Here is a 141,756-nt window from a genome sequence, read left to right on the forward strand (position 1 = left end):
GCTTGGGCCACATAGATCTGGAAAGTATGCGCAGGCTGATAAAGGGAATTGGAAATCCCATCAAAAATATGAATCAGAATACTTTCTTTTCCCTTTCTCCTCCTCCTGTTTTTGTCTCTAGCAATCCTCCTCTTCCTACTCACCCGTTCCCGGAGGGTAATTTGTCTCTTCATGGCTTGTGGAAGCTACATGAAAAGCTTCAATTAGTGAAGAAAGGTTCTGGCCCTGTATTTGCAGCACTCCCATTTCCTGGTCTTGCTGAACCTCTGTCTTCATGGAGATTACACACTAATCTTAATTAGGAAGTGGAAGAGGAAAAGAGGGGCTTTTTAGCCTGCATTATTCAACTTTGATCTGACTCATTCCTTTTCATTCTGGAAGAAAAACATTTCAAAGACTTCCAGGAGCCTTAGCCTAATGGCATTGATCAGAGGCACTGTCAGTCTGGCTGGAGAAGAGAAAAATGCACCAATATTGGCAGTTCCTCAGAGTGTGATAATGCCCTTCTTAGCAGCTAGTACTGATTAGACATACTTTTAAATTTAAGGTCATATGCTTTTCCTCGGGTGGTTCTCATTTAAGAGTCTATAACGCATCTCATCTTACATTTTGGTTAGCTTTCTAGGCAGTGGAAGAGAAAGATTTGTGATCTCTTACTTTAGGTTTCACAGGCAAGTTGTTGAACACACTTAAATACACTGAATATTTTTAAGAAACATCAGGCACTTCATCCTCAAAAAGGAGCAGGGACACTACATCCAAACTTCCTTCTGGTGTCACATCAGCATGTTGAGTGGATTTATTTACAAGGTGGGCTGAGCTAGGTTGTCTCATCCTGCTCATTAATATTTGTTTAACAAGTATCACAAACACAACCAGCTTGTGAGGGTTTTTTTCGGAGAGTTTGTGGGGGTTTTTGCCATCTTCTCTGGCAGGTGATGTTTGCCTTAGACACATAAATGTAGTCATGGTGGATTGCAGTGCACTGCTTGATACCCCTGGAGATATCACCTTCCGTAAAGAAAATGCACATAACAGAAGTCATCACATCTACATTGAGTTAAGTTATACTACATATCCTCACAGTCTCTGTCATTGTTTTGGTTTTAAAAGTAAACAGTGGGATGGAAATGTACTGGCATATGTCTCTGGTTTCAGTGCTCACGCTTGTGCCTCACTGCTGTAGTTGTCATACTGATGTCCTCCTCTCCAGGCTGTGTAGAGCCTTCAGCAATAATACATTATTAACATTCCCCTTTCTGGGCACCAGAAATCAAACATTAATAGACTCATAAAAAGTGTTTCGGTTCAGGTTACTCCTTTCCTCCTCCTTTTTTTGCTAACGGGTATTGTAAATACCAAGCGCAGGCTGAGATGGGAATTGGCTCAGTGTGGGATTTCACCATGAAGTTACTGTCAGAGAAGGGGGAGGCTGGGTGAAGTTTTCATCCACTTAGTCAAAACTAGATACGCGTTTACTGCAAGATGGAAAATCCAGGTTTTGGTAACATGAAACATGGACCTTCCTCTGAGTTTTAATAATAAAAACAAATAAACAGCCACCCCATGTGCAGAACATGCTCTCCTTTGTCCTGTTCTTCTTGTTGAGCAGCCCAGATACTTCTCACTGGGATCTCTTACTACCTTTATTTAAAATAATAATTTTAAAAAAAAGAAAGTGCATGGGTTTTTTGAAGGCAGGCGATCCTCCCCAGCAAACGTTCCCATTCAGTGCTAACAATTCCTCTTGATTTCAACAGAGGAAGACCAGGGGTGACTCTAAGCATGTGTCAAAGTCTTAACACTGTCTCCAGGAAAGAAAAAAGTTTTTCAGTTGGCTAAACTTCCTCAGTCCCTCAGCTGACTCCCCCTTTTCACAGGACGTGAGCATCTCTTCCCTTCAAATGCCAAAGAGCTGGTTTTTGGTCCATAGCCTAGCCATAGAGGCAGCAAGCTCGGTCTGCAGCCTGGTCAGGTTGTCCCTTGGACAGGCCATGGAAAATGGGGCAGGGAAGCCACTTTGCCATCTCACTGCCCTTCTTAATTATAAGTAATTCAGCCTTATAAATATAATCACGTGTAATATGCAGATTAGAGTGAGGAAACTAGTTTCCCAGGCTGTCCAAAATGGGCAAGATCTCATAACTCCAACTTTAAGTTTTCCATCCTGGCAAAGACAGCCCAACCACATCCTCCGGGGCAGGCGAGTACCGATTCCTGATCTAGAGATGCTCAGGCTGTTACAGAGGCTGGAAAAGAGACCACCTGAAGGATTAGCCGATGGTACTATTCATAGGCCTTTTCTGGTAGCAAATAAAACGTGAACTCTGCCAAGTCAGGGCAGAGCCTGCCCCGAAGGGGCTGTGCAAACGTCTGAGCCCCCTTGGGATGTTGTCAGAGAGACCTAAACTGAGTGGTGTCATCTCCCACTCCTTCAGCGCCTGCTGAGCGATGCCATATTATCAGTGCTGCATCCATGCAGCCGTGTATGAATAAAATATCACATGAATACATTCATTCTACCTGTAGAGCTTGATCTGATTTGTCTGACATACCAAGAAACCAGTCAGCTCTGGATAATAAAGAGCTTCCACTGGTGCTTCAAAGGACCTAGGATACATGAATCAATCAGCTCTTTCAAAAGTAGCCTGCGATTTGACTGACTTTCTTCTTTTATTTTAACAAGACCCAACAAGAGGAGAGATAGGGAGAATCCTCAGATTGTACTGAATTTTAGATTACTTCCTGTAATACAGGAAAATTAAATATATTTCTGACTATAGCAGAAGTGATTTTATATTTAGAAAAGGGCAGCAATGAGTGATTCTAAATATAGCCTGGCTGAAGATGGACAATTTGGCAATAAATAGAATTCTAAACCATAATGAGGAGGAAATAATTGGCGAGGGGAAGTGTTTATCCTTGCAGAGTTGCCTCCAGAAAGGAGAGCCTTGTGTTCCCACACACAGCACTGCTGTGCTGGTGCACATCAGTGGAGCAGCAGTGCCTGGGAAAAGTCCACAGCACATCTGGGAAACGCAGACTGACCCAATTTTACAGTGGGGTTGAGGAGAAGATGCAAACCCATGATGAAAAAAAGAGGAATACTTTCTTCATTTCACTTCCCAACCTAAATATAGCTCAAGGCAGGTTGCTCCCATTTCTGGAAGGATTCTAGAGCTCACTCATTGTCATAGCACTCTCCAAACTATCAACTGCAACAAGGTCTTTCACCACCTCATACCCGTACACTCTTCATACCAGTCCCTCTGCTGCCTTCTCCTTGTCTCACCTCATCCAGGGCACGTGTTCTCTCTCCTCTTGCTTCTTCCTTGGCTGCTCTCTCTTCATTTGCTCTCAACCACTTAACAGAACAGCCACAGCTGCACCTTATCTACATCAGCCAACCCACCGCCCCTGAAGCCAGCCCACAGTTGTGTATTATCAATGCTAATTAACCCAGCTTCATTCCACTACAACTCCTGAATTTAACTTCAATGAAACATTTGGGGGAAAGAGCCCTGCTTATCCTAATGGCGACAGATGCTGTGCATCCAGCGGTTCTCCTTGCTCCAAACATTGAGCAAGTTTCTGTATTTTATTTTAATGGGATGATTTTTCCTCTTGCTGAATGAGGCACATCCAAACCAGGTTTATATCTGCCTGTGTCATTCAGGTCCTTCTGTCACACCCCTTCGGGATAGGATGCTCTCCCTCCTCTCCACATCCCTAAATGCCTCATGAGCTTCTCATTGTATTTTGCTGTCTTAACTGGCTTCTAATTGTTTTGAAGCACCATTTTGATCATCCCAACTGCTCCAGCCCCTCTCTGTGTCACACCTGGCCTAGGTAGGGCCAGATCATCCGAGGGATATAAGTCAGCATCGTTCCAGTGAAAACAATGAAATTTAGCTGCTTTTTGACAACCTGTGGATAGGACTGAAAGATCTTGCTGGAGCCAAATGAGGTTTTGATACACCTTAGATTGTGTGTGTCAGCGTGACTCAGAGCCTGTGGAGGTGGGAATAGTGGTTGGGCACCAATAAACGTTATTTTTTTTCTTTGTTTTCTTTGCTTAAGATGAAAGAATGAACCCAAATTCTTTTCAACATTTTTTCCCCTCACATTATAACTCTCCTTCCCATAATGATTTCTCCTCCAAGGTCTCAACAGGGGCATCCCTCACTACAAAATACCAGTTGAGAGGATCCCAGTTAATTGTTTCATGCAAACCTTTACAAGCCAAAGGAGCCGATCCACTGGCTGGTTTTGTCTTCCCTTCCGCTTTGCCTTATTATGGGTTGGTCAGCACTTAAGGGTGGTGTTGATAAGCTAACAGCTGATTAGGACTCTAATCACATGCCATCTGGAATGAAAAGAAAATGCTAGGGAGAAATGAAATGTGGATTTAGTATTTCTGAAGGAGAGAGCTGCTGCCGTGGTTGCAGTGTGCCTGGTGGAGGTGGCTAGGTGTGCGATGGCAGGGACGCCAGGCGGGCTGTCCCGGGGGGTAGGGATGGGGACAAGGACAGGGACAGTCCCTTGGCTGCTTTGGGGTGAGGCAGATCTCACTTCCTCTCCTGATGGGCTCCTGCTGCACACACAGGGAAGGCAGAGCTGGTTTTGCTGCATGAAACTGCTGCCACATCTCTTTGAAGTGTTCAGTGAACATAATCTTGTTTTTCCAGACTCTTAACTACCTCGTATAAACTAAGGATTGGCAAACATTTCAACTCTGCTTGGGAAGGTGTGAGAAGAAGATTAATACATCTGTCTTTCAGCTCTAAGATGGGTTTCCAAGACAGGGTTTGGGTCTTTGGGCTACAACACACTTCTTGACTCAGTGAGTGACTGTAACCTGTGAGCATCTGAAAGTCTGACCTCCACCATCTCATCACACGTTTCCTTAGGGCCAACAGGAATGGACAGGACCCAAGTGCCATGACTTGAATGCACTAAGCACAACTCATCCTCTTCCCTGTCACTTGCAGTGACTGTGGTGGAAGCAGGCATCTCAGATGTACAGCCCAAATCCACAAAGTAACCTCTCTTCAACAAGGCTCTGCTGGCTAGGACCTGGGATTCCACAGCAAACCTCTACATTGTCTGTACAAAGTCCTGTGATCTCCTCTCTCAGGGCACAGAGCAAACCACAGCTCTGTGATCTGGCCCTCTTGGGAGAAAAGCTGCAGCTTCCCCCTCTCCCAGAAGGATGTCCCCAGCTGAAACACTGGGACCAGGTGGTCCCTACCTCTAAGGGGAGAGAAAGCTGCTCTGGGTCAGGACAAGAGTGCAACAAGGCAGGTACACTTCCCTTGGACCTGTTTATGAGGTGGAGATGATCTTTACATTTTCATGGTCTATGACACTGTAAAAATGGCTGTTAACTAAAATCATCTGCCTTTGGGGGTTTTTTTCAGCATGTGGTTAAGGAAAGACACACAAGGTGGTGGCAGCAGCCAGGTGTCTGAGGTGAGGCACTGGGGGTGGGAGGGATGGAGAGGCACCAACTGCAGCTGGAGCTCAGTGACAGTGGAGCCCCGTTTGGGGGGCTGCTATTGACGGGAGCCTTCGGTGAGCACAGTCTTGATCAGGGAGATCAGTGTCGTTCCTCCATATCAAGGGAGGAACAGGCACAAAGACCTGGGAGCCGTTGTGAGCTGCCTGCCTGCAACAGATAACTGTTCTGCGAGATTGCTCTGTGTGACCAGACGAGGCTTAAAGGATAAGCATAGAGGCTTTGTATTCAGGTAACTTAATGCACATTCAGAAACAGAGAAAGCAGTAATCTCAGCTAGTGACTTTCTCCAAGCTCTTAATGCAGGCAGGTTTTCTCTTCCATAAACTTGCATTTTAATGGGTGAAGGACGGAATCGGTGCGCTTTTTTTCTTTACTTTCTTATTTTTTTCAATTTTTTTGGTGGCATTTTTGTATTTTCCACTCAAATAAGCATTTTGTATTTGGACAGCTTATCCAAGCAACTCTGCTGCCTATTTCCTCTGCCCTTTCCTACCCAGAAGATCTCAGCATCCCGCAGCCTGAAGGGTGGATGGAGAAAACCCGACGTTTTCATTTTACAGGGAACTCACGGACAAAGCAGCAAAGCAATAGATCAAGATTGATCTGTGGCAAAGCAGAGCCCCCAAACCCAAATCCTACCTTGTGGGATTATTCTTGCTCTGTATGCCTTTAATAAGAACAGATTTGGACCTAGAAATCAAGCTTCATTCATGCTCAATGCAGCATGAAATCCTCCAGTCTATACTACATCTCTGGAGATTTGGGTTGCTTGTATGCAAGATGTGGCTTTCAGTTCTGGCTCCTGATTTTAATTTCCTATCAAATACAGGTGCTTGGCTTGGGAGCCTGCATCGCTGCTGGTCCTGAATGCTAATTCCAACCAAGCAGTGTGAAAGAACTATTGTAAATGTGATAAGGAACCACTGGGAGCTTGTGTCGGAGTCTCAGCTGATTGTAAACTGATACTGCTCCCTTGTTTAAGTGGAAAATTAGCTGGAAAAAATCATTAAAATATGGTAGACATTTTCTTCAGGCTTTTCTGAGGGCTGCTGTTTCTTGATGCATTCAAATAAGGTCTGTATTCCCTATGCCCCTGTAATACAGAGCAACTGTCTGTCAAAGAGTACATAACTAACTGCTATCTACTCTCTGTTCTATAGTAATTAAGGCACCAGGAATATTTACAGATTTGGGCCCTTGCATTTAATGTGTGTTGGACTTGTGCCTCCATTTTAATCAAGTGTGGGACCGGTTATTATTAACATAGGACTTTGGATGCACATGGCTGCTTATAGAGTTAATGAAGATGGATTCCTTTCCCAGAATAGATTACAAGGCCAGGTCCTGCAACCACTGTCTCTGAGGTGTTCTTGGTGAGTAAATCATTACAGAAATTCATGAACCACTGCAGGACGACGGAAGTTTGAAGATGAGGAAGAACTGCCCCTGCTGAGGATGTTCTTCTGGTGGGAAATGGGTAGGAAACCAGGAGGATTTTCTTGCTTTGAATTAAAGTCGGAGTCTAGAAGACAAAAGATAGCAAGAGGTGAGTCTTGGGCAGCACCAATCATTCTAAACTCTGATGAGACAATTTGTTCCAGCCATCAGGATACCGAGGTCTTGACACTTTGCTGTGTGCACTCCCCATCCATCACACCCACCAGTGTGTCCGTGTCTGTATCCTGAGACGCAAGCTCAGTCCCTCATTTGGCACAGTCTTCCTTCTTGTGTCCCTTCTGCCCTTCATCTGCCCTAAGGCACATAATGTATGGATCTGTACCTCCATGTGTCTCCAACTGCAAAATAAAGATAGTGCTGCTTCGTGCCTACTTAGACAGTTTTCACACAAATCACATCTATTATGTATCTGTGCATCTTTTTGCACAGTGATGCATGATGTCAGTTAGGGGTTCTGGCATGTGGAATGGTACAAACACTGACCAAGTGAGAAAAATATGGGAAAACAGGACAATGTGAAGGGCAGGGATAAAATCCACAAGGGCAGGGATTTCAGGCCATGGCTGGCTTGATCAAGTGTTGGCCGTAGTCCTGCTTCAAGCTGGAGATTGGATTAGAGACTTCCAGAAGCCCTTTCTAGCCAATACTGCTGTAATTTGGTGATTACTAATGAAGTTAGCACACTCTAAATTTCCCTCGTTTTTAAACAGCATTTAGATGAATAAAGCCATGTTTCCTGAGATTCATGTCTGAATTGCATTAAAAGAAAAATCCTTGGTGTTTAATCTGTTGTAAGGCAACCCTGCAGCCTGCCACCTGTCTGAGAAGCCCAGAGGAAGGGATGCGTGCCCCAGAAAGCTCGCTGGGACACACTCACAGGTGGAGCCAGATGTGGCAGCCCCCTCTATAAATTTAAAAATTAAGTCTAGTATTCTGAGTTAACAGAAAAGGGCACAACATGGCACTTTAGGCTGAGAAACCAGGAATTAAGACACCGGAGACCTTTTCAGACTCTTGGTCGGCCTCGTCATGCTGTGTCAATCCTAGCAGCCAGTACACGCAGAACAGAAATTTCAGTGCGTTGATGACTTTGGCATATTTTAGGGCTAGATACTATCAAGGTAATTTTTTTTTTGTCTGTCAAAAGTTTTTCTCTTCTACCCACAGGGGATGAATTTTGGCTTTTGACGCAGTTCCTTGGGATTCCCACTGCGAGCTGATCTGTCAGTTGTGATGCTGCAAAAGGGCTTGAACACAATCGCTCTTGGTGTAACAAAATAGCTGTATGCTCATTATCATAGTCTGAAATCACACCATATTGTGGTTCTCAGGACAGTAAAGTATCTCCTTCTCTTGCTGTCTGGCTGAATTATTTGTGTCCAGATGCTATCATACTGGATCAGACCATGCTGCTGCAAAAAGCACCAATTTAAAGTTCCCAAACCACCACTTACTTCCCACAGCCAACCTCCTGCTGCCATACCCCGTGCTTATCACCCTGTCAAAGGGAATAGCACTGGCTTTTCCCATGACCTGACACCTGACAAAACTGCATTCATTTTTTGCATTATTTGCTTTATCCTACGTTGTGTAGGGAGGAAAAGCGATGGACCTCGGGAAAAGCCCTGATTTGTTTCCATAATCCAGCCTCCACATCAGCGTGGACTGGTCCAGGGTGATGGCTCATTTTATCATGTTATATTGACTTCATGGGATAAGCTTAAGCAAATACATTTCACCATCCAAAGGGATAAAAGCACGTGTAAGGTTTTCTACTCTGCTCATCTGGCAAGCTTAAACTTGTCAAGCCATAACTTGATTTCATTTGATGCTTAAGTGATTTGGCAGAAAAATGGAAAAGGAAGAGCATAGCACTTGCTATGGGTCTATGCAGTTTAGACAACCAAGTGCTGTCTCCATTTTGATAAGAACAGCCACCAATGGGTCATCAGCAGAGTCACCTTTGTGTTTGCTGTTCAGCTGCAGGGTTCCCCTGCAGAGCCCTCCAGCTGCCCAGGGAGGCTCTGAGGTCTCCACCCCTGGAGACATTCAAAAACTGATTGCAAAAGGGCCTGATCAACCTGGTCTGACTTCAAAGCTGGGTCTAACGTCCTAGTCCTCCCTGCTCGGGGAGGGACGTTGGAGCAGGAGGCACCCAGAGGTTTCCTGCAGCTTCAGCAACCCTCCGTGTTGTCACACGGGGAAAATGAGCGGCATTTTCCTCGGGAAAAACACTCATGTCAGCACTTCAGTGGTTACCCAGACAGGACCCATATAAATTACAATGCCAGGAAAAGTTAACAAAGCATGAAATTCCTTCCTCACCCTGAGTATATTGGAATTGATTCATTTTCACAAGAAATGTGCTCAGGCTTGGCACTAAACCCTCTCACTTCTCTTTCAATCCGCACTGAACACCCACATGCAAAAGTTGGGGCTTTTTCCAACTTTTTTTTTTTTTTTTTTGTCATGAGTTTGTGTGCAGGTTTGTAGTAACAGAGGGACCTGGTAGCTACAATGACTTACTGCAGTAAACACCCTTACAAACAAGTGTGACGAAATACCCTTTAACTTTGCATCTTGCAAATCTGTCATCATGGTATGAGTAAACATGGTAGGATAAGTGCGATCAAATCCTTATTTTCACATATAAACTGGGTTCTGCTTTAAGCTAATGCTGGTGTATATAAATCTGGAGATATGCTGTCCCTTTGAAAACTTCACACTCCAGGATACTCCCACACTGAACTATGTGTGACTCCCTATTTTTTTTTGCTAGATTTAACTTTACCTTCCAAAACTGATCGGAGTTGTTGGCATAAATACATTTATATTAGCCGGTAGTAGCACCCACCCTCCCTAACACATCATTAATTTGATTAGAATTCCAATTTTTTGGAAACTCTTGCAAGACCCTGGAATGAAGAAGACCCAGTGTATCATCTTTCATTTCTGCTTCACTCTCATGGTGTTCTGTTTTCAAGCAAAGGAGGCTGTGTCTTTTTGATCATCTGCACTATATCTTATTCTTACTGCAGGTTATAATGCTTGGTAGAAGCCAATTCATGCTGAATGACCAGTTATTTTCACAAACCTTTGAGAAAACACGATGTTTTGGTTACAGCTCTCAAGCCACAGAACCAGGAAGAAAAAAAAATATCGGAATACGGAGCGTGCCAGAAATGGTCCTTTTCCCCAGGCACTGGTTTATGAGGACTGGGCTTTTCTTGTTGGGATGAATCTTGGCAGCACCCAGGAGGGCAGCATCATCCTTTTACTGAGATTTTTCAAGAACTGCACATCTTGGGGACACGGGTAAAGCTCCCAGGGACAGCCTGGTGTCTGGAATGCTCCTGTAAAATTAGAGTCTATATAGCAGCAGAGGGGGTGGCAAGGGAGTTAAGGAAATGAAAACTCATTTCAAATGCAAATACCAAGGCAACAGTTTGCATTAAAAATTAGCAGCTCTGAATGTCAGGGAAAGAGTTTTACAGGCTACATCTGCCTCGTTCCAGGCAAGGTGTCCAAATGTGGGCAGGCTGCTATTTCCAGAAATCTGGGCTGGAAAGGGAAAAGTTGTCTGGGAAGGGTCTGTCATCATTTCCGTGGGAGCAGTGCCCTGGGGAGCGCTGGCCTCCCACGGGAGACTTCTGTGGGGATCCTGGGAGGACTGGGGGGACAGAGAAGGACTGCAACAGCAGAAGGGGACAGAAGATGGTCCAAGATTATGGAGACAGTAAGAGGATGATTTGAGAGCTGGCTACAGACTTGCTGAAAAGCTGCAGCAGAAGAGATGTCTGGCAATGTTGGAAGGCTGCAGTTTGAAAAACAGGACAAGCACCAGGGATGGGCCAGGATTCACCTTGCTTCAGAAGAGGAAGATTCAAGGATCTTGTCTCAGCTTGTGACCTGATACTTCTCCCTCATGTGCTGTCAAATCTTGTCTGCTCTCACATTTTTTTGCAGCAGGATTTCAGGTTAAAAAAAAAAAAAGTAAACACAGCTTTCAAATGAAACAGAAGTTGATGTTACCTCAGCAATTTCAGCCATCACTTGCCAAGTTCTGCTCTGGCACAAACAGGTCCCTTCCATCTGGTGTGTATTTCCAGCTCTCTAAATTGAAGTTCTGTCCATGTGATCCATTTTCTGTAACAGAAAACTTCACGGGCCATTTCTAGCAGCTTCCTCGATTGCTCTGTCCCTCCTTTTCCTGGCTGTGCCAGAGATAATCAGTTTTCTGCCAGCACAGGCCAGTGGCGTAGGCTGCTGCATAGCGGCTGCACTGAGCACGTGGGCTGGGACCCCGCAGGAGGTCCCTGGGTGCCCCTTTAGAAAACACAGCCCCAAGTGGAACAGCATCTCCAGCACACGAGGGAACTATGAGATGCAAGATGCTCAGTTCCTCCAAGGTACCGTGCTCAGATCTGGAGGATGGGATTTAAACCTTTGAAAAATGCTGCCTGACTTCTGTTTCTTTTAGTTTTGTACCTTGGCCACCGTCACAGTTAATAACAGCTCAAACTGTTGTTATTGCACACATTTTTACCCACACACATTTCTTTAGAGAAAGGCAAACTTTCACAGAACTCTCCTTTAAAAAGAAATTTTCTATTGAAGAAAGACCGGAGGCACTGGATTACATTTTCTTTAAATTGTCCAATTAAAAACAAAGTGTCCGAGAGCTAATAACCAAAGCAGATGTTAGCTCAAAATCTAAACCAATTATTTTAAAAATCTGCTCTTGATGGACTTATGCTAATGCACTATTTTATTATCATGAGGAATTGTAGCTTGTGCTGTGGTTTAACAGTCTAATTACAGAGATAACACTTGTTTTATGTGTCCATGATAAGCGCAGACTTCTAATTCAACTAGGAGCACGACAGAGATGGGCTAGGGCTCTGCATCTGCAGCTCTACAGAGGGCAAAAACCAGCAGCTCTCAACATCTGAAGCAGCACATTTTCAGAAACATCATGTCTGTATGTCTTGTCTACACGGGGAATTAATGAGAGCATCTCCAGCAAAGCATTTCTTTCAGCGGTCATCCCCGTGTAGACCCCAAGGAATGCCTGCTGCGCTGTGTGTGCAGCTGGGGCTGGGGGTACTGGGGCTAACAGATGTTTAGGATATTTATTTACTTTCTATGCCCACCTCTACTGCTCTAGACAGGGAGCTACACCGGAGATGGTATCCTTCAGAGGTGAAGATGAGGCTGTAATGCTGTTCTGTTGGCTTCTGATTTCTGAACAGGGAACTCATTATATGCTTTTAAACACCCTTACAAAGAAATCAGATTCTTGTAACGATCCCAGCCAAGGGGAAAATCTCTGTGCCTAGCAGGGAGAGGTCATGGGTCAGTTTGGCACTTTCTTCACAAACCCTCCGGCTGTCTGCCCACCTGTCCATGAAAAACAAAGCTTGGACTTTTTTCTTCTATTTTGCCAGCATCACTAAAGATACTTTAGCCAAAAACAAGAGAAAAGAACCTCTTTTTTTCCTTTGTAGAGACTGCACTTTTTTTTTTTCTTCTTTTTTTTCTTAGCACCAATAATGCCTTGCACAAACATGAAAACTAGAGTGCAAGGACTCACAGGAACAAGAATTTCCAGAAATCAGGGACCAATCTCATCAGCCACCACTTCTATGAGATGCCTGGAAATTTCTCTGACTACACGTTAATACTTCCATAACCAGAAAGTTGTCAAGACTTTTTCCAAAACCACTTGAGCAAAAGCCTGCATCGCCTTCAGTAGACTCTGGCTGTATCAGATGCCTTCACTGTAGGAACCCACAGTGGTGTCTGTGCTCAGTCATGTATGACAGCACTCCCCAAACTAGCCAGCTGCAACAAGGTCTTTTACCACCTCATACCAACATACTCTTCATGCCAGTCCCTCTGCTGCCTTCTCCTGGTCCCTCCTCATCCAGGGCATGTGTTCTCTCTCTGCTTCTTCCTCCTCTCTCTCCCCCTTGGCTGCCCAACCACTTAACAGAACAGCCACAGCTGCACCTTATCTACATCAGCCAACCCGCCACCCCTGAAGCCAGCCCACAGCTGTATATTACCAATGATAATTAACCCAGCTTCATTTCTCTACAGTCATGGCCCCTAGATCACCAGTCCATGCATGTGCTTTGTGGTGCCCTTCATGTACTGCTACCTACAAAGGATGTACCTGGTTTACTTAGTGGGATGTTGGGTGATGCTGGGGAGCATCTCTGTTGCTGTTCCACAAATGGCTCTGGAGACAGTGTCCCTGGGCAAAGCCCAGCTGTGTGTGTCTCCTGAGAAGGATGCTGGGCATCCCACGTCATGTGGATTAGAGGAATGCAGCTGGGCAAGGGTAATGGGGGACCTCATCCCTTCTTAAAAGTGTAAGCAGCTCCAACAGAGGTGCATCCATTGGCCAGCAGACAGCGGAGAACCACATGCAGACAAAATCAGTGATATGAACTCTTTGTCCAAAGTGCTGACTGGGACAAAGAGATCACTGCATGCCCTCTGGACTAAGTCTTTCTTCAGATTACAGAGGCAAGTTCTGCTGCTTGTGCTGCCCTCCTGCCTACGTCGGCTGTCCTGCCTTTCTGCTCTGGAGCAGCTGGAGAAAATTGCCAGGCTACAGTCAAGATATTTTGCAAGCTACTCTAACCATTAAATAAATGTGAAGGTCATGGGGCTGTTTTCTGCCCTCCTTTTTCTGAAATCCATTTTTATACAGATCAATATCTGTGAAGATAGAAGGAGCAAAGAGACTTTGGGAAGCAAACCTTATCTGCTTGGAAGCAGGGAAAGAACGTAATGCTCCCCAGCAGTGTTTTATTAAGGAGCAGGATTTATCATTGCAGACCAAGGCTGGCTTCTCTTTCATTCTTCAGCTGGCTCCTTCCTTTCAGTGTCTCTCATTTCTTCCCAGTACAGCAAGAGGGTGAGTGGTGAATAAAGCCTAGCATTCCTGGCACATCCATTCCCCTACATTTCAAAAGAATTTTCTGCTTCCACAGCACAAGACTGAGCTTTCATCCCATCAGATGGAACAGGCAGTTTTTGGCTACTGGAAATCTTGGAAATGAAAAGAATGAAGAAGGCTCTTGGGTTTTTTTTCCTCCTTGCCCTCCTCCACACCCACTACCTGGTATGATTAAGGTGCAGTTTTGAGATTCAGCCAAGTTTGATCAAAATTCCCAATGTGGTGAAGAACCTATTTAAGAAAAAACATAATGCAGCAGATAAAATTCCCAGTCGCTACTGAACTTTGTGTTAGCAATCCAGTGTTTGGGTTTTTTCCCTCCCTTCTCCAAGATAAGCCTCAGCTGCTGGGTAGCAGCAGGAGCCTTCCCCATGTCCCTGTGTGTCCCTGTGTCCCAGTGTGAGCACACAGGTTGCTCTGCCATTGGAGGAGGCAGTTTGAGATGCAGTGGGGAAATGGGATTGCTGAAGAGCACATAGTTCTGCAGAACCAGTGGTATTTACTCCCACCTTTGCAAATCTCCTCCCCATTAAAACAGCTTCTCTTGCATTTTGGATAAAACCACCTTGCCCACTTTGTACTCTAGAAACCTGCAGACATTGGATTTGCAAAAAAACTACCTTTATTCCTTTCCCAGCCACATCCCATTTCTATCTCAAACACCTTATTGATATCCATCACATAGCATCTCCTTCAAAGACCAGCTTCAGCCTCCCAGCCCTCTCTCCATTAGGGAGTGACCAAGTAAATCACCCCTCCACCCAAAGGCTTGCACGCAGTAGTGGAAGATGAATTGCACCATTGCTTTTTATGACTAATGCTGAGTAATCATACCAAGACTTAACAAAGTGCCATACATCTTCAAAGAGCTGTATGTCCATTAGCTAAATAGCACTGCTCAAAACAGGAAAGCAAGCCATAATGCAAGATGGGGAACAATAGCACACATTTTCCTCCATCTGAAATACGACTAAATCTATGTGGGAGCTTCATTTCTTTTTCACAGGACAGTGTCCCAAGTCTTTGGGTACAGATGAGACAAACATGACCTCTGTAATCTGGAAGACACAATGCAAGCGAGAGAAGGCAGGACCAGGCTACCGCCACTGCACTAATAAATATCCCAAATTAAGCAAGCGATGCACTGTTGACTCTGGAAATAAAACTCCTGCACCCTCTGCTGGGGAGAGGGTCACGGCTGCACGGCCCAGCACGCCCTTTTGTAGGAGATTAATCGAAAAGTGCTTGTTTTACCAGGGAAATACCCGCAGGGTTGTGGCTGAGCTGTCCTTGCAGGGTCGCACACCCCAGAGCTGAGTCCCTGCCCTGGTCCCCCTGCCTGGGGCTGGTGCACCCTCAGGTCACCATGGACCTGCAGGAATCGCAGCACAGCCAGGGGCATCAAGGCACCCACAGCAAAACCAGGTGTGGGACTCAGCTGGGGTGATGAGGCAGGATCTCCCACACTCCAGCCTTTCCTCCCACACCAAACTAGAAAGCCTGCAGACCCCAGATGAGAAGGAAGCTTTGAATAATATAGTCAATGCTATCAATAAATCATGGAATAAAATCAAAATGTTTTTCTTTTCCTACCACCCTCAGCTTGAAGGGCAAGAGGCCGGGGGACATTAATACTTGAGTCTGTGGTTGTTGCCCACCTGTCCCCTCTGCACACTTCACAGAATACCCCATTCCTTACCAGAACACGTGTTTTGCCCCATTTAGGAACCCTGTCTCCCCTTTGTTTTCACCAACAATGCTGTTTCCACTCTACAAACAGCAAGGATGAGACATCCTAAGGAAGACCTCCAAAAACTGGGGAAGACCCCCAATTTGCCTGTGCTCTTCCCTTTTTTAGGAGGAATGAAACCCAGATGCTTTACGCTGCTGGGGATGTGGGTACAGCCTGTACGTGTGCTCAGTTCTGGGAGCAATCTCCTGCTTCTCCCCAGAAAAACCAGCTGGTCATAGGGGGTGCTTCCCTGTGAGTCCCCAGAAACTCCACTGTGTTTGTCCTATTGGTGCTTAACTATAATTACCAAGCAGGTAGGTGGCTTTCTAGACTCAGAGGGATGCAGAAGTTTAGCTGGAAAAGGGAGCAAGTCAGTCTGCTCCCATTTAATTGATGCTCTGGTTTGCAGCGTGGTGCTGGGCAGCGTGTTCATTCTGCCATCTAGGGTCCAGGCTCCGCGGCAGGCTCTGGCTTTTCTGCAGGGTGGACTGGAGAGGCAATTTCAGCTTTGAGCCCCTCTGGAGGGAGTTCATGCAACGCATGCAATACAGATGTGCACCGACGTGCTGCTTGGGGATGAGTTAATGCAGGTGGTGTTGAAGCAGTGCCACTGCCTGGATTGCTGGGAAAGGGAGACCTGGAGGTATCACCACCTCCTTCAGTCATGTCACTACTGAGCAGGAGCTATTGTGTCTGTGATTAATTTTTTATTTACTTTTTCAAGTGTTTTCCACCATGCCTCTATGAGTTTTCTCCAGCGAATGTTTGCGCAGCTCTCCCAGTTGATCTGTCATGTCTCAGTGTGTTCTGCCATTCGGTTTAACCACTTAATTAAAACTGTCTTAATTGATTTATATTCACTGGCTCCCTCATGCTCTGATTTCAGCAAAAGCTTCAGCTGAGTCAGGGGAAAGCAAAGAAGAAAACTGCATTTTAGCATTTGCCTTCTAAAGAAGAGATCAGGACCTGAAAACACACCAAGTTCACACTTGTATCCTTGTGCAGAGAACCAGCCCCAAACCTGCGCACTGCCTGTGTGATTAAACACGAATTGAGCAGAAAGCTGCAAAAATTAAAGAAATGCCTGATCAACAAAACCCTCACATCAGCGCTGACCAGTGGCAGAGGGAGAAAAAGACACAGCAAGGATTTGACTCATTTTTGGTACTAGGAAGTCAGAGTGATAAACTGTGTCGGTGCATTTAAAACATCTGTTCAATGAATCCACAAGAAATGTGTAATTGATGGGTCCGGTTGTGGGGGAGCACCTGGAGCAACTGGAGCTGAGAAATCTCCAAAGGCCAAGGGGGAAAGAGGAGCTCGGGACATACGTCTGTTTTATTTAGCAACCAAGTTCAACGGTTTAAGGAGGCGTCTTGCTGGCTTTTCAGTTGTACACCAAAATCTCCTCTCTCCATCACTGATTTGCCTCCTGTTAATAGTCCTTCAAGGGCAAGGAGATAATAAATTTGCTCATGAATTTTGTGTGAAAAATCTCATGTTCCGTTACTCACCGATTTCCCTATCCATGCTAAATTACAGAATCTTTTCAAGTGTGTTCCATGGTCTTTTTCTCTTCCTTCCATTTCATTTCACATCTTTCTGTTTAGCTATGTATTATTAACTTCCTTACATAAAAAGAGAGTGACCACCTTGCTGAAAAAGGTTTCTCTTTCCAGAAAGATGCTTGATGTCCAAACCCACCATTAGATTACTACTGATGAAAACAGGAGAGACCTGCCAAGAATGTAATAAGGGTAAATTACACCCCAGAGCAGCGCTGGAGTAGCGTTAAACAGATCAGAGAGATTTAATTCACAGTCCTGCCACTGAGTTTTGGAAAGGAAAAAGGTTTCTGCCCACCCAGGGCTGGAAACCTAAATGCTGGAATCAGGTGTTATTGGGATCAAAAGCTGGAGGTGGCTTTTTTTCACCTTGGACTGAGAAGCTCTGGGTGTCTTAAAGAGTAGGTGTCCAAAAGCAGGACTGAGATTTTACAACCTGAGTCTTCCTCATGTAACAACTCCTGCTTACCCCTCCAGTGAATAAGGAAGAAATGTTTCTTTAATTTTCAAGGATAGTATATGGTTTAATTAGTTAGCGAAGAGAAATACCCAGACTGGGATGCTGCTTAGGAACAGAACTTGGCAGACTTTCTGGCAGTGAGTTCATCCTGCAGAAGTTCATAGCCTGTAACCGCACATATAATCCCAGATAACCGTGCTCGTTTGGGAAAACAACTTTTACTTAAATTCTTAAATCAGCTGCTTTTGTCTAGTCAGAGTCAGCGGGCGGCAGACTTGCACGGAAGCATCCCTGGGTTACCACAACGTGGTGTTACTGCACCGCCTCAGGACCCGGTGCTGGCATCCTGATACCCCGTGTGGTAAAAAGCACCGAGGGTAAAATATCCCTGCCCAAAGCACTTGAATAAAAATCCTTTTCCCTTGTGGAGCTTTAGCTGTGAGAAGACCTGGTAGCTATGTTCCTACGATAGCCAGGGCAATTGCAATCCTAAGGAATTTGGTTTATATTCATGTGAAATTCTTCTAAGGCTCCAGCATTTACTCCTGCTCCACAAAAAGGCACAATTACCGCTGCCGGGAAAAGGCACCTCCTGGTGAGTCCTCTGGGCCAGACCCTCAGGACACTGGGGGCCACCTGCCATGGCAAACGATGCCTCCTCCCGCCTGGTGTCCCCCCCGGGTTTGGTGAGGGTGGGAGCCAGGGCTGCAGGGCTGCTGGGCAGCTCGGCTCTGCCCTGGCCCGGCAGGTACCACGTCTGGCTCCACCAGCATCCCTGCCTGGGTGGTGGGGGCAGCTGCAGGGCAGCGTCTGGATGCAGCTCACGCCAGCGCACCAGCCTGTTCGGATGACAGTGGGATGTGATTTAGCAAGCGGAGAATTTTCCTGCTTATCTGCTTATCTCACTGGTGTGAAACATAATGAGATAAAATATAACGATGTTATTTAAGTACACTTTAATGTGCTGTATCCATTGGGAAATGCTCACACCTGGCTTTCTCTAACAGCTTTGGGGAGGGCAGGAGCTGCTGAAGGCTTCAAGCCAAGTCATCTGGTACAACCAGGGGGCTGGCTGCTGTGCCTGAAGCAAACTGTTTATTCTGCCAAGCCTCTTCCACTGCCTTGTCCAAATGACTGGCAGGCTTTTAAAAATCCAAGCACTGGTTCATCTAGATTCTTGTACTTCTTCTTTCTGGGAAAAAAATATCAGTGCGCAAGGAGGGATTTGATTTTTTCCTTTTCTCTTACAAAAAGGAACTGCTGTTTCATCAGCCAACCTTGTGATGTAAAATACCATCAGTCCATCCACTTCACTCCCAGAGAGCTCTCCAGAATCCAGCATGCGCTTTCTTAATTTAGGACTGATGCCTGGTAAGCAAGATAACTCGTGGGACCAATAAAGGTCCCTTTCCAGTGCCAGTCCTTGGCTCTGAGCCCACTTTGATGAACACCAGCCTCAATTTTTAGCATGGTGATAAGGAGCTGGCATGGGGGGTGAGGAGTTTCGGTAACCATCCTTAATCTGTCAGGATGCGGCTGCATGTCTAACCTTAAGAAAATCAATATTGTTCAAGGACCCTGAAGGGACAGTGTCCTTGTAACTGAGGGCACTTGAGAATTCTGAGCTTGATTTCATACATCAGAAAGAAAAATGTTGTCTAATCTTAGAAATAAGAAAAGGAGGTGTGAAGCTTTAATTCCAGGAAGGGTCAGGCCCTCAGTCACCATTTCGCTTCTCTCCATCAGCCATTAAATGACTCCCCAAAGCACCAAGAAATCACCAGAAATAAACAAACAAAGTGAACAGAAGTGCAAAGAAAAATAAATGTGTATTTCATCTCATGAAGGTTAAATCTCCGGTATTTTTACTGAATGCAAATTTTCCATTCTGATGCTTTGAGGCTTAAATTAATGATCGTGATTATTTAATTTTCCTCCATTTCCCTTCCGATTGCAACTGTCGCTGTTGTTTTTAATATCACACGTACACAGATCTGCAGCTGCCACAGTCATTCATGTGAAGGTACACGCTGGATCACGCTCAACGCTTCAGTGTAAAAGTCTGGGCTACGTTGCTCTTCTGCAGTGCTAACGTAAAACCATGTGTGACTGTGTCATTCGGCTTTTAGCTATTCCCTTCGAAAACTACAGGTCATTCCCTTGGCATCTGTCCCTATCAAATGTACATTGCACAAAGTCATGATTGAAATGTATAGAGGAAATTACACATTCACCAAAAAATAAAATCAAATAATAATAATAAAAAAAAAAATTCCAATTGCTATTTTACAAGAGAAAGTGTGTACCATTCAATACATACAAAATGTTTTAAAATTGTACATAAGTACCAAAGGCATTATGAGAGATTCTTTGGAGATGAAACGAAAGTGCAAAAAAGCCAAGGCAACAGAGCAAATGAAAGGAAGCAAAGCAGCAGCTGCCTTTGCTTTCTAGAGGACAACCAAACCCTCATGCTCACCTGAGCCCCACATTTTACGAGCGGGATGCCAGGGCGAGCAGCCCCTACACTCGCCCCAAGTGCCAACAGCCTGTCCCGGTGTGAGTGTCACCTCTCACTCACCGCCAGGACAAACGCATGACCCATTGGTAGCCTAGTCAAGGCCAAATGAGCCAGATGCTGTTATAAACCGCAATAGCTTCAAGGGATCTCAGGGGAACGGCAACATACTCCAGCAATGGATGTACCTTTTGCTTAGAAACATAGTTGGGACTGAAGTGGCTCTTACAGCTGATAACTTTGGACCTAGAGATGAATTTTGGGCCAATGCAAAAATCTGATTACTACTTTTTCAATGGCATCCAGCAGTATTTAGCTGGAAAAGTTCGTTCTTCATGCCTTTGTTTATTTAGATTAAACACTGAAGGATAAGTTCTATCCCATATACATCTTCTAGCTGTAAAAATATGGGCGAAATTAAATCCTAGAGGATGATTCATTTGATGACATTGGTGACATCTCTGTATAGGGGCAATTGGAGTCTACGGGCTGACCTGCTTGGATAAAATGAGGTTTATTGATTACAACTTTGTCCTTTCTTTCATAACTCTAAGATCAAAAATGGGCTTTTGATGACTCTTTTTACTAAATGTCTCTTAACTGGGGCTTTTTTAAATACGTAGGCAAAGGCAAGAGCAGGACCCGCAGGACAGCAGAAACCTCTGCCCGGGCAGTAGCCTATACTGGGGCGATGCCGGGTTTGGGGGAGCCCAGCGCCAGCGCCGCTGCCGTCGGAGTCCCCAAGCACAGCAGGCAAAGCCTTTGCCCTTGGCTCTCCGATGGTGGAGGACAACTCTGTGGCCACACAGCCTAGGAATGGGCTTTGTGGTTTGTACTTGGAATTGGCACTGGCTGCTATATTCTTTTGTTTGTTTCTTCAAAATTATCATTTAAAGCAACTGCATCACCCTGCTGCATGGGCTGTGCTGCCTTCAGAAGTGGGATTTCTCCTCGGGATGGCAGTTACACACCAGATCCCTCTGCAAATCTGCCTTTTGGATAGAAATAACACATTGTTGAAGTAGTCCTTTTTTGTTTGTTTTGACCACTCTCCCACCTCCAAAAAAAGGAACTTTTCCCTCCTGTGCATCTCAGATGCAGCTTTATCTGTTTTAAAGCATGTGTGTGCATGTGTTTGTATACCCCTGCACGTACAGCAATACGTATATGCATGTATGCAAACAACACGCACACACTTTTGCAGCCAAAGTTGTGTTGTCCTTTTATCTTGCAGGTTATGACAAAGATAAATGGTGAACTTCATTCAACCTGTACAGAATTTACAGTTCAGATGAATAGCAGTGAAGAATATATAGAAATACAGTAATTATTAAGTATTTTTGGGCTGAGTGTGATAGTTTTGTTCAGGTATTTTTAAAGTAACATCGCAGAGGCGATCTCACTTATTTTAGCTTCCTGATCAAATCTGTTGAAAGAAGCATTCGAATGCAGTATATTTCTTAACGAAGCAGGATCTTCATTTTTCCCTTTTCCCAGTTATGTTGAGTCACATCACAAACTAGGCAGGTAACGCTTTGTTTGGTATCTGTTCAACACACATACGCTTATTACATGGAGTGATACCTATCAGCATTTGGCATGTAATGTGCAATCTGTGTGCAGAATACGTGGATAGTGTGCCAAAGTGGCACTAAGCAAGATAAATTTCATAAATACAATGTCTATACTGGAGAAACAGGAATATAGTTTAGTGTGTGGAGCATTGCTGTAGAAGAACAGTGGCACCCACCTATACGAATTACTGATAAAAGAATAAACCATTTATAAGAATAATTTATTGAATCTCCTAAAGCATTTGATATACCACGCAGGAACTGCAACTATGTTTAAAATCGGCTTGATTTAAAATAACAAAATCTGTGTTGTTTATCAGCTATATTTTGTTCTGCCTCAGTGTTCCTGAAAGTCTCAGGTTCTCTACCCTGTGTGTGAATTTTTTGAGATTAAGTGAAGAAACTTTAAATTTCAGTGTTTGGGTTTGGGTGGTGGGGAATAGTAGCCAACACAGAAGGGCCCTTATTCTGCCTGCTGGCAGGAGCATGGGATATCTTCAGCTCCAGGGAAGATGGTGGACCAGTGTGAATAACCAGGCAGGGCAGAAAATACCTGGCACCAGCTTTGATGACTTCCCCTCTGGTCATCAGCAAGGCTGAACATGGTATCTACAGAGATGCTCAAGGACTGAGCCCTCTATATCCAAAGCTGCAATAAATCCCTTTCATGAGCATCACTGCATACATGAAACACTGGGTCATGGCCACTGTGTTGGTCAGGTTTTAGTGATTACTGTGAAATGCTGCTTCTACTTTTAATGGGAGGTGCCCATGGCATGCTAAAATAAGGAGGCATTTTCTTGTCTTGGCTTGGAAGGCTTGTGCTGACCTTCTCTTGTGTGGAGTGGGAAGGAGAGAGCATCTCCCCAGGTCCACAGTCATCAGTATCAAATGGAGCTGAAATTCCAGGGGAGGCTTCACTTGCAGCAGGACATTCAGCCTTGGGTTCGGGCCAGAACCATCCAAACTGGAGATTTTGGGATGGCTTCTACCTGAAACCATTAATCCTGCCCTAAAATTATAGGCGTAGCTGCAGGTGAAATCTAGCCTGAGCTTGGCACTGAGTTTTGGAAAGCTCTGCCGTTAGCTCGAGTTTCTCAGAACTAGGCAAACAGATGCTGCTTGAACAATTCATCTGCAGCAATATTTACAGGAATTAGGAAAGGGCAAGATGCTTCCAGGTTCAGTGCCAGCTTTGGGAATAGCACAGCTTGGACCCGCTGCTTTCTGCTTCTCCCCATGATGGAGCCTGGCATGCAAAGCCACATGCGTGGACTGCTGAAGAGGACTGGGGTCTTGAAAGCAGCTCTTGCTTCAGGGAGAAAAAGCATCAACATTGTTAGTCTGTAAGTTCTTCTCCAAGTTGTTCAGCTTGACAAGAAAACTTGAACCGAGCCCTCAAGGCATTGATTTCACCACGATCAGCTAAAGCCAAGGGGACAAACCCTTACAGGGTGCTGTACAGAGGGGCAAAGAGACGCCATCCCTGCGCTGAAAGGCTCCAGCAGAACAAACCAGGGATGTGTTGAGGCCACGGCGGCTCAATGAGGAAGCAAATAAATTGCCAAGAAAAAGCAAAACTGTCATGCTAACAAAACACGAAGGCTCTCTGGTGCTAGTGATGCCAGGCCAAAAGCAAGTCTCAGAGCAGAGTTCTGGCATTACATCTTCACTTGCATATAGTCTGGATGAGGAAGGTGAGGGTACGGGACCAGTGTCAAACCAGATTATGGCAGCAGTGCGAGGAGATACAAAAGACTGCAAACACCAGCAAGATGGGCAAACCCTGAAGGCCTCGTGACAGTCTGGTGTTACAGTGGGGAGAATGGTGGCAAATCATTTGTGGAGATATGAAGGTCGCTCAGTGCCTCTCTGTAAGGAGAGCAAGAGATGCTTCCACAAGGAATGGATACGGCATAGCTGCAGGGTCCCCAAGACTCCCAAGGGCTGTAGACAAGGGTGGATGAAGTTTCCAAAGAAGGATTTCCAAAGTTTGTGAGTCACATTCTCCCCTGCCCCTCGAGCTGGGCTGCAGGCACAAAGGCACATGCACACCAGAACTGGATGCAGGCGAGAGAACCCAACAGGAATTAAAACAGACATATGGCAAGTCTGGGTTCCAATGGCATCTCCTAACTGAAGACCAGGCCTCCATCCTTGGTACTGCCTGCCTTGCTCTGCCTGCTCCTCCAAACCCTCCAAAAGGGGTACCTGGGATGCTCTTCTTCAGAGGCATCTCGAAGGAAAGGAGGTTGTCACACACAGCCAACACAATTCGTATTTTTTTCCTCCCCATGTACATGTTTCAAGAAACCACAGGTACAAATGTGGTTTTTTCACCCCTTAGTTACAAGCAGTAGAAGTGGAGTTTGTGCATGCTGTATCCGAGGGATGGGCAACGATCAGTCACAGCATGAAAGACACTTGGTATATCAGTGTTACCTACAGAAGCACCGCAGCACCCTATGTGATGGGTCACTGGGAGGGCAGCCTCTCCCCAGAATGATGCTTTTGGCAATGTTAAATCGTCAGGTACTACAGCAATCTGGGAGTGCAGATACAGCTGGAGCATAATGCTGTCTACTCATCTCAGGCTGCATGCAGTAGCAGGCAAAATTGAGAGTACAGTCAGTGAGATAGTCTGGAAAGCACATTCATAAGTTAAAAAGGACCCGGCTGCTCCTCCTGCAGCAGCCGCTCCTTGCTGCTACCTTAATTATAAGCGTGATTAATACTGTATCAAAACATGTGTAATCCCTCTCCCTCTAGACACTAATATAAGGCAAGCAGTACTGTGTCACTGGGGCATCAAACACTAAGATATACTAAAGAAGATTCCTATGCATTATTATTATCCTTATTATTAGAAAAAAAAACCCACCCTATTGTTATTGTTAAAAAAACAACGAACCCACACCCATGCTCTAAGCAGATTTTGCTCTGTGATGCAGAAAAAGTTGGGGTGTTTGTGTGCTGAGAGCAAGAGTTTGCTTTTACACCGCTGAACAGCAGTGACCCAGGCGGGGCTCGGAGGGGGCTGCTGACCCCTGTGCCACAGCCCTCCGCACCACAGTCTCAATGTTACTTGCAGGTGAAGGAGCTTTTGTATCTGATTTCCTTGTTTCTGGTTTACAAAAAGGAAGCTGATGAAAACAAAAGATGCTGACCCATGATGGAGAGCGGGTGAGAGAGGATGCGGGCATGTGGGCATGGGTCAGAGGACCACAGGCATGCGGAGATGAAAGGGATGGAGGCTCAGGGCTTGCTCAGCCAGAGGTGGATGGAGATGCTCACATGAGCGTGGATGGAGAAACAGAAATCCTTAGCCTGCTCCTGGGCTTTTAAACATTCCTGATAAATTACTCACTGCAAAGGGTCTTTATATGGGACAACTCCTGGACAAATTCCTTACGAATTTCAGTTTCTCTTTTAATACTTACATTTTGGGTTTAGCAATAATGTTGCTGTGACCACGGTGGTCTGAGGATAGAAGGGAAATGAGGTTTGCAGTAGCTCCCTCTTGAGAAAAATATGAGTGAATGTATTTTTCTTTTCTTTTAGGAATGGGGAACATTTGTATCTGAGGTGATGCTCTGGCTTCCCAGGTAGATTATACAAACTTGTTCTAAAAATCCACATAATTTAAAATCTTAAAAATCAATTAAAAATGTAAAAAATATACCTATTTATCTCTAAATAGCAATGACCCTGCAGACTTCATTTGGATCTATTAAGCAGCATTTGAAACAAAATAAATTTTTAGAAAATCTGGTCTATCACAGTCTGTCTAAAGAAATATAATGGCTTTCTGAGCTGGACAACAGGTTTGTTTTCAGCGAGTTTCTTAACATTTTTGTTTTAAAAATTATTACTAAGAAAATGAGTCAACAAGGAAATTCACATACAAAATCTGCACTTGAGTAACATTAAAGTCCCTTCCCAAATATTGGGAAATTCGACTCATGGCTAGTGCTCTGTTCCTGTGTCTTGGGGTCACATTATGAAAGGCCACCTGCACAGAGGTTGCAACACCTCCTCCAGCCATGTCTCCTGCTCCGAGACATGAACCTCTCAGGCAATTGCACAGGCAATTGGCATGCTTGAACATGAAGCACCCAAAAACTGACTGTGGCTTCAGGTCCCAGCCTCAGGGACTGCTCTGTCCTGCAGGTAGGGCCTTTTGCAGTATTTCTCTCCTGATCTAGACCCAGATTCTTGGGGGGGAGGGGAAAGGTAAATTCCTAAAGTTTCTTGGAGACCAGATCCCAGGCTCTGGGTCAAGGCCACGGCTTCACATCCAGCACAGATGTGCCTCGAAACCAGGCTCTGTGCACACAACCACGCGTGGGCACGGGCATCTCCAGAGCGGTTTGGGATGGCCTGCTGGAAATTTGGCTTTCACCTCTTCTTCAGCTCTTCTTGGTCTCATCTGTCCACACTTGGCATTTTCTAAAACTTGTTTCTGTCCTCCAAAAAACATAGGACCAGACTTGGGAGGAACAGGGGAGGAAGGACCAGCCCAAGAGAGGCTCAGCAGAGGGACAAAGTTTGCCTGTTCCCCCTTCTAAAGGTCTTTATCGTTGGGACTGCCTTATCAGCAAATCAAACTCAATTTATTTTCTTTTAATCTAGTGGTTTAGATGTCTTGTGGGAGATTACCACCAGGAGTGTGTGATAAAATCATGGGGGAACTGTGTGTTTGAAAGTGAAGACCTTGCAGGGAGTATCGGACTATGATTTAGGACAGGAATGAAATTATTTATGTCAACAAGCAACAAGAAGGCTCTGTTATCATTTACACAGGCATAAATCATTTTTATGGAAATAAGAAGCATTACTCCGAGTTAATTCTGGTGCAAGTTACCGACAAAATCCAGGTTTTCTTGAATAGATGAATGAGACGTGATGATTTATAGCATGGTTGTGGATGGAGGCATGTGTCAGAATTTCTTTCAAATGATGCCACAGATAAAGGCGGAATATTTCTTACACCTTCCCAAGAAAATTCTATGAGAAATTTGCAGCAGCAAGACACAATCTGTGCTGGATGTACATAAACCCAGTTTTCTGTAATCAATGACTGTGGGACAAGCCCAAAACCTTTTAAAGCTACCAGTCAGCTTTACAAGCTGATACAGTAACTTGAAGAGGGAAACCACAATCCTTCTCGTGTAGGCCCTAAAGGAGGTGGAAGACCACTAGCTTTCCCCTGCAGACATCCCAGTGGACACAGTGGAGCTGCACCACCTCGGGACACACTGGCACCATCTCCTTTCAAGGGTGTAACATCAGCTGGGCAGGAGAAAGGGATTTTGCATGAAGAACTAGGAAATGGATGTTCAAAATAGAGCCAATAGGGTTTCAAAATTAGGAAATTATGGAAATTACATGCTGCAAAAATTGTGCCATGAAGTTCTGTTGACTTTGCCTACTGTCTTAAAGATGAGTCATGCACCTGTGCTGCAATAGGACCACATGACATCATCCTCATCCTCATCTGGATTTCCTGACTTTATTTCTGTGCCAAATTTCCAGCAGGCCTCGAAAAATAATTGCAAACAAATAGGGTAATAAATCTTTGTTATCTCTGACTTGGACAAAACTTGCAATGAGCAGCTGTCTGGAACAATGTTGACTTTTGCCTCACCCAATGTAATTTCCATTCCTGCGGTCACGAGAAAACACTTGCCACCAAGCCTGAGCTGGGAGCTGCTGACATTTCTTAACCTACCAGAAAACTTCTCATTCTGCAGCACGCCTGGGCAAAATTGCACAATCTGCAGCCATTTTGCATTCAAGGTGTAAGGGCATCGCTAGGTTCACTTTGCACGAAGAAATGTGGAGCCAAAAGGCATTCGTTTGTGAGCACAAACAGAGAGGGAAACATTGCAGGAGGTAACAAAAAAATGGATCAAATGGGAAAGAAAGGAACTAGCACGGCTGGAAGCCTAAGTTCCCTGTAAGAAAAATGTTTTCTCTTCCTGAATGGTGAAAAATGGCAGGAAAAAATTTGCAGAGCCTTTCTCCACTCCCAATCCCATGAGAAGATGAGCGTGTTGGTCCTGAGCACTAGCAAAAGGATGGTTTTATTGCCTGTCTGCAAGCTGTCAGACTGCACCCACATCTTCCCCAAGGCCAACATAGTCCTGGGCCTCCACTGCTTGCTGCCTCTGGTCAGGCAAACAGGAGGAGAGAAAAAGGCTGTGATTCTCCCTTCACCCCAAGCAAGCCAATGTCCAGCCTCTCAAAGGCCACACAGAAATGAAGTTGTCACCTAAATATCCTTAGCAGGCTCTTGATATGACACAGGGAAAATGTGGAGAGATGGGGTTTACAATCACAGGCACAGCCCCAGCAGAAAACACACACGGGATTTGGGCTGTAGATGGGTGGGAGGGTTCAGAGGCACAATGCCGGCCATGGTGTCCCAGCCCGGGAGATGGATCCCAAACACAACCTTTCCTGGTCCACCCCCTTGCAAAAAAAATCCACCAACCTATCCAAGGATCACTTTGTGACTTTGTTTTGGTCCCAAAAGAAACTTTGAGCATGTCTTTTCCCCTTGCCTTCCCCCCACTGAATGCACTGTGCGGTTCCCAGTAATGACACAATGATCTTTCCAAGAGAAAGTACTTTAACAACAACAAAATGGGGCAGACTGGGATTGGCACAACTTGCGGGCAAGCACAGCTAAGAGGCGTCTGAAAGACCATGAAGAAATGAAGAAGCACCTCTTAACTCAGCTTGAGGGATCCAAACAAAACCACAGGACGTCCCGAGAACATGGGTGTGAGATTCTTGGCAGGGCAGAAGAAGAAAAGGAAGATTTTTCACGGGGCATGGTGTGTGCGAAAGTGTTCAGGCACAATGCAAACTGTAAGAAAATTGCCCACTCTGACCAACAGAGCTTGAAAAGGATGGAGCTCAGCACTTAACTCACAGCTGCACAGGGACCACAGCATCTTGCATATCCACCCTCTCCCTTTGCCTGGTGGCTGTGCCTCCACAACAGCACTGCTGGCCACAAGAACGGCTTCACACCATGGCAGCCCTCCAGAGGGGTTGCCTTTGGTTTGCCTTTGCTTCCAAAGCACCTCCAGGTCCATCGTCAATGGGAGGAGAGATACTTAAATATAATACATGGTTTAAAAAATAAAATTCCAGCCCCATAGCCTCTTGTCCTCCTTCTCTGTCTCATTTATGTGCCCTCTGGGTTGTCTATCTTCTTGCACTCAAGCTCCTGTTTCTGAGTTTCCCAGTTTCCCAAGATGGGCTGATTTCCAAACCATTCTGGTTCAAAGCAGTATCCTAACCTGTCCCACACTGAGGCCATGCCTTCTTTTCATGCAAATATTCCAACCACCATCCCTTCCCTCCAGGGGCCTAGGCAATGTTTCTATGTATTATATTGGAATTATGCCACCTTCCTGACAGTTAATGAGGAACAGCCTCCCTCCCATAATTACACGTGACCTGAAATCTAAGCCAGAGACAGACACGTGTTCATTCTGCAACTCCAAAATACCTAAAGGTGTAATCACCAGTGCCAGGACGTGGCGAATCCTGCTTAACACTTGTCAGCCACCAGTTACTGTGATCTCCAAGAGCCCTGGCTGGGTGATTTACTCCTACCTTGCACTTCTGAAGATTCCCAAGAAATGCAAATTGCCTACCCTGCACCACGAAATAATTTCACCTAATGATCTTAGAAAGAGAGTATGAAAGAAACCTGGACTTCATGGCTCCAGTTCGCTCAGCACTGTGACCTCTTCCACAAATGCAGGTTTGGACCTGCTTGTTCCCCACCCCCCAGAGTAAGCGGCAAGAAAGTATCTGCCAGCTAAGGATGTCCCAGAAGGAGGAAAACCTTAGCTGTCAATCTCCGTGAGAAGTTCGATGCATGGACAGCTGGAGCAGGCAGCTGCCAGCGCTCGGACGTGGCTTGGTGGCTGCAAGAAGGCATCACTGCCTGGGGGCTGACCAGCCCATGTCACTGAAGGGTCCCTCGCCCGTGGCCGACCTGGGAGGAGGACCGCAGGGCGTGCAGAGGTCAGAATCGGTGTCTGATTCCCCTTCTGCAATGTAGGGTCTGATTTTGGCCACGGCTGCATAGCAACCGTTGTTAAGGATGTCCAAATTCTCTTTGGACTGGGAGATGCTAAAGCCACTGAAAGAGCGCTCCAGTTCCTCATGGTCTACCGAGGGGATGGAGATGGACGTGTCGCTGTCTCTCATGGCACTCTCGTGGTGTTTGGTTGTAATGTCTTCGTTCCTCAGGTACTCTGCGCTCGCCCTGTGCCCGCTGCTGTACGCTGACAAGGAGCGCTCGTGGGAGGGCGGAGGTGGGATGCGGACCAGCGAGCCAGGGTCTCCAACGGGCGAGGAGCCATGGCTTTGCCGCTGGTAGACCTGCTGCTGGCACGACGTCGAGGGCGGGCATGTGTTGGTTGGGGCTGGCGGAGCAGAGAAGTTCTTCTGACCCATGGAGCTGGTGGACCTGATGATCTTGATGATGCAGCCGTTCTTGTCAATGTGCTCCCTGCTGTCTTCAGGACTGTGGTAGGGAGGTGCTGGGTCTGGTTCTTTGGACCCAAAATAAGCCTCTGTCTCTGTCGGTGGGATGCCCATCCGCTGCATGTAAATGTTCACCAGGAAGTCCAGCTTCTTCTCCATCGACTGAACCTGCAAAACACCACAGTTCCAGTGCTACATGTGGGTTGATGCACATTAACATCCCGAGTACAAGCAACTTCCAACCCATCTAGGCACGCGTGTGGGGCTGGGCACCATAGATGACCTCTGCCTACACTGACCTACACCAAACTGAAACTTCTAGTAAATATCTAATTGTCCTGTTCTGAAGCATTTAATTCTCCACCTTGTTACAGGGTTTTCCTTAAGCTCCTATAATCTTTTCAACAGGCAACAAATTCCAGGAACGCCCGAGCACGCTCGCATCCTTTCAGCTCCTTACTGCATCTGGCACTTGCCTGGGCTCAGATGGCCATGGGGATTTCTGAGCCTTATCCTCTAGGAACATTTTCATCTTCAGCAAGGCCAGCAGCTATAGCAGACAGGCTCATGGACTCGTTTGAAACATGCCTAGTGTGGTGGCAAAGAAACCAATGTGCCATTTTCAAAAATAACATCGACTTTTGGTCAGCTCACTAAAATTGAAAGACTACATGTCACAGGCTCCTAAGTGCCTGTTTTGAAAGTAGTACTTAGGTTTCTAAGACATTTAGCACCCTTTTATAACATCCACCTTGTTTATTTTTCAAAATATTCTTAGCTTTTACTTTTTTTTCTAAATGGTAATGTCCCACTGGGGAAAAATAAGGCAAGAAAAAACCAACACAACTCATGCAACACCCTCTGCTAAGAACCCCCGTCCTGACCCAACATACCTGCTTTTCAACTTTCCCAAGCCTGCCCATCATGCTGGGGTCTTCAGGCAGCTCTCCCTCTGCTGGCCCTTTGGTCCGATCCTTGTCGGTCATAGAGGATCCTCTCCCAACGATCTGGTCAACTCTACCGGGATCAGAAAATCCCCCCGCCCCAGGAAAAGGACCTGGAGTCAGTTGGAGGCAGCAGGCAAGGAGGGCTCCACTTGTCGCGCCTCCGTGGGACAAAGCAACAGCCTCTTTCCCAACTAACACTCCAAATTACTCACAGACACGCAGTGGCACTGAAGTGTTAATTCAGATGCAAAATTCAGAGCAGTATTAGCAGAGTTTGAAATCATCCGTTTCTGTTTATACAGATAAAACCTGGCACATTATGCACAGTAAATTTACCCACTGCAAAGAATTTCATTAACTGGCTTTCTTCCAAATCAATTAGCTTCTTATTTGTACTGAGAAATTATTATTTTGCAGGAAGATCAAGTTTTCTGTCTAGCATATGTCAATGGGATTTTTTTCAGTCTTTGCAGCAGTTTCCTCTCCTCAATGCAAATGTAAGTGTGTAATTCTCCGGTCCATGAAAATGAGCCACTTGTCCTAAGATCCAGACAAGCAGGTGTACATATATAAACTAACTGTTTTAGTGGAATTACATCAAGGCTGAATTTGGTCATAACTCACCAAACATTACTAAATTGTCTTTATTAAAATGCTAATGCGATTCACACCTGTGTCATTAGATGTTTTCTCTTAGCAGGGCCCCAAGCGCATAATAGCAGAGGACACTCCTGCCAAATCAGCAGCTAAAGCTACTGGGCATGTTGTTTGCTACTAACTTCTTTACACACGTTACATTTGCAACTCCTCGTTCCCAGTATAGAAATACCTGGGTTGATGTATAGCTCTGTATGCCTAGGAAGGAGGGCAGAGCCAGTCTGGAAGCTGGAAGTCAATTTTATTTGAGGCATCAAATATAAATTTGCTAGAGAGTAAACACCAGAACTTCTTGACCCCTCAAACATCAGGGGAGCAACTCAGTTTTGGAACAGTTTCTTAATGGCAGCCCCGTTTATAACCTCATTCTACATCAGGCAAACTTTACTCTTGCATAATGCACCAAACATCAGGGTGGCGGGGGAAAAGAAGGGTTAATTAATCTGACTGAAACCAAGTTGAGGTATCTTGAGCGGAAAACTCAAAATGCTTCTTACGCAGTTCTGCTGTGTGGGTCATGGGTCCATGCACCAGGAGGAAGAAATGGAAGGAGCTGAACACAGACAGACAGGGGAAAATGAACAAACAAAAACCAAGGAAAGGAATGAGACGGAAGGCTATTTCCAACACAAGAGCTATCTGTTCTCTTTACGTTTGACAGGGACTTAGTACATATGTTGGCTGTTGACATTAAGGGACAGGTATCAGTGGCTCCCTTAGCTTATATTAGAGCAACAGCAGTTTACAGCACCACAAGATCTGGCTCAAAGAGATGAAGTGGATGAGCACATCACACCAAAGACACAAAATATAAGCCAGCAATTATTTTAGAGTTTATCTTTGATCCCAGAAGATACTTCATTTGGGCAGGGATGTGGCAGAATACCGTTCTGTTTAAAAAGTCACGTTTGATCCTTTGCTTAGCAATATAAGCGCAGGAGTACAAGGAGCACCAAGTGCTGCAATTACAAGTGTGAGGAATACGCATGCCTTATTTCTCTCTTGTAATGGGAGAAGGAAAGTACTGACACGTACAGGAACTCCCCACAAGGGATGTAATTACTGACAGGACATACAGCACAAGAAATCCTATGACAACGTTGTTATTACCATGTAAGCAAAGAGGTATTAAATTGGATACCTCGGGCTACCTTGGTTTGGAATCACAAGTCAAGGCGTAGTACAGCCACTGTACGAACTCCTCTCCTGTATGCACAAGCAAGTAGACTAGTAAAACAATGAACATGCGTTTAAAGAGGCCCGAAGTCTAAACGCTGCTGAATACTGTGGAAGGCCAAGAACAACCCGGGTGCTCTGTCCTCAGGTCCCAGCTAGCACAGCACTAACACTGAGATGTGCCCACTAACAGAAATGAGATGTCCTTCAACAGCTGCTGAGTAGAGCAGGGAGGCAGGACAGACTGTAACACAGAGGGGGAAATTGAATGTTGCCATGCTATGGTGTATTGTGATAGCAGAGAGAGTCTGGTGCAACCCTATTTCTAATCTTGCAGGAGTTGAGGGAGGACTTCTGCTGTCTTCCTTGTCCTTAAGAGAAGAGCCATCCAGTAAGTGAACCTCACATAACCCATGTGAAGCACAGAAGGCCAGCTGGCACTTCACAGATGGAGTGATGACTAGCATCACATAGAAGAGAAATGACTTCTTCCATCATCTTCAGGCTGGAAACAACTTGCCTGTAGACCTGCTGTGATTTAAAAGCAGGACTGAGGCCCTCCACAGAGCTCACCCATAAAGCATTGAGAAGCCTGTGCCCACATACCATTGATACCAGAGCCCAGGAGAATTCCTGCTTGATCCACTCCCTTCATGTCCATAACATAGTCCTGACTCCTGAGGTGGTAATCTTCCACAGCTCTGAGAAGCCAGGGAGGCAGATCTCGCCATGCAGGCAGGGTCTGCACGGAGGACAGTGTGGTGGGCAGCTGTGGGCCACCGACTTCAGTGCACAGAGGGGAGAAGGTGGTGAACCAAGTCCTTCTCTCTTGATGAGAGAAACCAGGCTCAAGATCTCTCACCCCTTTTCTTCCCTTGGGAGAAGCATGCTCCTACCCTCAGCAAAGATTTCATTTGTGCCTTATCTGATAGAAGAGGAATTCCCTCACGAGCTCCCAACCCACCTGTGCCTGGCTGAGCACTGCAAAGCCGTTATAAAAGAGTTTGAGGGTTTGTTCCGATTGGGCAACAAAGCTCAAGAGATGAAGAAGACAGAACAGAGAACATGTTCCACTTCTGCAAGCAGAAGGGGACAGCCTATGTTCCTAATGCGTGACAAAGGACCATGAATCTTCTGAGATGCCAAACCCCACTTCTGCACTACACCCCGTGGGAGCCTTATGTATTCCTGACACTTACTTTGGCTGTGTCAAATACACATGTGCAGAGGGAAAAATTCAGCTGAGGCTTTGGAAGAGTCAGCCCTGTGTTTTCCCCTGTGTGGCAGAAGAGGATTCAGAGATTTCTAAGGATGCGTGACAAACTGTGCCATCTGCTGTCCTTGATAGGCTCTGCTGGGTCTTAGTTTGAGAGGGAGAGAGAAAGGGGGTTGCTCTTTAAAGTGAACTTTGATATCTTTCCTTCTTTCTAATGATACAAAAAAAATGTAGTCTTGCATCAGCCACAGTGCAGGTTTTCTCATGCTTCATTATGCTTCATGCTAACAGTGCATGCAAAGAGGTGTAATATGTCACCCTCGGGCCAGAAGCAGACATCAAAAGGTCAAACGGCTCAAATGAAGATAAAAATGAAGTGTTTGGGAATATATATTTGATTCTTTTCTTTTTTTTTTTTTCTTTATCTCTTATAATTTTGTGTACACAATCCAGGCATTGAAGCCAAACCCCCTTCATCCATGTCACAGGACTGGCTACTTACCTCCTCATTTGGCAACAAAGTTTGCTCTAGACATATTTTGACCAGTATCTGTTGTCTAAAAATTACAGCTGAGGTCGCACCTGGTTTTATGTTAAATCAGCTGATCAAGAGAATTTAATCCAAATTGTCTGTGTATACAGCGTGGAGCAAACACCTTCAGCCAAACCACAGCCGTGGACATCCAGTGGTAACCAGCTGTCTTTGCTGGGAGCTACTTGCAGAAACCTTTTGGCTGAACTGACCCTTGTCACTAGCGTACCACAAGGCAACCCACGGGGTCGAGAAAGCTCATGGGACATCACTTGGTGTGGTTTCTCTGGCTAAAACAGGGGCGTGCAGGCTGAAAAGGAGAGGCTGGTGCAGCCCACGGGGACCCCACAGCACGTGTCCCCATGGCATGGACACACGTGGCGCTGAGATGATGGAACCCGTGGCAGCAGCACAGCCTGACCTGGAGTTTCTGGATTTGGGCTTGGGGCTGCTCAGAGCTCTGGTCCCCATCCATCGGGCACCTCCAAAGTCCCACCGGTGTCTGTGGGAGGATGCAACTGCCAAAAATTCAGCACACCATAAGCCTGCCCATGGGTGGGAGCAGAGATTTCAGCAGCCTTCTGTACTCTGCTGCTTTCTGCAGCCTCTCAGTCACAGCTTGATAAAGAAGAAATGAGAAAATTCATTTTAAAAGGGAGCAATTATTTTTAAAAGTCTTAATGTCCCAGGAGTCTAGTGGGCATGTGCGAACAGATTTTTAATCTGGCCATCAGTATTAGAAACTGCAAAAACAGGGGAGAGAGAAGTCATTAACATTAAGCTGATATAGCAATAGACTCGGATGGAATACAATGTCTGTCCTAATTTGAGGCTTCCTCCCCCAGAATTACATTAAATCCTTGCCTCCAGTGAAGGCTTCTTGCACATAGGTTAAATGCAATAAAAACCACTTGAATATGTATTTTTATTTTAAAATCAAAATGTTTCTGCAGATAAGAAAGTTATTTCATGTTTAAAGACTAGATTTGGGCCTCATCATTTGGCCGGGAGGAGAAATGAGAGAAATGCTTTTCTGAGAGCAACTTTTTTTCCAAGCACAAAGCTTGAGGCTTCTGGAAAATTCTTTAATTTTTTTTTTAATCTATGAGCTAGCTGAGTGGGAAAAGGTAAGCTTTCAATATTCCTTTTACTCACATTCCTCTAGCGAAGATTACTCAGAGCAGCTTAAATAAAAATCAAGAGATTTGTTATGTATTAGCTCTTAGGGAGGGCAAGTATATTTAGAAAAAAAGATATTTGAGGCTAAGCTTGCTGCATTTAAAAATCACCTACTATTTGTGCACAGAAAATGACGTTCTGGCAAATATTTGTACCTGCCTCAGGCTCCAGTGGTCTCAATACAAGGTGAAAATACAGCTCAGCTCATGGCCCTGCTGCCCAGACCTCAGAATGCTCTAAAATTCTGAATATATCTCTCATGGCATCAGCTTCAGGAACAGTTTTACCTAAGGCAAGAACTTAGTAAGGGCAATCAGAAAAATCTTGCTGCACGCCTGAGGGCTGGTTTGACGCCTGCTCTTCTTTTCGCTTGCAAAATCAGGATTTTATTTTTTTTTAATATGAGTCCCGTGGGTGTAACATTTTAGCACAGGTTTTTTCCTCCCTGGTCAGTACAGTTGCATCAGCCAGACAAAGAGATCACTGTGTTCATCGGATGTGAAACACTTCATTCTTACTTTGCCCACTGAAGTAAACTCCTTTCAAAGAGCTGCAGAGGCTCCTTTGCTTCTGTGTGGAGTGTTTAACCTTTCAGAAAGCAGGTTGTTCAGTTTCTATTGGCTTTGTGGGTAAATATTTCACCTTTTACATAGATACAATTAGATAGATAGAGTCAAAAAGATACAGTTTTGCTTTCTAACACCTAGAAGAAGATTGAAAATAGAAAATACACTAGTTGAAGAGACTGATGGTTACTGATGACTGTATGAATGTCCTTTTTTTTTTTTTCCTTTGGCTTGCCTAGTGTGAAAGCTCATTACTGAAAGTAAATCAGAGCATATCCAGAGTAGCAAGCCCTTCTGAGTCATGATTTAGCAAGCTGCACTGCTAGGTGATAAATGCCGTCATATAACTGGAATGAAAGGGGTTTGACATTAAGCAAATGAAAAATCCAGAGAAAGCGGCATTTTGGTGAATCCTAACCTAGGCGAGTATTGGGGAGATTCTTTGGAAGAATACATGGGTCCTTTGGTTGGATACTTCTTATGCCGGGGAGTTGAAGGGGGTGGGGGACCCACAATCATATCTATCCTGGCAAAGTAAATAAGAAAAAAGACACCAGCAAAATGCATAATGAAGCAACACATAGAGAAAAGTTGGTCAGAAAAGTTGCAGAAAGAAACAACTGAAAAACAGAACGACAGAGAAAGAAAGAGAGAGAGAATTTGAAAATATATTCTGCTGGAAACAGAAAGCTCTCTCCTACCACCTGGTTGTCGGTGAAAGCCAGAGCCTTACCCACCTCGGAGTAAGATTTGGAGACTTCGGCACCACTGAAACATCATTAGGAGGCCCCCCCCACCCCAGATATAATAGGCAACATGCTTTACCCTCTGGAATATATTTGCATATGTGTAGCAATATCCCATTGAGGCAGTTAGATACGAAACAACATAGATTCATTCTCCTTCCAGTTCCAGTGCTAGATAATACATCCTCTGCTAGTTCAGAAAAACATGAGCCATTGGGAGTCGGCGAGATACGCTGCAGGACTGTATAGCTCAATGAATGGGAGACATCCATGGTTGGCAAGGTGTCAGGATGAGACACGAGACAGTGTGAACACAACACTGAAAAGAGCACATTACAGACACAGTGACAGAGGCATTAATGATTAAAGACGAAAGTGCATGTAAACACTCCAGAAATTTGCTTCAATGCAGCTTTAATCCACCAAAGCCCTGGCTACGGGAGGTCACAGCCAGCCCTGCCGAGCTGAGCTGGCAGGGAGAACACAGTGCTTTGATTGCTGAAGGAAAGGGAAATAAAAATATCTGCTCCCCAACACGCCCCGTGACAACCTCCCTGGGCTCCACCGTATGGGTGCACTGTGCGTCTAGCATCAGTTGGTCATGCCCAGCATTGGCCACGGCCACCCCAGGCACACACCTCATCTACAGGGTGCCCCTTCCAGTTGTACTGGGCAGGTGATCAGCCATGGGACCTCCTGGTGCCCATCTGGCTATGATGAGGAGTGCTTCAAAGGATGGCCCCGCAGGGCTCTGCTCCATCGCTGATCTCCTGCTAGGTGGGGACAGTGAAACCAGTGAAGCTGCCTGGTAGCCCAAGATACCAAATCCAGGTACTTCACACTTTTGAAACAGCTCCTGGTCCTCCTGGCCTCCCTACAATGGGGTAGATGGCAGCCCTAGCCTATCCAGCCTCAGCAGCCTCAGCCTTGCAGTCCCACAGGTACAACTAAGAGGAGAATTCAGTTTGGTCTTTGAAAACTGTAACTCCGTACCTCCCCCCCGGCAAAAAAAAAACAACCCAAAACATCCAACCAAACTACTCTGTCACTGCAGCACATCACCTTGAAGGACTGGCAATGGGAAACTTGGGTGGATGGTGAGGCAATCTGCTACACCAGCTTGGGGTGCTGGAAACTTGGGTGTCCCACCTGGAGCCAGTGGTGATGCCAACCCCAATGGCTCACCACCCACTGCGGAGGCAGCCTGGAGCTCATTTCAGGTTATTAAAATTAGGAAATATCAATCCCCTCCTCCTCCTCCTCTCCCCCCTCCAGATTCAGCTACGTGTCTTGGATCTATAATCACTGCATTCATACTGAACAGGGGTGAGAGGCTCAAAGAGAGGAAATTCTCCGCGATATTTTCGTCTCCATCACAAGGGAGAATTTACCTTCTGGGAAACACACTGCGTGCAGCAACACTGAGAGCGTTACCTCTGCTGCTGGAACATCAAAAATAGCAGACTTAAAACGGTCTCTGAGAGATTAATGGCAGAAAAGCGATTCCTCTTTTTCCTAAGACAATGCTCCTATTTCATTCCTGGGATTCATATTAGCTGTTTGCATACCCAAACACTTTTTTTTTTGCACATTTGCTGCCTCTGCCAGGGACCTAGATAAGTTTGAAATGAAAGGAAAACTTCCCCAGTGGATTCCAGAGGAAGCTGGGCTGCCACAGCCATCAAGGGCAATAATTTTGTTCTCCCAGTGTAAAATAAAATAATGTATTATTTTGACTGGAGGTAGCCTACGGCCAAGCCCCGCCTCCATTCTGGGTGTCCTTCAAGCTCAGCAGAACTGGGGCTACTTGTGCTGAGCCGACACAGCCGGGGGGTGTTGGGGGTCTGGGGTCTCCTTTTCATCGTGGGACATCAGGGCTGAGGGAAGAGTGGTCAAATAAAAAAGTTTAGCTCAGATCCTCTCTTCAGGGGACAAAATCTGGTTTTGGTTGTTTGGTTTTTTTTTTCAGGAGAAAATTAAATTTTAAATGCTTTTCTCGGTTCCATTTGTCCCTTTTCCACATTTCTTCCCCTATGGAAACTAACTGCTCCTAAAGTTTGAGCACAGAAGCTGAAACGCAGCTCAGCTCAACCATGCCTGTGGTGGTGGGCTTGGAAGAGAAATCCCCATCTGCACACATTTTCAGCAGGCTGTGCCATCCGAGGAAGGATCCCACCCAAAGCAGCTGAGCATCCCAGCAGCAGGAGGAAGCTGCTGCCTCCTCTCTGCTCCCTCTACCCACAGCAGCAGGGTCACAACCAGCACACCACATTTTAATTTGTGTCACTCCCAAATTAGCCACATCAGCGTTAAAACTGGGGCACCAGACCTTTGTCATCCCACCAGAATGACCACAGAGGTCCACACCTGCCTTTCCCATGGGATATTCTATAATGATGGGAACTCCCCAAGTAAAGTAGGAGGATGAGCCGTGATTTTTGTGTGTATGTCCTGGGGTGGGCACTGAGGCAATTTTAGTGGCATAACCACCATTTTCAGTCCCTGTCCTGCTCATCCCTGTGGGTTCCAGCCACAAGCATTGATGTTTTCCTTGAGGCTTTTCTCTTAGGAAGAAAAAGAATAAGTTGTAGCTGCAAAGGAAAGTGTCTCCTGGCAACACCTCCACAATGAACAAAAAGCAGTGAAAAAATGAAGCAAAGAGAGGGGTTTCTTGCCTGGCCTGAAGGTTTTTAATCCGGGAGAGCATGTCCAGGTGGCCGGCTGAATACTGCTCGATGACATCCATCACATCATAGGGCCGAAGGCTCTCCTTAAACTTGCGCTTGGAGACGAGAAACCTCATAATGCTGCAGGAGACGGAGAGGAAAGGCAACATATAGTCCCTGGACTGCAGCCTGACCTGCTTAGTGGTGGATAAAAAACACCACGGGGAGCTGCTTTGGAAGGAAAATGGAATAAATCCCAGCGCTGTGGGTCTGGGAGAGGATGCGGCACTAGGAGAGGGGAAGGGGCTTATGGGGGCTCAGGGCTGAAGCCCTGTCTGAGATGGGGGGGTCCTCGGTGCCCCCTGGACTGTCAGCTGTGTGAGTGTCCTCTCTACACCACTTTTATAGATGTCAGCATTAATTCTCAAAGCTGGCGAGAACGATCATTTGGATGCATCCCTGCAGGGATTTTCCTGTTTCTCCACTTATTCCTTCCCTCAGCAAAAATTCTGGCAGAATTTTCTGTAAAGGAGGGCAGGCCACCCAGGGGAAAAACAGCCTGCAGCACAGACATTTCAGCATTTGCCACCTCTGCTTGGACTTTACATTTATTTTTCCCCCCCGTTAGTTATTTTTCTGGCCCGCTTTCCCCCCGTCCCCTCTCTTACCACACTGCCCTGATGCTGACTTTCAATCCTGGCGTCAAATCTTCTGTGACAAACTCGCAGTTGCAGCTTTTGTTCTCATCGGGAATGTCTTCTCCGGGGAGGCTTGCTTCTGAGTTTGGGAGGGGGAGGAATAAAGACGACACGTTACTATTCCCCGTGCTGGTGCCGCACAAGGAAAGACAAGTCAGATTGCAAACAGCAACCCCGGGGGAAACACCAGAGAGAATCTGCTGAGCATCCACATGACAGCATTTCCCAAGACGTGTTAAGGTGACATCCAGCAATGCCAACTGCAGCTCTCATCCATCTCTAGCTGCCTGACTCTTCCTCCTTTCCCCATCCCTATACATATATAAATATATGCATGACCATGACTGTCAGTAGGGGGGTTTCTTATTTCTTACTATACTCCAAGCTAAAGGACTAGAAGGGGAAGGAGACCTATGTACGCACCCCAGCTGGCAGCTATGCCCTTCCTAGGTGGAGAGGGAGAGGATGTGGGGGCCAGCCGAGGATCTGGGGTCCGGCATGGCATCCCAAGCCCTCACCTTCTGAGTTTTGCCGTGATGCCGCTCCCTTGATGCGGAAAGCTTGCCGGGCTCGGCTGCGGTCTCCAAAACTCCAGCTCTTGGGCACTTTGCTTGGGCTGTCCTCGATGCTTTGGTCAGCACTGGGGGACCTCCTGATGCCCTGAGCCTGTGGAGAGCCTTTCCCTTTGGTGCCAGCACCGCGGGGACTGGAGAAGACACGATCTTTCAAACTGACCTTCTGACTGTTCAGAGAAACACGTTGAAACAAAGACAAAAAGGAGACAGCAGGAGGAGTCATTCTGGAAACCACGCAGTCCTTCCCCACCAGCCATTAGAAACCAAGAGCACTTCCAAGCAGCAGTGAGATGTAGTTTTGCTGTTGGCTTTTTTGTTTGTTTGTTTGTTTTACTATTTATTAAATTTTTAATTTTATTTTTTTTAAAGAAAGCATTGTAGAAAAGTTTCCGCCATAATGAGTGAAATGGGAATGATTATTAAGAAAGAGAAAATAATGAGGACTTAAACAGAAGCCCCTTGTGGGATGCCAGGGCTGGCGGGACAGAATGACGTTAAACGATGAGGTTATGACTCCTTAAATCACTGATCAGCTCCGACCACAAGCGAGGAAGCTTATCTTTCACAGCTGCCTTCCAAAACCCTACAGCTAGTAAGAAAATACCAGTTTAAAAAAGCGCCTTTATCTTAGATTTTTAACTTTCTTTGAAACACTTCACTTCTGGTGCTCAGACCTGCCCTTTCCCTTTCTTCAGCTCCTGTATTTCCTCCCTCTTCAAACACGATCTGCCCCTTTTATATATTCCAAAGAGTTCCACTTTTTCCTGTCTGATGTTTAAATACTTAAATACGAACACTTCAATGTGCAACTCCTTTGTATCCTATAAAGATTCAACCTAAAAGCCAGCTAACATCTACCTGTAGGTCTGCTACGGGTGTCATAAACATGCAAAGAAAAAATTTACAGCTTCCAAATATGGCATTTTATTGCTCTTTTTCTATTAGAATCCAACTTCTTTAAAACCTTGTAATTATGGTTTGAAAAGAAGATCCCTCCAGAAGCAGAGATCATCTCACCGAGAAATGGTCCGCTGACCACCCAGCTCTAATTATTTTCCAAATTCTGAAATTGGTGATTAAAAACTTTCACCTAAATGAAGATGATGAATTTTCACATGAAAATCGCAAAGCAGAAAGAATTTGTGAATCTTTATGAACAGGCAAACTTCATAGAGACAGCACTGGGGAAATCAAACTGCAAATAGTTTTGGATAATTTGATATTTTCTGAATAGCAGTTGATTATGAAAATACACTAATAGAGGTTAGACAACCAGTGCAAGGCACTTGCACATATAGCCAATATTTTATATGTAGGTAAACCAAAACTGAGTAAAAACACAGATTGAATTCCCAATACTCTGTACCGCTGCAGTAGCCACTTGTCGTTTTGCTGCCAATGCTCTGGCTCAGTTTGCAGGAATTTTGATTTCCACATCAGATTTCCAGGTCACCAACCACAGACCTGGGTTTTGCTGTCTCTCAGCAACGCCACCTTAAAACTCAGAGCCAAACAGTTCTCCTTTGCCTTCAAAACTGGCACGGCGTCCTTCAGTCAGAACTTTGCTGCCAATACGTGAAGCAAAGCAAAATGCAGCTCACTTTTCCCCAGCCATATCAGCTGTGCTGTGCTGATGGGAACAGACATGCGGTTTTGTCAGTAAAGGAAGAAGACGTGACTCAGAAGACACAGAGGAAGCAGATTTGTCGAGTAAGAAGGTGCTATTTTTACAAAGTCACTTTACATTGCAAGACATTGAACATTTACAGGGAGGGAAAGGTGCTTAGGCAGCATTTTCCAGAGTGGCAGGGTGTGATCCCAGGAAGGCACCGCTGCCCTGATGCAGCGCCCAGGGAATGGGGAGAGTAGCTCCTGGGCTGTAGGGCAGAGTTATCTGGCCACTGGCTGGGCCACAGTTTCACATTGAAAGATACATTTGAGGAAGAATAAAATCTGTTCACAACCAAGTTAGAAAATCAGAATTATTTGAATTAATGGTGCATTTTCAATTCAGATAAGTACTGGAGATTTCATCTCCAGAGTGCTGCCTACCTGCAGGGTCTGTCTGCAAGCCATGGCACCAACAGACGTTTGTTCAGCAGAGCTACAAATCCACACAGGAATCTAGAACGAGCATGTGCCTAAATACCTTTCTGGATGTAAGCCTTAGTCACTAATGCTACCAAAATCATTGTACGTGATGAGCCAAAGGTTTAAAAGAATTTCTCATTCTGTTTCTTGGACTAGAAACCAGATTGGAATTTTATTTGTTATTTGATCCTAAATAGCCCAATTGGAATTTTTTTTTTCTTTATTTTAGTTAATGTTGCAGAAGAATATTCCTGGAATCTACCGCATTTCAGTAGTACTAATACTTTGAACTACCTGCCGTTTTTAAAAACAAGTTTTATAAAAATGAATCAGCAACACACCACCATCCAGAATTCACAGCAATCTCTTTGTGCCTCATCCTCTGCTGACTTGCTCCCATCACCTACCTCAGCATAAAAGCCATTGTCTATCCCTGAGGACCCTTTTCTTTGGGGCCCTTTTCCATTCCCACAACAAATGCCCTGCAAATGCTTGCAAGAATCACAAAAGGCAAAAAAAGAAAGCGTTAAATTCAGTGAGGAATACAAGCAAAGAGTTTCAAGCCTGATAGCATAAGCTGCAACACCTACACATGAAAAAATCTCATAGAAATTTGATAAACAATTAAGATCTGGGTGGGTTCTGTTCCTGAGTACTCACTACTCAGAAAAAAACCTAACACCTGATGCGGCTTCTTTGTTTTAACATAGACAACATGAGACAACATGAACAATTAATTGAATTTTTCCTTCTGCCATGCAACTCTCTCATTGGAAACAACACCTGGAATCACATGCAAGTACAATCCCTGCAGAGGAGAATGCTGTTGGGGTCTGCAGGAGCTGGTAGGAAAGAGTCCAAAAGAAATACAGACATAGAGAGAGAGATATATGTTGTCAGCTAATCCAAGATCATGTTCTCGTTCAACTAGAACATTGTGCAGAGTGACGCAGTGTCTCGGAGAAGCGGTATTTAGATGTCACTCAAGTAGATGGTACATGAGCCTCGGTTGGGTGAGAAGTGTGAGTGTTGGTGACATGAGCATGAGGGAAGCAGTAACCCAGCCACACACGACAGCATGAACTGAAGCTTGCAGTTGTGACAGCTACGAGCGGCGCGAGCATGGGGCAGGCACCCTGCTCATGCCAGGGGCAAGAGAAGGGAAACCGTGGCTTTGTAACCAGAGACAAAGATTATGGGAGGCTGTAACATTATAGAGTGTGCTTTAGCCCCTAGGTCTTTATAACTGCTTTCAGTTGGCACCTATTAACAACATATTCGATACCAAAAAAATTATGTTCCCAGGCTGACTTTGGGGAAGATTTACAAAACTTTCAGCTTTTGACTTGAATTTTACAAAGGACAGAAACTGGTTTTTTTTTCTCTGCTGCCAGTCAAAAAATGAGAGCCTGGGCTGGATGAGCACGTAAGGACCGATGCATGGTCCCACAGCTGATAGAAAGATGCTCACTGCTTTAGTGGGCTGTGCATTTAGGTTCATTTAGGCCCAACATGCCAGCACTCAGCAGCAAAATGCTAACCTTCAGATGAGACTTAACCTTCAATTGAGCTGCCATCAGCATTTTTAGAATGCTGGGGGTTTGAGCTCCTGTTTGAAACTCTCTGGTTTGGGGCTCATGCCACTGTCCTCTATAGTATTAAATCAGCACTTTTAAAAATTATGGATTCATTACATTAGCAGTAATTTTGGATCAATAAAAAGTATCACTTGTATTGTCTTGTCATTAATTTTAAACCAGGCTTCAGCAACTGTTTCATTTTCTCCTTTCATTTTGTAGGCAGCAAACATTAGCCAAACTGAGTTGGGCTAGCGTGGACTCAGACCCACCTCTGCACACCAGTTCAACCAGTAACAGTGTCCCATTCTTCTGAGAACCTATGGCCAGGAGACAGAGGTTATCTGCCGTTGGGAAATGAGGCTGTTTTTTAACCCAGAGTTTGTGCTGAGCTCATGGCAGATGAGAACAGCTTGTTAAACCCAGGCAGAAGTGCCAGGAGTGAATGACAGCCTTTGCAACTATTGCTGGGCTCCAGTCTATTTGCAGGTGTGATTAAGAGGCAGAAATCAGTTACTGGAGAGATGAAGGAAAGGAAAATACATCTCTGTGTGGAAAACTTGCCATGACCAGAGCAGAAATCAAGAGAGGACCAGGCTCAAGCCTGGTCTGCCTCCAGTGATTTCAGAAAAGCCATTGTAAGGGTGAATCCAGCCCACAGAATGGAGTTTCTAGAAGTAGAGCAATGCGGGCATAAGGAAAACAAAAGGTCAGCTGATCAATGTCATGGTGAGTAATCCTCCTGCTCTTCCTCATCCACAACCACGGTGTTAGGCTTGGGATGAAGGCAGTCACTGAAATCCTAACGGGAAAGACCAGAGCTGCACCATCCCCACAGCCACCACGTAAACCTGGCTGAGCGTGGGGCCTCGGGTGGCTGAAGGGACACTGGAGCCTGACACACATCTTTAACCTTGGCCTTTGGTATTTTGCAGCATTCTGTTGCAATCGCCCCTCTCCTCCTAGCACACAGATGTTTTTTCCCCAAATTGATGTTGAGCGTTGTCAAACACCACATCAGACATGTCCTGCATCACCCCGCAAGCTTCTGCTCTTTGCCAGCTCAGCTGTTTTGCATTTCAGGACAAAAGGAAAACAGCTAGATTGCATCCTCAAGCTGACTGATTATTCCGAAACTTCAGCAGCACACTACAGCCAGACCCACAGGCCAGGCAAGGGCTCTGCAAACACCTTTCCTTCCCTGCTCTGTGTGCCGTTCCCTCCCACGGCCAGCTCTCTGTGATGCCTTCATCGCTCTGAGTAGACGCCAGGCAAGTCTCTTATAAAGCAGAACATGATACACCTGATAATCTGGCTTGGAATAGTTACATTCCTGTCTAAATATGCATGCATTATTGCATTTACTGACTAGAGAGTATTGGTTTAGTACATTAAGAAACCACGGCTTCTAAGGAGTTTTCTATTAATTTACCTACATTGAGTTTTCCATGATTGCCGCATCATTTAGTGTTATTTCGTTATATGCATCCTAGATGAAGGCGTTTAGCACTCAGCCTCAGATGCATCAAAGTGCTGGCATCTTCCCCTAGGAGTTCGTACAGTGGGGGATTGTAAGCAGGCAGCCCAAGGTTCCAGGGAAACAAGACATTTGGATTATTTTTATGTCCCTTCATAGTTAACCTATTGTTTTACTAAAGCACAGTATGTATAACGCTACATTGAGGATGGATGCGGGTAACAAAGATGCCCTTGTAGCTGCTCCAAAGTTCAAGACTCCTTTTTGACTGGAAGAACCACAGTCTGTAATCCTTCTTCTCAGGGTTTCCAATGGATTAAGAAGATCTTGAGATAATAATTTGTTTCATCCTCCCTTTCCCTTGCAGAACTCAAGATGGGAAAGATGAAATGCGGAGCACAGTGGGAAGGAATTCAGTAGAAAATAGAAAAATTTATACTGGCTTTACCAATTAAAAATCCATGCCTAGGAAGACATGCAAGGAAGACATTAAGATCAGAGTGGCTGATTTTCCAGAAAACAGAACTGGACATGGACAGGTGAGAGGACAGCGTTACAAACATCACTGCTTGTTTTAATCTCTGCCAAAATCAACCTCAATGTGAAGCAACTGAAAGGAGCCCTTCTCTGGCGAGGAGTCCCTGCTTGTGCTACGCCTCCACCTCCACAGGTAAAACTACTCACCTGGCAAATGGAAACACTAGGGATGTCAACTACTACAGCAGACACACTACAGGATGATTTTTTCAGCTAAGCTATTGACCAAATCTTTGTCATTTGGAAACATACTGCAATGCTGTCTATGCAACTGATCATCAGCCAATATTTAAACAGACCTTTCAAGGATAAACTTCAAGGAAGGCCACAGCACCCTCAAAACATAGCAGGAGGCTAAACTCAAAGATTCAGGCTATTTATCCAGGTACAAGGGAATTTCCTACCGTGGAGAACTGCTTATTACAAAACCTAGATGATGCCCCCTGTCTCTGTGTTACCCATTCAGAGATGGGATTTACCGCACTGCTGCCGAGCTTCTGGTACATGCAAGTCTCAGGCACGAGCCCTAGCCTCTAGACTGACAGGTAATAAAAATAGCCAGCAGGGAAAAAAATAGCAAGAAAAGAAAAGATACAAGTTGGAACAATTAATGGAGAAAATCAGAGATACATATACTTTGAAAACTGTAGTTTTATACTGTTAAAACTGTAGTTTGTTGGCTTTCTGAGGGAGACAGAGACTGGTGATTTTAAGAATTAAAACGGACTCCAAAAAAGAGCATGCAAAAATCCAATTTCACAAACATGCGGCATCACTCAGTGCCCTGCCACTACTGGGCTTTCCAGCTGCCTGGCTGCGGGGGGGTTCACCTGCCAGCATTCACAGCATGCAAACTCCGGGCATTGCTAATTCAAGAAGGTGCATGTTTGCTGCTGAGAAGCAGTGTCTGGGGCAGGGGAAGAGACTCCTCCAGTGCAGGTGCTGGAAGTAGACGTACTTACACATAAGTAAAATACAACGTATGTATCGGTGTACCCTTATGGCCGTTAGATGGGTGTACTAAGGGATGCTCACTGGGAATTCTCTGAAGCTGCCTAACAACTGTCAACTTGATGAAAAAGAGGAAAACACTGCTCGTACGAAACCCTCAGCTCTAGCTATCTGTTCCCCATGGGATCTAGAAACAGAACCATTCACAATGCCAATGTCAACGCTGAGGGGAACCCGTATCCCCTACGTCTGGTGGGACAGGCTGAGATTAGTCCTTCTCTAGCTGCGTAGTAGAGGTGCTAGATAGGCAAGCCGTGGCTTCCAAAGGCCACAAGACTAGGAAAGGTCAATTTGTAGTGTCCAGAGAGCCAAAGGAACGGTGACTGAACAGAGGCAGGAAGCTGGAATTTCTCATGCTACTAACTTGACAGTGCTGAACAGTGCAACTCAGTTTGTGAGGATTCCCCGGACCCTGAGGAAGGATGGAGCAACAGGCAGGAAGGGGTCATCTTTAACATTTTTTTTTTTAAATTATAATTTACTTATTTTTTCCCCCATCATTTGTTAAACTTCAGTTCCTGCCCTCCTTCCTTGCTGAGCAGACACTGGTTTGCTAGCCCAGACCAAATTCCCCATCCTCGTCTCTTTGATTCACATGTTCTCCATCATTAGCAGACAAGGAAGCCTCTAATTTCTGTGCAGGCAATGGGGAGGCTCTTTCACCTTTTTTCACTCATCTAGTACCTCTATTAAGCAGAGAAGTGATCAGAACGGGTGGTAGCAGGGTAGAGGGAGAATGAGCCGTGCAGCTTTTGATTAGTTTCGTGCGACGCATTTCCCGTGGTACCTAGAGTTTCCTGAGCAGCATCCACATAGTGACTCTCTGCACGGTTTGCTTTTACTGGAAATGAGGGGAGAGTAAAAATTAGACCTGGAAGCAAATGCCAGACAGGAAACTTTTGATTACTGACTCTAGGTTTAAAAGACAGGTGTTTTGAGGGCCGGGTTCATGACAGGATTTTTCTGTTTGAGCGTTAAGTGAAAAAAAAATAAAAAATCAAGAGGGTTTCTGAAATAATCTCACTGTGGTCAATAAATGTCATTATTAGAAATGACACATTCAGCATTGAATTGGTGGCATCAGTTCATCTGCAATTGATTGCAGGAAGATTTTTTTTCATTTGCATTGGAAACAAAAAGTACTCTCTTCTTCCTCTAAACAGATAAAAAAGAAAATTTTTTAAATTGTCTAAGCCATGGAGAGCCAAAACTTTAACTTCTTTTGTCCAACACCATCAAAAGGTTCAAATTTCTTCTTTAAAAAAAACCAAATAACCAAAAACTCACAAAGAGAGCTAGTTTATCTGTGAATTGTTTGCACTTCTCATACAGGAAATATTAAGCCTGGCATTCAAAAAAAATTAAAATAGATAAAACCGGGGTGTGGTGCAGTCCCATATGGGAAGGGATTTGAACATCTGTGTTCACGCATCTGTTTTTCGTAACGCTTTTGAGAAAGGCCCTACTATTTCTGGGGAGTGACTGGCTTCGCTGAGGCACCACCACAGCTCCCATGAGCCCACTCCAAATCGCCGCTCAGGCACTGCCCTGCCAGGAGATCGCCACCACCACCAGGGTCCTCCACGCCATGGAGCAGCCCTCGACCTGCGGAAGGGTAAGGACGTGGCCCCCATCACCCCACCTAGCCACCAGCGGGCACCGCTTGCTGAGTTTATGGCCAGACTGAAAGGGCTGAAGGGCGTAAAATCCCAATCGTGTTTTACACTTGAACTCGGCGACCGGAGGAGCTCGCGGGCACACACAGAAGGAATTTGCAGGAATTCCTTTTGCTTCGTGGCATCCCATGCAAGCTCAGCCGACACCACTCCCTGCAGCTTGGGGACTCCTCAGGTGCCCGCAATAGGACCCCGCATCCCCAGGTAGCCCTGGGGACCGGTGGTGCTAGCGGGGCTGCTCTGGAGCTGGGGTCTGAGCGTCGCGGCGTGGGAGTGCGACATTCAGCATGCAGAGCCTCAGGGAGACACGTGGGTTACTCTCCTCTTAGTCTCCTCTGCAGTCCCTACAGAAAGATGCAGTCCCTTCTGTGCAAATAATCCGCTCCCCTAAAGGCAACTGATTATTTCCAGATTACTGTCAGTCCCAGCATGAGTCTCTGACATCGGTTTAATTGGTTAGAAGGTCAAAGGCCAACCCAGGCTAACATGGCCCATCATGCTCCTGTGATTGACACCAGTTTCCACGGGCAGTAGTGGTTATTGATGCCTCGGACACTCTAGGTTGGATGAGCAGGGGCCCACAGAGTCAACCAAAGGCATCCTCCAGTGCATACAAAAGCCTTAATCACACCCTGAACAGAGATATTAATGTTGTGTGGATCTCAGACAGACATATACATACACTGAGAGATAGATAGATATACGCACAGATATACATACACATTACGAGGTGGCCCAGTCCAGCATTCACTCAATAGAATGGCCAAGGTCTTGCTGAGTTCACTAGGGTCAAGGGCAACCACAGCTGAGGACAACCTTCCAAAGAGGTTCCTCTCATCACCTACAGGACTGAACTCATGCTGGACAAAGTAATCTGAGTTTCAGCTTCCCAGTCCCCTGGAATCCTTCTGTTTCTTTTTCTCTGATCATAATATAGTATTAAAATCATATGGTTCATGAAGTTTTAGCTTTTCACCCAATCATATTTCGGAAAGTACAAGAGGAAGAAATGTGGTCATGGATGCCTTCAGATGTTTATCAAACCATCTGTTAAAGAGCATCTGAAGCGCACATTTCACGTAGGAGCCTCCGTAGCCCTGGCTAACCATATGTTTGTCTTTTTGACATTACAATCAGAAGACAAAATAAACAGAGACGAGGTGCCACAGCGAATTTCCAGCCTGCTTAACATCGGAGTAATCAAACCCCGTTACCACTCTGATCTGCTGGCTTTCTGCAGCAGGGTGAGAAGAGCCCCACCACAGAGCAGCCCTCCTTCCCTGGGGCTACAAGGCAGAGAGGACACGTATTTTATCCCTGCTTGAGGGCAGCGTGGTCTCAGAGGCGTGAAGGGGGCAGCTAGCCTGGGGGAGGGCAGCAGGGACTTCTCCCGGCCGAGGCAGATGGTGGGGTGGACACAGCACCCAAAGCAACAGGCAACAGAAGAGGCTCTGGAAGCAGTTTTTTAAAAAGGGAGGAAAATAAAAAGGGGGAAGAGGAATGTAGCATGTAGAAAAAGGCCAGAGTCTTTTCTGCTCAACACAGCCTGAGCTCCATGTCACGGGGAGGCAAGCTCCTCTCCCCCCGAGCAGGTCAGCACACAGCTTTCCCGGCACTCGGTCATAGGTGGATGCAGACAAGCTCACGGTGGAAAACAAAACAGAAATTGTAAGAGAAAGGATGTAACCTGTCTCTCAGATCGGCTGTCCCACTTTACTCCAAGACCAAATTAAAAGCCACCCAGGTAATTCCAGGTGACCCCAAGCCTCTGCCACACTAACCTGTTGCCTCCCCATGCCCTCCCAGCCCAGGCAGGGGCTCTCCGTGTGCTGCCTGGGCAGAAATCATCACGGCCACAGCAGCACCAGAGTCAGAGGGCAGCATCACTGCTGGTGCACGAGCAAGACCTTGGCAGCTGCCCCATGCACTGGCGAGATGCTTGGGATGCTCCCTGACCTTGCAAGGCAACACATGCCTTGCGCAGCACGCTCCCACGAGCCGTACCAGCATCCTTTCTCTAACTTAAAATATATTAAAAGGCAAAACAGTGACAAAGCTGTTTCTGTTCTGTTTGCTGTAAGGACTTCGTAGTGCATCAGTTATGGAAAGAGGGATATAGGAAATCAGCCACGTCCTGCACGTAACTACACCGGGAGGAAGATCCATCTCTCTCTGGAAGAGAGACTATATGTTTCCTTACATCGATGGAAATGGAATGCGGCAAATCCTTTACCAGCTGAAGCCGCAGAAGTGTGGTGCTGGGTGGGCTATGAGAGACGATTCATCCCAAGGTGTCTCCTAAGCAAGACAGTCGTCAGCAACAGACCACGGCTGGATGATTAACTGTCAGGTGGGCCAGGAAACAGGGTGAGTTTTCTTTTCTGAGAGCAGGATGACACACTGAGCATCACTGGGAGGCTGGTGGAAATTGAAGTGGGTGGGAGATTTGGGATAGGAATGTAAAAGATCCAGAAACTTTTTTTGGGAAAACAGGTGATATAGGGACTACTGTGCAAAATCCCTTCCTGAGGTCTGAGACCTTATCAGACAGAAAAGAGCAGCAGGAGCAAGTAGAACTGATACCGCCCTAACAAAAAACAGAAGGGAAGAGCTTTGGTTCTGCTGTGGCCGCTGAACCGAACAATATGGAAAGAACTGTAATGTCAGATACACGCAGCTGCAGACCCTCAGCTTAAGCACTCCTGGGTTCAGGGATGGCATCTTACAGCAGAGGAGAACAAAACACATCAGTGTCACAAGAGACAGATACACTACAGGAGCAGGAAAGCAGCACTTGGAAATGACCCTGACAAAGGAGCTATATAGAGTAAAAAATACTCTGAAAAAGGACAGTGAAGGTCTGTTTTTACTTCTTTCTGTGACATAAGATCAAGGAAACAATGTAGAAAATGAAAAGGGAAAAACCTGCAACCTCTACAAAGAAGTATTGAATCCAACCTAGTGTTTTAACTGGTGAAAATGAACCCTGTAAGGCAGGACTAAGATTTAAAAATAAGAAATAAGACTAGTGCCTCATCAATAAGACCAGTGCCTGTGATTGCAGGGATGCCAGCTGGTGTGACCCTACAAGGGACTGTTGGTTCTTAGATTTTCTGGAGCTGACCAGGTCGAATAGAGATTTTGTCTCACTGCACAGTTATATGCCTGTGAGAAATGTGGATTTACCCTTCAATGCATCCAAAGTATGTCACTGGCTGAGACAGGGCAGTGGAGCAGCCAGGCCCCTGGGGTGAAAATGCTTACCCTCCTGATGCCACAGGCGGGTGGCCAAGGTCTCAGCCCTGGTGTGCTACCAGAGAGCATCTTCCACGTAACGCTCCCTGCTTTAATAGATCTGGATGGAGGATGCCTTCGCTCTAGCTACACAGGCTGAGACCCAAGGAGGAAAAAAATAAAAAAAATCTGGATAGTTGAAACATGATCTTGGAGATTTGGTTAATTTGACAGGAAAGTGGACGGAATGCTACAGAGGTTCTGCTTGCAAAGCAAAATTTAAATTAAGGACAGAAAAAAGAGGTGGGGGAGGGAAGGAAAGAAGGAAAGAAGGAATGAAGGAAGGAAGGAAGGAGGGAGGGAGGGAGGGAGGGAGGGAGGGATGGAGGATGAAATTTTCCTCCCTTTAGTCAGCACCTTTATCTACCCAGACCTCTTTGGTTGGATTTTATGCCAGGGAAAATTTAGTTTCTGGTCTCTTCTAAGCTAAAAGGCACAGCAGAAAGTTAAATCTGCAAAATGTCAGGCTCTAACTATACTTCTGAAAAACGTATTCAGTGTTTACAATATTTAGCCTGTAAGCTGTGTTTTGATATATGAGATGGAATATCTGAAAGCCAAGCAGATGATCTCCACAGATCATCAGTTCCGCGTCTCGCCTCCCAAGGAAAAGAGATTCAGTCCCAGAATTACTCTTGAAAGAACTGGGAAAATAGAGGACAAAAAAATCCCAGAATTAAATGCTTCTAAGGGGATGAAAAGTATCTTAAAAGCATCCCAAATACCAGCCCTGTTGCTTTCCCTGGGACATGTAAATAGAGAAAAGCTCTCCCGTAGGTGAGGTTTACAGCTGGCCTTGGAAGGTGCTCGCCACGTCTCAGAGGCGCCCGGCTGAGCACGCTCTGCACGGTGGGCTCGAGGCGTGGAGGGAAGACGGAGCAGGGACTGTGCTTCATCCAGAGGTGGTGAGGCCAAAGGGAATGGGGTGGAGAGAAGGTGTCTCTGCCATGCAACATCGTGCTGTGTCAGAGAGCCCTCCTGTGTCCCACGGAGCAGCAGGTCCACGCAGCCCTGCGCAGTGCCCTGCAGCGAGAGGAGCTCAGGAGAAGTTGCTAACTCAGTGACATGGTGATGGCTTTGTGTTCCCATGTCACCTCCGCCTGGCATGGCGTTGAGTGATGGAGACGCAGGCAAAGCATCACCTACCCACCAGCATTCATTGAGCCTGCGGTATACTGGTTTCAGCTACAACTGAAGCAACAAAAATTAAAAAAAAAAAAGCAGCATAAACCAAAGCCCTGCCGTCACCCCAGATAAGTGTCTGCCAGCTCTACCCGTGCTGCCCACCACTCTCTCTAGCCCCCACAGCCTCGCTATCCTCGCAGCTACAGCCGGAGGCAGACTGGAAGGAAGATATGATTTAAGGTCCAGCATACACGTAGATACATTGGACTGCCACAGCACAGAAAAAGCACGGTAATACCTAGAATGCTTCCCTCAATGGTGCCACGACATGGTACACACACGCACACACGTACATAGAAATCTACGGGTAATGCATGGGAATGGCGTGTTGGCAGTGATACAGACCTTGGCGATGGTTCGGGCTGCTGCTCTTTCCTTTAAACAGAAGCAATAGTACATTAGCATGGTATCAGGTGGCAAAAGATGTTGCTGCTTCACTGTTAAAACATAACGAAAGGACAATACCAAACAGTACAACTAAGTGGAAGTTGTGGACAGAAGAAAGGGAAAGGAGCACTTAATTCCTGGAGTTTCTGGCCTGGACAGAAGATCACTGGAGACTCACACAACCTCAGAGAAGACACATACAACGCACAGGGTCGAAGAGTTTATCCCAACCCATCCTTGCACCTACGCATGACTGAGACACCTGACGGTCGTGTGATTTGTGTGAGCACAGGAGGACTTCTGTGGGCTCAGAGAGCAGCCCCCTTCATTTGCAAACGTACCGCCCTGCGTTGTTTCGGCACACAGGGAAGGATCTGAATGGCTCCTGTGACCCTGGGGCATTTGCTTTTCCTTCCTGGCCACTGGGGCAGAGCTAAAGTCAATCTCTTGATGCACAGCTTCATGCTGCAGTGCTAACACGTGGTGCTGGTAGGGGGACACTGGTGGGAAGGAGGATGGACCCCTGCCCTGACATCCTGACACCCCACGTGGGGTTTCTGCCTCCAAAACCTTTGGCAGGTACTTTTCATAAGTAGTTGGCAAAGGCTACATGGAGGGAGTGGGACATCACAACTTTTGTATGCCATTTGCTACTGAGATCCCAAACCACTCGATTGGCCTGAAAAATCACTGACATTGAGGACGAAGAGAGCTGACCACCTGCAGAAGGGGAGGCATGACACTGCAAGCCAGGCTAAGGCCACACTGAAAAAACCATCTCACCTTCACTGACCAGGCATCTTGGTGGTGTGTCCCTCCAGCAACAAGAAAAAACTGCTCTGCCTTCAACTACTCTGATTCACAGCTTCTTCACAGTGGGGAATTGCATTTAATCTGGGGCCTCGAAGCAGCCTTGCCCCTGCAGCCCCGTAAGAGAGGGAGCAGACTCTGTTTCTCAGAAGATAAGGGTCTGCCCCCCCTAACACCAGACAGTCTAAGGGACCAAGCGGACTGCGAGAACACCTGGGCAGGAGGACCTCAGTTCCCTCTGAGCGTGGTGCTGTACCAGCCCTGGTCCTGCTTCCACCCAGCAGTGACCACTGAGATGCTGAGATCTGCACAGACCCTGACCCCTCTCCCTTAGGCTGATTGCAGCCGCCTGGAGAGACTAAAAAACCACCCCTCTACCCTCCATCCTTGCTCAGACAAGCTCGGAATCCCAGCCTCAGTCACTAGCTCAAATACATTTCAAAGTCTGAGGTCTGACCCATGGGTCTACAGATCTCTGCTCTCTGCAGAGACCCACAGCCCAGGGCAGTCCCATCCCACGCCTCCCCACCTGGCCCCAATGCCCACCGGCGTGGCCAGCATCTCTCCCTCCCTCCCAGGGTCTGCACACTCCCCACTCACCAAATGGTGCAGCCTCACCTGCTTAAAAAACCCAAGGATTACCCCTCCCGAGCACAGGCTGAAGGTGCAGGACTCCTGGCCCTCTGGGGCAATGATGTACACATTGCCACAGCAAAATCAGCAAAAAAATTTCACCACTACAAACTTGCTTGCTCTGGGAGGAGGCGAGAGAAGGTTGAGGGAATAGAGAAGGAATTAACACATCATGGACCTGAGTCTCCTCTGAGGGTGGTGAAGTGCAGAAAGGTCAGAGGAAAACTGGGAACACTACCTCAATCAGACCCTTTGAAAATACAACTTTGCATTTTCAGCCAAGCACTGTAGCATCACTCTAGAGCCAAGTCAGGCTGAAGAAATTCATGTACAGCATGGGAGAGGGATGGGGAGGAGGTTGCTGAGTGACCCATGGGGGACCAGCTGCCAAAACCATTCACATCTTCAAGGCTGTCCATATGCAAAAGGCAGGAAGGAAAAAAAAACAAAAGAAAAAACCCAAAAGTAAAAAAAAAAAAAAAAAAAAAAAAAGAAAAGAAAAGAAAAGGAAAAGGTTGCCAAGTGTGTGTTTCCAAGCTCTCTTAACTCTGCTGCTAACCTGAATGTCAGTCCCGATTTGCTCTTCAGGTTCCTCAGGAGCTCCAGCTGGTTCAGCGGAGGGATTAGTCTAAAGGGAGAAAATAAAGACCATTAATATTCAGGCAGAGCTGATTTCAGAGCCTCCTGTCTCAGGACCTTCCCCCGCTGCCCCATTCTTTCAACCAGAACCAGCTTCGTGCCACCAACTGCATCTGGGGGACAGCTCAGGAAGGATGGAGAGGGGTTTGGCTGCTACTTCCAACAGCATCCTAAGGCAGAGCGGGGGGGGGGGGGGGGGGGGGGGGGGGGGGGGGGCGGGAAAGACAGAGGGTGACAGCAAGAGAGAGAGAGAAACTCATCTGCACCGCCGGGTTTTGAATCTCCCAAGACACAAGCCGCTGCCAGGGTTTCTGAGCAGGATGGCGGTGGCTCGGCCGGAGGCTGCTTCACCCGCAGCCCCACGGCTGCATTGCTCTCTGTGGGGCTCCACGCTTCGGCCGCCTGTGAAGCGGAGGGAAGCTCTGGTTTTGGAGGCAACTGCGAAAACTCAACCCTGCTGCTCTTGGGAGTGTGGGGAGGCATGGGAAAGGGTGGCTTATAGGGCAGAGAAAACAGAGACCTGAGGTTGGGAGCACCCCAGGAGAAACAGCAGTGCGCTCCAGGGTCAAGTTTAACCAGCTCCCTACCTTCATGTCAGGTTTTGCCCCAAAACGAGGCAAACCCATGTAACATTGCCTTCAGTAAACAATGAGTTTCCTTCCTTTCTCAGGATGAAACAGAACCTGACAATGGGAATCCTCGTTAATGATTAAAAAAAAAAAGCCAACGAACAAACACCCTGTTGCCTGTCCTGCTTTTGTACTAAAAGCCATTGAATCAGCTCCCGCATCCACTTTTGTTTTCTTCCGTCAGACCCTGGGGGACTGGGGCTTGCTCCATCAATATTTAACATTTCACAGTCAGGTTTTTAACCAAGAGAGATGCGAGCTGGAGGTGTTGGGGGCAGGACGGAGAACGCTGCACACGGTTGGGAAGAGCAGCATCTAATTCAGAGCACCCATGGGGACTCTGCATTCAGGGCCAAGGCTAACAGGGCTTATCCCATGGCTTGCTGCAAAATCCTTGCTGGGCCACCAGCGTGCCCTTGTCAAACTGTTGAAGTGCCACATGCCATCGCTGTGCCCAGAGGGTGCAAAGTCAGCGCCACAGCCGTCTCCGGTCGCACTTGTGACAAGCAAGCGGGAAGATGCATCCTTGCAGGGATGGAGGGGAGGACAAGGGGCTGCTGGCAGGCTGGGGACAGGCTGCCTGCAGCTGCCCACATCTGTGTGGCTGGGGCCACAGCCCAAAGAGCCATAACCCCAAGGCATTGTTTATTTCTGCCTTTGCTGGAAAATGAACCATGTAGGATGAGCCGTGTAGGTTTTAATGAAAGCAAGAAGGACGTATTCAAACTGTCCCAAAACTGCAACTTAGGACTGGAAGGAAAGGTGTGCAAGTGCTTGCAAATGACCAGACCGGTCTCGAACTGGTCTCAGCTGAGGTACTGTAAGAAATGGGGCTGTTGCTTACTGTAAAATAAAGGCAGAGGTATTCACGCCCACATTTTTTCAGCCATTATGAGACCAATAGTTTCAGGTTTCCTCTGACTGGAAAAAAACCAACTGGAAAAGCCTCTCCTCTGCATGCACAGAACTCATCCTCAAAAACACAGTTGATCAGCAGAGCAGATTTGGTGTTCGCAAGATTAAGGCAATCAGAAATTTTTCGAATCCTAAGTATGGAGAAAAGTATAAAAATAGGCCAGAAAATTTTGGCTCAGCTCCCCAGTCCAGCTCTGTTCACTTCCATCCAGAGAAGAGCACATCCTGATCTGATGAATTAATGATCCTCTTCACTCAAGACATCAGGAAGAAGTTGACCTTGGTGCAGCAGAGCAGTGCATGAGTGCTGGGCTGTCGCCTCCCTTCAACCCACGCAGGGTTTGCAGATGTGTTCCAAGACAGGAGAAGGAGGTCCATCAAATCAAGCACAAAGTGTACTCGGCAGTTAACGAAGGGTGCACAACTGGTGAGTTAGTTTCCCAGGGAGGTCCATACCCATCAGAACATGGGACAACAGCCCTCCATTCTCCAGCTGGGATCACAAATCCAGGGCTCCCAACAATGCAAGCCTCAGAGCTGAAGAGCTCACTAGATTGAAGGATTCGGGATCCCCAAAGGAGCTCCTTCCTTTGCATTATTAGCCCGTAACACAAGGTCTACACTGTGCTGAAGGTGGCAACCTCTCGGGCCACCACAGATGCTTCTATGCAAAGGCAAAGATACACAAGCAAACACAGAATTTCACCATTTCTGTGGTAGGGTGACAGTCCTGGTACACGTTGTGGAAAAAAGCAATGTTTTACTGAAACAATAATTATTACAAATGGGTGTAAGCTCATCCATGTACTTGACCTGAAATTTAATCTGAATTGAACGCTCAGCCTAAGCTGTCATTACGAGAGCCGCTTGGGGAAGAGCTGCTGCATCGCACTATTTCACCACAACCTCAAAGAAAAGGCAGGGCTCTGCACAGTGCGTTAAACGAGCTTTGCTACAAAATGCTGGATGGAGGGCACCCTGCCCTGGGGTGCGTGCCCAGCGAACAGGTGATGCAGGTGCCACTGTGTCCTCCAGAGACGTGAAGGAAGGACCTCCGGCTGGGGCATCTCACGTTTTCTCTCTCTCCTCCTGGTCTGTGTGTCACTTGTTAGCAAGGGAAGCACGTTTCAGTTAAAGGGGAGCTGGGTGAGAAGATCTGCACACCACAGGAACACACACAGCTCATGCCACCCACCACAGCAACACTTCTGAGTCGCCAGCTCCGCAGGGGACCCAGTGGTACCTACAGCTGCTTCCCATCACCCCTCCCCGTACAGCACAGAGAAATGCCACACTAACTCAAGGTGCCGGCTCCCCCATCCAAAGGGAAGGCACATTTGCTATTCCTGGTAGCACAGATAATGCTCAAGCATTTGGGGACAGTAGGGATATCATGCCTCCGGCCAGGACATCATCATAACCCCACAACACGAGGAGAGCAGCAGCACACAACAAGGTGGGAGCATACACAAACACGAGCGCACACCACAACACGCACACACACATAGAAACGATGATGATTTTTTTTGAACAGCCCCAGTATGAACAATTAGGAAGAGGGTGACCAGGAGATGGATGCCGGAATGGGATGGGGACTTAAATGAGTCTCCATGCTGTGTTGGAGTTCCTATGAGGAACCAATTTTTACCCCAACCCTGACTTTATGCCTCTCCAGCCTAAGCTATATTTCATAATTGGGAACATTTATGAAACTTATAAAGTATTTTATTATAAGAAGTGGAAGTGGCATGCTCTTATTTCACTCTCAGCATAGAAAAATGTCTGATTCTCATGAGACTCTCAGAGAAAAATGCACTTATAATATTATACTTGCAACTCACCAATGCAATTTGCTGTAAATTAAGCACACAAAGTAGTAAGGGTGATTTACTAAGGCTGTAAAACTTGCATCTGTGAAAACTGGAACCGGGTTTGGAGATCAAGCACTAAATCACATCAGCATTAATGCATCTAGTGAGGATTTAAACTGCTCTAAGAACAGAGCTTGGCCCCTAGTCTTGAAATGCAAGTAATTTATTCCCCATCTTAAAATATTGACCTGACTACACCTTCAGATACCCACCTCATATAAAATATGCTTGAGATTTGAAAATCCACTCTTTTTTGAAGAACCTGAGACAATATTATTTACCATAAATCTTATACCGCCATATACAGGTCTTTGCATTTGCATTGATCCCAGAAGATTAAGTCCCAGACTGAATAACTGGAGCTTGGCTCCAGGTCAGTCTTGGAAGAAAAAACTGAAATGGAAAAGTCCTGCTGAGATGAGATGTCCTTTTCCCAAAAATCAGACTGGATTACTAGAACTGAATGATCATTTCAGTTTAGCATTCCAGATCTCCCCCTCCTCCAGATGCCGTCCTCAAAAGCAGGCACGGCCGCTGCTGTGGTTTTACTCCGTGCTACCACTGATGCGTCCCATGGTGCCACCACACCAGCAAATTCAGCAGATTTCAGCAAATTCAGTGTTACCTGGTGGGCACAGCTCCTACAGCATGAAGTGAGGCAAATGATACAAGGAAGGATGGGAACAGAGGGCTAGAGAAAGGGGAACACGCAGCAGTGACGGCAGAGGGAAAATGGAAGTATGAACAGGGAAGTTTTCTTGTTAAGCATTGTATGAATTGGAGGAGGTTGGTAAGACCATCAAGAAATCATCCTTAAGAAAGCAAGCTTATCAAGCTCTCTCCCACTCTCCTTCCTCAAATTGTCATTTTTGGCAGACAGTTCCCCAACACTTGTGTGTACCAATAGCTAAGATGTACATGGAGGTGCATGGAGTTAGTCTGTAGGCAGCAGGATGGGGAGTCTGGTTTGGGCTTTCACTCATTCCTTTGAAAAAAATGATCTTCAGAGGTTTCTGGTTTTTTCTCTTTTTTTTTTTCTTTCTTTTTTTTTTTTTTAATTAAAGCCTTTGCACGTTACAGTCCCAAACGAAGAACAAGGAGTGACATGACACACAGTTTCAGAGTCACATGCACTTCATACCTGGAGGCACCATACGTTTGTGTTTGCGTGCTTTTCAAGTATTTTCACCAAAGAAAACCAAAGGGATAAGAGAAAGAAAAACAGGGGGGAAAGGTGGGGGTGGAGGAAAGGGGAAAAGAAACAGAATAAAGAAAATTAGCATATGAACAAAGTATACCCAGGAGCAGATGCGCTGTGACCAGGCGTACAGGTGAGCACAGGAGCGTGGGCTGAGCTCGCTCCCACTGCAGCCAGCTCAGAAACCACTGCATGCCCATGTCACCCTTGGGGACAGGCAGCTGGCACCTTGCTCCGAAAGCAAATGGGCACCACAGGCAGGGAGAATGTGGAGGCCTCCAAGACACCTTTCATGAGACATCCACAGCCCCTGGTCCCATCAGCCAAGGTCTCCTTGGGCTGGGCTGAATGTTGTGCCGGTGGGTTTTTCTTAGTGAAGACCAATATATGAATGTAGTTGAGATCAAGGCCCTGTTCCCATGAGTGATAATAAAGAGATTTTTTTTTCAGCAAATCCAGTGGCTGATGCGTAACAGGTTACGATGTCTGGGCGCACCCCGCTACACGTGCATCACAAGCCCAACCCGTACCTGCATGTACAGGAGCCTCGTGCATGTTTCAGATTTGGTTCTACCACATTTTTAATTCAAAGATGAAATCTGAGATCTCTCAGAGGCCACCACATTTTCCCCAAATGAGTGAGACTCGTGCTACTGCAGTGATCTGAGTGATGTTCTGGAGAGACGTGAGCTCCTCCAAGGCATGTGCAACAATTTTCTCCTGTCAAGCAGCCAGTCTTTCGGGGATGCCTTGAGAAGACAGGTACGCCCAAGTCACAGGGCTCCTGCTATGAGGAATAAGCAGCCCGATGTTGAGCAGAAAGGGTGCCAGGCACCCGGCGGGGAGATGGGGGTACTGTGCTCCTCCAACCCACTTCCTAACCACGTGTGCATTAGCAGCCGTCGCCTTAAAGCAGCGCGGGGCTCCACGTGCTGCTGAGGCTGCACCGGCGCAGAGCGGCCAGCGCCTGCCAGCTGGCTTAGTGAAGTGGGTAGACAAGGATAGATGGACAGTGTGAGTGATGGAAGCTGCAGCCAGAACATACAGTAACTCCCCTTCCACCACCACCACCACCCCACCCCCCAATTAAATTATCTGACTGCATCCAAAATACATTCAAAAGAGGTTTGCTGCTTTCTTGGTCAAAAATGCAATTTGACTAACAGCTGACTCCATCGGTGCACAAATGGCTTACTCTCCCAGGTGATGTTCACTTTGTGCACAGACAGGTTGGGATTTAAGGGTGAAGCTGGGAGAGAAAAGAAACCTGTGCTCAGGGAAGGCCAGGGTGACACTGCTGCTTGGGGCCCATGTTGGGAGCAGCACCCATGGCATCAGCCAGCAAACGACCCTGCTACAACCTTGTCCTGGTTTTTTTTGTTCAAGATAGCAGCTGGGCTCTTCACCAAACTATATTTTTTGCTTCTTCTCCTCCCCAAAGTTTTTATTTAGCCTCTTCTGGAGCTCTTTAGCTTAGTTTTCTTCCTGCATACTAAATCCACAGGAAATACAGGCTTTAACAAGTGGATTAAGCAGCAGGTAATGACCCCAGCGCACCCTCATGCGAAAGGGTGTCACTGCATGCCTGGCTGCATGGCAAGTTCAGTCTTTTAAAGAGCAGCAAAACCTGGCAAAGCCCACCGAAATCAGCCCCTGGCTTTCTGTGATTTGCAGTGGACTTTGGACCAGGTTCTGGTCCTCATCCTCCCCAGCAGCTGATCTCAGCAGGGCTGCAAATGTACAGCAAGAAGGTCAGATCCTGGGAGGGAGAGTTTCGATGGGTGGGTGTAATGCTATTGGAAAACAGTTTTGTTCTGTTTTGTTGGGTTGTTGCTTTTGAGGGTTTTTTAAGAAAAGTCTTGAAGCTGATTCATAAATCTCTAGAGAAAAAGCAACCGATCAGACACACACTGGGAAAAAATCCAATGAAAACTTACTGACCAGGACAACGTGATTTCCAACAGGTTTTTAAGATGGATTAACAGGCTGGCTGCTGTGTTTCAAATACAGGCTAATGCTTACCCTAGGAAATATATCCAGACTGTCTGCCTGAGGGCTAGAAGGCACCAGTAACATGGGAAAACAGAAAGGGATTCACACCTGCAGTGGCACAACCCAGCATCGGACCACAGTCCTGTTTGGGAGCAGGGAAACTGGACACAGGGAAAGCATCACGCCCAACAAAACCCTGTGAAGCTATGGGAATATCTAAGGAACATGTCTGACTCTTCTACAGACCCAGAAAGATCTGGGTAGCCCCTAAAAACTTGCCATAAAGGGATGCACAGCCCTGCCTGGGATGCAGTGCAGTGTGGAGTGGAAAATGAACAGCAATGTTTTGCATTTCAGCTTCGGGGGAATTCTCTCCTTGATGCCACCAACTCCGAGAGTGACACAGGGGACGCGGCGCTTCCCCACGTCCCGGAGGGCAGCAAGGCATGGCAGGGGACTCTGTTCTCATCTCCATGAAGCTCCAAATCCCAAGAGGCTGTGAAGTCCCACAGCAGTGCTCTAACCCGTGTCGTTTCAACTGAAAAAAGCTGCCTGGGTGTGATGACGAGTTACCTCTCCTTAAAGCAAGCCAGACGGATGCTGCTAAAACACAACGGTGCTTTATCAGCATCATCTGCCAGGCTCCGCTGCCCTTCCCTACTCACGTCAACAAATCATGATGGATAAATGAAATGCAAGAAATGGGAAAATGTTCACTGGATCCTGATTTGGTTTTCCCCCTCTTAAGAGAAAAAAAAAGGAAAGGGGGACCCAGGGCAAATGCACCTAGGGGGAGTGCTGGGCCAGTCAAGGGAGGGACAGAAGTTTGCTGAAAGGCAGAAGGACCATTAGACACCAGCTGGAACGGCAGGGAGAGCTCAAGTGGGTGCGAGGAGCTGCACACAGGGTGAGGGCAGCATTTACCTACGATCCAGGGCAGCTCGGGAGGGAGGTCTTCACACCTGGGCGCGGCAACTGTCACAACACAACGCAACTACCAGTGGACTCGGAGAAATAAAGGTGAAAAGAAGAGCATGTACACACACAGACACAAAAAGAAAAAAAAAAAAACACAAAACAACAGGGAAATTAAAATCAAGTCAAAAAGAAGTACACAAAAAATCCAAAGCAAAAAAAAAAAACAACTCCAAAAGAAAAAGCATATACCAGCCCTTAAGAGCTCTTGAAATCCACTTTTGTAACATAAAAAAGTAAATAAATAAACAAAACTATACATCCAGATAACAAAAATAAATATGGAGACAGTGGCATCACGAGGAAGGCAGTGGAAGAGGCAGTTAGAGGATGAGGTACCTGTACATGGGGACGGTGACAGTGCGTTCGTAGTACTGCCAGGTGGAGTGCAGGTCTGTCCGGGACAGGTTGGTGGCATAGAATCTCCAAGCCGCCTGCGGAGAAGACACAGCGGGATTGTGGACCCTGGCATGGCCAGCACTACCCTCAGTTTTATAAACCTCAGCCAACACCGACTCCTCCCTCTGTTTTCTGTGGGAAGGGTCCAGCATTTCGGCTCTTCCTTGACTGGATATGTGACGAATCTGGGGTGGTACCATGACAGTCCTATGTGAGCCCAGCTAAGAACACTGTGAGTACCCAGCACTCACTGTCAGGCTGAGGTCAGGTATCAAATGGGTGTTGTTGCCCATTAGGGAGTTTAAAAACTTGGAGAGAGAGGAGCAGGGGAACGTAAAATTACTCTAATTTCAAATCTCCAAGATACACACCAAGGCCAACCTTCTGCGCAGACATCTGTTACCGTGAAAAAAATGCTCCCAATTGTAACTTTATATCAGTATAAATATTCTCTTTGGGGGAAAAAAAAATTGGGTGAAAACAGACTGTCCTAATGCATTTGTCTTGCTGCACTGGGCTGGATTCCGTTCCTTTTCTCCCCTAGATTGCCTACCACACGCTATTTTCCCAAGGCTGATTTCCTGGCATTTATTCCCAGACAAGACCAGTCACCAGCTGCTGTCTCACACCTTACACACACGGCCCCAGTTTTCACCTGCCCATCTCCTCCCCAACTTCTAGAAGTCTATTAAGCCCCCTAAAATCAGGACGACGTGAGCCCAAGGCTCCTTGGACATGATCCTCACCTGAATCAGGCCCGCTGCTGGGTTTCGTCTCTTCTCAAAGTGTTTTTGTCGATGCTGCTCTTGGACCTTCAGAGCAAACCCTGAACCCAAGATGCCCTGGGGAAGAGGACAAAAATCTGCAGTTAGCGGGGCTTTAGCTAAGCTTCCACTTAAAAATTGCAGCCAGCTTTCTCTCCAAAGGTTTGTTCTGGGTGGTTTTTTGCTTCAAACACACAGGGGAAGGAAGGAGCAGCCTCCAGCCGAGGCAGCCCTGGCAGAAACACTCCCTTCCCTGTGAAGGGGCAGCAGACTTTACTGGCGCTCACTGGAGTTGCTGCTTTTCCCAAAATAACCTCCAGCCAGCTGATAAAATACAAAACAACCACACTGCGCTGGCATTCAGCAAATTATCCCCGTAGGGGCAAATCAGCTCCATGCACCACACTGAAACGCACTCTGAAAGAGATGGGGGCAACTGGCTGAAAAGGCACAATCCCGCCTAGGAACAGCCCTTTGCAAGAGAAAAACGGCTTCGTTTCAACAAATGTTTGTGCAGAGCCGCATCTAGAGTTTCCATGCCATTTGCTCATCTACATAGCGCCCGAGCTGTGGACATTCGGAGAGGGTTTCCCCTCTGCTCTCTTTTACTTTGACTCAAAAGCCAGGGAGCAGTTGCAGTCGGGAGCTCTCTGGGTGCATCACTCCACTGGACGTAGCTGTGGCATTGCCCCAGCGCCGGGGGCCGGGGACAAAGCGCAGCCGAGATCAGCCCCCCCAGCGAGACGCGGCCGCCTCCGCTTACGGCAGGAAGGGCGAAGAAGGAGACGCCGATGAGCGTGAACGTCGCCGCCAGCAGCCGCCCATTCCAGGTCTGCGGGTACTTGTCCCCGTAGCCGATGGTGGTGAGGGTGATCTGCGGGGACATCACCGCACAGCCCTCGGTCAGACAGCCTTAGAACCGAACCAAAACCAAACCAGACAGCCCAAACCCTCGCAGCACCGCAGCGGGACCGGGGGAGCAGGGTCCCACGTGCCCCCAGCCAACCGAGTCGAGGGGCAGCTGGGGTGCCCAGGAGGACCCCAGCTGCTTCAGGTCTCCATGGGAAGCCGGGATGCCCCGATGCCCAGGACTGTGCTGCCACCCTCCCTGCTCGACAGGCTGGGTTTTCACACCAGTTGGGAGCATTCTCTTGCCTTCAGCTGACACACAGAGCTGCCATCTGGTGCAGAGGCTGGCGGCAGCTCTGAGCCTCCCCCGGGAGATGAGGTTGTGCCTTCGGCAGGGAAGCGAACCGGCACCATTCCCCCGGACTCCCTCTGGCATCTCACAAGAGCAGGCAGGGCTATTTGCACACATAAAGGTCTGATGCTGTTTATTCCCAATCTTGCCAGCAGTGCCTATTAGCTGGTCTCCCTTCCCATTTCAAACCAACATATTAGGCCAACAGGATTAATTCTGGCTGCTTCCTGCAACATCATTTAGGGACATTTTCTCCCGTCCCCAACATTATTGCAGTGCACCAGGGAAGTGCTGGCAAGCTGCTGTGTGTGTTTTGAGGATGGAGCTGAGAGATTTGTTGGAGACAAAGAACACCCTGAATTTCAAACTGCAGGGAAAGATGCATTTTCCCCCTTCAGTCCACAGACATCACTATAGTGGGAAACGTTGGGTATCCCCCAAGGCTTCTGACAGGATTTAGAGAATCTGGGACTGGCAGCACAAGGCAGGGAGAGATGGTCTGCTTAGGAACACCTTTGAGACTTCTCCCCAGTGGACCTCAAAGGTCCCTATGCCAAGTGGAAAGCCGTCCCTGTCCCATAGCCTCCACGGACAGAGGTGGCCCCAGGGATGGGAGCTGACACCATGCTGCTGTGGCTTTGGAAACCTCATGCATTCAACTTAGAATAAAATCACTTTTACACAAATGGAAGTACAATCCCAAAGCACTGTTTAATTGGACCCACTAAAAGCCCTATCAATTAGATGCCATTTTGACAAAGTGGTTAGAAAATGCATCTACGTGGCTATTCCTTACTGAAACACAAAGTCTAAGCAATGCTTTCTCCATAATCACTGCAAAGTTTGTTTACAATTTTTTTGTAATTTCTATAGACCACTACCAGGATTGGATTCACTAAGATCACACCAAAGGACAAGTTTCTGAACCTGAAACTTGATTTCTCTTGCTCATCTCTTAACATGTCTGTACTGGACCCGTGAGTTGGACAATGACAAAACCTATTTATTTTAATGAAGCTCAGATTTTACTTTGAGCTTCTCAGGGGCAAAACAGACCAGTGCAGCTCCATGTCCTGAAACAGGGAGCGGTGATCTGCTGCCAAAGGCTCACACAGCTTGGGAAGCAAGAGGGATAAATCTGCACATGGTTCTCCCAAGACTGAGCTCTAATCTGGGCTGTCACTTCTTCCTCATTGTTTATTTTCTAGTTCTGTCAAATTCAGCTTTGTTTTTATTTTTCTGTCATAACCAAGGGACTTGAAAAGCAATTTACTGCTGCCTTCCCTCTGTCGGAACACAGGAGCTGCTTGATCAGCCGATTCCTCCCCAAGCCTGTTACTGGGATTTGATCAGATCTGGGATTTTCATTACATGCTTTGTAATCAAGGCCAAACTAGCGCCACAGTGTCGGAGCAGGAGAATAATAATGCAAGAAGATTAGAACGTCATTAATTCTTTCTTTGTTAATCGGGTAATCCAATAATTCACATGCACGCGCACACACAGAGCAAACTAAAAGTATTGCCCTTTCCTCCTTTGTCAGCAAAGATGTGAAAGGGGAGTGCTTTCAGAGCCGGAGTCTTTCTGGTACTTAGACCTTATTAATTTTATAAAATGTATTCCAGTGTGTTCAACAGAGCATTGCCCAAGTATGATTTTAAATAATTAAAGGGCGGCAATACTTGTCAAAATGATGATCAAAGCACCCCGTAGAGCATGGAGTCTTTATCTGACCTGCCTCTGCTGAGCTAAATCCCACGACTAAGAGCAACATGAGTTCCCAGTTTCCTTGCAGCTCCAGCTAATTCAAGAAATGGGATTCCCTAACATGTTCTCCAAGGTTTATTTAAGAAGACAACCTAAACGGAGCAGCCTGAAGCCATTTAATAAAAATGTTAACTAAGCACGCTGTAAGTCAATTCCTCACATAAGTGATACAAGATGGCGGGTTAATGGACATTTTATTTTAATAACCAGCAGCTGTTCTATAAAAAAATACTTACCAGACCCCACCAGAGTGCATCTGCATATGTATCAAAGTGCTCATTTTCTCCTTTCTCGGCCAAGTATACCAGGAAAGAGGCCAGGATGAGGCACAGGAAGCCAATATACCAGGCAGTAATCAGCTCCTGCAAGATCATTAAGGGACAGAAGAGAATATTGCAATCCTGATGCGCATCTCCAAAAGCCGAGTTGCTTGCTTGTGGTCGGATCTGAATTCTTTTAGGCTTTGGGGCTTTGGTTCAAGACCAGTAGTGCCCCTTGTTGAGATGGGACCAAGGTAGTGGTGGTGGCCCTGCCACGCACATGGGGCAGCCCCCGTCCCGAAGACCCCGCCATCTAAACACATACAGCAAATGGAGAAGGAAAAGGACTGCTAAGAGCTCCATTATTTCAAGATGTAGAACTAAGACTAAAAAAAAAATAATTCTATTTCCTCAGTTCACACAGGGATGTAGGGTTAAAACTGGAATGGGAATCTCCAGACCCCTGGGGATTCTGCTTAGTGCAGGTCCCTTCCACTAACAGGGGAGGAGCTACAAGGCTGGGGTCTGGATACCATATCTCCCAGTTTCAGGGAAGTTTTAATTCAGAATTCAAAGGAATGATTGTTTTTGGATGAAGTTAATGCAAGAGTGGTTAAAAGAGACCCACAAATTCCCAATGATTTTTACATGGTTCTGGATAAGCTGGTGAAGCTTTTCAGGGGAAAAAGTGCAGGAAACGTTACATTTCTAAATTTGGCAGCAGGAAACAAAAAAATTGTCAACAATCTCTTCCCAAACCGAAGAAAGGCCAAGGTGCCTTACACCAGGGATCAGGTCTGTGACTGGTCTGTGATCTCATGGTGGGAAGAGGAATGGCACAAGCATCGTGTCTGTGGGAAGCTGCTGCTCGCACGGTGCGCTTCCAGAAACGCATCAGCTCTGCAGTGTGCAGCCTAGACAAAGGGCTCACAGCAACACCTGTGCTTAATGAGGCTGCTGGCTAATTGCTAGCTCTTTGAAATGAGCCGTGTCGGTGTGCAGGTAGTCGCTATGTTCAAGACATCCCCTGCAAACATCTAAACATCTCTCCCTTCTCTACTGGTCGGAGAGCTCATCGGACCTTGTGTCTCTGACTTTGCATTGCTCTCCGTGTTACCTGCCAATCCCCCCAGGCCTGGGAGGTGTTTGGGTTGGAGAACTGAACCAAAGCAGTGTCTCTGGTGGGAGAACATGCAGAGTGACTCAGTGTCCTTGCTTGGGACTTGCTCACCTTACTGTGTGCGTAGACCACAGAGCCCAGGAGCTTCCAGGTGCCGCCCCGCCGGTCCATGCGGATCATGCGCAGGATCTGCAGGAACCTCAAGCTCCTGAGTGCCGAGGTGGCAAAGACATTCCCTTGAGACCCTGCTGCCAGCACGGCAATGGACGCAATCAGCACCATGATGTCTGCACGAAGAGAGGGCATGGAAAGCTGAAGAAACATCCCTGAACCGCTTCCGAACGGAAGGCACACCGACTGCCATGGCAGCGGACGGCTGTGCATGGAAGTGATCTCCTATTAGTTGTAGCTCATGCTGGAAGGACACAGCATACATCTTAAGGATGAATGGAGCCACTACACACCTTAGGAAAACATCCTGGTTTCCTTCTCCACGCTCATCATTCCCATAGAAAATGTGTCAAATATTGCAAAGCCTGAATTCCGATACGATCCAGTGCTAACCCCGCTAAACTGGATCAAAGCCCTGCAGAATGCCTGCCCTTTTTAACCAGCTGCAGCTGCCCGCTACGCACAGCTGTCTAGGGGTTTGAATTCCACCATCTCAGCTGGGAGTGAAAACACCTAGAGGCCCACCATAATGATCCTGGGGTGCTCACAGCCAAAGGCCTCCAAGAAAAAGTCCAAGAAAAAAAGCCTGGCTCTATATATCTCAAATTCAAAGATCCTGTAAACCTCCCTCTTCCCAGTTTTCTATGCAAATTTTGAAGGAGTGCTTTTCTGTGGAATAAGCTAAGGTCCTGCACATGACCACCGCCAGCTCCCGGACATTTGAAAGCAGGCTCCACAGCGAATGGCACAGCCTCTCTGCTCGCTCCTTACCCCGTTAAAAATAACCGCTGCGCACAGATGGCCCCTTTCACAAGAGGATCGCCAAATACATTACAAACAAGAATTAATTAAGTCTCATAACTCCCTTGTGAGGCAGCTCATCAGCATCAGGGAAGGCAAAGCGAGACACAGAGAGTTTCAATGACTTGTGAGTGAGTCGGTGTCAAGGTTGGACACAGCACCGCGGGGTCCCAGCCTCTGCTGGCCAAACTCCCTTTCTGCGGCTGCGGGCAGCTGTCAGTGATGCCTGGGTACAACGGGAGCACTCCCAGGCCTGCGGGAAACAGCGGGGGGGCTCCCGCAGAATAACAAAAAACATGTCTGTGGGTTAGGCCTTGTGCCTTTGTGCTCTTTCCCTTCTCAAGATGACCACGAAGCAACTGAGGATCAACCCCCAAACTGCATGCAAGGAACAGGAGCACCGCGCAAGCAATAGCCCTTTTGGTTTGGGAAATCCCGTGCAGAGAGGCAGCTCTTACCGATAACACAGAAAGGTTTCCGGGCGAATTTTAACCTTCCCCTCCAGCCCCGGTATCGGCAGCAGCAGCCAGCCGCCCAGATCCTCACAAAGTATTCCACCCCAAACACCACGATGGTGACAATTTCCTGCGAGGGAGACAACGCTATTAGTTGAGATAGAAGTGTGATGGCAAGCATGCTCCAGAATCACGTACAAACCCCCAAACTAAACTCTGCGCACCTCAGAAAATATATCACAGAGCTGTCCGCACCATTAAACTGGGAGCCCAGGCTTGACAGACTGTCAGCTCTGTGCTGTCGCACCTTCCTCCCCTGGGGTGGCAAGAGGTACTGCACATTGTAGTGATGAACTAGAGGTTTGCACCTCCTATCATGTCTGCATGCCCCATCAGAGGATTGATGAGTACCCGCTCCTCTCCCTGCCATTCGTCTCCAGGACTTGACGAGGTTAAAGCTGAGCAGCTCAGGGAAGACCAGAGACAGGAATCACTGGCTACTCCTCCCTAAGACTCTTCACAGGGAATTTGAGCTTTTTTCCCTAGAAAACTGGACCGGTTGTCGCTGTGACTGTGCTGCCCGGTGCAGGGGCGGTGTAGATCTCCATCCCCTGTGCCAAGCCAGCACACCGACGCAGGGCACCACAGCTTTTTGCACTGCCACCCGAACACCCTGCGCACGCTCCCTTCCCGCTGATTTCTTTACTAGCAGCGCTTGCCTCAGCTTTATCATGTCCCAAACCTGACGAATCCCTAATTAGTCTGCAGTACCTTTTGATGTCAATGTAGGGCAGCGACTGGGGAAGAGGAAGAAAGGCAAAAAGAAAGGAGAGGGGTGAACCCGGCAGCCCTGCGATGTGGCAGTGCAGGCAGGATCTCTGCTGGCTCTTGATGGCAGAAGCCACGTTGTCGTTGTGAGGGACACCTGGCTACTTAAGGAACAAAACTCTGCAGCTCAGGGATGGATCAAATAGTTGCAGGGATGTTATAGCGTGGGAGAGGAGGCAGCTACACAGGATGGCCCCTACTCAGAGCATCCATGGCTTTAGATATTGGGAGCTGTTGGACATCAAAGCGCCTTTCAGTTGGGATCAGTCTTGCCACTGTGTTTTGTAATTGAAGATAAATGCAGAACAAAGGAAGAGTTTAGGAAGAAGGGTTTTAAAGGATCCTTAAGAATATTTTTAGTTTATTTCTGATACAGATTTTCCTATTTCTTACCTGCAGGTTCCAGCAGTCCCCTTCTCACAAGCAACAGCTTAAATTCTTGCCTCTGTTAAACACCTGCAACCTCAGGTTTTTGTGCGTTTTTTTACTTTGTTTTAATGCCTTACTGATGGCTTCATTTGCAACCCCCCCACTTACCAGGATGTAAAGGGCCCCTTCCGAGCTGTTCTGGTACTCATCAATGGTCGAAAAGACAGACAGCACCAGACAGGAGAAAACTAGTAGAAAACTACGTAGCACAAAACCAAACCAAAACAAACAAAAAAAACCCAAACAAAAACAAAAAAAAAAAAGAGAGAGAGAGAGAGAATGTTAATTTTCAGAGCAGGAATTTCTCACACTTCATCAAACTAGTCCAGAGAGCATTTTTGGACATATTTGTCTATGAGTATTTACTGTGCTGCTGCTGTTACACCACGAGGTAAAAAGGGGAAATCCCCGGTTTTACCAACTGGAAGGGTCACATGTTGATGGACCCACTAGACTGTTTCCAGTTTGGCCGATGCCAATCCAACTCCCCTGATCCCCTCTGACATTATTTCCCCAAGGAACTGTCAGCCCCGACTGCCACATGCTTTCAACAAGCATGCAGACCAGCAGGGAAATGTATTACTGCAGGGACAGGGGACCCAGCGGGCTGACGAGCAGGAGCACAGGCTGGGCACAAGCCCAGGGAAAGCTCCACTGATGCTCTGCTGATGCATTCGCATCCACAAAAAAAGCTACACAAGAAGCGGGACTGCACTTCCTATCCTTGCAAGGTAGGACATTTTGGGGTGGATGTAATGTTTCTTTTCTAGGCAGGAACTCCAGATTAATTCCTGAGCGCCTGCAAAGGCTGGCGACTTTTTAAGTTTGTTGTAGTATCACTGGGAGGTGGAAGGTTGTTACTCTGCTTGTCTGTGGCCAGACACAGGACACAGTAGGGGTTTGATCCAGTCCAGGGGATGTGACCTTGGTGCTGACAGTACCTTAGTATGGATCCAGAGGCACTCTGCCACCGGGCAGGGCGCTGGGCTGGCCTCTCTGTCGCAGCCTGGCAGAGACGCAAAGGAGCCCCATCCTGCCAGGAGCTGGGAGGGACCCAGCTTTGATATCAGCTCTCTCAGCCTCTTTCATTTGCCATGAAATACGGGAGATTCTCCAAACCCTTACAGTATCCATCCAGGTCTCATTGATGTCTAAACCCATGGGCTGTCCCAAAAGCAACTTCAGAAGTGCCACACCACCCTGTCATTCACAGGCTGTCCCCATCAAAACTGCCTGCTCCATGCTTTTTGTGAACGCTGGAGGTACTAACACAAATCAAAAGGCACCGAATGAATGACAGGAGCTTGACTCTCCTCTGACACTTGATGCCCCGAGTTCTCAGCTATGAAGGTGTCCTGGCAGCTACTCACGAATGGAGATGATTTCCACCAGCCCGCGATGCCCACTGCTTGCTCAAACAAAAGGAGGGAAATTAATTTACTAAAGATCCATTTACCGATACAATAAAGTAGGCCAGCGCAAGGAGAAACTAAAAGCTGCATTCTTTAAAAGCATTAAATAATTCATTTGTCTGGCTTTGTCTCACATTCCTACAAACTGCATGTTGAATATTTATAAGGTACGGTTCCGGTGGTGCGTGCTGTTCCTTTTTGTTGTATAAAGAAAAGGAGCTTCACACCACCGGGTCGTGCTTGTGGCTTTGCAATGACCATTAATGTCACAGTAACAAGTAAAAACTGGGGGATCTGTAGTATTTAGTTGAACCACAGGCTGAAACATCCCTGCCTGCCAGAGGGAAGGGACCTTCTGAGCCATCTCAGCAAAGGCTGAGCTTTGTCCGCAACAAGATGAATTCAAGCGTAGACCAGTTGAGGAAAATTGCCTGATTTCTCACTGCAAATTTACTTTTCTCATATCAGGTCTGGTACCTGGAGACTTGTCGCAACCTCAAGAAAGTAAGAAAACATCCCCTGCAATCCCACTTATGGTGTCCCTCCGTGTCTCACTTAAAATGTTTTTTCTCCCCAAGTTGGTCTTTTAAACCCCTCGCCATAAACAAGCCGACCGCATCCTGCCCTGCAGCCCCACGGATTCCGTGCAGCCCCACATGCCCCAGGCTGCCTGGGCTGCCCTGCGAGCTGGAGTGGGACCCCGCTGTGCCCACCCCAAGGGGGGGAGCAGAGCCCTGCACCGCTGGAGCAAAGGAGCTGCAACTGGGTCAGGCAGCCCTGCTCCCACGGCGGCCCAGATTTTGCTGCAAACTTCTGTGTTGGAGTGAGAAGCAAATGAATAATCAATGAAAGGAAAAATAGAAGAGGAAAACTAAAAAAAAAATGATCACAGAAAGGGATCAGGGGGAAAAGAAAATCCTGCATTTTCGGATTAAAGAAGTAAAACGTGGGTTGTACTCTTGTGACCAAAAATCACAGTAAAATGCCTGAGGAGGGGCTGAAAGCAAAGCGCCAATGCCAACACAGGCATGCACGAGGTGTCTGCTAAGGTGACCACCTCGGACAGATGCAGAACAAAGCTGTGCTCAGACAGTGAGTCCTGGCAGCAACAAATGCCACAAGAAAGAGGATTCCTGTGCGTTAAGTTTTTTGCTAGGCATATATCAAGGGGGCAGAAAAAAGAAAAGAAATCACTTTATCACTTCACATCCCAAGGGCGGATTGTGCAAGCAGTGGTTATGTGAGGAGAGCCAGCCAGCTCCGGGTGCTGCTGGGGCAGTGGGACATGTGGGTGCTGCTCATTTCCTTCCCCAGCACTTGCTACAGCCTCATCCCCCTCCTCTCCCCAGGGCCGGCTCGGTGCTGCTGTAATTTTGGCTCTGCACTCCCCAGGGCTCTCAGTGCTGGGGAGACCTGATGCACATCACACTTGCAGGGCCAGCATTAATTACAGTACTGCTGAGCATGGGAGGCAACAGGGAAGGCACTGTCTTCTTCAATGAAGCGCAGGAGTTCCATGGCCAAATCCCATGTGGACCAAAATCTCCCTATCTCAGTCCTGACAGGGACATTCAGCCACCCGGTAAGGAACAGTTCTGCCAGCAAGGGATGGAGGCACTGGCTCATCATGGGATGAGCTGCACAAGCATCCCAAAATACCTCCACAGTGATGTACCACTGCTCTGCTTGACCCTGTGGTCCACAAACCTCTGGGAGGCTGTAAAAGGAGACTAAGGGACAAAACCTTTCTGCAAGGAAAATTAATTTGGGGGTTGGGGTCTGTATGGATCTTGGGAAGCTTTGAAGGATCTGCAGACCCCCCTTGGACAGGGGGCTGGAAGAAGAAAGCTAAGCGGTATGTCCCCACCAGAGATGGTGTGTATCCCCTGAGCTCCCACCGAGGGAGGGCAGTGGGGGACAGGAAGGCTGACTCTGCTTTAATTTCACCTAATCCACCCAGACAGCACAGGAAAGGGCTCCAGATAATAATGGATAGCTAGAGAAAGGGAAACAGGCCAACAAATAGTGTAGGGGTTGGGATGAATCTAATTTTTAAAGCTACATATCTAATCAAAGCAAATTATGTCTGCTGGCTGACTCTGGGTAATGTTAATGTGCAATAAGAAACGTTAATTATGTCCCATCTAATGACTTTTACATTAAAGATGCCAATTCTGCTTAGCGCTTTGGAGAAGACAATATCCTCCTCCAGAGCAGACTGGAACTGGGTCCTGCACGATGCACGGCTGCAGCTACCACCAGCTTCTCCCAAAGCCAAGCCAGGATGCGAAGGGCAGCGCGTGACTTCGGACCACCGTCTCCTCTGTACTGAGGGCATGGAGAAAGCTGGCTCCAGCCTCCTGGACCCACTGGAGAAGGGCACCTCATGTCACTGCAGCTTCTCACCCACCACCCATTCCTGCAGGCATCCAGCACCTTCTGCTGCCCCGTGCCTGTTACTCAGACCTATAAGCTCAGGCAAGACCCAGCTGTGCAAATCTTGACTGCTGCTAATGCTAATAAATCCAAAGTCAGGCTTTACATCCAAAGGTTATGTTGACTTAAAACATTCCTGGCAAGCTTCTTATTACAATTTATAAATCCCGGCACAAAACCTGCATATCCAGATTTCATATCCACTGTGCTTCAGGTTAGCAATAGAAAAGACTGAACTCCCCCTCACAAAAAAAAAAAAACTTAAAATTACTTGAAACAGGAAAGATTGTCCTTTTTTTCCCCACAGTAAAAGCACAAGACAGAATCATCACAAAGCTTTTCAGGTTAATCATCTAATTTGCCTTCCAAAAGAAAACCCCTAGGAATCTACACAGCCATTTACATAAGAATTTAAAAAGACCTTTAAATTTGTTCCTGAAATACTTGTATTCAAATAACATTCACTGAAGTGCAAAAACATTGGTCTTCCTCTGATGAAGCATCAATAATTAGCAACTGCATTCCTGGATGCAGTGGAGATGGATGTAAAACAGGGAAATGACACAAGCTCATAACAAGCCACTCTGCTTGTTACACGCTTTGTCGGCTTTCCCTGGAATTGGGAAAGGGAATTAATGATTTGTTTAATTAGGAAGAGCAAAGCTGGAAAAGGAGTCTTTTACTACAGGCATTTGAGAGCTGTACAATGCCAAGCAACTTAAAACATTTAAAACACTTAAAAATTACTTTGGGGATGTAAACAAGGCGTTGATAACTGTGCTAAAATAAAAACCAAAACGCTTATGGCAATCCATCTGTAATCCCAGCGATCCATTTGCTGTGGTCTCCGTGAAATCCTGGCATTCAAGTACCTAAAACTTCAATGTAAATCAAAGGTCATGAAAACGCAGCAGCGATAATAAACCAAGGTGAAAGAACATCCACACTGAGGAACACCTGAGATTGTCAAATGCCTTTTAACACTCAGAGAGCCTCGTAATCAGAATGGGAATATTTACACTCCATTTAAATCTCCAGTGAATCAAGAGGCAAAACTCTGATAAGGCCATGGTTTTTCCAGGGGTAAAGACATGGTTGCATTGTACCTGCCCTCAGCCAGGAGCATCCGTCATCTTTATTCATGCAAGCAATCCTGCTGCGATTTGCAACCTGGCTATTCATTTACAAGGCTAAATATGAGCCTAAATGCTTCACTCTGGGTTTCCACATCCCTCCGTCTCAGCCAAGATCATCTCCCAAGGAGAATTCAGTCACTAGCAGAGCTGAAAATAGAAGTGGGGAGTACTGCCTTTCAGCCCTGTGCCGTAATAAATGCTCTCCTTTCCGAAATCAGGTCCTGAACCTGCAGGTTTGGCCATGCCCAGCCCCATCCTCTCATCCAAGATCTGGCTCCACAGAGGAGCCCGGAGGCTCCTGGGCACCCACATGGGTAGAAAACATCGTTTATGGGCAACACACAGGCTGGCTCCAAGGCAGGGATTCTCATTGTTTATAAACTTTTTAATAAATCTGTAGCAAAGGCCTCTCTAGGACAACATTAATAGCTCCTGTGCCTTCGCAGTGCCCTGAGATGATGGCTGAACAGCTCTGAAAAGCAGCACCCAGGTTGTACGAAGCAACAATGTGTGCTAAGGACAATGCTGTAAATGGAGCGGTGCCGCATCCCCAGAGGACCAGCACAGTGTCCCAGAGGACCAGCGCAGTGTCCCAGAGGTGCTGTGGTGCGGACAGCAAGGCTGCTCCGGGAGATGGGAGTTAATCAGGCTACAGAGAAGCACGTCTCAGAGATCCCAAACCACGTTATAGAGGCAGCAGTGGGATGGGAAGGAAAATGAGAGGGTTTGCTTTCCTCATGAGCCCTATCACCTCACCACCCGCAAGCCCCCAAGTCATACCCCTGGCCCCTGTGCAAATCTGCTCTCCTGGGGTGACAGCAAGGCAGCAAAAAACGGGAGGTGGTGTCCCAGCAGATGGGGTGTTCTGGGGTCTTCCCCAGGCAGGTGGCCAGGGTGGGAGCCCGAGAGCACCGTGTCCTGCTGCTGTGCTTGCGCTGCCCTTGCAGCTTGTGACACACACCTGCACGGTTACAGCCCAGGGAAGCAGCAGGGGGGGAGGTCTCCTTCGCATCAGGTGATGGGAGGAAGGTCTTTCCTGCTTCATGGGCAGATAAGGGGCATTCACAAATTCCAGAACAGCAAACTAAGGAAAAAGGAATAGCTGGTCATGGCTTCACTGTATGAGCGTGGTAAAGTGGCACAACTAAGTCACAAAAAAACCTCTTTCCCCACCTTCTTTCTATGTAGGCAGCACGTTCCTCAGGAAAAAAAAAAAAAAAAACAAAACCCCAAAAAACCCCACCAAAGAGCAGGATATGGGTTCACGTATATTTTCTCCTTAACAGCCACCACTTTTGAAATCAGTTCCCACTCCAAGAGCTCCTCCAGCCTTTCCCTCTTGCTTCTAACAGAGTCAGGGAGCAGAAATGGCATCATCTGCCCCAAGTGCCCAGAGCCACAGTCCTGACCTGAACCCACAAACTGCAGGAATTTGAGCAGAAATGGTATTTGCATGACATAGCTTGTCCCTCATCCAGCAAAGGATTGTATCCACACTTGCAAGCAAGAGTGAGCTTAAGAGCTTTTCTGGATTGAAGCCTCAAAGAGCAAAAGTCGCCTGAAAATGACAGGGAATAGAGATCAAGACCTGAAAAATGAAATTTCAGTAATCAGATGTTTGGGGGGTTGCTTTTTTTTTTCTTTTTTTTTTTTTTTACAGACTGGCTCTAACAATGTAACTTAACTCAGAAAAAAAGCCTGATTAATAATAATCACTGCATACAAAGTTCTAGCTCAAATGTTCCTCTTTGTCCTCATCTAACATGAATCACTGGGAAATGCTTGTCTGAGTATTCTCCTCACCCTGCACACGCAGCCTCGGAGGAGCCAGATGTCTGGAGGAAAACCCAGAGTATTCATCAAGCCCATGCACCTGCCAGAGGAGCCCGTCTCTGCTGCGACTCAGCGCTGCTGGGCTGAGGTTTTCTTTTAAAAACTTGGTGGGGAGAAATATATTCACACAGCTGCAGGAACGGTTCACGCGTGAGAACCCTGAAGACCACGGTGCAATTACGGTGCATTGGGAGGTAAATTAAGAGTAGAAAAATATTGGACATTTACGTAATTCTTAAAATGCCTGCACAGGCATTTACTCAGAGCATGTTCATTGATTTTAATGTGAGGGAAAGTTGCTGTCTCATGCAATACCCATATTATTCAGATTGAAATCTGAGTGCTGCCTCTGTTTCATCCCACAGGGTATTCCCAAAAAAAAGCCTCTGCTTCCTCCCTACCTCTGACAAACCAATACTAGTCAGTACAGGAATATGAGCCTTCCTAATCTGACTTTTATCTGTATATGAAGACCAAGTTTTTTCTCTTTAAGGGCAAAGCCCTGCTTTTCTGCAACACCTCAGGAAAAATAAATTAAATAAATTTAAGAAGCCAAGGTCTATGCTGCACCATTGGAGGATGCAGGAATAAAAAAAAATCCTCTTGCTGAGGTCAAGCTCCTTTCACTGGTCTGGACAAGTCACTTGACCTGACTTAAGTGAGCTCTAAAACTGGGTTAAAAGCAAGATGTCCCTGTAAAATGTAATGCTGCATCTCATCTAAACATTCCTCGAGGGAATGGGATATACAAAAATAGGCTCTGGTCTAATTGCAGATAGGAAGATTGTCTCAAAATGTGCAGGGCTAGTTCCCGCTGCAGACAGGAATAGTAGCTGGTTTTTCAAAGGTCTGTCCCAGAAGCAGCGATTCAGCTGGAGCCCGAGGTTTCCTGCCCACGAAGGACAAGCTCTGTCTCTCCGAGCTCCTTCAGCTTTGCTCCCCTCTCTCCAACTCTGCATTAGTTTTACAGCACCCAGAATTACAGCACCCCAAAAACGAGCATCCTCGCTGAGAGCATCTGCAGGGAGCTGCAGACACAGAGGCTCGGCAGCTCTCAGCAGCTGCATGAGCCACCTCAGACCCATGGCAGGCAACTCTATGGCTCAAAATCCTTGTGTCGACTTTAAAAACCACACTTTCCCCACGCTTCAGCCCACGGTTTATGTTTCTGTACAGGGAGGTCCCCAGAGCTGTTCTCTGGGGCTCCCTCCGACGCGAAGGCACACAGATGCCCCAGCCCCTTCCTGGGGTCCACCCAGAGCGTCACCCCTCGATAACTAGAAAACAAGAATATGTTTTTTTGAAGCCACAGGCTAATGACAACACCAAAGCATAAAACACAAGCATTACCAAAGCATGGTTAATTTCATTTGCTCATCAGTTTAATTAACTGAGTCTTGGGGAAAAGAAAGAAGTATTTGCAAACTGCCCATATAATATTTCTTAAGAGTTGGTAATTTCACCATCTGTTTAATTTTGCTTCTCTTGTCCTAGTTAGAGATTAGGAAGAAGCTCAGAGCTAAGCAGCAAGAGAGCTGGTTCACAGCCCTTTGATTTTAGTCCCCAGATGATGACAACCCCCAAGCTGGGTAAAAAAATGTACCCAGAGGAATAACGGGAGTGCTGCAATCTGCAGGACCATGTTCCCTCTCTGCGCCCCTCCCCTACTCACACCGGTGCAAATCAGGAATAACCCCTCAAAAGCCAAACGGGCTGCACTGCCACAGGGCAAGGTCCGGCTCAGCTGGGTCTGAGCCCTGCAAGAGCAGAGGGACAACCAAGCCTGGCATGCAGGAAAACACACGACTAGGTCCAACAACAAGAACTAAAAGACAGTGATGAATTTTGGAGCTCTGCATCCCTTCCCCACATCAGCAGGACCGCACGTTCCTCCATGGCAAAGGTGGCAGAACACAGCCCTGACGCTTTCCATGTCCATGAAGCTGCTCCTGCTGGGATGGGAACGTTTGTGCTGGGAGCAGCGCCCTGGCCATGCATAGGCAGGCCCCGAGGAGCTGCTCAGGGTGAAGGGATGCAAAACAAACCCAGATCTCCAGAGAGCTCAGGCTGGAAAAGGCAGTGCTCTTTAGCCCTAAAATTTGCTGAGACAGCCAGTCATGCCACAGGGACCGGAGAGCATCACAACAGCTGCCAGTCAAGCTCCATTTACCCTCACCACTAATATAACTATTCTGGGTCCTCCAGGAGCTGCAACTCTGAATTCAAAGTCCTTTTCCACCAAGCTCCCCTCTATGGCAGTAAAGCCTCCCTGAGCTGTTGTAGCCAGATTTGCCCCAGCCACGCCACTCCCCAGGAGCAATGGGGAGACCCCCCTGCCACCACCCACGGCGGTGTCTCACCTGCTGGCGGCAGAGAACGGCCACCTTGTGACACCGACCCCAATGGGAGCGGGACAGGTCTGCCAGGGCACAGCCTCTCCTTGTACCTGGTAAATTAATTCCCAGCGCTAATGGGCAATTAATCACTTCTATTATCCTTTGCTGCTTCTCTGGCATAACTCGAATGCAAGCGGGTGGCCAGGGGAGCAGGTGAGCACAGCTCAGCCCTGAATACTGGGGGTACGGGGGGCAGCCCCCCATCATCAAGAGCCCTTTGCAGAGGGAAAGGCTGCCTGGGAAGCTGAACCCAGAGAGAATGGAAAAGCCATGATCCTGCCAGAAGAAATAAAGGCAAAACTCAATTACAAGGGAGATGCGTTTTAAGCCCTTCAGCCTGGGTAGCTTTGGAGGGCTTTGCGGCAGTCAGGGTTGCGGGGCGAGAGCCAGCACGTGCACGTGAGGGCTTCTTGGCTCACCTAAATACCTGCAAAGAAGGTGGCATTGCCTCACCCACAGCTCCCCAAAAACCTCCATCAGTGGAAGAGGGGAGCAACAACACATGTACCTCCCAGCCCCTGCAGTGCAGCCCTTTAATTTCACTTAAGGCCACCCTACCCAGCTGGTTCCCCAGCCCTGTGCCTGGCTCTGACTGCTGCTCACAGCTACGAACCAGCCAGACATGGGCAGCCAGGAACCAGGGCTGGCCCCAGCACCACTTGGGTGCAGGAACGAACCCCTCCAGCCAACCTGGTCCCTAAGGCAACGAGGCTCATGCAATCACCCTGTCTGGTTGCCTCAGTGTCTCTACCTAATATTTGAACCTCTTGGCCAATTTTCATCAAATTTGGCAAAGAACAGCAAGCCAGTGATGGGCAACTATGAGAAGGGCACCCCGGTTTTGCCCCTCGGAGGAGGCAGCTGTGTGGGCTCGGGGGGTTGGCACACGCCAGCGACCCTGGGAGAGCCACAGGCTCACAGCAACCAGCTCCCCCAAGTTCCCCCGCTCAGCAAATGCCAGGTTTGTTCCCTGTGCCAGTAAACACAACAATAAATAGCAAGCTGCAGGAGGCAGATGATTGTGTGGTGAAAGGTGGAAAATATCTAAAAAGGATTTAAAGCAGGGAGGAAAAACAGGAAAAGAGGGCTGTGGATTATGTTCTCTGAGGAGGAGGAGGAGCTGCTCGGCTGGTGAAAGGCAGCAGAGGCAAGGAAGGTTTTCCTGCCCATCCTGCAGCTCCTTGCTTCGGGTGATGCTCAGGTCCTCTGTGTGGGTCCCTCTTTGCAAAGGTCCCCAGACCCAGCCCCGATGTGGGACGCCACCAGCTCCAGCCCAGGGACAGGAGCAAGTCTAGCACCACAGGGGTCGGACCCACGGTCTTCTAAAGCTCATAAGTAACAGGGACACAGGGCATAGACACATTAAAGCTGAAGAGAGATTATCTAGCTGCCATTTCAACACGCTGGTAAATCAAAGTCGATGGAAGCCATATGCTCTGCTGGGAAGCATCCATCTCGTTGCCAAGGAAACATCCTTCCCATTTAAAATGGCAGGCAAAGGCTTGCAAAAACCTGATTTTAACCCCTTTTTCTCAGGCATGATCCAAGTCCCCAGCAGCCACCCCAGCCCCGTGGCATCGTGCTGCATGCTGCTGCATGTGGGAGAGCTGTCACAGCTTAACTCAGGAGCAGGAGAAGGGGACGGTGCCTCTCCCATGGGGTCCAGAGGAAATCAGACCTAGCCTGACAGCAGTGAGACCTTGCTTCCAGCTCATTCTCAAACCAGTTTCCGTGGTTTATTCCCTGGGAAGAATAGGGGATCGATCTGCCTGGGTCACATCAAGCAGCTCCGCTCAGGGATGCTGTAGGTGCATGGTACAGACAGTGGCTGGCCAGGCACAGATGTGCTCAGCTGTGGGGTAAGACACTTCTGCAGCAAAGGAATAACCAACAGCAGGACCACGGCCTGGGTTACTGCTGCGCAAATCCTGCCTCTTGACAAGCAGCAGGTACCACTCGATTTCATACAAGTAGCAGGAAAAATCTGACTTTGGAAGTTATGGCAACCTACAGCCAGGGCTTCAGGCTTGCCAAAATAATGATAAACCCACCACTGAGCTCAACAGCTGGCTGGAGTCTGCAGCTGGCCCCAGGTCTCCTCTGCATCTGCACCTTCTTGTTGCTCCCTCCAAGCCAAGTGTAGGGTCACTGCTCAGAAACACGGCCAGGCTGGTTGGCCAGGGTCTCTGCCAGCTGATGGAGAAGGTGATGGGGTGGTGGGACAGGGCACCCCCAGAGCACAACCTGCAATCTGGCATTGTGGAAGTCACAGCACCAAATGCTCTCCAGCCTGTTAATGCTAATGAATGTGCATGTGAGTTTAGTTTAGCCAGAATATACACACCAGCAGCCATGTGGGTGCTGGGACAGAAATCTGAACATCCCCTTGCAAAGATGTTGCTTCTCTGTGTTTACTTCCAACCTAAGCCTCTCATGATTCCCCCCCACACTTTTTTTAAACTCTTCTCATTTATTGTAAATCCCACAAGCAGATGAAACCAATTGTTAAAGTATGGAAACAGAGTATTTTCTATTCTGATAAGTAGCTGTGCTCTAACAACCTCTATAATGGAGAACAGAGACAATATTTAATAATTCAAAGCCTAGGGAGGCCTGATGGGACAAGGATACATGCTGAAGTCTCCCTGTCTGTATGGGAAATGGTTATTACTGCTGGAGGAGGGAGAGGCTAGGGTTACAGCATGGGGAGCAGCGATGCTGGATTATGCTACAGGCATCCCATGTCACGGAATTCCTCCGTACCTCAGCTCCCAAATTGGAATACAGGGTAATAATTCCCCCTAGCATACGAGGCACAGCTGAGGTTAAGCCCACACACAGCTCAGGATATGCCCATGGCCTTCAGCAACCAATAAATCCTTCTAGAGTAGAATAAAGCCTGGCACAAAGGCTGCAAAGCACACCAGTAACCAAGGCTTGCATGGACCACAGCCAACAACAGCATCTTAGATGACAGCCCAGAGCCACGCGGGAGCATGCAGAAGCAACGTCCTCCAGCACATGAGGGCATGCCCAACACCGCAGCCAAGGCGTTAAACCTCCCCTATATGACATCTCCAGGCAGTTGCAACAGTCCTAAATCCCTTTCCCAGCCGCTAACTTGGCTCTTAACCCAGGTGGCAGCAGCCGGTGCAGAGCCTGCGAGCAGACGTTGCAGCATGAATTCTCCATCAGGGCATCCTGCTCCTGCCAGAGCTGGGAAGGAGTCACCTTCACTTGGTGGCATTGTAGCAAGCTCTCCCTCGCAACTCGTCAGCCAGCTCCGAGATCTGCTCGGGCTGTCTGGGAATTATGTCACCAGGCACAGTAAATATCAAACGGCCCTTTTATGATCCTGCCCGCTCCTTCCTACCTCCTTGGCTCAGAGCCTCGCGAGTGGTCTGTGCTGTGCGTCGAGGACACCGACAGTGATAAATAGTAATGAATGGATAATAGCCAGGTAGTATTTTGAGTTACAACGTCATCAGCCTGCTGCTAAGCCAAAGCAGGAGCAGCTCTCCATCCCAGCCATGTAACCCAGCCTCGCAGGACATTCCCCGTAATTACAGGGCCTTTTCCTGCAGTCCCATGGGGGCCATATTCTGCATTCATGAGAGGATGCTCAGTTCATCTTCCTCCCTAGCACATCGTTTCAGTCTTCCCTACAAACAGCAAAGAGCAAGAGGAAGCAGGAGGGAGGGGAAACAAAAAAAAAAAAAAAAAAGGTTTAATTAATCTTCATTTAATTTCTGCTGCGCTTGTAGCAAATGAGAAATAGGTAAATCATGCCGTCAGGTCTACGCTGCCTCACGGGGCTGCTCTGCCAGCCCCTGTGTTTCATACACGGGGTGCATACCCCACCAGCCTGCTGCAGCTGGCAGGGAATGCCGTCGCAGGGTTGAGCTTGGCTCCAGCCACTCTTCCCAGCTCACATCCCACAGGGATGTGGCTGCAGGGTAGATGGGCATCCCCAGCCACAGATGGGAGCTGGCAATCCATTAGCTTAATGAATTTCCCTGGGGTTTTTTAATAGTCATATGCTCCCATGTGGAGAAGGACCAAAAGAGCAAGGCTAGGTAGGACTGGAACTGGCTTTGGAGGTTCAGCCCATTTCTCTGCAGGGAGCTGGGGCTGGTGCCCTGTGCCAAGCACACACCCACGGCAGGCTTATTTGCTCTGCAGAGCACTTGCAAAGAGGGGTGGCAAAAATGGCAAATTTGATGGAGGTGCTCCCCAGGTGCCCAAGTTCTTGCGTATGGATGGGTCAAACCCAGACGATGTCAAGCCCTGTCCTACTAACAGGTCCCTCACACCTGGCATTCCAAGCACAGGGTGGAGACCTGGGGGTGGGATACATCTCGCCTACCTGTATATGTCTACATTCCCATCTCCCAGTAGAAACAGTGGCATGGACACACCTCCAGAGTCCCATCCACTCTCCTTATTCAGTCTCTTTCTTTACCTTCCCCTATACTTACAACCTCAAATCATTCCCCCCATACTAAGGTAGGTTAATCCGTTGCCAACTTAAACCCAAATTTCAGACCTACATGGTGTTATTTATCCCAGGTTTAGATGGGAGATGTACTGATTCACAGACCAAGCCTCAGCAGCTCGCTCTGTGCTGTTTAGCACGACTGGAGACACTCCCACCTCCCACAAACATGCAGCAGGGGGGTGCAGCTCAGGGCCTGGAGGGGCAGCTCTGAGAAGGCTTCAAATTTTATCTGATTTCTGTTGTGGAAGAGAAACAGCAGCAGCAACAAAAGGTCAGTGCAGAAATTCTTCTTACCCCTCATTAGCTGGTATGGTAAGAGAGAAGCTGCTGATTAAGAATAACATTAAAAACATCTAGGTATAAAAGGGAAAAACATGGAAAAGAAGAAAAATTCAGTGCAAAATTCTGTGACTGCATGTCATGCCTGACAAACGACAAAGAGCTTGGGAAAAAATCTCATTTTCTCTAGGTCTTTTTTGTTCCTTACAGGAATAAGCCATAACTAAGAAAAAGACAACCACAGTGATGTGCATCCAATCGCCACAAGGACCAAACCACGAGGTCACATTAACCAAGTTTCTTTAGTGCTGATACAGATTAAATGCATCAGTCCCCCAGGCTATGGAGACAGAGCCCTCATGAAGTGCCAGCAATTTAGTTCAAGACATAATGACATGAGGACTTGTCTCTCTGGCTCAGGGTGATGCTTTACTGGGTGTGAAGTCAGCTTTCAGACAAACATTGCCATTAGCAGGCTGGCTTCTTTGCAGTTCCCTGGAGAGCTGTTAGGTGGGGAGCTGTCCTTGCACCCCCAAACTCCCAAATTCATAACCAGCGAGGCAGCTTTCTGCAAGGCCACTGACCAAGCGTGGGATGTGTCTGAAAAGGGACTTCTCAGGAGGAATGACGCAGTGAAATTCCTCCAAACCTGGCAGGTCCTGCACTGGTAACACTTCAGAGGAGCCCGTCTGCATTTGCCCATGGCACGTCCAGTCCCCGCTCTGATACCAACAGAAAATTACAGCCACTCAGAAATACCTTATCTCTCCTAAATAAGAAAAGTCCCACCGCCTGGAAACCCAACAGCATCAGCAAACCAACCTCAGGGGAGAAAAGGAGGTACAAATCACACTTCCCCCTTGGTCAGGAGCCACCATAGAGTAAGAACTGCTGCTGGACACGGACACGCAGCACGCTGTGTCCCTACAAGCTGTCCTGGCAGCTCTGCCACCCCAAGATGGAGAAACAGCCCATGCAAACTCCTACCCATGCTCCAAACGGCCATGCTCCTTCAGCCAGGAGAGATGGGATCAGCAGCACGAATCTTCCAAATGATGGAGCCAGTTTGAGGGCTGGTTTTGCTGCTCATTCAAGCCTGGAGTCTTTATATAGAGTCAGGGCAGGATCCAAAAGCGGAAGAGAGACACCCACTCCCAGGGAGTGTAACTCACACACTGAAATAAATAGCTCCCTGCCTAAGGAGATGACTCAGGAATCTCAGTAGTCTTTAAAGCACGAATCATCGCTAATAAATCCCAGGAAACTTGGAGGAAGGCCCAGGGAGAGGTTAACTGGACAAGACGTGGCATTTCCAGTCTTGCGAGACACAGAGGAAGGATGAATAACCACAGAATTCAACCAGTGTCCAACACTGAAGCAATGGCCCCACCAGCCTGAGACCTCCATGCAGTTTTACCTGCTTCAAGAGCAACTGCCCATCCTGGAAGCACTCAAGCTCAACCACCATATGGCTTGAAGTGGCAGGAGACAACACAGCCTCACTCCCTGTTTGTTCAGCTATAATACACAGATATTTATATTTAACTCCTTTGCTCTCCTCTTGAGTGAAAGATGGAGTGCTCTTACATCCCTTACCACATCCTTCAGATCAGGTAACGAACCTCTGAGCAAGCTTAAACTCAATCCATGGCCACTTTGAGACTCCGAGTTGTGCAAAAGCCCCTAAACATGCAGGAAAAAAAGTCTCCTGCTGCTGTCATTTCGCTGCCACACATCACACTAAACAGCGAGAAAGCCGGTAAGACCAATTCCCAGCCCTCTACACGCTGCGTTTGTAACGAGCAGCCAGATCACAGCAAACTGCCCCAGTACAGGCGATCCCTGTCCCGGGGAAGATATGCCTTCGTACTCCCAGCCCAACGCTAACGCTGCTGAGCTTCTCAGACCATGGGATTTTCCACTCAGGCCGGTCCACCTCCGGCAGTCGGCCCCAGCCAAAGCCAACCCCGCTTTCTTTTCCAAACCCACGGAGCACGAAGAGAAACCAACCCAAACTTCAAAAGCAAGTACGGCGGCAGGCAAATGCTGTTAAAGAGAAAAGTGTAGCAAAGATAACGTTAACCAGCAGTTTCCCAACAACCACTTCATGCCTTTCATCTGTCTCATCTCTTCAATACAATACGTCCTTCCAGCAGGGACTGGCTCTTTTTGGCTTGATGTACAGAATAGAAGCTTGTAGACTTCTACTCCCATTAGGGGTGCTTGCACACCGCTGTAATATTCATAGAATATTGTTTTCTCCTCAGTATTCATTTTAACTACTATTTGGTTGAAGTTTTTCCTTTTCTTTTGTACCCCGTATTAGTTTTTCCCACCACATCAAACCAAAGTCGCAAAACCCACACACAGCAGGTACCCAGATGCAACCTGCAGCATTCACACGAGAGATGGAGAAGAGGTGTATGTGAGTCACCTTTGAGTCAGGATTTCTCCTAGCTTTTTTTTTTTTTCCTGGGCATCATAATAATTTTATAGAGAGTGACAGTGTATCTGTGGAAGGGGCATCAGGGTTGCCCACCCTGCTGCACTCATCCATCGCAGTGCGCAACAGCAGCTCACCTATCACCCCAGCTGTATTTTGCTTCGACGCTGTCACCTCCCTGGGCTGGCAGAGCTCAAAATGAGAAAGCAGGACTTCAAGGCAGATCAGGGTTTGTTTACAAATGAGGAATTTATGAATCCCTGGGAAAGCCCCTCCGGAAGGCAAAATCTTCTGCCTCTTTCAATCTTGTCCTGAAGAGACCAAAAGCCAGCCGCAGCAGACTGCCAGGATGCTCAGAAGGAGACCAGTTGCCTCCTGAGCCAGGCAGGAGCAGCTGTTCCCTCTGCCCTTGCCTGTCCTCTTATTTCTTTGCCCCATCCCACCCTCTGGGGGAAAGCGTTAAAAAAGGAGGATCTCTGAATTAAGACTGACCACTGGGTACTTCCCTCCAAGAGCCTAAACACAACTGTAGCTGCTTAGGAACTATAATTAGCATTAATAAGGCTTGATTACCTTCTGATTTCCCCTGGGTCTTGGGTTGCAGGTCCACAAGAGTTGATCAGGGTTTGCTATAAAGGTTCCTTTCCCAAAACCACTTCTCAGACATGGTGAGTAAATGTGGATCTCAGACCCTGCTCAGCCCATTTCAGTGTGGGTCAGCCCCAACTCTCACCTTGCCCTTACCTGGTGGGGTGTCCACAGTATGGTTATGGCTCCAAACATCCCAGTTCCTACCGGCTGTGGCAGGAGGGGGGAGACACCTCAGCTCACTTCAGTTTTCAGTCTGAAATTGTGCCAGGCTCTGTTTTCTCTCCTCGTTGTCTGGACTCATCTCATCCCGCTTTCACCTAAGGTGTGCAGGGGAATTCAGGCTGCCTCTGTCATCAACAGAGAAATGGGCATCTCCAGAAGACAGACCTGCCCACCTAAGCCTTCACTGACGCTCCCATGGGATTTCGGCGAGGAACCCCACAGGTATCTGAGCATCACCAAATTTGAGCTGAAAGCCCACGCCACCTGCAATGTCTGGGTGTTGCACATCCTGAAACAAATCAAGTGACTGCTCAAGTTGCAGGGCTTGCAAAGCCAAGGCAATCAGGAGTCCCAGTGACCCTGATGAAGCTCCCCACAGCACCGAGAGTAAGAGGCGAGAAGATCTCACAGGTCTTCTGCTCCCCATGCCTTGGAAAAGGCTGCCCTTTGACATCCAATCCACTCCAAAAAAGTCACTGGATGGATGCTTACCGACACTAAAGCTTTCCGCACATCTAAAAAGCATGTTAAGAGGCTGGAGTGATGCTGAAGAGAGACCAGGGAGCATTCTGGAGGAACGCTCCAATTTCCCTCATTTATTGGCAGTTAACAGTCAAGAAGCCCTGAGGCTGCTCTCACAGCTCTCACCATCCCAGCCAGTACCTTGTGTGAGATATTCCCCATCAAACACCACCACCTGTAATTAATTCAGTGCTTTAGAATAAATGCACAACACCCCCAAAACACCTTCAATGTAATGTCATAGGAGGCTGCATTTGCAGTTTACCCAGGACAAGACCAGAAGAACCATGTGGGAGCTGAGGTCACCCGCAGCTTCAGTGAGACCATGATCAAGTATCACACAACTTGTTCTCACCGGAGAAAAATGACATTTTTCTTTTCATCTGGGTGGATGGACACATCCCCCCAAGAGACCACATTTAAATACCTACTCCTGCAGCCCTGGTAGGGCCACTTTTTGCCAGAGGTAAGTCTTCGGGTAGCCCAGGTGTTTTTGGCTTGCAACCTGATTAGGAGCCATTTAAACATACGGTGGTGAAGCTGCAGCAGCCAAACCACTGTGCCCAGCATCCTTCTGCACTACCTGGGTTTGCTGTCATGTGCTCACCAGTCAAATCACTTTGCATCACAGCTCCCATCTAAATACATTCATGAAACTCAGTTTAGACCACCACAATAATCTGGTTTTGCAGTGTGGTTCCCTTCTGACTGTTGGGAGCTAAAAATCATTGCATTACTCTGCAGCAATGTGCATCTCAGTGCTGGAGATCCCCTCTTTCTTTGATGCATTGGGCATCAGGGACATCACACCAACGGGGACAGGCTCATGTTTGCCTGAGAAGCACACCTTAGACAAGTTTAATCCTTTGTAGCAACCACTCTCCATCTTTCTCAGCTCTCCTACATCTACACTACAGGAGATTACACAGCAGAAAAAGGGACTGACACATCTCCCTGCCACCACAATTTAAAGAGGAATCTATCCCTCAAGAACAAAGAAACCAACTAAGCATTTGGGCTACCTTAAAAGGGATTATGCAAGGCCAAGTGTTTGCTGCTTGTTGTAAAATTGCTTGGAGGGGGGAATTACAGATCGAATTTTATAACCTTTAACGCAACACTGCTTAAATCCCAGGAGCCAAATACCAAACTTACATGCTTTTTATCCTGGTAACCCCACTGATGCCTAACTGGCAGGCAAACCCTCTGCCCTGCCAAAGAAATCAGTGTCTCACCCTGCTATCATCCCCTCCCTCTACTGCAACTTAAAAAAAAAATAATCAAGAAATCTGATTTTTGCTAACTACATCCTAAATAATGCCCATCTTCCCTTCAGTATAGGGCTTGCTTTTTGCATTATTCCCTCTTATAATAAATTAAGCCATAGCAAGACTCATCTGGTTAAGGTATGTTGCAGCACAAAAAGGAGGTCAGCCGGAGAATGAGCTTGTTTTTCATTTCCTTAATGTCAGTGTGGGGTGAATGTGATGACTGGAACGTGACATATCAAAGCGACTGAAATCAGGTTGTTCCCACCAAGCTCTGACTAAGCAGCTGGAGAGGAGCTCGTGAAGCATCACACCACGAAGGTCTCCCTGGTCCCCAGGGCAGGCACTACCGTGCGGCTGAGAGCATTAGCGTCAGAGGTCAAAGCCCAGCAGGTCCATTAAACTCAGCAGACTTGGGAGACCTGTATTGACCTCTTCATCCCACACACTCAGCTAGGAGGTGGGCAGGAGAACCCAGGAGGTCCCTGCACATCACTGGTGGATGGGCTGAGTTTGTTGGCATTGCACCAGCCAGCAATATCCCTGTCCATGGACAAGGGCTTACCATGAACCACCACCCCTCAGTGCTTGGGGCTGGATAAATGAGACTTTCAAACTAAATTTACCCCTAACTAGGAAATGCCATAAAACAAATATATATTAAAAAAAAAAAAAAGGTAAGTGGAAAACAAAACAAAGAGCTACGTAAAAACCCAACCCAGGCAACATAAAAATGGCTGGGGCTTCCCAGGGTCATTCATTCTGATGCAAAAGGGAACGGACCTGTATGAAATAACCATTTTCATCAGTCCCTGAGGAGCGGAGGGAGTCACAAAGGTGGCCACCTCTGCACTGAGGAACCCTGGGCATTCCGGGAAGCAACGGCATCAACTCTCCATCCTCCCACCGCACCAGCCGCGGCCATGCCAAGATGCGGGCAGTGCGGAGAGGAGACTTTCTGGAGAGAGAAGTGGTTTCTGGCTGGATTAAAAGGGAAGAACAAATGGGGTAGGGATGGCACAAGGAAATTTTAATAGAATTAGGCAGAGAGGAAATGTTCTTCCTTATTATAACTTGAGTCCATGCACTTGCTTAATTAAGTGAATGTATGGTGCACAGTATGCAGATAAAAAATGCACCCAAACTATTTTTAACGCAGTTGAAAAGACATATTAAGGTTGTAAATTCAAAGTAGGAAACACAGGAATTATGTTGGCCCTGACCACACAGCTTTAAAAGTGCCTGAAGACAGGCTGTTTTCTTGCTACTGCCCCAAATCCAGCCCCTGCACACACCCCCACCCCCCTTTCTTCAGCTCAGGGACCAAACAGCAGCTCACCCAGGGGATCAGCAAAAGTGTCTCCAGAGACAAGGGGCTACAGGGGTGCCCAGCGCAAGTACCTTGCTTAGGCTGTCACAGAACACAGAGATCCCTCCTGAAATAAGATGGCAGGTACGGACAAAAATGACTTTCAAGAAATCACAGCCCTTTAAACTCAGCACCACTGAGGACAAGTTACACTAACCCTGGTAAAAGGACTAGAAAAAAAATATTAAATCATTTAAAGAAATAAAATGAAGAATTTTGGAAGTGAAATGCCTCCCTGTACAGAGAACTACTCAAGATCTAAGTGCTGATCAAGAACCCTGGCCTGTTATTTAGACATGGCTCAACTTTTAAAGTTTCAGCTCAGACTTGAACAGAATGAGTACACATGCTGCATTGCTATGGCTCTGTCAAAAAAAAATAAGGGGAGGGGAGAGAATAACAGAGGAGAAAGAAGCTGAAATACTGGGAGAAAATGAGAGACAGGGGAGGCTCAGACCTCCGGGAGCCAGAGTCCATCTCCAGCCACGCTCAAAAACAGGACCCACTAGGCAGTGCTGCCGATGGGGCTCTACAAAATGTATACAATTTATAGAAACACAGCTCCCATGAACAGGGCACCCAGCTGTGTCAATGTAGAAAGAGTTATTAAGCATAAAACCAAATCACAACACATGAATATGAAAGAGTGCTTTTCCTCGCAGAGGTAACAGTGCTTTTGCAAAGGCAACATCTGAGATGAGACCACGTTAAAGAGTTTGGGGCTGGGGGGGGTGGGAGTTGCTCTGAATTTCCCTGGTTTCTTATGCACGAAATGGTGCAAAGAGGAATGAGCGACAACAGGAAGAGGTGGGGAAAGGAATGAGATGGATTGGATCTAGGATGCAGCACTGGAAATAAATGCAACTTGCACAGGCATCACAAGGCAGTGCCTCAACCGCCCGGTGCAATACCAGCCTGGGAGGTGGGCCTCTGCAGACAGGCATTTACCAGAGGTACTTACACAGAAGCACCTCTCATTTATTAAAACATCTCCATGCTGCAAGAGTCTCTGTAGTTTGTGTCTTGGCATTTGGGTGCAGGGATTTTACCTGCGCAGCACAGCAGCCCCAGAGCAGCCCCACACCTAGAAATGCAGCTGGTCTACAAGCATCTCTACAAGCTAAACCCCAACACTGCAGGGTCACAAACTCATTCGCACTGGGAATGGGTCCTAAATCGTCATGCAAGGATGTCCCTGTGAGCAGCGGGAGCAGAGAGAGAGGGGTACCGGCAGATGGGATTGGGGTGGAGGGGCTGAGCGGTGCACAGCCCCGGACAGCAGCAGGACAGGGCTCCCCCATCCACAGTCTTCTTCAGGACTCCCACTGCTGCAATATGAAGGCTAAAGGTGCTTTTGTGCTTAAGGCTTTGGCATAAAATGGGGTTTGGGGCAGGAGGAGACAGCGTGACCACAATAGCATGGGTAGGGCGCTGCACCAGCCATCCGGCTCTCCCCTGCAAACTTTATGACCTTGAGCCAGTCTCTTACTCTTCCCACATCTTTGAATAAGCAGCTACTGAGACTTTTATCTGTCCTGTCTGTCTGGATTACAGATTTCTAGTTACAGAAAAACCCGGGAAAGCCCTTCCCTGCCCCATTCAAACACATACAGATCTGGCACAGGCCATGCCAGGCTCACCCAGCCAGCAAAGGATGGTAACTGGTGCATGGGCTCATCCTGGTGACTTTGTATATCTTTACCATATCTTTCCGCTCTTTAAATAATATATTAGCAAACTGCCAAGGCTAAACCTATTATATGTATAGTTCAGAAGACTGGAGCCCATATAACTTCTCGACACACTGTAAAAAATTAATTCTATCACTGATGCTTCACAGACATTGGTGCAATTACCACCTCAGCCCTGAATTCAGCCTCCATTTCCCGACAAGTGCAAGGGTGCAGGTCAGAGGATGGTTTTGCAGTGGTTATGTCTCCCGGCCACTGGGGCATCGGCCCCAAGGTGACCTGGGGAGGCCGCCCAGCTCCCAGCACACCCCTGGCCAGTGGCTTCTCATCAGAGGGTACGGCTCCACATGGTGTCACAGCAGGTACAAGTGGAGTCACGAGCCCGGGAGAAATGCAGATGCTTGGGCTTGGAGGGATGCAGCTACACGGTGAGAGCCAAAGAGCACTCCAGCCTGGCACCGGGGACAGGGTGTTCCTGGGAAAGTGAGCCCTGCCAGGGGGTTGGTTTGGGATGCCTCTGCTCCTGCCCCATGAGCATCACTAGCTGCCCAAGCAAATGCCACTGCAAAGAGCCAAACGTGTCAGAAGTTAAGACAGAGTAGCTGAAGAAGTCAAAGATGCTTATGAAGCCCCCAGAGTCAGGGCTACCCCTGCCGCTTGCCATTTGGCTTTCAGCCCCTTCCATCTCTGTCATTGCCACCCCCGTGTCCGCAGGCTGGGGTGTCCCCTGTATTTAACAGCACACAGTGCATATTGCACACAACATCCCCCTGCCCTCGGCACGCACACAGGCAAGCACCCAGCCCATAAGGTGAACGCTAAGCCCCTCCACACGATTCTGGAGGATTTTGCGACACAAACCACCTCCAGTTCCAGAGGATGGTCCTGAGCATGGAGGATGCTCAGGACTCTCAGCACTGGACTTCACACCCTTCATCGCACCCCTTGGCGAGCTCCCTCTTCTCCTCTCCCATTTCCCTGGGGGGATGAGCTCCCTGCAAGGACCCCAACTCGCTGCAGTGCACAGCGAAGCTCCCCTGCCACCCAGCCAGCATCTCCCCTCTCCGCCTGGGCTCGCCAACACCTCCCTGGAAGGCCTCAATGTACAAAATGGCTGAGGACCACAAAGCATATCCCAACACCTTATCTGAGAATAGCGTAACAGCAAAAAGATGGGGGGTGGGCACACGGAACAACAGAAAAGGTCCCCCCAGAAAAAACACAAAAGGCCCCAAAGATGATAGAAGCCTTAGCCACGATGAAAAACACACAAACAAAAACTGCCAGCACCAAGGGAACGAGCACCCCAGCCTGAGCCCAGGGCTGCAGAAGAGCCTGGTGGGACTGTGGGAAGTCCCAGAGGGAAGGGAGTTGCAGTAACACAGCAGTTTATCCTGACCCTCCCTTTGCAACCCTGGGAATAACGGGAAGTCATCTGCTCTCCCTGTGCAATGATGCCTTCGGCTGTGAGCATCCTTCTGCCAAACGGAGGGTCAGAGGTGCCCATTTCTGGCTAAAAAAAGGGGGGAGCAGAGGGGCAACGTGCACCCCGGGACTGCTCCTTTGTTTACCGCTCCAGCTTCATCGCTGTGCGGTCAGGAAGCCCCAGACACTGATTAGCATTTCTTTCTAGACACATCTCCAAGCCAGCAGCTTCCCACAGGGGGACAAGAAATAAACCCTCCAGAACCCAGGGCAGAGCCACAAAGCCACCCTCAAACCCTCCGCAGCCACACGACAGCTAAAGATGGGGCTGGGGGAGAAGCAGCACGGGGGGGGGGGGAGGGGGGGGGAAGGAGACACAGTGCCTGAGCAGGGCTTTTTGTTCCGCTGCTCGCAGCATTGCTATGGTGATTTCAAGCAAGACGGAGGAACAGTCCCTACCCACCACTCCTGCTGCTCAGCCCCCTGCACCGACCGCATGAGCAGCCCCTTCCCCCGCAAGCAGGAGCGGGCAGGGGGGGCCGGTGCATTGCACCTCTCCGGGGGGGCCACCTGCCAGCTCTGCAGGGGCAGCCGCTCCCCCCCACCCCCACCCCCCTCGGATTGCCTTCCCCACCGCCTGGCATCGCCCTCCGCCCCGTCCCCAGGCATCGTGCCCCGCCTGGGCCAGGGCGAGAGATGCCGCGGTGGCCTGGCCCGCCTGCTCCCGGCGGGGGGGGAGGGACCACGGCTCAGCCTCCGGCACCCGGCACCATCCCCCCGGGGCCCACCAGCCAGCCGGCATCCCCCCACCCCCCGCACCCGCTCTGCAGCTGGAGCGTCCCTCCTCTTCGGCGTGCATTTTGGGGGCTGGGGGGGGTGGGGGGTGGAGGAGGGTGAGGGGTCTCTCCCGTCAGGCTCGCCCCCCACCCTTTTACTCACACGTATGCGTGGTAAATGAAAGCCCAGCCCCTCGGTCTCTCCAGCACATTGTAGAGGAAATTCTGCAGCTTGCGGTAAAAAGCATTCCTTTTGGGGGGCTTGCCGCTGCCCGAGACCCCGGAGCGGGGCTTGCTGAGGATGCTGCCCCGCTTGGTGCTCTCGGAGCCGGCGATGAGCAGCGCTCCGTCCCGGCTGGAGTCCGGGGCGCCGGGGTCCAGCCCCACGAAGCCCACCTTGAGCTTCTTCTCAGCGGCGGGGCCCGGGTAGACGCCTCCGTTGCGGGATTTCTGCACCATGGTGGCGGTCGGGGCTGGGGAGGGGGGGGAGGGGGGGAAGGGGCCGGGGGCGGCGGGGGGCTCCGCCCGCGCTCCCCGCCGCTGCTCCGCGCCCGGCGCAGCCGAAGCCGCAGCAGCCGCCGCAGCCGCTCGGCAGCGCCGCCCCGCGCCGCCCCCTTAACCCTTGGCGCGCCCCGCCGGCCCGCACCCTCCCTCCGCCAAACCTGGGGGTGCCACGCACACCCCCCCCCAAAGGGAAACACACACCAGTCCCTTCCCCTCAGAAATCCAGGATCCATCCTCCCCCCCGTGCGGCCTCCGGCATCCCCCTCTAAAACCAACGGCTGGCATCTTCCCCGGGGTCCAGCGTCCCCTCCCAGAACAGGGCTCCCGCCTCCCCCGCAAAACCAACAGCCACTGGGCTCCTGCAAAGGCCCCTGCGAAGGGCTGGGTGACAGCCCGCCATGGGCTGCCACCCCCGCGGCTTCCACAGGTCCCACTGGCAGCGGGCGCAGGTTGCCCACGGGAAGGACCCGAGCCCGTGCCCCACGTCCACATGCCTGCTCGGCCACCAGCCCTGCTTAACCTCACCGCAAACCCCCTCTTGCAAAGCCATCCCCTTTGTCCACACTTCCAAGGTCCAACCTGCCCTTCCTAAGACTCGGAAGCCCAAACTCAGCTCACTTCACACACCAAAAATCCACCGTCATGTGGTCACCAAGCTGCAGAGTGACTGAGCTCTCAGCACATGTGCTGACCTACATCAGCTCTTCAACAAACCTGGCTGGTTGTGGTCCAGCACTACCATTTTCCCCCCATACACCGCGGCTGGCTTCTGCCCCAAAGAATGTTTCCTTCTGACACCTCCACAAGACTCAGGAGAAGACCCATATACCCTGCAGAAGCCTGAGATAGTGCAAGACGACGACCTGCAACCACAGAAAAATCAAGCCCAGGACCACCAACCCCTACTGCACCAAACTGTCTATCCCATGCAACCCAACAAGTCATGGACGATCAGTGAAGTGCCCGCTTCTGTATGTCCTTTGAAAGTGAACAAGGCTTTAGGACAAGGCTTTGTGCATGTAAATAAAACTGCAAGCTCAGATGAGCAGGTGCTTTCAAGGCAAAGTACCTTGCCGCAGTGTTCTTTGTAGGGAAGCAGCCAAAATGGTTGCCCAAAGTTTCATGGCTGCAGGAACCACCCAGGGCTGGGTTCCAGTTCCCTCTCTAGCAAGGGGCAGCAGTTGTAAAACCAATCCTGCCACTCTGTAGCGTTGACACGCTTCTCTCAAAATTCATATTTAAATGATAAACTCAACATAACCTTCCAGAGTGCATTTGCCAGCTCCTGGCTTTTTGGTCCTCTCCTGCCTCAGGAGAATCACAACAACTAATGGACAAGAGGAGCCTTTGAGACTAAACACTTACTCCCCAGATCCTACCATGTACGTTAACAGAAGCGCCAACATGGACCAGCCCTACATTTTTATGAACAGCACATTTCCCGTGACCCATATTCTCTCCAACACATGGCTAAAAGAGAAATCATCACTGCAAGGCAGGCAGAAGACTAAAGCTGGGTTAAATACTGGAAAAACAGATCTGCAAGTATGTCAGTGAATAAACTACTCAATTCAATGAGGGGCCATTCTATTCATTATTTGTGAACACTTGTAAGATCATTAGTGTTCTTTAATAGGGTAGCCAATTACAAATGTGCCTGGCACTAATGTACAAAGTGCATTATTATAGATCCAGTTACGCAGTCCAAAAGCAGGAAATATCCCCCTCCACAAAAAGGCCAACAACAAACAGAGGAAGCAATTTTCAATTAACAAATTCAAGATTACTAATAGTCTGTGAGCCCTAAAGAAGAATCTAAATTCATCGCACTCCTCTTTGCCTAATTAGTTGGTCTTCTGCGGTGTCACACTGCAGCAGCACAGCTTTGGGTATTGCGTATCTTTGAGACCATCAAAAAACAGGAGCAGCCAAGAGAGGGGATGGGATTTGGTCCTTCCACCCTTAGCTGTGGGTGGCCTGAGGAAAGACAGGGCATGGATGCAGCAGCTGTTGCTTCATTTGGAAGTAAAACCTCAAAGACAAGCAAGGCCTTGTGAGCAAGTGGCACGAAGGATGGGCTCCTTCCATGAACAGAGCAGCCCTTGGGAGGCAGAAAAGGCCTGAAATTGGGGATGAAGACCCAGTCTTCATTCTCTTCACCTTGGCTTTTTAGGGCATCTCTAATTCCCTCTTTACAGATGATATTTCACGGGTTGGCACTGCAAGCTGCAGTTGAGTGTTCAGCAGCAGCATGGCTGCTTGGAGAGGGCTTTGTCTTGGGTGGCAGAAGAGTGGGGCTGGGGTCCCTGTACCAAATCATGCTAAGACCTTGAGCACATCTTCCCACTGCCCCCCCCCCCCCCCGCGCCCGCATGCCAGCCCCCTAGGGGCTCTCCCTCAGCCCCCTTCTCACAGTGCCGGGCAAGCTGCAACCCTGCGAGGAGGAGCTGGCTCCTGGGAACAACTGGGCTATAAACACTGACCAAGCTGCCATGTCCTGCCACGGAGCCTGCAGCGGGGAATTTCAAAGGTGAAGTTGCTTGTGTTGCTACTTCTGCTGGGGCGGGAGGCGCGGGGGGAGAAAAGGCGCAGCCACTAACACTGTGCAAATTAATGAGGTATATAAAAGCAGTACTGGGAAGGTGCTTTTATCTGCTCCAAGGACATTATGTCTCCACAAACAAACAGAATTACTGAGTCAGTCTTTGCTTTCAACACTACTGATGGCTTTAAAACACAAATACCGTGGCAGATAGATTTCATCTTACCTTCAGGGTCTAAGCTATCAAGCTAAGTTAAGATACAGAAAGTCCATGCTCTGTCCCTTGGAAATTTTTGAAACGTAGTAAGAAATGACTGGTGTGAAATATGTAGAATGACTCCAGGGATATGTTTCTGTTCGAAACACTGAACCTGAGCCCTTTCTCCATGCCCATCCAGCTGGTGGTTTACATGAACTGTGCCACCCGTAGCCTGGGCTTTGTCATAGCTTTCTTCCAGAGCTATTTTCAAAACCTAAAGCAGATGGATTTATCTCCCCTTGTACAGGAGGCTACCCCATCCCAGCAAAGCTAACCTGCCAGAGAAAAGGCGTCAACAGCTTGGGCTTTCTACACCCAGTGTCCACCCATCTCCCTCCTCTGCTTCACCTGCCCCTCACCACTCCATCTTCTTCTCCGAGCAGCAAAGGGTCCCCAGGAACCCATGTTTATTGATCAGACACCTGTCTGCTGGATTAACAGGCACTCTTTCCAACCCACACCAAACCATTTTTAATTTTGAAACCAGAAGCCGTGAGCCAGTAGACGTTGGTTCATACCAGGAACTCCACCTGGAAGGTGGTGCTTTGCCAGCACTAGGGTTTGAGCCTGCAGAGGAAAATTCTGTAAGAAAGATTCTTGTGCATAAATGGAGAAACCTGCAGATTTCCAAAGGAGAAAGATGAGCGTAACAAGGGGATATGTAAGAACAACTGGCTACAACATAAAGCAATGCTCAGCAAAGGCTTCATCTTTTGGGATTGGGGAGGTTTGGGCACAGCTGCAGAGAACTTGCTTGTAGGGTGGTGAAGAAGGAACTGTTTAGATGAGTGCATGGTAAACTGAAAGGAGCCTGCTGTCGTTTGAGTTGCAAGAAAATGAGGCTTTGGCAAGAGACAAATTCGCTGAATAAGCTCAGTTTAGGTTGAAGAACCATGCCCCGTTTACAGGATCAAGGAACAAACTAAACTCACATTATAGATCAGGAGCTGCTAAGGACATGGGGTTAACAGCAGGTGCTGCAGCGTTACCTCACCAGTCTGAAAATCTCCCTCCTGGAGCTCTCTATGACTTGGTGGGCACTCATCAACCAAGACCAGAGACAAAGACACCGGAGCAGAAGGACTAAGGACCACCTCAAGAGCCAGAGGGCTCCAAACTGGGCAAAGAGCAAAGGCCTTTCTTGGCACTCAGTTTCAACCACAGTATCACCGCTGATGTTTTTTAACTTTTTTTTTTACCAGCCTAATATGAAGATGCACCAGATGATTGTCCAGTTTCAATCAAATCTGATAGTCATCAGCCTCAAAACTAATTAAGTTTGTGTCATTTTTCATGAAAACTAGAAGCCTAGAGAGACACAGAGGATCCCTAATGATGACTCCTTCCCCCTCCCAAAAGGAATCCTGAAGTGTAATCTCATCTTTATTAGACGGCAGAGAAGGTGCCCAGGAGAGGACCAGCCTTCCTTTCATAGAACTTGCAAAACAACGTACTGATGAGAAGCCATGCCTCCTTCATCCTGGTGCTAACAGAGCTACTTATTTTGTGTTACATATTTATTGGATGCAAAATTTCTGTGCCACCATCCTCCTTTCTCTCCTGTTCTTAGACAGCACCTACCTCTTTGAAGGCTGCTCCAGCAAAATCCAGGACAAACCATGCTGTATGAGATCAGCTTGAGCTGCAGCTGGAAGCATCTGACTGCATGAACAGAAATCTCCCCAAGCAACACTGAATTAAACTGGAAGGTAGACACACTCACTCCCTTCTCCACTAAAAGTTTATGTTTCCCCTTTCTAAGAATGACTAAAATTGCTGAGGTCTAAATATTTGTGTGCACTGTGGCGGTCTGACTGAGAAAACCTGTTAGGAAGGAACAGCTACATGACTGGACATGTGGAAGGAGAGCCAAGGAGAAAGAACCAAAGTCAGGGCAAATTCTGTCAAGTTAAACTGGGTTACACTCAAGGCACCCATAAAGCTGAAAATAAGCCCCTCAGTCACATAGGGACCAGCACCTACCCAATTTTCCTGGCACCTTGCAGCCACCCTGCTTCTTCCCACCACAGCCCCCCACAGATCCTTCCCTTAGCAATTCCCCCACCAGCCAGGTCCCCTTCCCCATCTCTACACGCTTCCTTCATCAACCTCCAGCTCTGGTTCTTGCCCTAGCCTCCTTTGAGACCACGTGCAATTCCCTTTCTTCATTTACATTGTTACCTTGAAGGTATTTTTAGCCTGTGACCATGCTGCCCCTGAGCCTTCCTTTCCCCAGACTCTGTAAATTTAGCTTTCTTAGTCATCCCTCGTGTCTCCCAGCACTTGTGTTCCTCCTCCTAACCTCCTTGGTTTTCTGCCTTCTCCCTGTACCCCCAAGGACCAAAGCCACCTGACTTAAGCTACTGTCACCTCTGTGCTCCTAGACCTCCTTCCCCAAGACAAGGATGCTCCAGGACATCCCCCCCCCCCCCCCCCCCGCCCCCGCACCCCTAGGGCCACCACAAGCTCCTTTCAGAGGTATGAGTTGACTTAGAAGACTTCCCATCAGCAGCCCCTTTCCAGTTCCTCCAAACCAGTGCTTTGCCCTTTACGACATAACAGCTTTGTAGCAATAAAACTAACCTGGTTTCACACAGGAGCTCTTCCAGCCTGGTCAGGTCTCAGGAGCTTTAGGTCTCAGAGCAGAGGACTGACTCTGCTCCCAGTAAAGAACCTCCTAGAAGCTTAACTGGATCCTGGCTGGGACCCAGTCCCACAAAGCCCATTATATGCTTTGTTCCCATTCAAGCACCTGCCTCCCACCAACTTCAAAGCTGAATTGAAACCTGCAGGAATATTTAGGGACTGGAGGTTGTCATCAAAAAGAAAAAGCCCATACCAAAATAGCTAATAATTCTGACACATCTTATCTGAGAGATTTTATCTGAGAGATGAGCAGTGCAGGAGCACACTGGACTACTCTGTGCCTTATTCTGGGGAGGGGGGGGGGAACCAGCTGAAATAAATAGGCTCCAAATGGTCCTAGGTGTCCTGGGTTAGGAGGAAGAGACCTCCCAGAGCTGGGTGCTGCTTCGGTAGGCTGCTGTGGAGATAAAAGGGGGTGTGGAGGGTAGGGCAGGGGTTGCTGCTGCAGGAGGAGTGGGGGGATTCCTGCTCTGTTGGTGATACATCACTTGGGGAGCAGTGCTGGATCACAGGGGGGTTGGAGGAGCTGAGTCTGTCCTGCCTGGTGGCAGGGACGTTGGGGTGGGTTAGCCTTAGGGAGGAGCAGGGATGTGGGGTGCAATGCACCACCTGGGGGGTCCCTGCCAGCAGTAGGGGGGCAGCATGGGGAGCAATGGCACTTGTGGCTTTAGAGATGAAACATCTCTAAACCTGCATGGAGGAAAAACTTACCTCCTTTTTTGTTGCAACCTTTCTTTTTTCCTGGTTTTGGGTTTTTTTCTCACTGAAATCTTGTCAAAATCTCTAGGTTTGGTAAGCAAGACAACCAAACCTAATTACTAAAATACTGAGAGTCTTTAAAGCTAATAATTTTATCTTTTTGTTATTGGAAGAGATTTTTAAAAACTTGTGAATGTAAAAAACTGTTCCCCTTTTTTCCATCTGCTTTTTTTTTTTTCTTTTCAAGAATATCAGAAGGAAGAATAGAGTTTTTTTTAATTTAGTTGCTTTTGACCCGTGTTTCATGTTAAAAAATGCAAGTATTCCATCGGGAATCTGCCAGGCAGACCTGGATGTCTTTGTGCTCCTGCCTCTCTGCCACAGCACACAATGCATCATATGTAAAGGAAAACTCCTGAAGTAACCAAACTCCCAGTTCCTCTGCACCATGAGCTTTTGCTGCAGGCTTGCTTCAGTCTTTCAGCTTGGATACCTGGGAAATCAAGAGAACATGAAGGGACAAGGGTTTATGATTTATTTATGTTTAACCTGAGGTCCTAAGGAAGGCTGGTGTATGTGCACCTGCCTCTCTTCCCTCCTTTAATAACTATGGAACTTAGGGCAATTTTTATCTTAGTTCATTAAGGGGGGGGGGGGGGAACATTTCAGATTGCTACAAGTGAAAATAGGTGATCAGAGGGAGGACAGAAACCCTGAAATTTCCCCCTTAAGCGAGACGGTGATGTATGCACACAACTGTATTGGGTATCAGAGAACCCACCTGTGACTTTTTCAAAATGCAAATCCATGGGAAACAGGACCCCCTGGTTCTGCTGCTCATGAAACTGTTTCTTTGTGGGTTCCTCTTGGATCCCATGCGGGAAGTGCCGCGGAAGCAGCGAGCCTCTGCTGAACACCCTGGTGCCTGGGTGTTTGACCAGGCAGGAAGGACGGAGCTGGGGGGGCAGGTTCCCCCCGAGGGGGGGAAGCTATTGCTGTGTCTGCAGGATTACATTTCCTCATCTCCAGCCTTATTTTCATGCAGCTCCTGTTTTGTTCTTTCAACTTTGCCTTGCTCACACTCGTCCAAAGGATGTTCCTGTCTTCTGGGCATCCGGATGCTCTGGCTGTGCCCACAAAACATCTCATTCAGAATCTCCATGTACTCACTTGTGTGTGCAGGCAGTGGGAAGAGCAGGGGAGGGTGGTTTTAAAAATGAGCCGTGTTGTGGCCTGACAGCGAGCTGTCAGCTGGCAACGGCTCAGCTGCCCAGGCCACCCTGCAGGAGGGACTTCACTGCCACCTGAAGAGGCAGTCTGCCTTAGCCACCCCTCCCTGTCCCCCCTCTCCAGCACATTTCCCATGGTCCCCGTGGAGATCTGTGGCCAGAGATGTCCCGAGGCACCAAAACATATTGACCAGCAGCGGCACACTTCCCTCCCAGCAATTGCTCTAATGGGAATTGCTCAGAGCATCCAAGGCACTGGTGCAGCTCCGTTAATCACAGCTGCCTCCCACCTGGCACCGGCTGCCCTCGTTCGTCACCGCGGTCCTTCAGGTCAGTGCCAGGGGGAGAAATCCATGCTGTGCCCTTGGAACTGGCTGTCCTGGGAGAGGATCTTCCCATCACGCTGATATGGGAGCAGTGGCTGGCACAGGCAACAATCCCCCTGTACTCCCACTCCACACCAAAACACAGGCTCGGAAACCCGCAGCCTTTGCTAAGTAACTGCTGTCACACCCATCATCTCCCTGCAGAGATAATATTTGGGGATCACTCTCCCCTTTTTCCCCTTCTTGCAGCCCCATCCCAAAGGCTGGCTGCTTCCAGACTCATCACTCCTAAGTGCTCAGCGGGCAGGCGCTCGCTGCGGCTGGCCAGGATTGCAAAATGCATTTAGCAGGTATAAGGCATGAAAATAGTGCCAGACAAGGGGTGATTAGAAATCATTTAGGCTAGGGAAAATCAGGCCATCCTAAATTTGCAGGCAGCAGAGGAGTGTTTGTGAAGAGAGCTGAATTGAATTATTTGAGTATGCTGCAGTACCTCTACGTAAAACGTCTGACCCGTGGCTAAATGATACCCGGGCACTGGGAGGCAGATGGGCAGGGCTGGGTGCCTGGCCAGGAGCTGGGCTCTGGGCTGTGTTACAGCTCGGGTTTCTGCTTCAGATTAGCAATATCTTTGCACAGGAATGGAGGGACAGGCCAAAGGGAGCAAGGGGCACGCTGCATCGCCCTGCCCAGAGCTGCTGCTTTATGCTCCCCCGGCTGCTGCGAATGCACCTCAGGCTCAGACCGAAAACATGGATCTCAAATGGGGGGATGCAGAGGGAGGCGGTTAAAGGAAACTTCCCACGTTTGGTCCTTGACATGTTACAAAATGCTGGGGGAGGGCCTAGCTTGCTACCCCTCTCCCTGAACCTGTACCTATCTGGGGCAGGACGGCTGCCTACCAAGGGTGGCTGATGCACTTTGTGAAGGGGGCATGATGGAAGCAGGATGGAGAGAGGAGATCTACGCAGGCACAGGAGGTTCTTCTCTGCCCTGATCAGCCTTTTTTCCCCGCTTCTGATCTGGCCCATCATCTGTTTCCTGAGGAGGCTTACTCCAAGTGTTTTGTGTTACCAACTTGCTGTACAGAAAGCCAGTCCCCAGGAAGAAAAGCCCAGGGAGGACAAAGCTCCTGCCTGCAGCTCTCCTTAGCCCTGCAGGGCTGGGCTCTGCCCAGGCTGGTGTGGGACCCCCAACCCTGAGTGCTCAGCACCATGCAAATCTGCTCCAGGAAAGAGGCCAAGTCCAGCAACATGGGCTGGGGAGCAGAGCAGCCACGATTTACGTCCATGCTGGGTGGAGAGCTACCCACTGGCAGCTCAGCTTTGCAAGGTGAAATGTGCCATGAGACTGCCCATGGAGAAGGCAAGTGGCTGCTGTTGGGACACAGCCCCCAGGCAAAGATGTTGGTCAGTGATGAACTCACTTTCTGAGATCACATAGTCATGGACTTTGTGCTGCATCTGCATCATTCCCACCTCTACCATAGCTGATTCAGCATCTCCATCTCCAGCAGACAACGGCAGGACCTACTTGGGCGATGTCCTCTGGTGATGCAGGTGTTCAGGAGGCTGGAGTGTACCTTGGCCTCCCTGGCAGTCAGTGGCATCAGCCTCCAAGGTAGCAGGAATGAGATGGAAGATCAGGAGATCTCCGCTTGGTCTTCCTTCATAGTGGGGTGCGTTTTCAGATGTTATTGAAATGCTCCAGATGGCATCAAGACTTCAGAGTCAACATGAGCCAGGCAGGACCTCACTGCCCATGTGGGGTTAAGGTTCAGCAACACATACTGGGAGGGTGGCGACAGATGAAGGGAGCAATGGGAAAGGAGCTGTTTTAACTGGAAAGACTTTCTGGTGCGTCCAAGCTGCTATGCAACGCTCTGCACCAGCAGCCTGCCTGGTGACGTGCTGCTGTGCTGGGTTTCTGCAGGGACATCCCCAGGCAGACGAGGGGTTGCAGCTGATGCTTTAACTCGCCTCCAAGTGCGGAAGGGCAGCAGGCGGCTCAAATTCACCCAGCTCAGCATCTGCAGCGTGGATGCCACTTGCAGTCTTGCAAAAGCCTTATAAATTTTTTAAAGCAGCCCAAAGTGCCTGCTGAGTTGGCCAATCAACTCCAGTGGATTAAGGAAATTTATTTTAAATTATTAACAGCACACAGCCAGACATGAGGCCTGTGGGGCAGAGGTGGGAAAGAAGTTCCTCTTCCTCCTTCTCTGGTGGGTGCCACCAGGGCGGCCAGCACCAGGCTGGGGATGGGCAGAGGTCTCTGCTCACACCTTGGAGGATGATCTTGTTCATGGGGTCTTCCCTTCTCCATCAGGAAACCCCAATGAGGCATCAGTGCTATATACCATGTGCTTGCATCATGGAGATGATGTCCCTTTTGGAAACTGGATGCTGGTCTACATCCAGCACCCCTGCACCTCCCTCTCCTTCCCTCTTCTTCCAGGTCCATTGGTTTCTCAAACAACCTCTTGAAGAGCTGATCTGCAGCACCAGAGGAGAGCCAGCCTCGATGCTTTTTGACTTTCCTACAACCTCTAGTAGTTTTCCCCCCACCAGCTTTAAATTTCAGGTAATACAATCACATTTGCACACTCTGGTCCCCAAAGAAATGACAATAAGCACTTTGCAGCTCCCGAGGCTGTACCCTTCGCTTCCCTATGGATGCTCTGCCTGCCAGGGCCAGGCTGTGCAGAGGTGGCCAGGGGGCTGGATTTCCTTTCCTTGGCACCTGCTCCAGAAGGACTTTGTGCCTGTTTCCACGAGATGGCATCACGGAGACTGCTACGGAGGGGAAGCATCCGTGCGACGCCTGCAGGGAGAACGGTGATGAAAAATGCCTCCGAAAGCTAAAAAGCTGCTAGAAAAAAACCACCTCTGAGTTCTCTTTTGCGAGGTCTCAGCGCACCTGGCCGTGGCAGGGGGGGACTGGAGGAGAAGTCAGTGTTTTAAAATGCATCTCACCAGCACCTGCCATGGGCCATGCAACGCCCACCAGCCTTTGCACCACACCGGCGGCTCTGCTGTCGACTTGAGCTCACCGCAAGGTTTGCCACGTGCCATCTGTGGCCCAGTTCAGGGTGAAGTTGGGTTGCTTATAATTTGGGTAGAGCCCCAAGATGGGTCACCTGCACCGACGAAAGCATCACCCATGGTGTGCCTGCAAGCCCTGGGGGGCCAGGCAATGGTTTGCACACAGTGTCCCATTGATCCAGCCCCAAACCTGGCTCCACAATGAGTCTTCAGACCCAAGGTTTGGGTGGAGGCAGGTCATGGCTTCATTTGATTTTGATTTGAGATCCATGGAAATTCAGCTTATTTAATTTTCTTTTTTGAATCTCATGCTTTGAAGTGGGTCTAAATTATTATAGTATTTTTGTTGATTCTGACTACAGAGCCTGACCCAAACTTCCAAAATGGGAGATGATGCTGCTGCTCAACCCCTGTCTCTTCTTTCTGATCCTGCATATTACCCAGGGTACTAACCACACTGAAATCAGGCTGAAAATTTGGACCTGCTATGAGCCGTGAACAAGTTTGAGTCAAATCCTCTGGGTTTTTCTATTTTTCCTTTTCTGCAGTCACACTGTTAATTACCGCACCACTTAGGCATTGCTGCTAGAGCATCTTTCACAGCTCCCTTGGCATATTTCTATGGAAACGTAGCTATGGTTTTGTCAAACTTGTTTTTGCTCTTAAAATAGCTACAGAGGACCAGGTGCAGACTTTGCCCCTGCTCTTCTCTGTCCCTCACCTGCCCCCAAGGTTGTCCCCATTCCTGCTGTGCCAGTGGCTGGCTTCCACTGGGGACCAGAGAGCTGGAGGTTCCTGGACAGCATGGGAGGGAGGTTCCCACAGGAGTTCCTGTACCTGCTGCTTTTAAGGATGGAGGAAAACATGCACATGGTGATGTTTTCAAGCCCTGCTTGGAAATACCCAGGGAGGGGCACAAATCTGCTGTGCTGGCTCAAGAACAACATGCCTTAGGAGCTGGGAAATGCAGGAGGAGCTGGAAGATGAGATTAAACTATCAGTCGGAAAACAGACTTCTCCCACGGTCATGCTGTGCCTGAACGGATCCCCAGGTCCCCTTCCAATTTATAGCATGCCAAGGACATGGCACTTCTTAGGGCCCAAGTACTGCAAAGACCTTGGGCATCAAATCAGTTTCTATGGATGAAGCTGGTAGATGCTGGGGGTGTTAAGAGGAGTGAGAAGCCTCAGTAGCCTGTGCACAGGGTTTTGGGGAACATGGCTCAGTGAGCAGGTATGTGTCCATCTGCTGTCAGACCGGGATGTGGGATGGGGATGCTGTTGGGGGAGCAGGCAGCAGTGGCTTCATGCAGAGCTGTCTGTAATTCAGCTTGGTGTCAGCTCCTGGAGGCTCTGCCTGGGGGCACTTAGTGCTGCAGAGTGTCAGATGTTAATTAGGATCATTAAGAGCTCCTGCAACACGAACAGTAATGATACTTGTGCCTCAAGCTCTCCTGGGAAGGACCTTGCATGGTGCCATCCTTCGCAGAGCCTGTACAAGGCATCTGCTCCTGGCCCTTGGCCACCACGGACCTATGAGAACAGGGCTTGGGCTACCTGCTTCTCTTAAAAGCCAAGCCATGAGCCTAGAGAAGCTCAGGATGCCCCAGCACGCTGCTAACCCCACCTTCAGGGAGGAAACACCCCTTGGACACGTCCCTGGAGCACTGTGGCAGGGTGGCAGCAGCACCCTCGCACCGCCTTCCTCCATCTCCCTGCTTTGCTGTCCCACCTCCCACTCCTCCCCTGCACTCATTGCTCCCACCTTTCTTCCCCTTGAAGCTCCTCATGATGCGTTTTGGTCAGTCCTAACCACTTGCCAACCACAACCCTTTGCACTGGGATAGCTGCCGCTGGGTGACTGGGGGGGAGGCGCACACCTCGCCCCGGGCTGCAAGTTTGCAACGGGAGCCAAGACACCATCCTGGGTGAAGGCCAGGAATTTTGGGGTTTTTTGGGAGCCCCAAGTCACATCTGGGCTCCAGCACATGGGCTTCAACTGGGGAGAAACGTTCCAGTTGTATTCTTTGGAAAGGGCTGAGGGGTCTGCTATGTGTGAGGCAAAGAAGTGTGGAGAGAAGGCAGCCTCGGCTGCTTCTCCCAGAACGATGCAGTAATATAAAGAACAAAAGTGATGCTGCTAGCCCTTCCAGGAGATAGGGGTATGCTATTGTCTTTTTTTAAATGGCCTAACTTTAAGAGGTTAACTTAAGGTGGTTTTGCATAGAAAAAATTATAATAAAAGCCCTAATAATTGATATTAGAGGATTGAGCAGGTCAAGAACAGTATCAAAACTGCTGTAAGAACAGCGTCTGCTTCAGGCTGAGGGGATCAGCCCAGACACCTGCATCGGTCAAGGGGGGAGAGCTGGGGAAAGGCTGGGTGCTGGGTGGCATCCTGAATCAGGGTGTCCAACTCTCCTCCTTCCTTCAAAATTCCACCCAGCCCTGCCTGTACCCATCCCCCCCCATCTGCTCTAAGTGGAACTACAGAAACCCCATGGACACCAGCCCCTCAATGACAGACGCACACACAGAGCTCCACACCTTTTGGGTTGGTTGGTTGGTTTTGTTTTTTTGTTTTTTGTTTGGGTTTTTTTTTTTCCACTGTGGATGTTGTACCAGTTTTATTGGTAAAATTAACATGAAGCCTCACAAACGCTGGAACATGCTTTTCCTTTTAAAGAATTTCCACTGGACCTTAATGGTGAGCATCCAGTCGTTGACATATAAACTCTTACAAGCTGATGTGCACACGTGCGCCTGGGGGAGACGGTGGCAGCGTCCTGGTGTCAGGGATGGTTTCTGCGCAATGCACTGGGAGCCCACAATTCATTTGCCAGCCTTCTGGGCCTTCTGGGCAGACTTGGTGACTTTACCAGCCCCACCACTCTTCTTCTCCACGTTCTTGATCACGCCCACGGCCACAGTCTGCCGCATGTCACGGACAGCGAAGCGGCCTGCGGGATGGAGAGCAGGGGGACGTGAGTGACACGCAGCTGCCTTGCCTGCCCTAAGGCTGAGGTCTTCTGGGTGGGTGATGGTGGGATCTACGCCCACCACTCGTGGTACCATATATCATCCCTGGCTTGGGAGCAGGTTCCTGAAGGAACAAGCCATGAGCCACCATGCCTTGCTCTGACCACCAAGCTAGCCCTGATGGTCCTCTCTGTTTAAATGACTTTAAATCACATCTGCTTTCTGCAAACTCCTGGCATTGCTAAGCTTGCAGATGTGCCACATCATCCACGGAAAGCATGGCACTTCCCTGCATTACAAGGTGACTGCTGCTGAGCAAACTTCCCTCTTTCTTCTCTTGACCAGTTGTGTTTTAGGGCAGAGAGAGGGAAGCTGAAAAATGTTTCTGCATTCAGAAACTGTCGGGGTTTAGTAACCTTGAAGGAAAGGTCCTGTTGCTCCCAGAGAGAAAACCCTGCCTTTGGAAACCCAGCTCAGCAGAAAACCCACCCCACCCCACCAGCCCTAACACATTCATGCATCAGTTTTGCACCTCCAGCACATGGGGGAGCAATACAACTTTCCCAGCTCCCTCCCCAGTCTAACTGGTGGGAGATACTGGGAGAGGCTCAGCATGCCTGGTGTGAGCTCTACACCTGTAGAGCCTTTGTGCTCCTCTGCAGGAGACCTCCTAAGAGCCATTCCCTTACCAAGGGGTGGGTACTGGGAGAAGCTCTCCACACACATCGGCTTGCCGGGGATCATCTCCACGATGGCTGCATCCCCCGATTTCAGGGACTTGGGGTTGTCCTCCAGCTTCTTGCCAGAGCGTCGGTCAATCTTCTCCTTCAGCTCAGCAAACTTGCAGGCGATGTGTGCAGTGTGGCAGTCGATGACGGGCGAGTAGCCGGCGCTGATCTGGCCAGGGTGGTTCAGGATGATCACCTGGGGGACAGAGCAGTGTCAGGGCAAGGCTGGGAGCCGGAGGAGAGTGGCAAACCATGCACGGTGGCACCACCAGCTCTTGCTGACCTGAGATGTGAACTGTGCTGCCTCCTGCGGTGGGTCCGACTTGCTGTCCCCGCAGACATTCCCGCGGCGGATGTCCTTGACAGAGACGTTCTTCACATTGAAGCCAACATTGTCCCCAGGCAAAGCCTCACTCAGGGCCTCATGGTGCATCTCCACAGACTTCACCTCGGTGGTGATGTTCACAGGTGCAAAGGTGACCACCATGCCAGGTCGCAGGATGCCAGTCTCCACCCGGCCCACAGGGACTGTGCCAATCCCTGTGGAGACAAGGGCAGAGCAGAGCAAAATGTAACCTGCTTGGCATATTCCTGGGCCAGAGCCTGGCTGCAGCAAAAGCAAAACATCTTCAGTGGTTTTCACCAAAAATGGTATTTGCTTCTTGACTCAAACCCCCCAGCTTTTAGCAGCAAGATCAACATTAGGGTCTTCAAAAATACCACCAGTCTGTCCTTTCTACCCGATGTTTTGTAAAAAATGAGTAACACCATAATCAGAAGACCCTGAGCAATGCACATACCCTGAAAGCTCTTCCTTTGTAGCAGTGGTGGAGTTCCCTACATGGAGGACTGGGCACATCACAGCTTGTGTGCAACAGGATGCTCCAAATCCTTGACGGCCACACCATCAGCATGGGACAAGGCCCAAAAGTGACAAAGAATGAGGGTGGCTATTTAAATGAAGGGGACCTTTTATACCCTGTGTCATTATAAGACTTTGGGAAAACTCACCTTTGGAGTCAGGTAAAGAATCGTTAAGAGAAACAACCTTGAAAAGAGGTTGGCTGGACCTGTCTGCTCCTCCACATCCACCCTTCTGCCTCCCTTCCTCCCTCCCCATGGTGCCTCTGCTCTCTAAGGACCTGCCTTATGGTAAACCCAAATCTCTTTGTCCCAGCTGAGCTAGGGGAGGACACAGACCTGCTCATGACCTTTCATCTCCATTGCAAACAGAAGACCGCATTAAAAAGCCTGCTAAAACCTATGTTCAATCCCCACCTGGTTTCTGCAGTGCATGTGTCCTTGGAAAAGTGTGGAAAAGGGCTAGAAATGGCTGTGCCTGCCTGATCCAGCAGCCCAGGAGTCAGCAGGGCTGCCTGCTGCTGCCAGCAGGTCAGAGAGCTCACAGGGTATTTATAGCTCAGAAAAGCGTCCCCATCACCACTCCAGAGGGAAGGGGAGACGAGCTGGCCGCTGCACTCCCTACATGGCTGGTGCCATGGGCCAGCTCAGCAGACAGAGGTGCCGATGATGGACACCAGCATTTGGGAAGCATAGGCAGACCGCGGCCAAGGTGCCGCACACCAGCCTCATCAGTGGCCCCGCCGCTGGTCTTGTCCCTCATCTGAGTCCCAGCATGGCTTTTGCTGCCTCCGACTTGCCTTGCTAGCCATGGCCTCTGGGACAACTGAATCTGCAGCCATTCTGGCACTGCACGTTCCCTGGGGAGAGCTCATAAACCTGCTGCTCCTCTCCATTCCCTGGACACCTTTGGGCACATCTACCACCACCCCAGACAGCCCAATCTCTAATGGGGTCTTTGCCCTGGAGCTGCCACCCTCCTCCCCAGCATTATCTCAAGTTTGAAGAATTCAATCCCTCCAGTTTCCCAGTGTCTGGAAATGTCATTCCCAAACTCCCACGGAATGAAGACTCCAGTTAAAGCAGAAGGAAGAGGGATATGCTCACCTCCAATCTTGTAGACATCCTGGAGGGGCAGGCGCAGGGGTTTATCTGTGGGGCGAGTTGGGGGCAGGATGGTGTCCAGGGCCTCCAAGAGGGACACCCCGCTGGCGTTGCCTTCCTTGCGCTCCACCTTCCAGCCTTTGAACCAAGGCATCTGGAAACACAGCAGCAACAACATAGAATCATGGAACGGTTTGGGTTGGAAGGGACCTTAAAGACCATCTCATTCCAACCCCCATGTGATGGGCAGGGACACCTCCCACTAGACAAGGTTGCTCCAAGCCCCATCCAGCCTGGCCTTGAACACTTCCAACATGCACCAAGTGTGCCTGTCCTCAGCTTCCAGAGGTGACCCCAGAGAGACGTCCCACCAGGACAGCCTTCATGGAGTCAGTCCAGCTATGTCCTGGCTTTACCTGGGGACTTCTTTCCACTTCACCATCCCTGCAGGCTTATCTGCACCCCTTTACTTGGTCTCCCCCCGCCTCTCTTCTAGAAACATGACAAACATCCATTAACAGTAGAAAAAGGATGGAAGTGGTTAAAGCCAGCAAATTCACAGCCCATTTCCAACACCAACAAACGGGCGCTGTGCCAGACCTGGATCCTGCCTTCCAACCATGCCTCCAGCACAGGGACCACAGGGTCTCCAGCCAAATCCCAGCTAAAGCACTCAACCTTCAGTCCTGGGAACCAAGTTTCTTCAAAGTGAGCCCCAGAAAGACACTTCTCCCTGCTCGCTCCTTCTGTCATCCCTCCAGGGTTTGAATTTTAAACCCTGGCTTGGAAGGATGCTCGAAACCCAGCACTTGCACTAGGGCTGCTGAGAGGCAGGATTGTTTTTCACAGATGCTCTCTGCTCCTGCCCTAAATTGGACCTTTGAAGCTAAAATTGGCCAGAAAAGAGGCAGAGAGGTATGGAAACGTGCTCAGCAGAGGCCATGCTTTGATGCAGGGAAAAGCAGTGCTTTCTTGGGGTGATGCTGCACATTTGGAACCTGTAGCAATGCCTGGGGCTTGCTGGCAAGAAAAATTCAGTCCCGGGTCTGAAACAACCCTGATACAACAAAGAGAGATCAGAGCCTGAGAGGTCATTCCCCCTTCCTCTGCACAGAGAGGTTCAGACAATGTTTTCCCACTCAGATGTAAAATGCTGCCCACGTGCCCCAGCTCCATCACGCACGTTATGGATGTGGCTTCTCTCTTAAGCACCAACAGCAGTGGCATAGTGCAGTGGGCATGGGGCTGGGGGGGAAATGGGACCCCCAAAGCACCCCTGGCTTCACAGCCATCTCTGGAGGACACAGCTATGCCAAGGCTGGTTTCCTACCCCACAGTCTGTGCCTCTTTTGGGAAGGAGCAAGGGAAAGAGCTCAGTCCAGCCAGGGGATTCAGCCTGTATCAAACATGCTCAGGTCAGCCCCCTTCAGAAGGTCACATCTGACATCAATTGTCTTCCTTGGTGACAGTGGCAGGAGAAGCCTGGGGACACTTTTGCAGAGGGATCCTTCCCAGGGCACTGCAGCTATCAGCCAGTCCCAGCACCACGCTAACAGCTTGGTGAAATGATAAATCCATCCAGCTGGTGACGGGGCCGCATGTGATGTGCAGGATGACTCAGACCTTCCCTCCAGCCTGCTGTCGCATGGCCCAAAACGCCGCGCAGGTGCCCATGGGAGCAGCTGCCCCCGGCAGCCAGCTGCCTGAAGGCTCTGCTCTTGAAGGTGACGGCCACCACGTGCCCTGCAGCACTGGCGCCTCTGTCCCTGCACGGCTTGGGGACATGGGAAAATGGCAACCTCTGCCCGTGATGCCTGGCTGTCCGAGCCATGCTTGTTCCTTTTGATGCTTTATCCAGGAAACTTCTGACATCCCAAGAATCACGTAAAAGATGTGCTTTGACACCTTCTCGAGCAAATCCACCTCAGCATGGCCCCAGGGTGAGAAGCATCTGCAAAACCTGGTTTGTGCTGCCTCCTAAGGCCACCCAAGTAAAACCTCTTATGTATTCCTCAAATCTGCTTCCCAAAGAGCAATTGCTATTCCACCACTCCTATGGCAAAAGCAGGATTGGACCAAACGGCACAGCCAGAGTAAACTGAAGGCTCAAGCCCCCATAAATAACAGCTGAGCTCCAACTCTTCTGCACCCCAAGTGCATTTTACAGAACAGTTGCCCTTCTCTGACTTTACCCAGCCCGTGAGCATCCCAACTCAGCCACCGCACACACCCCAACGCTGAGGCTGCAGCCCCAGGCCCCCACACTCCCTTGCACCGCAGGCTGGGTGCACTTGAGTTGCAGCATCCCACGGGGTGAAAGTCTCCCAAACCACATTGAATGGCCCAGTTCTGCTGGATGGCTTCACATAAACCCCCATTTGCCAAAAAGCTCTCAAACATCAAACTTTGATGCAAGAGTGCAGCCCAGCCATCATTTTTTGCAGCTGGCCATGGGCTGCTGTGCAACAGGGACATGGGCTGGACTCTCCCACGCAGAGCTGGCTCCAGCCTGGTGTACCACCGCACCTCCCCTCGCCCAGAGGTGACAGGAGCTGTAGGGATGTCACAGCTTTTAACCCCCACTTTCTGATAAGTCCCCTCACAGACAGACAAGTCACTTGACTGTCTTAGGCTTTAGTGAAACCCCACCAGAAAGTATGAGTGAAAAAAAAAGAGCTCTTTCAGGTGAGGAACGAGAAGAGAGGTATCTGCACCAGCTTCCTGCTCGAGCGTCCCTAGATGTGGTGCAGCATGGGGAGGAGAAATCTGTTCCAAGCCAGTGTCCTGGCAAAGGCAGGATGGGAACCTCCTGGGGACCACAGCATGGGGAGGACCCTGCACCCTCTCTGGCAAAGCTCATGCTGATCCAGACCTCTGGCCAGGCTCTCTTCCCAATTCCTGAGCTCAGGCAGCTCTTGGGAACCCACCCTGAGGCCAGCTGCCTCCTTACGGCAGAGAGGCAAGTTTTGGCCACTGCCTTCCCTTGGGCAGCACATTGCATTGAGAACATGCTCTGAGACCCATCCGGAGGAAGGGGGCCAGCGAGCCCCATCCTGCTCTGTGCCTCCCCTTTGCAGCCTATTAATAGGAGAATTGTTTGGGATCATCTTCCCGGCCCAGCAGCTGCTGACATTTGGAGCCTGTCTGATTTGAGGCACCCAGGAACTATGCGGCTGGGTTTGGCATGGCCGCAACTGACCTTTATCCCAGCTCTGCTCCGCAGGGGACAGGAACCTCCCAAGCACCCCAAAAATTCCTCCCTCCCAAGTCAGACCCAAGGGAGTTGCCTTTCCCGTGCAAAGGCTGTGAGCTGCGTTTCATGACTGTGTGAACTTGCATTGCAGCACCCCTCTAGCTCAGGCTTGTGATCCCTGCCCTCCCTCACTTGCTGCTATACTCGTACATTGCCTCCCTCGATATAGAGCCCTGACCCGTAATCCACGGGTGAAGTCCTAACGTCCCCTTAGGCATTACGTTTCCCATTGGTTTCACAAGAGGTTGCTGAGGGGTTCTGGTCTGAGCGCCTTGCTCAAGGTTGCCCAGAAGCCAGCAGAAGGGCAGGGACCTTCCTCTGGCCAGAACTTTCCAGCCCATCATTTCTTTAGAAGACTAAAGCTGGGGTAGCTTTTTCCCCCCAAAAAAAGTGTTGGAATAAATGTTATCGGCAGCATGTCTGCTGAGAAGCCTCCATCCTTCCTCAAGCTCTTCTTTCTCCCCATATGAAATAATGGCGTGGGCCCACCCAGAGCACCCTGCCTTTGTATCCCCACCACCACCAAGGCATGGAGGGAGAGGCACCGTAAAAATCAACTGGACAAGGAGCAGCCCCAAATGGATGCTCTAGGAAACCATGGTTTTGGCCAGAGAAACCTGGTACCTCCACGAGAAAAAGTCACCTTAAGAAGTGAGATCCCAGCACTGAAACTGGAGGTTTGGCTGCCACAGCGGCATACAGCACCACTGGGAAAGGGCACCTGATGCCCAGCACAGGGGGACCTGGCTGCGTGGTGAGCACTGTTCCGAGCCTGTCACCAGACTGTGTTGTTTCCCCCAGAAAACAATGCCCTAAACCCACACATGATGCTCCTGCTGAGAGTGACAATTGCTGTGGAAGGCTCTAACGTCACCATGGGACTGACGATGCGAAACCTTCAAATCACATCCCAGAAGCAAAGCCACACAGATCATCCTCTGGAGATGCTCAAGGTTAGCTGCCGGGATATCTGGCTACGGTACAGCGACCAGCGTGCCCACGAACAGTGCGCCCATTCATCCCGGCTCAGCGCACTCTGAGCTACGTGACAAACACATCTATGCTGGCAACACGGGCCATTACACGCAACGGGCGCACAAAACGTGTCTGCGGTTTTCAGAGCACGGAGGTCAGCTTCAGCCTGAATCGGGACAGCTGGGGTGGGGGGGAAGTCTCACACAGCACACACTTACATTGGGAGAGGGCTCCAGCATGTTGTCTCCATGCCAGCCCGAGATGGGCACGAAGGGAACTGTGGCTGGGTTGTAGCCGATCTTCTTGATGTAGGCGCTGACCTCCTTGACGATCTCATCATAGCGTTTCTCGCTGTATGGGGGCTCTGTGGAATCCATCTTGTTGATGCCCACAATAAGCTGCTTCACCCCCAGGGTGTAAGCCAGCAGGGCGTGCTCACGGGTCTGCCCGTTCTTGGAGATGCCGGCTTCAAATTCACCGACACCGGCGGCAACAATCAGGACGGCGCAGTCAGCCTGGGAGGAGAGAGCTAATGAATTGCTCCTGCCCCCAGAGACCATTGCTCCTGGTGACACCCCTAAGAGCTCTGAGTAAGCCCCAGATGAGCTCTACTCATGGCTTGGGCAGGGTCCCTGCCAGCTGCTACCCATAATCCTTCCGATCTACCTCAAAACTGACCTAACTGTGTTATTTCAGACTTGCCAAATGTGCATGGCTTTGCAACATGGGTTGGAAACCAGGGTGGGTCCCTCCAGTTGATGACCCTAAGCAGGACCTCATCTTGATCACCCAGGGCTGCACAGACGAGACCTTATCTGAAGCCCTACTGAAGTCTTGCAAATAATCTGCCTGGGTGACGAGTGAGACTCCAGCCATGGAAACTGCTCCCCAGATTCCCTCTGTTTTGACAGATTCTGGTTTTGACAGAAAGCCATGCCCAGCCCAACTGGCATCACAATGGGGACCTCGCTAGACACGCAGCGAGGCTTATCCAGCACCCACAGCCCACGGGGAGATGCAGGCGTGTCCTGCAGTGCAACGAGGGGAAACCACTCTACACTGGAAGGTGGAGTTTGGCAATGGGATGTGGTTTATGGGACAGCTCTTTCAAGGAAAGGGAAGGAGAAAAGATCCATGGAGTCTCCTTGAGTCAATAACTCCTAATGGATTGTTTAAAGTTTCTTGTATAACTCAGCGGGCCAAGGCTAAAATAATGTGGAAATCTCCTCACACAGAGGCCTGTAGCTCACAGCATCCCACCTCCCAGAGAGGCCACATTCATCCTCACCTCCTCCACGTAGGGCAAATGGGGTGGAGAAACAATGTTTTTGTGCTCAAGGAGGCCCTTTCTCCTAGATGCCCAGGGAGGTGCAGGACCACTGTGGCATGCTGGGTCTGCTGCTGCTACCCAGCCTCTTGCGTGGACCCTACCCAACATTCTTTGATGTCTGCTGCCTCAGCTACCAACCTCCAAAAGGATTCCAACAGCATCTACACGACCCTGGTCTTGTCAGCAAGTCTCAGCTTCCAACTTCCAGCAGCTCCCCACCCCCGGCCACCATTTCTTACCTGGGAAGTCCCGGTGATCATGTTCTTGATGAAGTCCCTGTGGCCAGGTGCGTCAATGATGGTGATGTAGTACTTGGTGGTCTCAAACTTCCACAGCGAGATGTCAATGGTGATGCCACGCTCACGCTCGGCCTTCAGCTTGTCCAGCACCCAGGCGTATTTGAAGGACCCCTTCCCCATCTGGCCAACACAAAGGCAAGAGCCAGTGAGAAACCCGCCACAGCGCTGGTGCTGGCAACCCACCCTCTAGTCACATCCCAAGCTCACGTAGGCAGAGGGTCACATTGGAATCATTGAAGACAAAATTCCCTAAATTCAATGGCAGGCGTGATATATTTACTAATAAATACAGGTGAAAGGAGATACTGCTCTCAACACATTCCTCGACAGGATGGAGGAGAGGCTGGAAGAAGAACCATGAAGTGAATTTGTGAGCGGGGCTGGACGGGCAGGAGCTGGAACAAGTGACCCATGAGGTCTCCATGAAACGCCATGGTCCTGCAGTGTTGCTGGGAAATCATACTGCTTTAGAACTATAGAGCAATGCTGGAAAGCTTCTTCTTGTTGCATTTTAATCTGTTAACTGAGCCTGTGAGACAGCTGATTATGGGAAAGGGCATCGCTGCTTGAGTAAGCCCATAACTGGCAGGGGTATAGGATGGGAATGGGTTAAAAGCAAATGAAATGTGAGCTGGTTGCTATGAGCAGAAGAGAAACGTGATTGATTTTTGCCACAGTGTGTGCAAATTCACACGAGAAGCTACTGTGAGCTGCAGCCAGACCAACTGTTGTTGCCAAATGGCCAAAATCTCAGCCAACATTGTAATGCATAAAATTGTGCTGGGTGAGATTAGCTACAGCAAATCTCTGTTCTGCAATAAAGCACATTCCTTGATAAAACCACAGTGTCACTTCTGAACCGCTTTCTCTTTTGGATCAGTGTCCTTGGACATCATGACAGCAGGGAGAGCTGGACTTCCCCACCCCCAGCAGCACAGTGGTGGTGCTCCCAGTCTGAGCTGGGTCCTGCCAACATGGAGATGGGGCAGGACAAGACCACCCCTTGCTGACCACACTGTATGCTGGGGCAGCCTGGGGAGCCTGGCTGAAGAAAAGGGTTAATGGCCATCGATCATCAGCTCTTGGCCTCAGACACAAGGGTTTTTTTTAAGACAGAAAATAGAATTTAGGTCATTTGTGGATGATTTCATGGGCTCCTATCCCTGTGCAAGGACAGAGCTGCAATCCCCACTCCCATCCCTCCATTGCAGTGTCCTCTGTGACCGCAGTTTCTTCTGGAATATCAATGCATAGAATTCATTCTGGCCAATTATAAATCACTGGTCCAGAGGGATGCGCTTCCTGATTGCGGGCAGCGAACGCTTCAGTGCTCATCCTCACCAAGGCAGCTAACAGCACCGCATCTAAAACTGTCCTGCCCACACCGTGCCTGGGTCCTGCGCTCCAGACCCGAGCCCAGCCAGCACAAGGAATTAATGACACCGGCCCCTTTACGTAACAGCCGAGCACCGCGATGACTTTGCAGCTTGCTCTGGAGGATTACCAACAAAATCCTAAAGCCAGGAGCAAGCCTCTCCCTCCTCAGAGGGGACGCCGGGTCAAGAGGGTGATGCCCCATCTCTGCGGGGCAGCTGTGAGCTCTCGTGCCTGCAGGAAGGGCAGTCAGGGGGTGGAAAAATCCAGAATCAGATCCCCACTCCTAGGCATCCTCCTGGCATCAGCATCAGGCTTGGTGAGGGGGCAGAGCAGGAGCTAAGCCCTTGTCAGCATGCACACTGGACCCCTCTCTTGCCAGGGGAAAAGGGAGGGGGCCGTAAGAGGGTGCACATTTACTGCTGGAAATGGTGGAGACACACCGAGGAGCGAGGAACGGTGCATTTTGTGCAATGCATGAATAACGGGGAGTTCTCAGGCAGGAGCTCAGTCAGCACATCCCACAGCCTCTCACCTATCAGCAGCCTATCCCTTCACTTCTGGATGGGGAAACTGAGGCATGGAGCAGACCCCTGGCTCTCCCATGGGAGCCGAGTGGGAAACAGCACCTTATCGCAGGCAACCATGTCCCTGCACACAAACAGCCGGACGTCTCGTGTGACCCCCCCAGAACCCGCCATCATACGTAACTTGAAGACAAACGAGATCCTTTATTTAGCAAACAGTTTCCCTCCTTTCACGGGGTATATTCAGTTACCCAGAGCTGTTGTTGAAGAAAACCAGGGTATTATCTAGCTTTGCACAATACCTTCCCTGTTCGGTGCCAGAAACAGCCTGATTTTCCTTCATTGAACCCCAGCAGAGGGACAGCTTTATGTGGAGACCACAAATAATGATTTTTTAAATTTTTTTTTTTCTTTTTAACAGAACAGCTCTTCTTTTGGAGATACTGTTACCTCTGCCCTTGAGGCAAATGAAAAAGAGAAAAATCCTTGCTCTTTTCTCTTAAAAAAAAAAAATTACTTTTTTTTTTGTTGGCTTTTTGGGTGCACGCAGGCCTCCATTTCCTATGAATGCCACCTAATGGAAGAAAACCCTTCCCCAGCCCTGCATCAGAAAATGGAGTCTGTAAGCTCAGTCAATAGGCTATTAATAGCAGCTTCCAGTCCCCGCATATTCTGGCAAGTCAGTGAAAGTGTCTCTTCAATTAAAATAGCCACAATCACATCTACAATAACCTAATCACACCACATCTGATCTACAGGTAAAGGGGCAAAATACATGGAGGGATATCAGCAATCATTTTAAAACACAGGGGAGAAAGATCATTTTGTATGGAGGAGGAAGCTCTGCTTACAGGCTGGAAAAAGGGGCTGACAGGGAGGTAGGAAAATGGGTGGTTTAGCTCAGATGCTATCAGCAAATTAAAAGTGTTAAGACGGACAGACGGTAAAATTTCTAATCAAGAGTGGCAGCTCTGTAAACCTTCCCCCCCCCCCCCCCCCCTTGAGATATGAGATCTTGTCCAGAAAAGGAGAAAAAAATACTTTTTTAAAAAATTTAAAAAATAATTGAGGGATATCTGCATTAAAGCATTAAAGATTCCTGGAAGGATGACGACAAGCCATCTTCCGCAAACCAGCTCTGCCCTATCAATAACACAGCCAGGCTTTTCCTGGCTCACCCACCTCTCTAGAATTTACCATCATTAATTTCTGCGATCTTCAATTCACGTTTTCCTTCTCAAGACTATTTCTTCCTCTTTCATCTCTGTGTTTGCCACATTATAGGTATTGGGTGGTGCTTTACTGTGTGACAGCCTGCTAAATGCACGCACCATTAAATTGTATAAATTCTTCCATGATAAGAGTTAAACAAAAGAATTTAATTTAAATGCTCGTGCTTCATACAATCTTTTCTGTATTAAAGGCTACCAATCAAGCTACACATCACACCACCTGCCTGAGAAAACGGGAACGGAGTTTTTAACAAACTGTATCAAATGAGTGGTCCAGCTGATGCTGCAACCTAGCAGGCACTGGAAGTAGATGCTTCAGAGTGAAATTCAGAGAGCCTTGCACTAGGCAGTGAGGGATTACCAGGTTTTCCTCCTCATGCATAATATTTTAGAAGGAATTTATAAATAAGGAATTTCATTCCCTGAAGCACCACGGCTTGTGGTTTTCCAGAATCCTGGCCATTACCACCGGTTCTCTAACCCATCTCGCAGACCTCACCATGCCCCTGCCCTCATTAACCGCCTGCAGCAGGGAGTCCCCCAGCTCCAGAGAAGAGGGTGGCGAGCGCCCAAATGGCCTATTTTCCCAAGGCCAGAGAAGTCGGGAAGACCCAGGGGTGCAGAGGGGAAAAAAATAGATGGGAACAAAGGGAGAAAGAGAAGGTATGAGAAGGGCAGTGCCAGGAAAAGGGGAATATCGCCCACGGGACACTCATGGGGCATCAGTGTGGAGCATCCCTGCAGGTGGGAGTGTGGGGCTGGGGGCACGCTGAGGGACGGGCTCCTCACCTCAGCAGCCTCCTTCTCAAATTTCTCAATGGTCCTTTTGTCAATGCCCCCGCATTTGTAGATGAGGTGCCCGGTGGTGGTGGATTTCCCAGAGTCCACATGCCCAATGACGACGATGTTGATATGCGTCTTCTCCTTCCCCATGCTGGTGGGCTACGCGGGGCTGGCCGGGGCGGGCGGTGGCGGGGAGGGCAGTGGCAACGCAGCTGCGTTTTTGGGGAGGCTGCAGGGGAAGAGGTGAGCACGTCAAAAAAGCCCCCGTGACAGCACCCTCCCAGCCCATCAAGGATGGCTCTCCTCCCCTTGCCCCACCTTCCCGCTGGACCACGCGCCCCATCGCGGCTGGGGGTGCCCAGCCTCGTCTGGCAGCTCTGCCCGCGCTGGGACGGAGCCAGCCCACCCCGAAGGAGGCCAGCCGGGCTATTTCTGGCTGCCATGTACAGCCTCCAAGTCTCAGCAAGATGCCACAGTTTTCGGCATCTCGCCCTCCACCATCCTCCTGGAGACCCCCAGTTCCCAGGGCTACGTCATCGGTGCCTTGAAGGTGCCCTTCCTCCCTGGAAAAAAACCTTCCTCCAGCTCAGGGCTGCTACTGCTGCCTTCTCGGTCTTTCCAAACCCAAGGGCATCTCCTCCATGTTGTGGGTGCCCTGGGAGGAGCTGTGGGTGCCCGTCAGTGCAGGGTGCCCTCGCCGCTCCCCAGCCGTGCATGGTTCGGGTGACAACATGGTGTCCGCAAAATGGGACAGACAAAAATAGCCCTCGCCCGCTCCCCGCGCAGGGCTGCTAACGGCAGGGCTGCCCGGAGCTCGGTGGCACGGGCTGGGGGCTGCGGGGGCTATTATATTTTGCTGCCATGAACCTGGATGGAACAGAGGGAGGAGGCTAAAAAAACACAAATCGATTTATCCGGGGAAGCTGTTCTGGCATCTCCCAGCGTTACCATGGCTCTGCGGCTGCTACACAAACCCAGCACAATTAGGAGCTTTAATTTGACGTCTAATAAAATCCAATTTTATGAATCTGCCCATAAAAGCAAAGGAGGTCAGGAGGAGTTTGCTGCTCTAACAGTGATTCAGTCATGCGGGAAATAATATCCGCTGCCAGAAGCCCCCCTGGGCAGCAAAAGCCCCGGTGCCCCCTCCCTCTCCTGCAGCACCCCCCTCCCCTGCCCTGCTGCCCCCCTCCCCCTCCTGCAGCCCCCACCCGGCTCTGGCCGTTTTGCACCGCAGCGATGCCCGGTGCCCCGCGGCGCCCACCCCCGGGCGGGGACCCCTGCCCGGGCGCACCCCAGCACCCAGGCTGGCAGGTGCGGGGTCGCTTTGCGAATCGCGGATTTATTTTATCTTTTTACTCCCCCCCACACACAAGGGGCTAAAGGCTGGGGGGGGGGGGGGGGGCGGTATTTCCCACCTGCGGGAAGCGGCACCTGCGGGATGAAGGAACGGCCCAGCTCCATCCTCCCCCTCGCCGGGGGTCCCCCCGCCCCGGGGCCGGCAGCACCCCATGCACGCACAGCGCGGGGGGGGCGCTGACCCCCCGCAGGACCCCCCCCAGCCCGGTGCCCCCCGCCCCGTTGTGGAGCGGCCCCATCCCGGCCGGGGGGCCCGGAGCTCTTACCGGAGCGGCGGTCGGGGCGGCAGAGGCTGCCAGCTTGGGCTCCGGCGGCTTTATCTCCCCGGGAGGGGCCCACCTATTGACGGCGGCAGCGCAATGCAGCGGCCCCCCCGCACTACGGCAATGCGGTACCGGGCGGGGGAGGAGGAGGCGCCGGGGGGAGGAGGAGGAGGAGAAGAAGGAGGAGGAGGGAGGGAGCGAGCGAGCGGGGCGGGGGGGATGTTGAAGAGACGGGGAACGGGGCTGGGAGGAAGGGAAGGTGGAGGGATGGAGAGATGGAGGGGGGGGAGATGGAGGGGGGGGAAGGTGGAAGGATGGGAGATAAAGGGATGGGAGGAAGATGGAGGGATGGGGAGAACAGAGGGATGGGAGAAACGGAGGAGGGGGGGAACGGAGGGGGGGAAGATGGAGGGGGAGAAGGTGGAAGGATGGGAGATAAAGGGATGGGAGGAAGATGGAGGGATGGGGAGAACAGAGGGATGGGAGAAACGGAGGGGGGGGAACGGAGGGGGGAAAGATGGAGGGGTAGGAAGGTGGAAGGCTGAAAGAGTGTTTGGAGAGAGACATCAGGATGGAAGATAGAGGGATGGGAGGAAGGTGAAAGGATAAAAGATGGAGAGAGGAGAAATGGAAGATGAAGGTGTGGGGGGGAGATGGAGGGATGGGGGAGATGGAGAGGAAGGGCTTTTTGGAAGACAGGGGAAAGGATGGCAGGGCTGGTCCAGGGACAGTGGTGCAGATGGAGGCCAAGTGGGGCTTAGACCCCCTGTGGCAGCCTGGGGATGGAGGGACAGGACTGGAACTGGAGGGGGGGGGCAGGGCCAGCCAGGGCCACAGCCTTATACCACAGCTCCTGCCTGTGCCCAGTCTGACCGGTGGTGCAGAAGGGCTGTTTTCCCACAGGTGCTGGGAGAAGAGGGATCCCTGCAGGGTACATGGGGCAAACACATACCAGGGCAGAGCCCCACAGGCACTGACCCACATTTCTGCCTCGGTGGAAATGCCTTAGCCCGGAAGCAAACAGCAAATTAAGGGACAAATAGAGCAAAACAGATTTCTGCACCTGCAACATGTATGTTGGCTGCTCAAGAATCTGTGGTTTATTAACATCATCTCATTTAATGGGAGGTGGGGTTCAAGCCCTAGGAGGATGAGGAAACCATAAGTAATCTCCTTCGGTAATACATGAAACTTTCTGTGCATAAAAAAAACAACATGTAGTGGTCAGAATATTTATACTTGTGTCGGCTGTGCAATTACAAGGCTAATGTAACATTTTTTGTGTCCCAAAGCCAAATATAGGTCAAAAGAAAGCTAATTTTGATTTAAGCTATGTCATAGCCCAGGCCAGTTTTATGGCCCAGACCATCCTTTCAGGGAATTTAATAGCTAAATCAGGTACCCTCAGGTACTCTTATGAAGATACTCTTACCTTCATAGCCTAAGGGTTAAAAACGTATACATCATGTAGATTAAAATGTTACTAACCTCTCATTAATACTTAAAGGGAGACTTTTATTTTTTTCTGAATGTTATAGTTCATTGGTATTTTCTTAGAAATATGATAGGAAAGATATCTTTTACTTTTATGCAGCATTCCTTGCGCAACATAAAATGCACTGAGTGCCAGAAAAAATAAAAATAAACTTCCAAGAGGAAGGCTCTAAGACAGCATTTAAAGGGAGTGACCAAGCCTTCTTGTGGGACAGAAGTAGTAGCGTTACCCCAAGTCTGGATGTGCCGGGGATGGACACCAAGTGTGACAACGCGTAGAGGGGATGGGTATATAGATCCTTTATTCTTCCTATCCAGATTTTAGTACTTTGTCAAAAAATAAACTCCCAAGGGCTGCAGGCAGCCTGGGAACTGCCCTCAGCAGGGCAGAGACTGTGTTTGCTAATGAAGACTTTCAGCCTTCGCAGAGATGGAATAAATCCCAGGTCCCTGTGCCGCTTGGGCCAGGCGAGTGTGTGATGGAGCTCTCCTCTCTCCGTTCCTTCTCCAGTAAAAAGAATTTGGATTTTCACCCCTTTTCCCAGGCAGGGAAAAGAGAAACGGACAGTGCACTGTGCTTTACTTCTACAGTGAAACAGAGCCTGATGGCCCAGCAGACTATAAATAGTGTGGGAGACAGGCAGGAGAGCGAGCTGTCAGACCTGGCTAATCCCGGCTCCATCAAGCCACCCTGTGCCCAGCCTCCGGGAAGCTGAAAGCCCCAGCTGTGTGCCCAGGTCTCGCCAGTGCCTGGAGAAAAGGGCTTCGCCGAACGTGTGTGGTTCCTGTGAACCATCAAGTGCGATTGCCACACCCCAGTGGAACCATTTTCCCTCCTGGAAAATGATGGCAGTCTGTCCTTAAATGTTCAGCTATGTAAAATAAAGAGACTTGAGCAGGCAAATCTGAGGGCGGCTGAAGTTTAGCGCCTCGTCTTCATCCATCTGGCTTCAGATTCAGGTCCCAGCTGAAGCAATTCCTGTACATCCTATTTAGGCTTGATTTCCCCCACCCCAGAAACTATTACCAAATGATTTGGGGTCACTCAGGAAAACAGAAACCCCCTCAAAAGGATGGGCAGGCTGCACACGTGCAGGGTGGGTACCTCATACCCTTTCATCATCACCTCAACCCCATCCAGCCCTGCAGCTCCCCAAGTTAGGATCTGATGGTTTAAGCTGTGCTAAAATTTCCATTAGCCCAGACATAATAATTGAGGGTTGGGGTTTTTTTTGTTTTGTTTCCAAAGAGGCCCTGCACAGTGTGACTGGGAGAGTGAATAATCCGCAGTGCTGGTAATTTGTATGTATCTGGGATGCGAACACCCCAGGCTGCCTGCCTGAGTTTGCCTTCACGCTGGGGATGTTTCTTCCCGTGAGTAACGCGTTCAGCTAACTGAGCACTTGTGGTTTTGTTGCTATAAAATGCATCAGGTCTTCTTTGAAGGTGGGGGTTTGGGCAAAGCAGACAGCAGCCACAAGGGATGCCTGCCCTGATGTTATCAGCTCCAGAAGCCCTGCTCTCGCTGGGGAGAAGTTGAGGCTGGACACAGGCATGGCTATAAATTGCTATTGTCTTTCTTCTTCCCATACAAAGCAATGGAGATATTTTCCTTGGAAGGAAGAAATGCATGGCCTCATGCTGGCCTCATGCAACAGCCATCAGAAAAGCTGATCAGAGGCGTGTAGGGGCACCGGTTGTCCTCTAAAGGGCAGCTTTATGGAAGGGGTGAATGCTGTTAGGTTTCCCTCTTCCCATAGTCAGGCTTCCAGTTCCTCCCACACGAGTTTTAGAGGCTTTGCACCCAGATGTTTCAGCGTATACCATCTGCTGGAAATGGACAAGCAAAAAACACTGAGACATTGGCCATCCTCTCATCTATACAAAACGCATCCCGCAGCGATCCTGAGTGCCAGGGCCGGTGCGCATAAAACAGGCATTCCCATTTCACTTATACCACAGCTTAAGTGAGGTTAAGATGGGATGGGATTCCCCACTGTGTTTCCCAGAGGTTTCTACACCACGTTTACGTGGGGTTGGCTTTGAGGTCAGCCTTTCCAAGCCCCCATGTTTATGTGTCATGCCTCTCTCTCTCTGTTTGCCTGGCAGCACTCCCAGCTCCAGGCACCAAACAGGAGAAGATTTCATGGAACTTTTAATGCAAGCAGTTTTTTCAGCTCAGGCTCATGCTGTAGACCTGGAGAGGGGAGATGAAGACAGAAATGATGGGACAGAAAGGCAGGGGAAGGAGGAGGAGGGGAGTATTTTGAGGTCCTGCACTAAGTGCATGCTGCTGATACCTTTAAATTGGAGCCAGAGGTTTAAAAATAAACTTTGGAAATGATAACAAGATGCCCAAGCCCTCCAGCCACCCAGCCAGCTGGGGACGGTGTCTGGTGTCATCCCTGATGGGACAGCAGTGTACCTTTTGTGGGTTGGGCTGCATCAGGCTACACCCAAGGACCCACCATCATGCTCACACCACTGGGACCTGGCCCCCTGGCTTTTGGTGTAGCCACAGCTATCGGCAATCGCCCAAGGAGATCTGAGGTAGCAATGCTGAAGGGAAAATGCTTAAAGGCCTTAAAAACCATCCCCATCCATCCTGGGCATGGGTGGTAGCATGTGGCTCCAGGCGTGCCATGGGGATGCTCCTCCAGAAACGCCTTTTCCACCAAACGGCTGAGTTATGGGATTGAGACAGGGAAATCCCTCCACCCTAGGGCAGCCGTGCGCCAGGTGTTTGTAGGTATTCACCCCAAAACTCAGCTCTGCCACAGAAAGCCTCCGGAGCCATGGGGGCCGAGGCAGCTCCTGTGTTGGCTCCTGGTGCCCACGTTCGCCTGGGAGCACAGTAAAACCACTTCTGACTTTAAACATTTTTAATAACAGCCGGACATCACACATTCATGGGGTGAAATTCCTCCTCTGGTGGTAAATCAATGGCCTTAATAACTCTCCATCTTTTACTGAAAACCCACATACAAGCAGAGGATGTTGCTAAGGCTTAGCATTTAGACTGGAATGCAGTGCAGAGGTGTCCCCAGGGTGCGAGGCGCCAGGGCCATGGGGCAGCACGGGGAGCAGGGGAGGATCAGGCCACTTCCAGCTCTAGGGCTTGACCTGCTCCCTGGCACCTTAAGCTGTGAATCCTGTTGCAGAGACACAGGGGAGCAAAATCTCTGCATGCAGCATAAATCTTCCATGAGCTGGCAGCCCCACGCAGCCGAGGGACCCATCCAGCACTTCTTGCCCTCCAGCCAGCCTTGGTGGGTGCCAATACAGATTTTAATCTCTTTAAGAAACCACAACACACACAACACCCTGTACCCCAATGTCCCCAGTAAGCAGCTTGTAGGCTCTTGGCCAAATTCAGCCAGGTTGAGAGAGAGGTGGTGGCCTCAGATAAAACTGTTGGGAGCTCATCCCTCTGGGATGCAGTTCCTCCAGCACCCTCTGATGCAGCTTTCTCATCCCACCACTCTGAGCTCAGCAGCACCCCAGGGCTTATAATACACCCTTGGGTGCACATCCCCAAGTCAAACGCAGCAGCTCCCCACCTATCTTCAGATTTTCTCTGAATATTTTAACTCCTGCACTGCTCTTCACCTTCCCCATCATCATTTTAATATTGTCACTCTTATTTCTTCCTGTTTCCCGAGGTGCCACTGGCAGGGAAGAGGCTATGGAGGATAAAACCACTCAATCCGAGCCGCTGTCTGCCTGGGAAGCAGCCAGGATGAACATTTCCACACTCTGGAATCTTTTTTAACATCAGGGGAGGAGAAAAACACCATTTCAAATGCATCTCTTTAGGGACACCCTGACATTTCTGCTGCCTGGATGTAGCATCTGCGGGGGCTGCGAGAAGCTGATCCTGTAAATCTCCTCATGTGCCCAGGAGGGGACAGACCCTGATCTAGGTCAAGCCCAGGTGAGGTAAGACACCTCTGTCCTGGGGTTTAACGCTGTTTGCAGGATACTGCATTGCTCCTGGACCATGCTGGTTTTACAGCAAGGGTGTCTGGTGCCCTATCAAGCCTCAACAGATTGATGTGTTTGTTTTGGCAGCCATGCGCATCTCCAAGTTAGGCAAAGCCTGCATTAATCCTGGGGACGGCTTTTCATATTAAACCACAGCCACTGAGCAAAAAGAGCCCCAGCTGCCCGTATCTTCAGATCATTTTAGTCGAAGGGCTGTCAGCGGAGGTACCTGGCTAACAGCATAAGCTTTGGATGCATCCAGAGGGAGAAATAAGGATTAGGGAGCTTAATGAAAAAATTTGTTGCTGAACCAACCCCCATCAAAGCCCAAAGATTTATATTAGTGAGGAATTTGTTTGCATATGATGGTAGTGAATGGCAGTGAAACCTCCCTGAATCCCACAAAGGAGATGCTGGTCTAAGAGTTTTCTGTGGAGAGACGGATCCTGCTCGGTGCCACTGCTGGTTTCTGCAAGATGGTTTTCCAGCTTTCGCAGAGGAATGGATGGGTCAAATGTCAGGAACTCGTGGGACCAAGTTGACTTAAAAGCCTCTGGATTTCAGCAAGCAGCAATCATCTCTCTTCACTGCCTTTTCCGAATTGTGGACATCCCTTTCATATAGGCAAATCAGGCAGTCCTGGACTTCCCACCTAATTCTCTCCACAAAGCCCGCATTTTCAGATCACTCAGAATTTTAGGGGTCCCTGACACCAATTCCCTGTGCCCTTTTGGAAATCAGCTCTGGAAGCCCGCACCCCCTGGCACAAACTGCAGGTGAGGATAGCAGAGCTGCTCCCATCACCGCAGGGACAGTGGTGCGTGCCCAGATCTAACTTTGGTTCTTTCTCCTGCCCAGGTGGCACTTGAGCCACTTTGCTGCTCACATCCCAGAAAGGCAGAGCATGATTTCCAGCTGGCAGGTAAAATACGCTGCTCAGGTGTTGTGCTTAAGGAAAATCTCCCCTTGTATTTCCAGGACATCCCCTTTTCTGATTAAAACATGTGCAGGCAGGGAAGATGCCCAGGTATGTGTGTCGGCCACAACATGGGTTTGCCTTTGGCTCTTACTCTGACCTCTGTGAGGCTGCAAAGGCCCCAGGCAGAGGGGAGAGGATGGCCCTAATGTAGTATTTGGAGTGAATTTGGGCTATTTTTTATCCATAGATGGCAGCAGCTGTCTGCGCTGGGCGGACAATGCCGCGATCCCAAACCTGGCACTGAACGACACAGCCGGGAAAATGCAGTGCGGCAGGAGCGGGAGGGCAGAGCCAGATCACAGGTCGTGCCTGCTCCCTCCCCTGCAGCGAGAGGCCCTCGACAGAGGGAGAATTAAGGAAAACCCGCAGGATCAAGCTCTGCAGCACCATAAAGAGCTCAAGCCTGCACCACTGCTGTGCCGGGAGCGAGCGCTGCCTTCTTACCCGGGTGGAAAACTGCTGCGTGCTCCGCGGTGGGGATAGGGAAGGGGCTGCTGGGCAACTTTCGCACCATTGACCAAATTCCTGAAGCCACTGGAACATCTCACCCCCAGAGGGAATTGGGTAGCAGCATGAAGCCTCATCAGCTGGGCCCTGGGGAGCCCCATCGCCCCCGGCGTTTGCTGACACCCGGCTGTGACGTCCCGTGAGCGCTGGTGGGGCCCAAGGGCAGCAGCTCCTGCAGCCCCACAGCCTTTGCTGGCTTCCAGATGTTTCTGCCGTACAAACTGTGACTCAAAAGGCTATCTCCCCACGGCACACACAACCGGCAGATAACAAAAGCCAGTTGGCAGCTGTAACATGGAGCCCAAAGAACCAGATTTAAAAAAAGAAAAAAGAAGGACAACACAGAAACCTCACTCAAAAGCAACCTGCTAGGAGAGTGGCAGTCAGCTCAGAGGCTCTAATTAGAGGAAAATCGAAGAGAAAATCTATCTAAATCTTGTCATCTGCTTGCTTTTAAAACTACTGATTCTCGATCAATACAAATTCAATGTATCTTCCTCTCCTCAGCACACCTAGGCCAGGCTTTGTCCTGGGAAACCAGCCTGGCTGCTCCATCAGTCCCCCCCGGCTGCTCCATCCCACCAGCACTGCTCCAGCTATCGACGTGGATTTGGCTTCGGGATGAAGAGCAGAGCAAGGCATGTTTTGCTGTAGTCTGTCACTCATCCACATGGGGAGACTCATCTCCCTGAACCAGTGGAACCCCAATTAACCCCCACTGCTACAGGTGCAGCATCACGCCCCTGGCACCGTCTGCGTAAGGAGCTGATCCTTCGAAACGCAGCCCCAAACGTGGGTGTAAGTGGTGTCCTTGCACAAAGGGACTAGGAAGTGTTTGCTCATCTCTGCTCTATCATTAATTAAAGCAATTAGCCCACTCAGGATCAGTGGGGTACAAAGGCATCCTGAACCCACCGGGGAGAATACACTCCATTATAGAATGTAATCTCTCTATCAATATACTCTCTTTGCTCTGTGCATTATTAGAGGGACTTAGGATGCAGGAATACATCTCTCAGGAAGGATTTGAGGAGGAACCTGAAAAATGACACCAGCTTCACTAAAACAAAAGTGACTTTTCAGGTTTGAAGCACCCAGTTTTCACCCTTTCTGTCTTTCCCTCCTGGGTCAGAAAAATCTCCCAAGCCTGCGCCCAAAAGCTCTCCATGCTTTGCTGGGCTGGCCCAGGGGTCCCAGGGACCCAAAATCAAACCACTGATCAAACCTGATGATGAGGCACAAAAGCGAAGTCTAATGCTGGGCATGAAAACATCCACGTGGTTGTTTGCCTGTTGGTATTTGGGTATTCAAAGTCCATCACGGTCTTTAGCCAACTCCTTCCCTAGAAAACGCTGAGTCGGTATCATCCATGGGGAAACTGAGGCACGGCTGGAAGAACTTGGTCCCAAGCTGGATTGCGCATGCTCTTGTGTTGGTCCTTAAACCTCCGGGGTAGACTTTGAAAATAAACAAATTATTTACAACTTTGTGGTGCCAAGGATTTCCCCGAAGCTGTCCCAGCTGATTTCCCGGGAGCATGCACACAGGCTGCGTGCAGGGGACAGCACCCGTCCCAGCAGCAATGGCAGGAGTATTGCCTGGTTCTGTGGGCCAGACAGGGGGATCTGGGGTCACGGGCCACCCAGAGTGCCTCCGTGTCAGGGGGATCTGTGGACATGAGCCATCCGGACTGTCCCCATGCTGTGGCTTGTCCCCGTGCTGCCCCCAGGGCAGCTCGGCCTTTGAGCAGCTCTGTGAGCTGTGTGGGGACATCAATGTCCTCCTGGAGCAACCCAGCGCTGTCCCCCTGGAGCTGGCTGCTTGCCCCTGAAGCTTAATAACTCCAGATTAATAAGAAAAAAAATCACAGACTGGGGGAGGAATGAACCTTGCTGCATGGACAGTTTGTACCAGAACCACCCCAGGCTGGGATACGGGCTCCCTCCTGTCTCCAAACGCTAAAACATCTACAGTATCACCCCCCAGACATGCTCTTTCCCCCAGCTGCAGCCAACCTGCACGATTTTATTGCGAACCTCAGCATGCTGGGCCACAGCACTCTGCTCTGAACTATTACTGAGCTGGGGAGAGAGAATAAATGAACAACACTTTAGCTACAGCAAACACCACACAGCCTTTGGGGAGCCGGCCTCTCCAGAGTCCTGCTTTGACACTTCCAGGGGATTCACTTTGTCTTCTCAGCCACATTCCTGCTCCACACAGAGCAATTTTCTGTAAAGTTTCTGTTTTCCTTTTACACCCCCACGGCATTGCCTTGGCTCCCTGGGGCTCGTACCCTCAGTACCAGCAGCTGATACACAGAATCTGTGCAGCGTGCTACCCCGGTACCCAAACGCGGAGGGGCTGTATTGCGGTGCAGGTTGTACTTAGCCCTTGCTGCAGGATTTTTCCTCTAAAATCAAGTATTTTCCCACAAAAACGATACAGTCCAGCCAGCTCAGAATCCCTTCAAATCCATATTTAGTTATTTATTCATTGTTACTCTAATTTTAAAGGTGGTGTCATGTCGTATCGCTTGAACTTTGAGTTTCAAAACTATACTCTTCAAAATTTGAACATGTACGGTTCTAGGGATTTTACAAGTAATTTAAGAGAAACTAACTGTCCATCTCTGCACCTCACCAACCCCAAGAGACTATGAAGTTGGACAGGTTTTACTGACTTGCGTATGCCAGGACTGATTGCACACCGTAATGCTGGTTTTTGAGGATGCAGCTGTGGGAAGCTGGTTTGGCATCGAGGGCATTTGAAGCGCAGGTGTGACAAGCAGGGGCTGGGAGGACTGCACGACGCTGTGGCTGTGCAGTACCTTCGCCAGGTGAAGAACTTCATTTAGGTGTCAGAGTCCCTTTACTAGTGTTACGAAAGACTTCCATCCCTAGGAAAAAAAACCCAAAGTCAATAAAAACATAATTCCCTCTTCTCTTGGGAATGGGAAAGCACCTTATGTGCTGCAGTAAGATAAATCTTCTGAGATCATTCCTGGCGTTAGACCGTGTGTGGTGGCCATGACTTATCACGCTGCCCACAGCACTTGCTTAAGATGGGACCTTTCCAAGCCCTGCTCAAACGGCGGTGCTGTGCCAGCCCACCGCACGGGCTAAGCAAACTCTTACATTCAAGGAACATCAAATGAATAATAAGGAAATTACTTTGAATTTTTAAATCTGCTCGCTCCTGTGTGAGACAACAGTGAGCGTTCCGTGCGGCGCTGCAACGGGCTCCCGGGGGGGCGTGGGTGTCCCCCACCGTCCCCCCACCGTCGCCCCCCCGCCCGGTAACGGCGCAGCGCGCAGCCGAGCGGCCGCCCCGTCGGTGCTCGGCGCTGCGCATCCCCCGCCCGCCCCCACCGCCCCTCGCCCCGCCCCTCCGCGAAGGAGGGCCACTCCGATTGGCGCCGCGCCGGGGGGGCGTGGCCAGAGACGCTATAAGGGCGGGGCGGGGGCGGGGGCGGCAGCACCGCGGCTCAGGCCGTGCGGTGCGGAGCGGACGCTGCGTTCCCCGGGCGGCGCCGCCGGCGCCGAGCGGCCCCCGCGGCCCTAGTGCCCGCCCGCCGGACCTCGCCGTTGCCCAGCCCAGGTGCGCTGCGACCGGTAGTGCAGCCCCGAGGAGCGGGGAGGGAAGGGGGCAGCTCATAGCAGTTTGGGGGTTTGGCGGGGGGTGGTTTGGGAGGGGGCTGCACCGAGTCCCTGTGGGGTGGAATTTCTGAGAGATGGCGCCGTGCCTCAGTTTCCCCACCCAGCGTTAACGGCGTCGTGGGTGCGTGGAGGACGTTCTGGAGCAGGGCACCCAACAAGTGGGAGCATCGTTAGACTAGGGAAAGCTTCATCAGGAGCTGGGGAGGAGCTGGCCGTCCGGTGGGTGGTGGGGGTGCTGGGTGCCTCCCCCGTACTTGGCTCACAGCCCTGGGGGTCGGTGCTGCTGGTGTTCCTGCGGGTGGCGGGGGGCTCTGTGTCCCGCAGGCCCGGGGCGCTGCGGCTGCTGCTGGCGGCTGGCGCCTGGGGCCGGCTGAGCTTTTCCTTTGATGGCTTGAAGAAGGGATCAGATGGGGGGGGGGGCATGGGGGGTGTCAGCCTCCTAGCCGGAAGATGCTTTGTACCAGCAGGAGAATAATGCAGCTCCCGCTCGGAACTGGTCATGTTGGGGGCCGAGGGGAGGAATTTTGTTGCCTGCCCTAGAACTGGAGGTTGCCAGAGGAGGGCTGTGCCAGCAGGGCAGGTAGGGTTGCCCCTGGCACGGGTAGAGGCACTGCTGGGGCCAGGCTGGCCTGGAACCCCTTGGAATCACAAAATTATTTAGATAGGAAAAGACCTTTAAGTTCATCAAGCATGAAAATCCTCAGCACGTGCCCCAAACTGAACACTCCTTTGCTACTTATGCAATCTGTGCCTGAGACTTCATAATTCCCAACTGTTGATACAAGGAGGGGAACTGAATTTCTGCAAGGAGGCAAAAATCCCTGTCTGGGCTTTGGGGAAGGTGCTGTGCAGGCTCGCCAGGCCTGTGCTCTGTGCTTGGAGCAAGTTATTTTGGCTTTGCGCGAAGCGCTGAGCCAGAACCCTACAGCCGCAGATGCGAAGCAGACTGAGCACTGTGAGCACTAGCCCTGTACCCAGCACAGTGCCGCGGTGAAGGTGGTGTGCGTGCCAAATCTCTTGGGAAATGACACGTTGAAACTCTTGTTGCAGCTTTCGGGGGGGGGGGGGGGCGGGGGGAGCATGCTGCAGCCCTTCCACAGTGACAGCTGCCCCTTTGCTTGCAGGTTTTAGATCTGCACAAGAACCAAGATCAAGAAACCATGGCATCCATCCCATCGAGCGGCTCGCTCATGGCGACGCACACCTACTACAGAAGTAAGGGCACAGGGTATGGGGGTGCTTGGGCCCGGTGGACAAGTGGGCAGGGTGCGCTGCCAGGCTCGGTGGGATGTGGCTCCAGCAGCGAAAAAGCTGAGCTCAGGCATGTGCCTGCCTTCAGCTGAAGCCCCACGAGACCTGGTGGGCTCCTTGCTGAGAAAAGGGACCCCCAGCAGCCCCCCCTCCTGCTGCTTGGACCCTCCTTTGGGCCACTGCAGCCCCTGCCCAGTTGTACCAGCTGGAGATGGGTCTTGCAATCTCTTGTTAGGAAGGCTGTGGGGGAGGGGAGGTGGCAGCTTCAAATGCATCTTGCACTTGTGCTGTGGAAATGAGCTGCAAAACCAGTCTGGGCAATGGTAGCTACTGGTACCTCTCCAGGGGAAAGACTTTCTGGTTTAACGGATTGCCTAAATCAGAGGGAATTAAAAGTATTCCCCTTGAGCTGAAACAAGTAACAGGCTTCTAGCAGTTGGTCTGAAACTGCAGGGATTACATGCAGGAATCTGCATCCTCTTGGCCTCAAGTCACCCGCAAAGGCCTGCCAAGTGTTGCATACAGATGCAAAGCCATTAAATAGTGTCCTTGGGGTTGCAAGTGCTTTCCTACAAGGGTGTTCAGGTCCTTTTCTGCTACCTGCTTTTGCCCAGCTCATAATCTCACCAGTATTCCCTTCCTAGTGGTTTCTATTGACCTGGCATGGAAGCTGGGCAAGTACTGGAGCGAGATAGCGATAAGGCTGAGCCACATCACCCCCAGGGATGGCCACACCAAGGCCATGCTTTGCTTTTCGTGGTGTGACCAAGGGTCATTGGTGGCTCTGATGAGAGTGGTTTCTCCACAGAGCGCCTGAGCTCCACATCCAGCAACAGCTCCTGCGGCAGCTCGGAGTACTCTGGGGAGGTCATCCCCCACCCCCCGGGTAAGTGCCACCAGCCCCAGCTCAGGGCCATGGCGGGGACATTGCACCCAGCCCCTCCACTACAAATCTTACTGGAGGTGACCCAGCCTCTCCTATGGGATGAGACTGGGGTGGTGGCAGGGCACTCGCACTGACCTGGCCTTGCCCTGGCACACACTGTCCCCCCAGGTCTGCCCAAGTCTGACCCTGGCCACTGGTGGGCCAGCTTCTTCTTCGGGAAGACTACTCACCCAGCCATGACCACTGTGTCAGAGTCCCCAGAGAGGTGAGTGCGGTCCTTGGAGGAGATGAGACACGGGAGCACCAACACAGCACCCAGGGCAGCTGGGGACATCCCTGTTGTGTTCCCTGAGGCACATCCTCGCCCAGTGAGTGATGTCCTCATGTCCAGGGCACCCACTCCTTTGCTGCAAAAATAAATGCAGAGCAATAAGGGAATGCCTGACCCTCTCTTTGCTCTGTCTTGCAGCTTGGGAGCACTGCGTGTGACAACGGGACCAATGGCATGTGGCCTGGTGCCAGCCCAAGGAGCAGGACGGAGGCGTCACGCCAGCGAGCCCAGCTCCGGGCCCTCGGCATGAGTGGGTCAGCGGCTGCTCTCCACACCGGCGGGCACAGACCCCCCCCCCCCCCCATCCCCCCCCATAGAGTAGGCTGGCTGCTCCAAGGCAAAGGCACTGCTTTGTAAGAAAGTGCAGCAAACCCCTGACGATTCCCGTACCAGCCTTTTTTACTCTTTCTCAATGTAACTACGCCCTTTCCACACGGACTTTGTAACATGTTTTATTTACCTTGTACTCATACAATGACAACTAATAAACCTGAGCAGCCTTTTAAAACTCAGTGGGTTGTTCTTCATCTGCCGGTTTGGTGGGGCTGGACCAGGACGTGGTGCAGCCTCTGACCGCAGCAGCAGGATCTGGCAATGCTGCATGGCGCAGTTGTGCCAGCGTGACTCACTGGTGCGTGTGTGTTTTGCATGTCAGCAAGACCTGGCTTGGCTGTGGTGATGCTGCAAGTGCCTCCCCCACCCTTTCCTCCATAGCTGGCTGCACAGCCTGTCCCTGCTGGCGCTGAACTTGTTTTGCTCCCCAAGCACATTGCTGCCCTGCCCTGCTCTGGTGCCTTCTGGGGTAGGAGTGAGTACCTGGGTCTGGTCAGGGCTGGAAAAAGGATTTGGGTGCAGAATTAATGAGGGAAGAGAGGAGGCTTGCTCAGGGTTTGTGTTTAATGGGCCTGATGTCAGGCTGGAACTCGTGGTGTGGATGGCAGCTTGGGGTATGCTGGGCTGGGCAGCCCTGGAGCCCAGCTGGCCCATCAGCTGTAGTGCCCTGAGGGCTGTTTTGGCTGATTTTTTGCTTTGAATGGGTCACCTTGGCTGTTTGGCCCTTCTGTGATCTGCCTGATAGTTGGGAAGTGCTGCTTGATACAGCACTGAGAAAACAAGAGCCTGCAGGTGCCTGCATGCAAAGGGGCAAGGGTCCTGCTGGAGGCAAACAAAACCCTGGTGGGGGCTGATTTAAAGGTGCCAAATCCCTGCTTGGTCTGTTTTTAGCCCCAGCACGTGGTATGGGACAGTCCCTGTGTGCATCAGGTGCTGCAGGACCTCTGAGCAGTGGCGTTGTACAGCTGGCATCCCATGTGAGCCGGGGCAAAGGCAAAGTTCCCCACTGCCTGGCCCAGGGAGCAGCTGAGGTGGCTGCTCTGCTTTGTGTCGCTGCCCCAGAGGCATCCGGGGTCACTTCCAGCTTTGCTTCTTGTTTCTGATAGGGAAAAAGTGTTGTGTAAGCTTTGCCCTGGGCTCTCTATCTCCAGGCAACAGTCCTTGTCCTCAGGGCAGAGGGTCTGGCTCCCCTGTCCCTAGGAGGGGCTAGGGCAGCACTGGGACCTCCGCTCCCCCTTGTGTAAGCATATGCATCCAAAAGGAATGATTATGGGGGGGTCCCCAGGGCCAGCAGCCTTGGGCACGTGGTTTAGATCCCCAAAGGCTTCCAGCACCCTGTGGGTGACCTCCGTGTCCACAGCAGCACATCACCCCACCACTGATCTGACATGGCTTCCAGCCAGGCAGCAAACCGCGGCTGCTTGGCACTGCTGGGGGTCTGCACCTACGCGTGTGTGGCTGTGTATCACAGGAGGCATGGGGCAGCCTTTAAACTTCACAAAGTGCAGGTAAATCAAGCAAAAGAAAATAATTTTAAAAAATCATTTCTGAGTAAGACAAGACAAGGCACACTGTCTGGCCGGTGAGCTGGGAAGTGTGGCTGTGGCACTGGCTCATACCAGCAAGCACACAGCTCTGGGACCTTGCGATGCCCTGGCAAGCCCCTTCGGCTGTTGCTGACCCCTGGGATGCCCCGGAGGAGCAAAGGGGTCTTATCTGCTGCTGGTTCCCAGCAGAAACCCCTCATTTTGGAGAAACAAATATTTTTTCCAAGCCTGCAACCTCAGGGCCTGCAGATTAAAGTGTAGATACACAAAGGTAAAGTCAATATTGCCATATTTGCTTGTTGGTCTTGTGATTGCAGAGGGTCCAACCCAGCAAATGTCCCCAGGCACCCTGGGACAGGCTGTTTCAGAGCAAAGGCACCAATCCTGTGTCCCTGGTTTTCAGCTGGGCACTTTCCCTGGGCTGACCCAGCTCTGGGTGAGCTGCTCTGGCTGCCTGCTGCGATGCCACCAGCACACTGATGCTCCTTCATCCTGTTTTTGTACACTGCGTGGAGGTTAAACTCATGCCCACATTGCTGTGAGGCAGGTTGGATTTACAGCAGTAACTACAGCAGCAGTGAGTGGCTGCCCTGATGCCAGCAGCTCCCTGTCCAGCAGAGCAAAAGGGCTTGGAAAAGCCCTGCTGAGTTAAAGGGGATTTTTTAAAACATATGTAAAGACTCACAGACCTGGGCTCCTGCTCTGCTGGGGTGAAAAAACAGGGAGAGCCTGGTCGCCCCGCAGACTGCACTCCCAGGCACCTTCATCGCATGGCTGAGAGCAAAGACCTAGGCATTGCCTTGGTTGCTTGCCTGGTGCTTTTGGGGCCTTTCTTGCCCCTTTGCAGCTCTCAGACATGTTCAGGAAAAGCACCCGACAGCTGGGCACATTTATTTTTGTCTTGTCTCCATTCCCACTGCTGTGGGTGTCAGTGTCTTTTCCCAAGTAATGAGTGATGGTACAAGAGGGAACAGCCTCAAGTTGTGCCAGGGGAGGTTTAGACTGGATATTAGGAAAAATCTCTTCCCAGAAAGGGTTGTCAAGCATTGGAACAGGCTGCCTGGGGAAGTGGTGGAGTCAGATGCGTAGATGTGGCACTTAGGGACGTGGTTTAGTGGTGGGCTTGGCAGTGCTGGGCTAATGATGATGTTAAAGGCCTTTTCCAACCCAAACAATTCTGATTCCAGCTCATCTCCCGTGTTTCGGGTCATCGTACTGCCCGTTGGGATGAGATAGCCAGGGATTCATTGGGCAACAGAAACAAAACAAGCAAAGGGGCTCTTTACATGCTATACCCCTCCCTGCGCATCCCCTCTTGCCCTTGGGCTTGCTCTCGGAGGGCCAAGCACCCACCTCCCATGGCACCAACCCCCCCCCGGGACGGACATCGCCTCCTCTGCTCCTCCACCCCCACCTTGTGCCCTGTGACGAGACCCCGTGTTTTGACTGTTGATTAACTCACATATTTGGCAAAAAACAGCCGGTGCTTTCCGCTCGCTCTCGGCCCTAGCAGCAGCCCTTGTGCCACCCCGCCGTCTCGGAGGAGCTCCCACGGCAGCCGTGTGAGAAATACTTCCTTTCATTGCCTTCCTCTTGCTGCTTGGGGATTTTTTTATTTTTTTTTCCCCTCCAGCAGCTTTGCTTCCCCCTCACCCTTCAAAGGCCAATGTGGGACCTTAAAAATAGAAACAGACTGTGCAGCTCAAATACATCCTGTTAGCCTGACAGTGTTTGCAAATGCCAGTCGGTCAAGTTGAATCTGCAAACAGGGCACATGCCAGGCTGAAACCAGAGCAGGCAAATGCCTTTAACA

General features: G+C 49.3%; 3 protein-coding genes across 5 annotated transcripts; 1 reads left to right on the forward strand and 2 right to left on the reverse strand.

The window, feature by feature from the left end:
• Window positions 1-19,512: 19,512 nt before the first annotated feature.
• Window positions 19,513-97,124, reverse strand: KCNQ2 (potassium voltage-gated channel subfamily Q member 2). 3 transcript variants are annotated; one of them, XM_055722807.1, is made up of 17 exons: window positions 96,823-97,124; window positions 72,471-72,561; window positions 71,109-71,235; window positions 69,790-69,965; window positions 68,535-68,660; window positions 66,094-66,204; window positions 65,313-65,408; window positions 64,507-64,601; window positions 61,144-61,173; window positions 56,508-56,576; window positions 54,464-54,493; window positions 41,214-41,437; window positions 40,666-40,774; window positions 40,007-40,138; window positions 37,004-37,111; window positions 31,206-31,329; window positions 19,513-30,480 (listed from the first exon to the last, which is right to left on the reverse strand). In XM_055722807.1, the coding sequence occupies exons 1-17, from the start codon at window positions 97,116-97,118 to the stop codon at window positions 29,761-29,763; spliced, it is 2,664 nt and encodes an 887-aa protein (XP_055578782.1). In that variant the 5' UTR covers window positions 97,119-97,124; the 3' UTR covers window positions 19,513-29,760. The 3 variants fall into 3 exon arrangements, with proteins under 3 accessions (XP_055578782.1, XP_055578784.1, XP_055578783.1); XM_055722809.1 differs by lacking the exon at window positions 37,004-37,111 and having other exon boundaries at window positions 41,214-41,401; XM_055722808.1 differs by lacking the exons at window positions 37,004-37,111; window positions 61,144-61,173.
• Window positions 97,125-110,517: 13,393 nt separating this feature from the next.
• On the reverse strand, window positions 110,518-125,130 carry EEF1A2 (eukaryotic translation elongation factor 1 alpha 2). Its single transcript, XM_055722897.1, has 8 exons — window positions 124,976-125,130; window positions 123,357-123,579; window positions 119,375-119,554; window positions 118,024-118,320; window positions 113,581-113,731; window positions 111,896-112,152; window positions 111,574-111,808; window positions 110,518-110,865 (listed from the first exon to the last, which is right to left on the reverse strand). Exons 2-8 carry the CDS (start codon window positions 123,498-123,500, stop codon window positions 110,738-110,740), a joined length of 1,392 nt encoding a protein of 463 aa, XP_055578872.1. The 5' UTR covers window positions 123,501-123,579; window positions 124,976-125,130; the 3' UTR covers window positions 110,518-110,737.
• Window positions 125,131-135,383: 10,253 nt separating this feature from the next.
• On the forward strand, window positions 135,384-138,575 carry PPDPF (pancreatic progenitor cell differentiation and proliferation factor). The gene is made up of 5 exons (XM_055721755.1): window positions 135,384-135,536; window positions 136,720-136,810; window positions 137,655-137,732; window positions 137,901-137,997; window positions 138,202-138,575. The coding sequence occupies exons 2-5, from the start codon at window positions 136,756-136,758 to the stop codon at window positions 138,311-138,313; spliced, it is 342 nt and encodes a 113-aa protein (XP_055577730.1). The 5' UTR covers window positions 135,384-135,536; window positions 136,720-136,755; the 3' UTR covers window positions 138,314-138,575.
• The last annotated feature ends 3,181 nt before the right edge of the window (window positions 138,576-141,756 follow it).

This window comes from Falco cherrug, chromosome 10, assembly GCF_023634085.1.
Source record: "Falco cherrug isolate bFalChe1 chromosome 10, bFalChe1.pri, whole genome shotgun sequence".
Taxonomy (NCBI): Eukaryota; Metazoa; Chordata; class Aves; order Falconiformes; family Falconidae; genus Falco; species Falco cherrug.

Bases quoted from the DNA above. Each gene is read 5' to 3' on its own strand.
- KCNQ2 (XM_055722807.1), bottom strand. From the start codon at position 97,118: ATGGTGCAGAAATCCCGCAACGGAGGCGTCTACCCGGGCCCCGCCGCT. The intron at 40,775-41,213 runs GTGAGGGCTTGG...TCCCAAACTCAG, and splicing joins ATCACGGCAAAACTCAGAAG to AAGCAAGCCTCCCCGGAGAA. The intron at 40,139-40,665 runs GTAAGAGAGGGG...CGTCTCCTGCAG, and splicing joins GTCAGCATCAGGGCAGTGTG to CATTATGAGGTTTCTCGTCT.
- EEF1A2 (XM_055722897.1), bottom strand. From the start codon at position 123,500: ATGGGGAAGGAGAAGACGCATATCAACATCGTCGTCATTGGGCATGTG. The intron at 112,153-113,580 runs GTGAGCATATCC...TTGTCTCCACAG, and splicing joins GGATGTCTACAAGATTGGAG to GGATTGGCACAGTCCCTGTG. The intron at 111,809-111,895 runs GTCAGCAAGAGC...TCTGTCCCCCAG, and splicing joins CAGCACAGTTCACATCTCAG to GTGATCATCCTGAACCACCC.
- PPDPF (XM_055721755.1), top strand. From the start codon at position 136,756: ATGGCATCCATCCCATCGAGCGGCTCGCTCATGGCGACGCACACCTAC. The intron at 136,811-137,654 runs GTAAGGGCACAG...GTTTCTCCACAG, and splicing joins GACGCACACCTACTACAGAA to AGCGCCTGAGCTCCACATCC. The intron at 137,733-137,900 runs GTAAGTGCCACC...CTGTCCCCCCAG, and splicing joins GGTCATCCCCCACCCCCCGG to GTCTGCCCAAGTCTGACCCT.